The sequence below is a fragment of the Lethenteron reissneri genome, chromosome 59 (assembly GCF_015708825.2).
Source record: "Lethenteron reissneri isolate LAM-NWPU_2019-01 chromosome 59, ASM1570882v1, whole genome shotgun sequence".
Taxonomy (NCBI): Eukaryota; Metazoa; Chordata; class Hyperoartia; order Petromyzontiformes; family Petromyzontidae; genus Lethenteron; species Lethenteron reissneri.
Window position 1 is genome coordinate 6,504,750 of NC_083837.1, and position 144,179 is coordinate 6,648,928.

At 51.9% G+C, this 144,179-nt stretch overlaps 1 protein-coding gene and 1 long non-coding RNA gene across 2 annotated transcripts; both read right to left on the reverse strand.

Annotated features, from left to right (window-relative positions):
* Window positions 1–3,906: 3,906 nt before the first annotated feature.
* On the reverse strand, window positions 3,907–94,819 carry LOC133357787 (protein Jade-1-like; the record flags this gene model as incomplete). Its single annotated transcript, XM_061575906.1, has 13 exons — window positions 3,907–6,494; window positions 7,338–7,494; window positions 9,305–9,584; window positions 11,083–11,717; window positions 19,572–19,688; window positions 21,908–22,078; window positions 22,766–22,977; window positions 26,785–26,993; window positions 28,304–28,461; window positions 43,262–43,347; window positions 45,838–45,895; window positions 90,295–90,425; window positions 94,699–94,819. Coding segments are annotated over 13 exons (3,096 nt in total), but the record flags the coding sequence as incomplete, so codon positions are not given.
* Window positions 94,820–105,656: 10,837 nt separating this feature from the next.
* On the reverse strand, window positions 105,657–106,049 carry LOC133357666 (uncharacterized). The gene is made up of 2 exons (XR_009756989.1): window positions 105,913–106,049; window positions 105,657–105,785 (listed from the first exon to the last, which is right to left on the reverse strand). It is a non-coding gene; the product is annotated as an uncharacterized LOC133357666 (long non-coding RNA).
* Between the last annotated feature and the right edge of the window lie 38,130 nt (window positions 106,050–144,179).

The window sequence follows — 144,179 nt, forward strand, 5'->3', positions numbered from 1 at the left end:
AGATCAGCATCTGAGCGAGATGCGGAATAGAAACACAAATCGGAAGCATTGGTTTAGCGTATTTCTCCTGATTCAAACGTGCTCCGTTCACGCCCCCTCTACATCTTTAGAAGGCCACGGTGTGGGGGTGCGTCTTATACTCCGGTAGCTGTGTCCACGCACGCGGCCTGGTTCGCACAACTTTTACACGAGTTTGAGGCGCGTCTTTACCCGCTTCGGGGCGTCTTTCACTCTCTAATTAATAACCCTAACATTAATATTGACTCAATATTGTGCACGTGTATTTAACTCAATTGACATTAATTAATAATTTCAGTAATGTTGCTATACTCTTTGGTTCTTTCGGGTAAAGTCACGTGGGTAGAAAAATGTAACATAAAATAATATATCACGACGTTCGATCGCAACACAAGCGGTCGTCCTGCGGAACCAGCGAGAGAGCTGTTCCAACAAGAGGTGTTTGACGCGGCGAAGGGCAAGCAGGCGGGGTCTGAGCTGGAAAGGAATTCCATCCCTGCACGCAAGCACGTCAGTTGTGTTAATGGGGGAGGTTAGGGAGAGGGAGATTAGCATAGAATCAGAGCACCTGTCCCCGCATGTGCACAACAGCAGTGTTAATGGGAGATTAGCACTATGTTGATAGGAGAGATTAGGGGGATTAGCAAGCTAATGTCATGTCTATGTGTCAGAGGTCACAAACGGGGTTTGATTCCTTACCCGTACCCATACCCGGCTGCACCAGGGTCGCAAACAGGTACCCGTACCCGGCCGTACCCGTACCCTACCCGTACCCGGCCGGGTATCGGGTAGGGTACGGGTACCCGATTGCGACTTCTGGGATGAAGCCATGTTGCAGGCGCGGGTGGGTTGATTCTAGGAACTTGAATTGTGAGAAGAGACAAGACGTTGGGAAATGAGTGACAAACGGTTACTCACCAGTGACTCACGGCCTACCCGTACTCGTACCCGGCTGCACCAGGGTCGCAAACGGGTACCCAGCCGGGTACGGGTAGCCGGGTATCGGGTAGGGTACGGGTATCGGGTACCCGATTGCGACCTCTGCTATGTGTAGCACACCGGGAGAATGGCGGTCGGGCGGCCCACACGGGACAACGGCGCTCGCTGCTCGTTGCAGAGGCTTTGGGCTTTGAGGTTCGAACTCCCCGGCGGCCGCCCCGGTTAAGTAGCGCGATGCCGCATCGACCATCGTCGCGATGCGACCGCTAGGCCGCCGTCGGCTTCACTCAAGGTCGGACATTAAAGACCTCCCCACCACCCACCACCGCCCCCAGGGTAATTCGCAACGAGTGGGCTGTTGCGTCCCTGCGTCAGATTAAAAAAAAAAAACCTCATCTCTTGAGAACTGCTTGTTGTTGTTGTTTAGTTCGTTGTTGCCCCCCCCCCCCCCCCCATGTACACACCTCCGATTAGCGCGGTTGGCTACGTACGGTGCGAAGGAAGTTCAACACAGACACGTACACATACGTACATACGTGCAGTAGATGCGGTGGCAAACACGGCACGTGCCGAAACGCTGGCGCGTGCGACGACGACTCATCGATAGAAATCGATTCCTACGCCCCGTTTGCACCATGATACCTTCGCGGATCTCGTCAAAGACCAAAAACCACCATCACGCGAACTCCGGTCATCCTCGCTGCAGCAGCGGCTTGCGGCTGGCCGTCAAACAAAGACGGCGGTCACCGCATCGCACCCCTTTCGCATGCGCTTCTGCGGCCGTCTGGAATGTTCTTCCTTCCGAGCTGTGCACTTTTAAATCATCTAGATTGACAAACGTATTTATTTCGAACTGCTTTGTGCGTTTAGTTTGTTCTTTCCCCCACACCTCCAATAAGCGCGGTTGTCTACGTACAGTACAAAAGAAGCTCAACAAAGACAATAATCCCCCAAATCGCCTGAACAGACTGCCGGGGCAAGTGCTGCTAGCGAGTAGCAGCACCTGTGAAGGCCGGAGCTGTGGCACACGAGGGGGTGGGTGGCCAGCAACCACGCCCGGCCGCGTTTGCCTCCCCCAGCGATGATGCTTACGACACACCGCACCGGGTACTCATTTGAGGCTGAGTCGACCTAAGGGAGGCCCAGGACCAGTTCAGATAATCGTCACCGGGTGTTCGCCGCGAGAGTGAATCGAACCCGGGCCGCCAAGTTCATAGCGCAGCATAGCTGCGCTATGAAACACAATCAGGGTCCAAATTCAAAAATCACATCGCAAACTCCTCAGTTGGGATTGCACACGCTGCATATGCAATCGTCGCCCGCTACTGCCAGAGCGACTCCATGGGCCAAGGTCGCTCTCACGAAGGCGACCCCCTTCCTGGTCTCTTGCGCTCTCACCGGGGAATTCGACTCGGAACTCGGAGGGGCTCTGAGAAATGGAACGACGGGCCGGTTATTTTGTTCAGGGGCCCGAACCCCCCCCCCCCCCCCCCAAAATAAACAATGAAAGTTCTCATTCCTGTTCAGCAGCTCGGAAACCGTCGTTCGTTAACGGAGCCACCGATCCCTTAGGCTCACGACGGAACCCGTTGGGTTTGAGCGCGAGCGTCGGTCACTTGCGATCCGCGCAAATGATGCGCGGACGCGAAATCCGGGTGAGGAATGGCGAAAACTGTGCAAGAAAACAGGAAACGGTACAAACGAGACGGTGAAAATGAGACCGAGTATCTGAACGTAAGAATGGAATAGTATTACAGGTAGGAACAACAGTTCCACACTGCCCACCAGGGATTATTTGTCTGTCTGTCGTGTATAGCCACGCCCTCGATTTGTATTTCATAGAGCGCTTTGGGCGGGGTCAGCACCACGTGACGCACTGACCCACGCAGCTTGCGCCACGTGACACGTATCGCACGAATGCGGCCGTCCAACCAAGTTCCTACCTTAATTCTAGATTTGAAGCTTTCGTGACTGCAAGGATTCATACTCTTAGGTTTTTTCGGTAAAGTCACTTAGGTAAACAAATAATAATAATAAAATGAAAGTAAATGAAAATAACTAAATTTAATAATTAATTTAATTTAGCTATTTTCATTTATTATTATTTTATTATTATTATTTTACCTACGTGACTCTACCGAAAAAAACCTAAGAGTAAGTTCCTACCTGCCCACTCCGAAGGAACGTGTTTTCAGCGGTTGCACTCGATCCCTCCACCCAATGGCGATTCAGTGTAACTGCACAGCACCCAGTTACTACCTGAATAGTATTGTAGACAGTTCGTACCGTGCGTCTCATGGATGATCTCATATGTACTATTTAAAATATTTTTTATTTTACCAGATAAGGCCCACCGAGCGAGATGAGAGCTCTTTTTCAGAAGCGACCTGGCCACCACAAGCGGTAGCACAACGCAGTGGGCTCAACGTCGTGTGGACATTCATGGCAGCCAAACAACTCGAAACGCGCGACGTCCATTCTCAATGTGGAGGGAATAACCGGACGGGACCGAGGAAAATCCACGCGACGACGGGGAGAGAAACACGCAGACTCCAAATATACAGCAGGTCAAGGCCGTAATTATAATATGGGGGGGGGGGGACACATCCCCCCCCCCCCCCCCAATATTCAAACATGCTCAAAATGTCCCCCCCAATATATTGCTATAAAATAGATTTCTGTTTATATGATTGTGGTTATGGTTGTACTTTATTAATCCCTAATCTCTGCCATTACATACAATGAAACAAGAAAAGGTAAAAAAGGTAAAAACAGAGCAATGTAATACAATACACTATTAGACATTATTGTAAGAAATAAATAAAAAGTCCATCCCATGTGTTAGTGAATTTTTTTATATTTTAGGCAGGAAATTCGTTTTCAAATTTAGATTTTTTTTTCTGGGGGGGGGGGAGGGCCCAGACCCCTGGAAGATTTGGTCCCCCCCAATGTTGACTCCATGGCTACGGCCTTGCAGCAGGCGACAGGTCCTGTGTGGACTGGCCGGTCTCACTGGCATGCCGTTTCGTATTGTGCATTCATTTGTGCCGCCACGCTTGTTTGTTCCATCTCATTCTGTCGTGTGTGCTGTCTCGTGCGTGCTTATCCAGTGTGGTACCATCTCATCTGTACCGTCATGTTTTCCCAAGGGCCTGCATGGGCACCACGGTGGTTAGGAGATGTTAACTACCTCGCCTGGTATACAGGAGGTCGTGGGTTCCATGCTGACCCTGACGCCTGCTGCTGTATATTTGTAGTTTCCGTGTCTCTCTTTCTTTCCCCGTGGTCGCGTGGATTTTTCTCCGGGTCCTCCGGGTTTTCTCCCTCCACGTTTAGAATTAGCGTCACGCGTTGAGAGTATTCGTTATTTATGAATGCAAATTAATTCGGTTCAAGTTTGAAAAAATAAGAATAGGTTTCACCCTCTCTGGAAACAGGTGTTAAGATGTTCAAACACCAAGTAGAAACCTTGTGTAAGGAATCAAGTTCGCATTAAAAACACACGGTACTTGCGGTGAACATTCAAACAAACATGCTCTGATAATTAAATATGCATTGTCTTTGAAACTGATTGGCCTACACCAGAGAGACAGCCTTCTTCATGGCCTCGTCTCACCACCAGTGTCAGACCAGAGAACGCCACAAGGCGAACAGGACAAAGACCATGCACGTAGCAGAGCACTCATTGCTCGGAGGGCAGAGGCAGAGCGGGCGGGAAGAGTGGCGGTGCTACCGACACGCGGGAACGACGCTGGCGCCTCCCGCTCCCACGTCTGTGCCGCCTTTGTCGATGTCCGTGTGCGTCTTTATAGCCGTCGCTCACTTGCGCCGGAAGCCCAAACGATTCTGGCGCCTCTCGCTCTCGTACCGCTCTTGTTTGGGACTTGCGCTTTACGCTCACGACCATTGGATACCCCTCAACTGTGAGTAGCGCAACATTTAGCGGGGAGAGCCTCTGCAACTCCTCCTCCACGACGCCTGTTGCCGCTCTGCCTCTCTGCCGCTCTGCCGCGTCCGCGGGGGCGAATCGTCGTCCGCCCCTGCACGCCACGAAGCGCGAACTGGAAAAAGCAGAAATGGTGGCGGCACTCGAAAGGGGCCCCCGGGAAGCGGCTCTGCGGTATCCGCTTCCGCGGGGACGGCACAAAAGGGTCGCGGGGTTACGGGGTGAGGGGTCGTGAGGTCACGGGGTCGCACCGCCTCCCACCCCCGCCCCCAGCTGAATCCTTCGTCCCGTGCCCCGGCACCATCAGGGATTTTAAAATTGGGGGAGGAAAGACAAAAAGCATCACATCCAGAAGACGGGAGGCGTTCGTTTTTGGAGTGGAATCTCTCTTTAATAGATGTTCGCTAACAACAGCACTTGCCTCAACAGTTTATTTATAAGGCAAAATGGGGGGGAGGCATGTGTGTGTTAGTGTGTGCATGTGTGCACATGTAGTGGGGTGGGGGAGCAGTCGTGCAGCGAGCGGTCAGCACGCCGCGTAACGAACCCGGCGACCCGAGTTCGATTCCCGCTCATGGCCGGCGACGATTATTTGAACCGGTCCTGGGCCTCCCCTAGGTCGATTCGACCTGGTGCGGTGTGCGGTAAACATCGGCCCGAGGGAGACAAAGGCGGTCGGGCGTGGTGCTGGCCACTCACCCCCTCGTGTGCCGTGCCGGCCGTCATAGGTGCTACTCGCTAAAAGCACTTGTCCCAACAGTCTGTTACAGGCTATAGGGGGGACCTTTGTCTCTTGCGTGTCAGTAGTGTCACGGTGCGCAGAAGCATTCTCAGCATATAATAGAGACGCCGGCTTTAACCGGGTCGCCGCTGTCTGCCCGGAACCGGCCAAACGGCCACATCTCGCGTCCCGGCGCCGCGCTCGCAAGGCTCCACAGCGAGCCCCGGGCAAGGGGCCCTCCTCCTGCTTCTACCCCGGCGGCATCGCCGGCGGCTTCGTCGGCGGCTTCCAAATCGCAGTCCCGCCCGGCGACGTCCTCCTCCAAGTCCGGGAACGCGACCTCCCCGGCGCTCGTCCCCGCGCCGACGCCGCCGCCGCCGCCGGCCCCTCCCGGCTTCTTGGGAATGCGGAATCCGCCCCAGTTTGTGGAGGGCCCCGCCGGCGCGGACCGCGCCACGCGGATCTTCGTCGCCCCCACCGCTTGCGCTCCGCTCCTCTTCGACGCCGCCGCGGCCACGGCCGCCGGTGCCGCGGTCGCGGCGGCTGCGGCCGTCGAAGCCCCCGCGGTGGCGCCGGCCGCCGATTTGCTGCGTCGGCCCCTCCGCCGGGGGCCCGCGCTCGCCGTGTCCGTCGCGCCGGTTCCGGGGCCCCGTCGCCGGCCGACCGAGGCGGAGGAGCGAGCGTGCTGGCGGCGGCGCCGCCGCTTGCGCCGGCGCGGGGCCCCCGGGCGCCCGTCGGCGCTGCTGCCGCTGCTGCTGCCGCCGTCGCCGGCGCCGCTGCTGCCGCCGTCGCTGCTGCTGCTGCTGTCGCGGGACTTGCGATGGCGCGGAGCGCCCCGGGGTTTCCTTGCCGTGCCCGCGAGGGAAGGCCCTGCAGGAGGAGAGAGAAGTGGGGGGTGGGGGGAGCTATTAAATCTATGATTCTGATGACAGCATCTTTACACGCGAGCGGCGCTCTAATTGCGTCGCGGCTGTTCACCCACCAAATGTCAACGGTTCAGCGCCCACGTGAACGCAAACACGTCGGCAAATAAACCGACTGCCGTGAGAAGCTATCATAAAAGAAGATGACGCCCGCTAGGCGTTCACCCCCATCCTGCGACACATCGAGCCCCATTTACACGTGTTGGGCATAGACTGTGTTTCAGTTTCATCCGGGCCGCCCCTCCTCCCCGAAGTTGACTGCATATAGGGGGGCACCAACGTGGCTAGGAGATGTTAACTGCCTCGCCTGGTATATAGGAGGTCGTGGGTTCGATCCCAACCCTGACGATGCCTGCTGCTGTATATTTGGAGTCTGCGTGCCTCTCTCTCTCATCATCATCACGGTGGCTAGGAGATGTCAACTACGACTACAATTCCGACCCTGATGCCTGTTGTATATTTGGAGTCTGCGTCTCTCTCCCAGTGGTCGCGTGGATTTTTCTCCGGGCTCTCCGGTTTTTCCCTCCACAGTTAGAATCAACGTCACTCGTTCAACGTATTTGGCTCAGAAAATGTCCACACGACGATAAGCCCCTTCGCCGAGCTACCATTTGCGGCCAGGTCGCTTCGGAAAAAGGGCTACATAGCTCAGCGGGCTTTACCTGGTCAAATAAAAACAGTAACAGTCTTAGTACAGCGATGAACTTTCAAAATTTAATACAAATAAACCCGGCGCCTCGCGGCGTTTTTCGCGACACGCGGCGTTTAACGACGGCGGAGGGATACGCACGTGCGCAGAGGCCGCCGCTGTCGTCGGCGGCGGCGTCGGCGGCAGGAGGAGACGCCAAGGCGAGCTGCACCCGCCTCCAGAAGAGCTGCTCGTGGAGACGCGCCAGGGCGCTCTTGAGCTTCTCCCGGCGCGACACCATGTAGCACAGGTTCCTCGCCTGCTCCCACGGGTACCACGCCATCATCGTTAGCGATGGGGGGGGGGGGGGGGGGCACAGACTACACCATGTAGCAGAGGTACTGCGCCTGTTCCCGCCGGCATCACGGGTCACCTCTGAAAACGAGCTACATTGCTCAGTGAGTCTCCCCCTGGTAAAATAAAAATAGCTTAATAGTTTCGTTTCAAAGAATAGTTTTTGAAATATATTTTTTAAACATCTCGGAGCAACAAACCAACCACAGCAGGGACGTGTTTTCGATTTTCGAATTGAAGGGAAAATACCGAAAACTCCGCCTCGTTATGGAACGCTGGGAGGGTCTGAATTATTTTTTAATCTTGTAGACAAATCCGAAAATGCGACGTCATGGGAAATGGCGTCGCCTGCGTGGCATCACGTCCACGCTCTTCCCGCCAACGCCAAAAGCAGGCGTCACGGGGCGCCGGGGGACGTCACTTCTGTCAGCACGGAAATTGACGTAGCGACATTCCGACCGAATTGCAAACGCACGCCGTGTCAACCCATACTTCTTTAGCTGCTGCAGCTACATACTATTAACATTCCTTCCCTTTATTAATGCTAACCCTACTCCCTCCCTTTGATGCTGCTAATCCTGCATAATGCACGGGCATAAATATGCTAAATTCCTCTTGATATGGAAATTCCTTTGTCAAGGCGCTCTTCCCCCTCCAACCCAGCTTAAATATACGCTGCCAAGCTTGGTGGTGTTCAGTCAGACGCTGTCTTTCCGACAGACCTGTTCTTCACCTGAGGACGGCTGCTTGCGTTGTGGCCGAAACGTCGTGAGAATTATTTTATTATGTTTTATTTTTATTATTTTATTATTTCCCTTCTACGTGACTTTACCGAAAGAACCAAGAAGATCAACCTATACTATTTACCCCGTATTCTTGTGCAGGGAAATTGAATTTTCAGGTAAACACGGCGTACAGCCGTTTCAACACGGGCTTTGTAGGATGAACGTTGATATTTATAATGGGCTCGGGGTGACCAATGAGGTCTGAATTGGTCTGTAATAAGGTAACCACTGATAAGGGGTTGACTGGTATGCCAATGACCCAGATTTTCCGTAAATAATCCGAATAAAATTTCCTCTTTTACCCAAAACTCATCCCCCTAAACCACGGCGTGCGTGCAAAAAAGTAAGAATTCCTCAATCAACAGTAGTAATGTGATGATGAAAATCAACACAATACTTTCTCAATGAATCAACGGGAGTACGATTGCGCCCATTCTTTGGCGACGCTGCCGATGGAAGTGGGCTAAGAGGACGACGAAGAAGAAGGTGGCGCATCGCCTGACACGTCACCGATAATTCGTATCAAAATAATAAAAACCTTCGAAGTATCTTCTTCACTGGTAACTCTCAAATACCAATTCTCTGGGTCTCAAGCGGAGGGAGAAATTTCCTCCATCACCGCCCCCCCAACTAAACTGGGGGAAGAAATGCACAGATCCCCCGTATAGCCTTAACAGACTGTAGGGGCAAGTGCTGTTAGCGAGCACGAGGGGGTGGGTGGCCAGCACAACGCCCGACCGCCTTTGTCTCCCCAGTGGCGATGTTTACACACCACGTCGGGTAATCATTTGAGACCGAGTCGACCTAGGGGAGGCCCAGGACCGGTTCAGATAATCGTCACCGGCGTTGGCCGTGAGCGGGAATCGAACCCGGGTCGCCGCGTTCGTAGCGCAGCGTAGCGCTAACCACTACACTACCAAGACACACACACGCACACACACACGCATGCACACGCACACACACGCACACACACGCACACACGCACCGTACCCGCTCGAGATTCTGCCGCAGGTGCGTGAGGGAGTTCATGTCCCGCTGGGCAGCGCTCTCCTCCTCCTCTCCCGTCGTCGCCGTCGTCACCACCGCCACCTCCGCGTGGCGCTCCTCCTCCTCCGCCTCCTCCTCGTCATCCTCATCGTCCTCGTCCTCCCCGTCCTCCTCGCTGTGCCCCTCCACCTCGTCGGCGTCGTCGTCCGCGTGAGCCGGGGACGACGACGATGACGACGATGACGGCGACGGCGGCGGCGACTTGGCCGAGAGGGTCGGAGGCCTGGCAGTGAGGACGCCGCACCAACGATTAAGGCTCCATTCTTACAGCCTGGCGGGGGCAGCACCACGCGTGCGGACGCGTCGTGCGTCTGCGGGTGGACGCGGCTCAGCACCGTGTACAGGAGGTCGTGGGTTCCTGTAAACTACGACCTCCTGTATACCAGGCGAGGTAGGTAACATCTCCTAGCCACCGTGGTGATGATGAGAGAGAGACACGCAGACTCAAAATATACAGCAGGCGTCAGGGTCGGGATCGAACCCACGACCTCCTGCATAATGTCAGACGTGCGGATTTAGCAGAGAGAGAGAGACTGGGGGTGGTCAGTCGTAGGCAGGGGAAACAACGGAGCCCTTAAACTTGAGCCAGGACTTGACCAGGGGCCAAGGAGTCAACAACACTAATGCCAGCTGGAGTCCAGACTGTGGGCAGCAGCAGTAGCAGCAACAGCAGTAGCAGCAGCAGTAGTAGTAGCAGCAACAGCAGCAGTAGTAGCAGCAGCAGTAGCAGCAGTAGTAGTAGCAGCAGCAGATGTAGTAGCAGCAGCAGTAGTAGTAGCAGTAGTAGTAGCAGCAGCAGTTGTAGTAGCAGCAGCAGTAGCAGTAGTAGCAGCAGGAACAGCAGCAGTAGTAGTACCAGTAACAGCAGCAGTAGTAGCAGCAGTAGCAGCAGTAGTAGCAGCAGCAGTTATAGTAGCAGCAGTAGCAGCAGCAGGAGTAGCAGCAGCAGTAGCAGCAAGAGCAGCAGTAGCAGCAGCAGTAGCAGCAGTAGTAGTAGCAGGAGTAGTAGCAGCAGTTGTAACAGCAGCAGTAGCAGCAATAGCAGCAGCAGCAGTAGTAGCAGCAGTAGCAGCAGTAGCAGCAGCAGTAGCAGCAGTAGCAGCAGTAGTAGCAGAGGAGAGTTAGTTAGGTTTTTGTTTGGGTTCGATCGCGTGAATATGAACGCGTCGTGAAACCCGCCATCCACCCGACACGGCCAACTGGTAAGGTTTGTAACGTAAACAAAACCTGCCGTCACCCGTTCGGCGCTAACCGGTTGATGTGTTGGAGAGTAAAGCCACGACATTTCGCTGGTGATTACAACCGGCATCATCAGGCGAGAATTAGTGACCTTCCACTAAGCGAAGATTTTGCGGAGGCTTTCACAATGCATTAAATTGCTCGTCTTACGATTTGTGAACATCACAAGCAAAATGTACACTCGCACAAACAATAACTACCCTTTGGTTTTTTCGGTAAAGTCACGTAGGTAAAAAATTTAATGAAAAAACAACTAAATTAAATCACGACGTTTCGGAGGCAACACAAGCTTCCATCTTCAGGTGGAAGCCTCACAGCAAAATTACTGTATCAAGTGAAGAGAGCTCTAAGAGACACGAGACTATATACAGGTTAAGGGGCGAAAACAATACGAACGAGACGAGAGATAGGAACCGATCCTCGACGCGTCTTGTGGACGAGCCGTCGGACCGCGACGACGTTCAGCCTCAACGCGCGCCGACCTGTGAGGCTCCGGCACGGCCGCCGGCTTCGGCACGGACGGAGTCGTCAGCAGGGGCCGGTCGAAGCCGCTCTTCCTGCGCAGCTTCCAGAACTGGTAGACGAGGTCTGCGGCGGCGGCGCTGGCGGAGCCGGCGCGTCCCAGGGCCGGCGCCGCGTCTGCCGCGCCGGCGAGCGTGTAGAACTCCTCCTCCAGGCGCCGCAAGCGCTCCCTGCGCATCTCCGCGACCGCGTCCGCGATGCCGCCGTCGCCGCCGTCGTCGTCGTCGCCGCCGCCGGCGCGTCGCGCCGCTGCCACGCCGGTGGCGGCCGCCCGTCGCCCGCCAGGGAGCTCCTCCCAATCCCAGTCCGTGCTGCCGGTCGGCGTGGTGGCGACGCCGGCGCCGTCCGGGGGGAATTCGGGAGACGGCGGAAGGGAGCAGCCTCGGTTGCCGATGTGGGAGGCTTGCGAGGGCGAGCGCGACGGAGGCTGCGGGTGCTGCTGTTGCTGAAGGCGCTGCTGGCGCTGCGTGTGCTCGGGGCAGTAGGAGCGGAAGCGGACGCGGTCCGTGCGCTCGTCCAGGAAGGTGGCCATGTCGAGGCCGCCATGGAAGCCGCAGGTCACGTGGAAGGCGCGCACGCACGTGTGCTCCGAGCACTGTGGGCGCGCGCAGAGTCAAGTGCATACACACACATACACATAGGGTCAAAGAAACAGGGACGCACACAGATATGTGCACGCACGCAGACATGTGCACACAGACACACAAATACACACACACGTACAGGCATGCGAACACACGCACGGAGACGCACACAGACACGCAGAAACACACGCACACCCACACCTGCACAGACACGTGCACGCACGCAGACAAGCACACACAGACATGCACACACCACAGACACGCACACACCACAGACACACACACACACCACAGACACACACACACCACAGACACGCACACACCACAGACACGCACCAGGGTTGCGATTTCCGCATGGAAAATGCGGAAGGAGGGTTCAAATTTTCCCGCATTTTTGCTAAAGTCAACCGCAAACGGTGGAAAGACTACTCCTATGACCGCGCGCTTTTAACAACACGTTAATGCGTTCTATTGGAAAGGATACATGCAAGGCCCAGCATCACGTAGGGCTTTGAGTTACTGATTGGAATGAATATATGATTTCCGCATTTCCGCACAAGAACCACATACTTTATTCAAATGCGGAGCCGTGATTACGAGCACATGTACTTTCACTTCTTCGCATTCTTCCAGCGCTTCATGTCGTCTTCAGCGTGAAAGATGCTGAGTTTTAGCTTGTCGCGGGCGCAAACTATAAGCGCGTTCAACTGCTTGCACGAGAGGAGCAACCACTCCTCGGGCTTGATGTTGTTTTGCAGAGAGAAAGCCCTCTCACAGCCGACCGACCTGTGCGCCAAAGTTTTAATCGTTAGCAGTAAAGTGTATATATTCGCAGGAGGTATAAAGTAGCTACGACAGAGGCAAATGAGCGTACGCTGGACGAGGATATTACCTGAGCGGAAACGCGTGTGTATCTGAGCGTATCGAAAACAGCGTGGGTATCTGAGCGCTTGACCAAAATTGCCAGTGGATTTCCCAACGCGCTGCAATCTGAGCGACGATGAATAGTTTTGCATATCGACAGAATATGAATAAAGAAAAAGCTACAGTTTTTTGTTTTTCCTTTGTCGCTACGAGTACTGCGAGGGCTCCGAATGGCAGACGCTAGGAGACATCATGGGGCTGGGCAAAAGGGCCTGAGCACAGCGCCGGGGGTTGCGTCGATCCGGAAAGATGCAACCGTAGGGATTCCTATCGGCGACAAACATGTCAACGGTGGCGTCAGGTACTTGTGGCAAGTGTGCTTCATCGACGGGATCGACAAGTACTTCGACGCACAAGAGCTCGCGGCTCTCATTGATTTTTTCACAGTTCGTGCGCACCAACAACGCTGTCTGAATGCAGGAATCCATAGTTCATATATACATATCGTTTTTTCCAGAAGTCAGCAGAGCCAAATGGGCATACGCAAGATATGTGCGCCAACCGCGCGAGTACGGCACCGAGAAAGGCGGGAATCGAAGTCACGATTTGCGGAAGTCTTCACAGGAATCACCGCAAATTGCGGAAATTTGTGCGGAAGAGGGTCACAGAAACTACCGCAAAATGCGGTCGAAAACAGCATGTTTGCGGAAATTGGTGCGGAAATCGCAACCCTGACACGCACACACCACAGACACACACACACCACAGACACGCACACGCGCAGCCACTGTTTTTAAGCCAGGTTCACACAGCCAGGTGTGTATGTGCATGTGCTAGGGTGTTGATTCGGTGCTCAAAATTAGTAATTTGGCCCCCCCCCTTCTGGTCCGTTAAACCGTAGGTTCACAGTATGCGTGATGTTGAACTTCTTTCGCATCGTACGCAGCCAACCGTGCCAATCGGAGGTACAGTGTTGAGTCTATGGGCAGTGTTGAGTCTATGGGCAGTGTTGAGTCTATGGGCAGTGTTGAATCTATGGGCAGTGTTGAGTCTATGGGCAGTGTTGAGTCTATGGGCAGTGTTGAGTATATGGGCAGTGTTGAGTCTATGGGCAGTGTTGAGTCTATGGTGCAGTGTTGAGTATATGGGCAGTGTTGAGTCTATGGGCAGTGTTGAGTGTATGGGCAGTGTTGAGTCTATGGGCAGTGTTGAGTCTACGGGCAGTGTTGAGTCTACGGGCAGTGTTGAGTCTATGGGCAGTGTTGAGTCTATGGGCAGTGTTGAGTCTATGGGCAGTGTTGAGTCTATGGGCAGTGTTGAGTCTATGGGCAGTGTTGAGTCTATGGGCAGTGTTGAGTCTATGGGCAGTGTTGAGTCTATGGGCAGTGTTGAGTCTATGGTGCAGTGTTGAGTCTATGGGCAGTGCTGAGTCTATGGGCAGTGTTGAGTCTATGGGCAGTGTTGAGTCTATGGGCAGTGTTGAGTCTATGGGCAGTGTTGAGTCTATGGGCAGTGTTGAGTCTATGGGCAGTGTTGAGTCTATGGGCAGTGTTGAGTCTATGGGCAGTGTTGAGTCTATGGGCAGTGTTGAGTCTATGGGCAGTGTTGAGTCTATGGGTAGTGTTGAGTCTATGGTGCAGTGTTGAGTCTATGGTGCAGTGTTGAGTCTATGCGCAGTGTTAGTCTATGGGCAGTGTTGAGTCTATGGGCAGTGTTAGTCTATGGGCAGTGTTGAGTCTATGGGCAGTGTTGAGTCTATGGGCAGTGTTGAGTCTATGGGCAGTGTTGAGTCTATGGTGCAGTGTTGAGTCTATGGGCAGTGTTGAGTCTATGGGCAGTGTTGAGTCTATGGGCAGTGTTGAGTCTATGGGCAGTGTTGAGTCTATGGGTAGTGTTGAGTCTATGGGCAGTGTTGAGTCTATGGGTAGTGTTGAGTCTATGGTGCAGTGTTGAGTCTATGGTGCAGTGTTGAGTCTATGCGCAGTGTTAGTCTATGGGCAGTGTTGAGTCTATGGTCCAGTGTTGAGTCTATGGGCAGTGTTGAGTCTATGGGCAGTGTTGAGTCTATGGTGCAGTGTTGAGTCTATGGGCAGTGTTGAGTCTATGGGCAGTGTTAGTCTATGGGCAGTGTTGAGTCTATGGGCAGTGTTGAATCTATTGGCAGTGTTGAGTCTGTGGTGCAGTGTTGAGTCTATGGGTAGTGTTGAGTCTATGGGCAGTGTTGAATCTATTGGCAGTGTTGAGTCTATGGTGCAGTGTTGAGTCTATGGGCAGTGTTGAGTCTATGGGCAGTGTTGAGTCTATGGGCAGTGTTGAGTCTATGGTGCAGTGTTGAATCTATTGGCAGTGTTGAGTCTATGGTGCAGTGTTGAGTCTATGGGCAGTGTTGAGTCTATGGGCAGTGTTGAATCTATTGGCAGTGTTGAGTCTATGGGTAGTGTTGAGTCTATGGGCAGTGTTGAGTCTATGGGCAGTGTTGAGTCTATGGGCAGTGTTGAGTCTATGGTGCAGTGTTGAGTCTATGGGCAGTGTTGAGTCTATGGGCAGTGTTAGTCTATGGGAAGTGTTGAGTCTATGGGCAGTGTTGAGTCTATGGGCAGTGTTAGTCTATGGGCAGTGTTGAGTCTATGGGCAGTGTTGAGCCTATGGGCAGTGTTGAGTCTATGGGCAGTGTAAGTCTATGGGCAGTGTTGAGTCTATGGGCAGTGTTGAGTCTATGGGTAGTGTTAGTCTATGGGTAGTGTTAGTCTATGGGCAGTGTTGAGTCTATGGGCAGTGTTAGTCTATGGTGCAGTGTTGAGTCTATGGGCAGTGTTGAGTCTATGGGTAGTGTTAGTCTATGGGCAGTGTTGAGTCTATGGGCAGTGTTGAGTCTATGGGTAGTGTTAGTCTATGGTGCAGTGTTGAGTCTATGGGCAGTGTTGAGTCTATGGGTAGTGTTAGTCTAGGGGCAGTGTTGAGTCTATGGGCAGTGTTGAGTCTATGGGTGGTTGTTAGTCTTATGGTGCAGTGTTGAGTCTATGGGCAGTGTGAGTCTATGGGCAGTGTTTAGTCTATGGTGGCAGTGTGAGTCTTGGGCAATGTGGTCTATGGGCAGTGTTGAGTCTATGGGCAGTGTTGAGTCTATGGGCAGTGTTTGAGTCTATGGGCAGTGTTGAGTCTATGGGCAGTGGTTAGTCTATGGGCAGTGTAGTCTATGGGCATTGTTGAGTCTATGGGCAGTGTTGAGTCTATGGGCAGTGTTGAGTCTATGGCAGTGTTGAGTCTATGGCAGTGTTGAGTCTATGGTGCAGTGTTGAGTCTATGGGCAGTGTTGAGTCTATGGGCAGTGTTGAGTCTATGGGCAGTGTTGAGTCTATGGGCAGTGTTGAGTCTATGGCAGTGTGAGTCTATGGGCAGTGTTGAGTCTATGGGTAGTGTTGAGTCTATGGGCAGTGTTGAAGTCTATGGCAGTGTTGAGTCTATGGTGCAGTGTTGAGTCTATGGGCAGCGTTGAGTCTATGGGCAGTGTTGAGTCTATGGGCAGTGTTGAGTCTATGGTGCAGTGTTGAATCTATTGGCAGTGTTGAGTCTATGGTGCAGTGTTGAGTCTATGGGCAGTGTTGAGGTCTATGGGCAGTGTTGAATCTATTGGCCAGTGTTGAGTCTATGGGTAGTGTTGAGTCTATGGGCAGTGTTGAGTCTATGGGCAGTGTGAGTCTATGGGCAGGTTGAGTCTATGGTGCAGTGTTGAGTCTATGGGCAGTGTTGAGTCTATGGGCAGTGTTGAGTCTATGGGCAGTGTTGAGTCTATGGGCAGTGTTGAGTCTATGGGCAGTGTTGAGTCTATGGGCAGTGTTGAGTCTATGGGCAGTGTTGAGTCTATGGGCAGTGTTGAGTCTATGGGCAGTGTAGTCTATGGGCAGTGTTGAGTCTATGGGCAGTGTTGAGTCTATGGGCAGTGTTAGTCTATGGTAGGTTAGTCTATGGTTGTTGAGTCTATGGGCAGTGTTGAGTCTATGGTGCAGTGTTGAGTCTATGCATGTTGAGTCTATGGTGCAGTGTTGAGTCTATGGGCAGTGTTGAGTCTATGGGCAGTGTTGAGTCTATGGGCAGTGTTGAGTCTATGGTGCAGTGTTGAGTCTATGGGCAGTGTTGAGTCTATGGGTAGTGTTAGTCTATGGGCAGTGTTGAGTCTATGGGCAGTGTTGAGTCTATGGGTGGTGTTAGTCTATGGTGCAGTGTTGAGTCTATGGGCAGTGTTGAGTCTAATGGCAGTGTTAGTCTATGGTGCAGTGTTGAGTCTATGGGCAGTGTTGAGTCTATGGGCAGTGTTGAGTCTATGGGCAGTGTTGAGTCTATGGGCAGTGTTGAGTCTATGGGCAGTGTTAGTCTATGGGCAGTGTTAGTCTATGGGCAGTGTTAGTCTATGGGCAGTGTTGAGTCTATGGGCAGTGTTGAGTCTATGGGCAGTGTTAGTCTATGGGCAGTGTTAGTCTATGGGCAGTGTTAGTCTATGGGCAGTGTTGAGTCTATGGGCAGTGTTGAGTCTATGGGCAGTGTTAGTCTATGGGCAGTACGTATGTTGGTTGGACTTCTTTCGCACCCTACGTAGCCAACTGCCCCAACCGGAGGCAGTGGGTGCACGCGGCCCCAATCTCACTCTCGCGACGGCGTGATCCAATCTAATCGCCCGCGGCCGATTTGCCCACATATCCGTGCGGGCAATCGCGCCGCGCCTCCAGGATCGTGTCGACCGACGGCGGTTCGCAGGCGTCCACGCGACGAGCCAGCGTCGCTGCAACTGGTCCCCTATCCCACTCCGCAACCCGTTGCAACCCGTTGCAACCCGTTGCAGAGATGCCCCAGAGTGATGCGATTCGTTTTACGCGTTAAGCGACCGTTTAGGCGTGGACTTGGCTTTCGGCCGAGTCCACCTAGGGAAGGCCCCGATGGCACGCGCGTGAGTGAGCCGTCACGGCTGCGATGCACTGCATCGCCCACCGTGGCTGGGAGTGGAACTGGGGCTGGGCAGGATCGCGGTGCGGGACGCCACGTCACTCCCCACACAAACGGCACGCACGCGCTCACACGGCACGCACATGGACACCGTGGGCGTTGAGCTATCGCCAGACGGTCCTCCAGATGGGATGAGTTGAGTCACGAGTAACGGAAAGCACGTGTGTGTGTGTGCGTGTCTGTGTGTGCGTGGATGTGTGCATGCATAGGGTGTGTGCGTGTGTGTGTGTGTGCATGGGGTGTGTGCATGGGGTGTGTGCGTGTGTGTATGTATGTGTGTGCTGGCGGTGGTGTAGTGGTTAGCGCATGTGCCGTGCTGGCCTTCATAGGTGCTCGCTAACAGCACTTGTCCCAACAGTCTGTCAAGGTTACACGGGGGATCTTTGTCTTTGTATGGGTAGCGGTAGTGGAGTAGCGTTTAGCACGCTGCCCTATGAACCCGGCATCCCGAGTTTGATTCCCACTCACAGCCAATACCGGTGACGATTATCTGAACCGGTGCTGGGCCTCCCCTAGGTAGACTCAGCCTCAAATGAGTACCTGGTGCGGTGCGTAGTAAACATCGCCATGCGGGGAGACAAAGGCGGCCGGGTGTGGTGCTGGCCACCCACCCCCTCGTGTGCCGTGCCGGCCTTTCATAGGTGCTCTCTAACAGCACTTGCCCCAACAGTCTGTCAAGGCTACACGGGGGATCTTTGTCTTTTACTTTGGCTGAGTGAGTGGGTGGGGCGCTTGCGTGGTTGAGTGTGGGCGAGTGAGTGGGTGGGAGTCGTTGTCGTTGTTGACGAGACGAAGCCGTCAGGTAGCCCCGAGCCCCCAACGTGAATGGAGGAATCAGGGAGTGAAGTCCACGGGAAGGGTGGCCAATTGATGAGAGGCGCTGCACACGCTGCAGTAGCCACCACTCATGGTCCAGCGATGCCTACATCTCACTTCCTGTGCATGATCTCATTCTCTGCATATGTATGTATGTTGAACTTCTTTCGCACCGTACGTAGCCAACCGTGCTAATCGGAGGTGCGGGGTGAGTGTGTGGGTAAGTGGTTGGGTGAGTGTGTGGGTGAGTGTGTGGGTGAGTGTGTGGATGAGTGTGTGGGGTGAGTGGTTGGGTGAGTGTGTGGGTTGAGTGTGTGGGTGAGTGTGTGGGTGAATGTGTAGGTGAGTGTGTGGCTGAGTGTGTGGGTGAGTGTGTGGGTGAGTGGTTGGGTGAGTGTGTGGGTGAGTGAGTGTGTGGGTGAGTGTGTGGGTGAGTGGTTGGGTAAGTGGTTGGGTGAGTGTGTGGGTGAGTGTGTGGGTGAGTGTGTGGGTGAGTGTGTGGGTTAGTGTGTGGGTGAGTGGTTGGGTGAGAGGTCGGGTGAGTGTGTGGGTGAGTGTGTGGGTGAGTGTGTGGGTGAGTATGTGGATGAGTGTGTGGGTGAGTGTGTGGGTGAGTGTGTGGCTGAGTGTGTGGGTTAGTGTGTGGGTGAGTGGTTGGGTGAGTGGTTGGGTGAGTGTGTGGGTGAGTGTGTGGGTTGAGTGTGTGGGTGAGTGTGTGGGTGAGAGTGTGGGTGAGTGTGTGGGTGAGTGTGTGGGTGAGTGTGTGGGTGAGTGTGTGGGTGAGTGGTTGGGTGAGTGTGTGGGTGAGTGTGTGGGTGAGTGGTTGGGTGAGTGTGTGTGTGGGTGAGTGTGGGTGAGTGTGTGGGTGAGTGTGTGGGTGAGTGTGTGGGTGAGTGTGTGTGGGTGAGTGTGTGTGGGTGAGTGTGTGTGTGGGTGAGTGTGTGTGTGGGTGAGTGTGTTGGTGAGTGTGTGGGTGAGTGTGTGGGTGACTGTGTGGGTGAGTGTGTGGGTGAGTGTGTGGGTACGCAGAAGCACACAGAAGTAACATGGAGGAGCACACGGCACAGGCGGCAATATGCAGAAGCGCAGACGGAAGCGGACGGACAAAAAAACAAGCGGTCGGGAGCAGAAGCGCGGAGAGGCAGCGTGCGGGGAGGCAGCGTGCGGGGAGGCAGTGGGAGCGCTACCTGGATGCAGGCGCCCGTGCGCTCGTGACAGAGGCAGCAGAGGAGGGCCCAGCGCGTGGGGGGGATGAGCGAGAGGCGCGTGATCGGCTCCATCTTCTCAGGGCACCCGATGCTCACCTGCACCATCGCGCACACACAAAGACAAAGGTGCCCCCCGTGTAGCCTTAGCAGACTGTCGGGGCAAGTGCTGTTGGAGAGCACCTACACCTATGAAGGCCGGAACGGCACACGAGGGGGGTGGGTGGCCAGCGCCACGCCCGGCCGCCTTTGTCTCCGCACCAGGTCCTGATTTGAGGCTGAGTCGACCTAGGGGAGGCCCAGGACCGGTTCAGATAATCGCTATCACTGGTGTTTGTTGGAACGGGAATTAAACTCGGGCCGCCGGATTCGTAGCGCAGCGCGCTAACCGCTACTACACTACCGCTCCCCACCACACACACGCACAGACACACACGCGTGTAGACACACACACACACGCACACGCACACACACGCACACACATGCACACACACGTGGAGACGCTGGCACATCCAGGCCGAGCCAGCCCAGCGCGGCTTCGGAGGCAACAGGCGGCAGCGTTTCCACCGTAGATGCCGAGCTGTGCCGCTAATGGCGGAGGACCCGGAGAAAAATCCACGCTACCACGGGGAGAGAAACACGCAAACTCCAAATATACAGCAGCAGGCGTTAGGGTGGGGATCGAAATCACGACCTCCTGCATATCAGGCGAGGCAGTTAAGATCTCACCACCGTGCCTGGTCTACAGGAGATCGTGGGTTCCATCCCGACCCTGACGCCTGCTGTGTATTTGGAGTTGGCGTATTTCTTTTACTGTGTTGGCGTAGATTTTATTACGAGTCCTCAGTTTTTTTCCCTCCAGATTTAGAATCAACGTCACACGTTCAGAGAATCTGGCTGCTGCTGTACATTTGCACATGAAGATAAGCCACTTCGTTGAGCTATCATCATTTATATACACTACACTACTATACACTATACTACTATACACTACACTACTATACACTACACTACTATACACTACACTATACGCTACACTACTATACACTATACTACTATACATTACACTACTATACACTACACTATACACTACACTATACACTACACTACTATACACTACACTACTATACACTACACTACTATACACTACACTACTATACACTACAATACTATACACGACACTACTATACACTACACTATACGCTACACTACTATACACTACACTACACACTACACTACTATACACTACACTATACACTACTATAAACTACACTATACACTACACATTTGGCTCTATGGAGGCCTGCCGTTAGCGGATTAGTTGTGAACATGCGTGCTCGCTAAGAGGAGTTCTACAGCACATCTCAGTGGGCCTCCTCACCCGGTAGAATAAAAACTGTTTCGTCGTTAAAGGGGTCGCGCGTTTGACGGGCGTCAATCACCGATTCGCTCCAATCGCCGGACTGACAGTCACTCGCCTCCTGACCGCTGCGGTTGCTGTTCCCGTCAACTTCACTTCTTGATTCCCCCCCCCCGCCCCCCCGGGGTCGTTCAGAGGTGGGGGGAGGGGAAACGAGCGGCCTGGGCCTCTCACAAAACAGGGCCCCACGATGCGAGCGACATTTTCCCGTCGCCAAGAATGTCCTCTCGAGTCTGGCTCGGAGCTCGGCAGGGGTGGGGGGGTTAACGGCGCCGCGTTCACCACGCCACGGCAGTCGGCACGACGCGGTGAGACCGTGGCGTCGCTGCGTCACCGACGCGCTCCTCCCATCGTCCGCGCGTTCGGGTTTCCGCTCCGCAACGAGAATCGGCGTCACGCGTTTTACAGGAAATTGGCTGCTGCTATTAATGCAGTCAACCCCTTGTCAGCAGTGTCCCCAACACCTTACGACAGACCCTTGTCAGCAGTGCCCCCTACACCTTACTACAGACCCTTATCAGACCTTATTGGTCACCCCGTGCCCATTATAAATCTCAACGTTCATCCTACAAAGGCCCATCACAAGGGAGAAACACAAATAGACAAATTATGTTATCGTTGTTGAAACGGCTGTACGCGGTATGGACCAGAAAACTCAAGTTCCCCGTACGAGAATACGGGGTAAACCGTGTGGGTGGACAGCCGTGTGATTGTCCACGTGATGATGATGATTGAGCTGTCGTTTGCGACGGCCAGGTCGCTTCTGCAAAAGAGCGCCACGGCGCTTAGCGGGGCCTCGTCAAATAAAACCCAAAAAAATCGGTTTACACCTCGTCGCCAAGCGCCACGGAGCTCGTCAGCGCAAACTCTCCCCCGCCGCCGCGTCGTCGCCCCTGACCTCGGGGATCCAGAGGGCGCAGCTGACGTGCGCCCACTTCCCTCCGCTGCGCGTCGGCTTCATGGCTCCGTCTCGCCGGGGGCACAGCTGGCAGCGGGGGGCGGCCACCCCGCGGTCGCACACGCGGCACAGCCAGCTCCCCGCAGGTACGCACGCGATGCCGTAGCAAGCCTGGGTACACACGCGCACACACGCACGCAACAGCGCGGTCAGCGGGCAAGTATTTGCACAGACGAGCGCGCAAGCATAGGTGAGTACACACACGCGCATCCATAGGTACATGTGCGCACCCACATACGCGCCCACACACGCGCATAGGTACGTACGCACACGTGCACGTGCACAAACACAGGTACATACGCACACACACTCATAGGCGCACATGCACACACATAGTTACATAGCACTAAGATGCCCCGTATAGCCTTCACAGACTGTAGGGGCAAGTGCCGGCTCGGCACACGAGGGGATGGGTGGCCAGCACTACGCCCGGCCGCCTTTGTCTCCCCAGTGGCGATATTTACACACCGCACCAGGTACTCATTTGAGGCTGAGTCGACCTAGGGGAGGCCCATGACCTGTTCATATATTCGTCACCGGTGTTGGCCGTGAGCGTGAATCGAATTCGAGCCGCGGGGATCTTAGCGCAGCGCGGACCACCGCTCCCCCCACCACGTGGACACACTCGCTCACACTCACCCACGTGGACACGCTCGCACGCAGACTTCACAGGACAACCAGAGCAAAGATTTAGGATTCATATTCAACTCCAGCACCATTGGTCCTCAACGGCCACCAACACCCAGGGCCATTGCACCGATGCCCCCCCAAGCCGAAGCCAGCCCGGCGGCCGCGCACCTGGTGGACGCACACGTCGCACTTGTCGCAGAACACCATCTCGTTGCCGTCCTCGGCGTGCGGGGAGCGGCACACGTCGCACACCACGTCCGCGTCGAACTCGATGCCCAGCGCCGCCTCGGTGCTGAGCGCCCGCAGAGCCGAGTCGGCGCAGCGCCGCTCCAGCCGCGACAGCGCCGCCTCCAGGGAGCGCTCGCGCACCGGCGGCAGCCCTAGCGCCATCGTCGTCATCCAACTGATTACTAATCTACAACTCGCATCGTAACAACTGCCTGATTACTAATCTAGTATATAATTACAATAACCCCCCCCCCCTCAAATCGTTGCACCTGATTAGTTAATGATGACGTCACCCTGCTGCTGCTCTATATAAGAACGGGAGACACAGCAGAGCCTCACCATTCTGGCAAATTGCCCGATGATGCTGGATGCAATTACCAGCGAAACGTCGTGCTACTCAAATTGTAAATGTTGTGGTTTCACGCTTCAACACACCGGTGGGCTAAAGCAGTGAACTATTTGTCTTTTGTCAACGTGACACTTTTTTACTGATTGGCCGTGTCGGGTGGTGGAGGGTTACGACACATTTATAAATAACGCGATCTAAACCCAAAAACGTTGATTATGAGCACACGGACTTTATCATCGCCACCGTGGCGCCCCTACGTGGATTGTGTTTGAGACTGACTGGCCTACACCAGAGACAGCCTTCTCTACCGCCTAGTCTCAGCCAGAGAACGCCGAAAGGCGAACAGTTAAAGTTGTGACACCGGCAAAAGGTCCCGTAGACACAGTCTGGTGCCTGGGTCTGAGCCTGCCACGTCGGCGGTGCCGGCTCCACGCTCCGATCGAGCCAAGGCACCTGGTCACTTCGAGTTGTTAAACTAAACTATCAAATGTTTTTTTTTTTATTTTACCAGGTAAGGCCCACTGAGCTATATTGCTCTTTTGTTGTCAGCGACCTGGCGATCACAAATGAGAGCTCAACAATGTGGCTCATCATCATCGTGTGCAGATTTATAGCAGCCAAATACTCGAAACGCATGTTGATTTTAAATGTGGAGGGGGAAAAAACGGTGGACCCGGAGAAAAATCCACGCGGCTACGGGATGGCGAAAGCCTGGAAGTGTTAAACTGGGGAGAGAGAGACACCGCAAACTATAAATATAGAGGGCTTAGGGTCGGGATCGAACCCACGACCTTCTGTATACCAGGCGAGGTAGTTAACATCTCCTAGCCACCTTGATGATGATGAGAGAGACACGCAGACTCTAAATATACAGCAGGCATCATCAGGGTCAGGATCAAACCCACACCCTCCTGTATACCAGGCGAGGTAGTTAACATCTCCTAGCCACCGTGGCATTTCAGCCGAGTCTTGAGCCTTCTTGTTGACCAGAAAAATAGAGAGAGAAAACAAACCCCACTGATTTTAAGTTAAAAGAAATAACGCAGAACAATCGCACCAAAAGAACTCCACCGCATACAGTCCCCTCCCCAACACCCCCCTTCCTGTCTTTGCCACTTCAAAAAAAAATGGTTGCCAGGCCATGTGTCTCACATTGGAAACAAGATGTCAGAGGTCTCTGGGTTGAAACTGTAAATGGCACGTGAAAACAATTCCGCTGGTTCACAAAGCGTGCCATTAAAGAGTTGCACTGCCGGGAACCTTGTGTGTGTGTGTGTGTGCGTGTGTGGGGAGCGGTAGTGTAGCGGTTCGCGCGCTGCACTGCGAACCTGGCGACCCGGGTTCGATTCCCGCTCACGGAAAGCACCAGTGACGATTATCTCAACCGGTCCTGGGCCTCCCCTAGGTCGACTCAGCCTCAAATGAGTACCTAGTGCGATGTGTAAACATCGCCGCTAGGGAAACAAAGGCGGTCGGGCGTGGTGCTGGCCACCCACCCCCTCGTGTACCGTTCCGGCCTTCATAGGTGCTCGCTAACAGCACTTGCCCCTACAGTCTGTTAAGGCTATATGGGGGATCTTTGTTGTGTGCGTGCATGTACGTGGAACTTCTTTCGCACTGCACGTAGCCAACCGTGGAGAAAACTACAGCCGGGGACTGGAATGATTAAGATAAAATTGGGACGTAAGGCGCTTTCAAACGCTGGGTTATTTAATCTACGACCTCGCCTGGTATGCAGGAGGGTCGTAGGTTCGATCCCAACCCTGACGCCTGCTGCTGTATATTTGGAGTTTGCGTGTCTCTCTTTCTCTCCCCGTGGTCGCGTGGAATTTTCTCCGGGTCCTCCGGTTTTTCCCTCCACGCGTTTAGAGTATTAAGCTGCTTTAACTTTCCACGTGATGATACGTAAATTTCGTTGGGCAATATCATTTGTGATGGCCAGGTCGATCCTGAAAAGGGCTCAGTGGGGCCTTACCTGGTAAAATAAAAGATGGTAAAAAAAGTGTTAAAATAGTTGCCATTATGTGCAAATGCTTAAATCCTTCATAGTGCCCGAATGGTACATTTATAATACAAAACAGTTGCAATGCTTAAGGTTCAAAGATAAAAGAGTCAGCCAATCGATACAACAATAACAACAAAACCAGCGAGAGAATCATCAAAAAGAAAACGCGGCGTGCGCAGATTCTTTGCTTTTCAATAATTAACCCCCCGTCGGACGGACCTGTTTTTTGTGTTTTTTTCTCGTGCACATTAAACAGCCGAGAGGAGGCCGGCCAGCACGTCAGAGGTCAGGGCGCAGAGCCGGCACCTCTGAGGACCTGGGTTCGAACCCAGGTCTCAGCCGCCGCCCATGATTAACAGCGAGTTCCCAAGCGTAGTGGAGTTGATGGTCTCTCTCAGCCTGGTCGGAATCAGAATCTTTTATTTGTGCTGGAGGAGACATCCGGTGAGCTATGAAGCCATTTTTATTATTACACGCTTTTTATTTAACTCACTCTGTCTGTTGTTGCTGTTGTTGTCGTATCGTCAAATCTTGTAACTCAATTTTAACCCACTTCCTAATGTGATATAGACTGCAAACTTGGTATACTTATGTCATACTGATGACAATACCATATTCTATTATTTAAAAAAAAATTATATTTAAAAACATTATTTTGTATATGTTATGTTTTGGCTTGGCTCTAATTGTCCACGGTCAACTGACGTTGGCTGTAATTGGCCACGGTCCCTGACGTTATGGCAAGCTTCGGGGCCACTTCCTGGAGTCGTGGAGTTCTTCCATTGCTAGCACGGTACATTTCATGAAAGCGTGTTTTGAATAGTTTTTTAATCTTACTTTTTCACACATATCCAGTTAGGGGCACCGTGTCAGAAAGTTACAGCAACAAACAAAAAAGACAAAAATCCCCCGTATAACCTTAACAGACTGTTGGGGCAAGTGCTGCTAGCGAGCACCTATGAAGACCGGCACGCAGTTCAGAGGATTACAGAAATGTCGGTATGACTGCCTTACAATGAACACTTCTCTGTAAGGGGCATGCGGGAAAGTGTGCATCTTTAGTGGATGGACAGGAACATGCGTTTAGATTATTTTGCTGCTATACCTTCACAAGTGATAAGCAACTTCGTTGAACTATCATTTGTGGCCAGGTCGCTTCTGAAAAAGAAGCCAATGGCTCAGTGGGGCTGTACCTGGTAAGAAAAAACTATTTAGCTTTATTTATATATTTTATTAAGCGATGTGCTCACCTTTCCTATACTTTGCACTCCTATCGTGTGTCTATCTTGTTTGTTGTTGTTCACGTTCTGACCCCGTGCCCCAACTGGACATCTGATTCCACGCAGTACAAATAAATTCAGTCTGACTCTGTTGACTCTTGACTTGAAGGGATCTCAAAACGTAGTTCCGCAAAATATGCTTCTGCAGTTCAACAAGTACGCGACCAATGTAATCCATAACAGAGGTTTTGGGATAGATTGCGTGGATATAAATGTGTCGCCACCACCCAACACAGCCAATTGGTAAGGTTGTGTTACTAGTTCAGCACACCGGTGTGTGTGTGTGCTGGAGAGTAAACCACTGCCCGGGCGGCGAGCCACTCACCCATTTTTGTCATCTCGCCGTTGGCGGCTCGGAGCCAGCTGACGTCCACGTCGTCGAGGTCGTACTGAGTGGCCTCTTCCCCGCGGTCGTGATCTCTGGTGGCCGGGGGGGTCCTGAGCACGTCGTCGGGGTCAGGGTCGGGGTCGGGGAGAAGGCGGTGGGGCGGAGGCTCCTCCCAGCGGTCGCTGCACCAACCCTGGTTCAGGATCCTGGACGGAGAAAAGAAAGAAAACAATCATTTTGATAAATTACAAACATTACTAAAACATAACAGTAAAATACATATTTTCTACCTGCGTGACTTTGACGAAAGAACCAAAGGGTATGGATCCGTGCAGTCACAAAAACTTCTAATCGAGATGCAAGACAAACATTAAACCGCGAGTCACATTCGGCGCCTGTGTCAGTCTTACGGCGACTTTGTCGAGCCATTACTTGCGTTGGCTTGGTTGCTTCTGAAGAATGAGTTGCTTCCTCAAGGGGGGGGGGCTTTGCCTGGTAGGATGGGGATGGTTTAGTTTGAATTTGCATCTTTTTGGGGCGATTTGTGTTGCCTGTCCTGTACCTTGCACTCCTGTCAGGCGGACAGCCTGATGGTGGCTGCGTTGTAATTGCTGGCGAAACGTCGCACTCGAGTTGTAAATGTCGTGGGTTTACTCCCCAACACACAGCCGGTGTGCCGTACTCGTGTCGAGGAGTCGTGGGAGGAAGTGAGGGCATCGGCAGGAGAGAACGGGCTTACGTCATAGGGTGACGTCACGTTACCCAGAGGAGATGGGTACTTAAAGGGGACCCCGGGACGAGGGGCGGGGTCCTTGTGGGGAGCCGAAGGAACGGAGGTCTCGAGGGGACAGAAGACGCGCCGAACGGAAGACGCGCCGCTCGGCACCGGGACCCTCGGCCGAGGAAAGAGTGGGATTAGTGGGGAGCTTAGTGAGGGTAGGCCGAGGAGTTAGGCGGCTACCGGGACGGTCCACGGGAAGGACCAAGTGGAGAAGCGTCTACCTCGGGTGTGATCCGGTGATACTGTACGTAAGTGTATTAGTTGATATAGTAAATAAACTGGCTAATTAATAAACTGCTCCTCTCTCACATTAACATAGCCACTTCCGTGCCCAGTTACATGCTAATTTCTCACATTAACATCGCTAGACCCGGCCACTTCTTTATGACCCTTGGGCTACACCCATTTCAAACCTTTTAAAACAGTCTGCCTCAGCAGCAGATCATGATTTCCCACCTGATGACGGAAGCTTGTGTTGCGCCCGAAACGTCGTGATTTATTTAATTTTCTACCCACCTGACTTTACCGAAAGAACCAAAGAGTATGGATTCCTGCAGTCACGAAAACTTCAAATCAAGATTGGCAAGAGCCCTTACAGAGAATGTCGTCTCCGTGTGGGTTTACACCACAACAGTAGTAACGAATTGGCACGTGTTGTTTACGTGGCAAAGCTGACTAATGAATTGGCTGTTGTCGAGCGATGAAAACATGAGCTGCGTTATGCGCAGTCCTCACCTGAAGCTGGGCACCGGGATGGATTCTGGACAAACCGGCACCTGGACTCCACGCTCCCACTCTGGTCTCCAGGGGTCGGCGAGCAGATAAAACTGACCCGGCACCAAGGATCCGGAGTCTGGCAGCTTCATGGCGCTGATGAGGTCAGTGCGGAAAATCTGGAGCACATCGAGAACAAGGGGCCGGGGTCAGTGGAAGTGACGATACGGCCGACCAGAATCTCCACCACCATCATCATCACCACCGTCACCACCACCGTCAGCCATGTATGGATGTATGCAAAACTTTCTTCACACCCTACGTAGCCAACCGCGCTAGTCGGAGGTGTGTATGTTGAACTTCTTTCGCACCGTCTCGTGGCACGACCCCGAATGCACGAGTCGAATATCACTGGGGATTGGGGGGACTAAAAAAATAAAATTCTAACCAAAATAAATCTACCCACACACACATACACGGGTAGGCGGGAGGGGGCGGGCTACATTCCACGAGAGCGACTCAGCTCCCGCGCAACTGTTCAAGGCATGAATTCAGAACAAATATACTCAAACTGACGAGTTCAGTGCATCGTAGAACCACGGGCACGCTGCCCGTATTCTAGCGCCGAACGTCATTGTACAGATCTGGTCTCGCGCAGACAACAACAATAACCGCCATTCGCCATGAAATTGCGGTGACGTCACCACGGCGCTTGTGCCAGGCTAAGTGCAATTTAAGGCCACGAGAAGTGTCGAACGCCCTCTGGCAGGAGGTCACGGGACAGACCCAGGTGCCATGGGTTAACTGATTCACACAGACACGCACCCACAACAACGCAACACGCTCGCAAGCAACGCTGTGTGGCCTTAAGAAGAAGAAACCAACAATATATAACGGCAAACTTTTCGGGCAAAGGGCCCCTCCATCGCAGCACAGAAAAACTCAAGAGTTTGTGCACTGCTGCTGCCAACGCACCACCACCACCACCACGTGTTCAGCGACGCCGTCACGATATTCGCTCTCACGTTTTCGTCGTTGTTGTTGTATTAAAACAGAGGTGGCAGAAGAGCACACCGCCTCAAACCCAGCGCAGTAGGACGACCGCCGTGGCTCGCATGTCCACGGCACTTCGCTTGGGAGAGCGAGAGGCGTGATTGGAGAGCCCGAACCACCGCCACCCGTCTTGCCGCCGAGACCGCCCCCCCCCCCACCGCCACTGAGGTTGCGTCTGCCACGTGAATGCGAACGCATGATGTTGTAACAGTTCAACGCGTTAGTAGGAGTAGGAGAACGGCTTTCGCGACCAATAATATCCACTGGAGGTTTTTTCAATCTTGATTTGAAGCTTTCGTGACTGCAAGAATCCATACAATCTAAGACAGTCTGCCTCAGCAGCAGGCCACGCTTTCACACCTGATGAAGGATGCTTGTGTTGTTCCCGAAACGTCGTGATTTGTTTTATTCTATACCCACGTGACTTTGTTGTTTGTTGGGGTGAGATCGCGTAAATATAAATTCCAGCCAATTAGCAAGAATGCGTCAAGTAAACAAAACGTGGCATTTCGTTACGAGTCCAGCCACACGCACACCGCTTGTGTGTTGAAGGGTAAACCCACCACATTTTACCGATGAAGCGAATTATAATGACAGGTGAAACGTCACGGTAGTCGAACTGTAAGCGTTGTGAGTTTACTCTCCAAAACACAGGCGTGCTCAACTCGTAACCAATCAGGCACATTTTCTTTACGTGACAAAAAAGAAAAACCTCACTAACTGGCTGCGTCAGGGGATTGCGGGTTTAACGACACATTTATATGCACGCAATCCAACCCAAACAAGTATAACCCGTAAAAACAAAGTTTTTCACTCTAAATCCTTTTTATGCGTGGCGGCTAGAGTCCTCTCGTCCTCTGGCCTGAGATGGCTGCCACCTATGGGTCAGATGATTGTCTGCCAGTATTAAGCAATTGGTAATTAAATATTTAATTTGTTTTCCCTAAACAGTGTAAAATTTTGGAAAAATTTTTTGTCTCGCACAACGAGTCTGTGTGCAAAATGTCAGCTCGATTGGATTACGGTAAGTGGGTTAAAAAACGACCGAAAGATTTGCACGGTCGTAAGCAAGCACGCAAGCAAGCAAGCGAACTTAATATAAAGGATTTAAAAAAGCCTCTCACGGATCATTTTAGCCGCGAAAGAGCCAACGTGTTAAACCCACGGCAAGTTGACCCATCGCCATCTGTTCCCATCTGTACGTGGCCCCCTAGCACGTATGCGAGGGTTTTCTCCGGGCGCTCCGGTTTTTTCTCCCACACGTATAATAATAATGATAAACAAAACCCTCCACTGTGGATGTTGTAATGCTCAACGGAGAGAGGATGCGCGCTTCCCTCCCTACCGCGTCTCTTTGTGCGAAGAGACAGCAGCGGTGTCGTGGCGATTGTAGAGGACGAGCTTCACTAGCCGGCTTCGCCCGGGACGTGGATTCTTGTCTTGGATTAATACGCGAAGGGTGGGGGGGCGGGATGCGTGACGTCATCAGGCGCACTGCGTGATGTCATCAGGCGCACTGCGTGACGTCAGCAGGCGCACTGCGTGACGTCATCAGGCGCACTGCGTGACGTCAGCAGGCGCACTGCGTGACGTCATCAGGCGCACTGCGTGACGTCATCAGGCGCACTGCGTGACGTCATCAGGCGCACTGCGTGACGTCATCAGGCGCACTGCGTGACGTCATCAGGCGCACTGCGTGACGTCATCAGGCGCACTGCGTGACGTCAGCAGGCACACTGCGTGACGTCATCAGGCGCACTGCGTGACGTCAGCAGGCGCACTGCGTGACGTCATCAGGCGCGCTGCGTGACGTCATCAGGCGCGCTACGTGACGTCAGCAGGCGCGCTGCGTGACGTCATCAGGCGCGCTGCGTGACGTCATCAGGCGCGCTGCGTGACGTCAGCAGGCGCACTGCGTGACGTCAGCAGGCGCACTGCGTGACGTCAGCAGGCGCACTGCGTGACGTCATCAGGCGCACTGCGTGACGTCATCAGGCGCACTGCGTGACGTCAGCAGGCGCACTGCGTGACGTCATCAGGCGCACTGCGTGACGTCATCAGGCGCACTGCGTGACGTCATCAGGCGCACTGCGTGACGTCAGCAGGCGCACTGCTTGACGTCAGCAGGCGCACTGCGTGACGTCAGCAGGCGCACTGCGTGACGTCAGCAGGCGCACTGTGTGACGTCATCAGGCGCACTGTGTGACGTCAGCAGGCATCACAGATGTGACGTCACCGCTCACTTGCCGTGCAAAATATATCTATTATTGCGCCCCCCTCCCTCCCCAAAATACAAAAGCCTATGTTTATACTTTTTCCATTGTGTACAGTCTGGAAAGTACCCACACGCCAAATTTCAAGTTTGTAGCTAAACATTTCCAACAGACACACACATTCACACATTTCCCTTTTATATATATATAGATGTACGCGACGCGGTGGGTTGGTGGTTGCAGCGGCGGCGGTTACTGCGGTTAGCGCGCCGGGCTGCAGAACTTGGCACAATCAGAGTTTTCATTTCCTGGCCGTGGCTATTGGCAGTGGCAGGTGATAGACCCGAATCAGTCCGGAGTAAGCTCAGCAGCAGGTTCAAGCTTGGATAACGCTCGGATGGGTGGACACCGTGCATGCCAGGTTGTCATCAGCTGCTGTGCTACAGCGTGGTCAGCGGAGCTAAAGCCATTGTTGCACGACACTTCGACGCTCCCTCGCCGATGCTCCCACGCCTTTGCCAAGCCGGCACTAGCCAGCGCGGTGAAGTACGGTCAGAGGACTCCCCCCCCGTGATCCACACAGCGTCGCTATCCACACAGTGTGGGGGAGGCCTTAATCCAGCAGTAGATTGACAAAAGCGCCGGACGTGTACACGCTCAGTGTATTTGGAATGCACGATCTGTTAATGGTCGTGATGATGATATGAACGATGCTGCTGATGATGATAGACGAGATATAAGTAAAGAGACCAGTATCATGAGAGCCGTGATAGTGATCGCGGCAGTAGTGATGATCATCATGTTGGGGGTGCCACAGTGCCGAGATGTTAACTACCTCGCCTGGCATATAGGTCGCGGGGTCGATCCTGCGCGTCTCTCTCCCTGTGGCCGCGTGGATTTTTCTCCGTTTTTTTCCCTCCAAGTTTAGGATCAACGTCACGCGAACCACTGCTCAGCGGTTGACAGGTTTGGTATGTTATGCCATCTAACCCAACAACAACAAAAAAGAGAAACCTCGGTTGCGAGTGCTGCTGCGTCTCGGGCGCTTTTCTTGCGAGCGGCGGATTTTTTTGCCGCACCGCTGGCGGCTCCTTGCTGGAATGCCGGCCCCGGTTCCACGCCGGCACGGGGCGCGTGCGCCCAGAGTACCGAAGTCGCCAACCGTTGCCGAAGAGAGCAGAAGCAGCCAAATGTTCGCGACGTTCCCGCGAAGAAACGTCACGAACATTCGGTGCGTCGGTCCGATGGCGATAACAAAAAGGTAACAACGGAGTCGTTAGGAAAGGGGCCCCAGAAGGCCGCTGACATTTGGCGCGTGAGCGGGGAGGAGCGGCGGGCTCCGTGGTTAGTGCACCGCCCGCGACGGACGTGGCCCCCTCCCACGACCGACGCGTCGGCGGCAAGCCACGTCTGCAAGCGTTCCCGAGGCCTCACCGGGCACGCACCGATCGGCGTGGTGAAGTATGGTCACACAGACCCCCTCCCCCGCCCGCCCGCCCCCCGCCCCCCCTCCCCACGTGCCGAAACGGGGTACAGGGACGCCTTCATCCACCAGTGGCTTCAAGAACGAGGGCCCAAAAACGTCGCCAAGTGTGTCGTTTTTTTCCTTCTTTTAAGGCCACACGGTATTGCTTGCGAGCGTGTTGAGTTGTTGTAGGTGTGTCTGTGTGTGTCGTGGGGAGCGGTAGTGTAGCCGTTAGCGCGCTGCGCTACGAACCCGGCGATCCGAATTCGATTCCTGCTCAAGGCCAACACCAGTGACGATTTCTGAACCTATTCCGGGCCTCCCCTAGGTCGACTCAGCCTCAAATGAGTACCTGGTGCGGTGTGTAAACATCACTACCGGGGAGACAAAGGCGGCCGGGCGTGGCGCTGGCCACTCACCCCCTCGTGCGCCGTGCCAACCTTCAGAGGTGCAGCTCGCCTAACAGGCACTTGCCCCAACAGTCTGTTCAGGTTATACGTGGGGGACCTTTGCCTTGTGTGTCAGTCAACCCATGGCACCTGCTGGGTCCGTCCCGTGACCTCGCGCCAGCGGGTGCCTTGACACTCCACGTGGCCCTAAAGTGCGCACAGCCTAGCGCAGGCGTCGTGGTGGCGTCGCCGGCGCTTCGTGGCGAATGGCTGCTGCTGCTGCTGCTGCGGTCGCTGTTGTTGCTGTTGTTGCTGTTGTCGCTGTTGTTGCTGTTGTTGCTGCGGTCGCTGTTGTTGCGTGCGCGAGACCACGTGTGTGTGCGACGACGCCAGGGCGCCGGCTTTTTGGGCTGCGTTTGGTTGTCGTTGCTCTCCCTCCCGGAGCGTCTCGCGACCAGGAGACTGCGGGTGGCGTGCCCGCGGCTCCACGGCGCACCCAACCTAGCTGGCCCCACATTGGGAGAGCTCCACTCTGTCACGTCGGAGGGCCCCCCCCCCTCCCCCCGTTAACCTTCGAGAGGTTCACGCGGGACTTCATAAACCGTGGGAGCCACCGGAACGGCACAGCGGGGCCAGTGTGTAGAGCCGGCGGCGGCCGCTTGCGGGCCTCCAGACCGCACCAACCCCCCCCCCCACCCGCTGAACCTCGCACGTCGAGTAAATTCACGACGGGGACTCCATGAATCGAGGCACTATTTTACAGGCGGGGGGTGGGGGGGAGGCGGGGGGTGGGGGGCAGGCGGGGGGTGGGGGGGAGGCGGGGGGTGGGGGGGGAGGCGGGGGTGGGGGGGGAGGTGGGGGGTGGGTGGGGGGGGGTTGCGCCCCAGGAATTTCGCACCTCGGCCTCACAACCCTCGGGCCGCCCCCTCTCGGGGCCGCGACCGAACGGACGCGGAAGGGAGCCGCCCTCTGCGCCGGGACGCTAAGACATCGAGTTAGTTCGTCTCGTTACAGGGTGTCGGCGATGATTGCACGCCCCGATTGCGCGTTGATTGCACCTGGATTGCGCCTCGATTGCACCACGATTGCATCACAATTGCGCCTCGATTGCACCATGATCATGCCCCGATTGCACCACGATTGCACCATGATTGCGCCCCGATTGCATCACAATTGCGCCTCAATTGCACCACGATCATGCTCCGATTGCACCTCGATTGCATCACAATTGCGCCCTGATTGTACCACGATTGCACAACGACCGTGCTCCGATTGCACCCAAATTGCGCCCAGATTGCGCCGTTGTTCCACTCATTACGGAGACGCTGTTATTCCCCCAGGCTTCGCGTCGCTATTTCAGGAAATGTGCCCACTCAAGGTGAAATCGCAATAACGTCTCTCACCCACCTCCAGACTGCGGCCCCCTTCTCACTCGGGAAGTCACACAGGTCCGCCGCCGTCGGTCAATCGTCCGGCCAGGGATTAAACATCACGGCCAACGGAGGCGGTTGCTCAAGTCGCAGGCGAATGGCTAAAGCCCGGCAAATTTGTGGGGCACGTCAAATCACCGCGTAGTCGTAAATAATGAACTTACGACGACGGACAAAGATCCCCCCCCCCCCCCCCGTGTAGCGTGTTCCAGACTGTGGGGGCAAGTGCTGTTAGCGAGTAGCAGCAACTACACACAGACAAAGGTCCCCCAGGTAGCCTCTAACAGGACTGTAGGGGCAAGTGCTGTTAGCGAGTAGCAGCACCCATGAAGGTGCGGCACTGTGGCGCACGAGGGGGTGGGTGGCCAGCACCACGCCCGGCCGCCTTTGTCTCCTCCAGTGGAGATGTTTACCGCACGCCGCACCAGGTACTCGTTTGAGGCTGAGTCGACCTCAGAGAGGCCCACGACCGGTTCACAGTCGTCACTTGGTGTTGGCCGTGAGCGGGAATCGAACTCGGGTCGCCGGGTTCGTAGCGCAGGGCAGCGCTAACCGCTACTACACCGCCGCTCGCCGTGAATATAAGACAATCGCACATTCCGCATGCAGTAAAAATGAGACAGAATCATGAACGGAATTTCGTAGCGCATATCGCAAGCCTGAAATCGCGACAAGCTGTGACCAAGTGGTTCGCGTTGGGTGCTAGTGGCAAAGCCTCACGACTTGGTGACCTCAAGTCCTCCCGGTCACCGAAAAAAGAGATTCCATTTTGCGTACGCGACACAAACGGAGAGATGCAAGCGTGGAACGAAGTTGAGTGATGGGGAGAGGAGCGCGCAGATTCGAGGATGTACACAAAATCAGAGGCATACGGACTCCACAGGATGGTAAGTGGCATCCGGGCAGCACACGAAAACTAAACTAAAAACTAAACCATTGTTTAACACGTAAGGCTTTCGCGACCAATATTATTCATAATAAAGTGTTTTTGGGGTCACTCTTCAACACACCGGTGGGCTAATGTAGTGAACTATTTTGTCTTTTGCCAACGTGACACTTTTTTTTACTGATTGGCCGTGTCGGGTGGTGGAGGGTTACAACACATTTATAAATAACGTGATCTAACCCAAAAACTTTATTATGAACCATGGTTATATTTCACCAGGTAAGGAGGCTGAGCTGCGATGTAGCTGTTTGTCAGAAACGACCTGGCTACCACAAATATGGCTCAACAAAGTGGGCTAATCATCATCACGTGGAAATTCATGTCAGCCAAATGCTCTGAATGTCGATTCTAAATGTGGAGGGAAAATCCGAAAACGCGGAGAAAAATCCACGCGACCGCAAGGGCAAGAGAGAGACACACAAACTACAAAAAATACAGCAGCAGGCATCGTCAGGGTCGGGATCAAACCCCTTGACCTACTCTATACCAGGCGAAGTAGTTACCATCTCCTAGCCACCGTGATGATGACCATGAGAGAGAGAGACACGCAGACTCGAAATATACAGCAGGCAGGCGTCAGGGTCAGGATCAGGATTGAACCCACGACCTCCTGTATACCAGGCGAGGTAATTAACATCACCCCACCGCTGGAAGGAGTTCCACAGAGCGAGGAGAACAGCCAGGGTGGCAGACAGAAGAGGGACCGGGCCGTCTCGTTGGGCGACGGTTCCAGGCGGTTCGTTGCGCCGCTGAGCGCGGCAGAGAGACAGAGACACGGCGACAACGCGGAGCGGTCTTCATGCAGCGGTGCGTCGATACGTGGCCGGCGATGCGTCCATATGTGGCCAGCGGTGACGATATCGACTGATGAAAAAAGGCCAAGGGAGCCCCCCCCACGCCCGCCCACCCTCCCGCCGGCCGGCGCTCTTCAGAAACGGCGGCGTGGATCGCTTAAACAAAATAAACAAACCCAGAACCCCTCCCTGCGTCGTCGCGAATGCCGGTTTTCAACAAATTTTTGGCCGAATTTTATGAATTTCGTTCTCTCGCTGCTTTTCAAAGGCTACCAGACGGCTCCCAGAAAACGCATCAGTCATCCGCGCGCTCGAGGCGTTCGGAATTTGGCACGGGAACGTCAAAGGTCCCCGTTCGCGCATACCCACCAAATATTTTATTTTATTTTTTTCCCGAGAGGCAGCCTGGCGCGCGCTCACCAGCGCACCTGGCTGGGCCACGTGGGGCGGGCGGCGGGAATCAACGACGCCACGGGGGTCTCGACGAGCAGCATCCTCCTGCCGGGAGCGGCCGCTTGCGCAGAAGCTCGGCGGGGCGGACGACCGAATCGCTCGCAGTGCGCGTCGGACGGCTCCGCAAAAACCCATCGCAGCGAGCGCTTTGCGGTCACCGCGGGGGGGGGGGGGGGTGATGGGGGTGAGGACGCACTCGGCCGTGACGCGTCCCCACCCAGGGATCTTTGCGGCGACGGATTTCCCACCGCGTGCACGCGGTTGGTCGTTACCCGTCCCTCAACGACGCCGATCAGCTTGCTCGGTGAGCAACCGCTCGCTCAGATGCGGACGAAAGTCGAACAAAACTATCTTTTATATTTCACCAGGTAAGGCCCACCGATCTGTGCATCTTTTCTTCAGAAGGGCCATGGCCACAAAATGATAGTGCGACGTGTTAAACTCAACAGCAGCGGCGTATCGTCGCCACGTGGAAATTGATGACGGACAAATATTCGACACGTTGGTAAATGTGGAGGGAAAAAACTGGAGGACCCGGGGAAAAATCCACGCAACTACGGGGAGAGAGAGACACGCAAACTCCAAATATACAGCAGCAGCAGGCATCGTCAGGGTTGGGATCGAACCCACGACCTCCTGCATACCAGGCGAGGTAGTTAACATCTCCTAGCCACTGTGATGATGATGGGAGAGAGGGAGACACGCAAACTCCACATATACAGCAGCAGGCATGGTCAGGGTTGGGATCGAACCCACGACCTCCTGCATACCAGGCGAGGAAATTTCTACTTAAAACTTTTGTGACTGCAGGAATTCATATTCTATGGTTCTTTTGGTAATATCAAATAGATAGAAATATAATAACAATAAAATAATACAAATAAAGTGAATAAAAATAATACAAATATCACGACGTTTCCATCGCAACACAAGCGGTCGTCATCAGGAACTGGGAGGTTAGCCTCTGAGGGCAAGCTGCTTATAAAGGTCTAGAGGTGGGCGGGGCAGCTAATGTTAATGTAGGAGAGGTCTCTGTAACCGGCAGTAGGTCTACCCCAATCAGAGAGCTGTTTATAAAGGTTTAGAGATGGGCGGGGCAGCTAATGTTAATGAGGGAGAGGGCTCCAACACCGGCAGTAGGTCGACACCAATCAAAGCATTGCACCTCGCTCCACACACCCACACTGCTGATGGTGGAGGCGGACAAGAAAACACAAATCAAGTCATGACCCAGAGTGGTTGATGACATCTTTACAATGATTGCTGAGTTTAAAACCGTCGTCTCGGTTCAAATTGTGTCTGTGTCTGTATATATGAATGGCTTCGTGAACGAATCTTTGTCTGTATATATGGATGGCTTCGTGAACGAATCTGTGTCTGTATATACGAATGGCTTCGTGAACGAATCTTTGTATATACGGATGGCTTGGTGAACGAATCTGTGTTGATAGCTAGACGGCTTGCAAAGCACCATCGTCTTAGAGAAATCAATTTCACGTGAGCCAGCCGCATTAAAGTAATGATCAGCCACGGCCGAAGTACTGGTCCTGCCGTGTTTCAGATCTGCCATTCAAATGCGTTGAGATGCAAGGTAAAGGCCTCTGAAACCCCCAGGCGTATAGGCAGGCGCTATATCAGGAACATACGTGTGTGTTGAACTTCTTTCGCGCCGTACGGAGCCAACCGCGCTAATCAGAGGTATGGGGGGGAAGGGCAACAGACTAAACTAAACAACAACAACTTTCAGTTCTGAATAAATTAGTGTTCCCATCGAGATGATGTCAAGTGCGTAGCTCCCAGTTGATTCCGAATATTGGAAGGCAAGGAAGAGGCGTTCCAGACGGCCGCAGCAGCGCGTCTGGAAGCGCCGCGCGACGATGCGGTGACCGCCGTCTGTGTCCCACGGACAAAAAGAGTCGGCGGCGGATTGGGGAGGGGGCCTTCCTTCGACCTTCATCTCCCGAGGGCGCATCCTGGCTCCTCCCCCCCCCCCCCCCTTCTATATATAATCTCGTGTCTCTTAGGGCTCTCTTCACTTGATACAGTAATTTTGCTGTGACGGTTCCACCTGAAGACGGAAGCTTGTGTTGCCTCCGAAACGTCGAGATTGAATTTATTTTAATTTTTATCACCTACGTGACTTTACCGAAAAAAACAAAGAGTACGAATCCTTGCAGTCACGAAAATTTTAAATCTAGAATTAGTGTACCGGGACACCAATTTAACGCTGGCGGAGATCCAGAACCGGTTCGGAGAATCGCCACCGATGTCGGCCTGGGCGTGGAATCGAACCCCGGGGCGGCGAGATCCGCGTGGCAGCAGCGCTGTGACACGGCCGCTCCCCAACACGCGACGCGCTCCACTCTCGATGACTCGCTCCAGAATTTGCTTGATTAATAAATGGCTGCTCAATAATGTCAGTCTGGAAAGCATAGCGCTGTAAACCCATCACGGTTTACCCCGTGTTCTTGTACGGGGAAATTGAGTTTTCAGGTCCATACGGCGTACGGCTGTTTCAATGCGGGATTTGTAGGATGAACGTTGAGATTTAGAAGAGGCACGGGGTGAGCAACGAGGTCTGAATTGGTCTGTGATAACGTAGGGGCACTGATAAGGGGTTGACAGGTATGCTATACACTACACTATACACTACACTATACACTACTATACACTACACTACATTACTATACACTACACTATACACTACTATACACTACTATACACTACATTACTATACACTACACTATACACTACTATACACTATACTACATTACTAAACACTACACACTACACTATACCATACCTGGCAACCCATCACGGTTTACCCCGTATTCTTGTACGGGGAAGTTTAGTTTTCAGGTCATAAGGGGCACGGGGTGACCAATAAGGTCTAAATTGGTCTGTAGTAATGTAGGGGCACTGATAAGGGGTTGACAGCTATGGGAACGCCGCTGGGGTGATGGACTCAAACCTGATTTTAATTGACACGCGGGGCGACAATGATCGGAGGTCTCCAAAGACAAAGATCCCCCGTATAGCCTACAGCAGGCTGTTGGGGCAAGTGCTGTTAGTGAGCACCTATTAAGGACAGCGCGGCGCACGAGGGGGTGGGTGGCCAGCACCACGCCCGACCGCCTTTGTCTCCCCAATGCTGCAGTTTACGGATGAGTCGACCTAGGAGAGGCCCGGGACAAGCTCAAATATTCGCTGGCACTGTTATTGGTCGTGAGCGGGAATCGAACGCTACGAACCTCTACACTACTGCGCCCCATACAACAAACACAAAGATCCTCCGTGTAGCCTTAACAGACTGTAGGGGCAAGTGCTGTTAGCGAGCACCTATGAAGGCCGGCATGGCCCACGAGGGGGTGGGTGGCCAGCACCACGCCCGACCGCCTTTGTCTCCCCGGTGGCGATGTTTACACACCGCACCAGGTACTCATTTGAGGCTGAGTCGACCTAGGGGAGACCCAGGATCAGTTCAGGATAATCGTCGCTGGTGTTGGCCGCAAGCGGGAATCAAATTATCGTCACCGAGTTCGTAGCGCAGCATGCTGACCACTACACCCACCGCTCCCCACAAAGACAAAAGAACCCCCGTATAGCCTTAACAGACTCTAGGAGCAAGTGTCGTTAGCGAGCACACACACACACACGCACACACGCACAGCGACGCACACTCTCACACTCATTCGCTCACCACCCCCCACCCCAACCATCACCCGCCCACCCGCCATCACGCCCAGCGAGCGATTCGCGTCAACCCCCGACGGAGCCGGCCCCATCGGGCTGAGCCACGGCCGAGGAGCTGGGGGGGGGGGGGGCGGCCGCTTACGCACGACCAGTGACGCGCGCTGCGCCACACGCCACTCGCGGGAGCCGCGCGTGACGCGGGGGGGCCCTCTCCACGTCCCCCGCGACGTGGCCCAGACGCCGCCTGTTCCCGCCGCCTCCGGCTAAGGTTGCAACGCGCGCCCCAATTATAGCCGCGACCTCCGCCTGACTCCCACTCACCTCAGAGAGCGGCGGGCTGCTGGGGCGGCGGTGGTGGGCCGACCTCACGCGCCCCCCCCGGCGTGCGCGTGTGTGCGGCTGTGAGTCGTGTGTTATGGGGAGCGGTGGTGTAGCGGTCAGCGCTACGCCGCGCTATGAACCCGGCGACCCGGGTTGGATTCCCGCTCACGGCCAACATCGGTGACGATTGTCTGAACCGGTCCTGGGACTCCCCTAGGTCGACTCAGCCTCAAATGAGTACCTGGTGCAGTGTGTAAACATCGTCACCGGGGAGACAAAGTCGGCCGGGCGTGGTGTTGGCCACCCACCCCCTCGTGTGCCGTGCAAGTGAAGAGTCAACAGAGTCAGGCTGTATTGATTTGTACTGCGTGGAATCCGATGAGCTTCAAAACTCGTTTTCACAGATGTCCAGTTGCGGCCTGGGGTTTGTATTTTCGCGATGTAACCCGCAAAAAAACTCTTCATTCTGGATAATGAGGGATTTCTTTTTTTGCGCGTGCGTGTGCTTTAGCTGGAAAGCATCTGACGCACGTATTTGGGCATTCGACGTCTCCGCCAGCGGCCACGGCGCTTCTCTCCGCTGCTGGATGGCGGCCTCCCCCGAGCCGCCACGCGGATTCAACGGCTCCCGTCTCCCTCCGCGTGGAGGCCACCATTCGCTCTCGCCACGCGGCGCAGTTCCCGCTTATCCCGAGCGCCGTTGTTGTTGTTGCTGCTGGTGTCGTGGTCATCGCCGCGTCGCACGTTAACACGCGGTGAGGAAAGGCGGCGACTCCGTCGCGAGCGCTGGAGTCGCCCGGTCACCGGCCGGGCGGTGACGCACGCTTGGCCCGGTTGCAGGTGCGGTGTTTTTTTCCCGTTTCACAACAACAGCGCCGATGCCGACGCCACCGCCGCCAGTGTCAGGACTCGGAGAAAATACAACAACCTCCCCCCCCACGCCGCCCCCCCACGCCGCCCCCCCCCAAATGCCCCCCCCCCACGCATGGCAACAGCAACTCCCTCGCTGCGGTCACCAAGGGGGAATTAACATCGCGGCAAATATGACGCACATTCATCAAGTGGCTGGAAAAATAAATAAACGACATTTGATCTCCGCGCAGGTTTTCGGGTCGCATTGCCGCCGCCGCCGCGTCGTTCGACAACGGTGCCTCCGACGTTTCGCTCCACGCGCCGCGACCTTATGCGGGAACTCGACTTGAATGTTGCGTTCCGTCAGACCGCGGGGCTTTCCCCAACGAATGCCATCACGGAATATTACGCGGCGGCAGCAGCAGCAGTTAATTATTACAGAATAATAAATCTCCATAAAGACTCGGCACTCCTGCGCCGAGTTAGGAGGAGTGCTCCTGCCAATAACACCCAGAAAGCCAGTGAGAATTCTGCCGAATAAAAACATCACCGCGCCGCTACGTGCACGAAACTCTCCGGCACGTGCCGCGACAGGAACTGCTGCAAGATCCGACGCCGCATCCGTCTGGTGCCCGTCGAGCAGCATTGGCTTCCAAACGGACGCGTGAATAAGAAGGTCGCCCTCATTACGCACACAAAGCGCTCGCCGCAAATCAACCGCGGTAGTTCGCTGATCTCGTCAAGGAGCATAAACCACCATCACACGACAAAGATCCCCAATATAGCCTGAATAGACTGTAGGGGCAAGTGCTGTTAAGCGAGCACCTGTGAAGGCCGGAACGGCACGAGAGTGGGTGGGTGGCCAGCACCACGCCCGACCGCCTTTGTCTCCCTAGTGGCGAGCACAAACCACCATCACGCGAACTCCCCCCAGACCACAACGCAAGCAGGACGGCTGCTTGCGTTGTGGCCGAAACGTCGTGAGAATTTGTATTATGTTTTATATTTCCCTTCTATGTGACTTTACCGAACGAACAAAGAATATGAATCCCTGCAGTCACGAAAGATTTAAATCGAAAAATAAAATCCCCCCAGACCTCCGATTAGCACGGTTGGCTACGTACGGCGCAAAAGAAGTTGAACGTAGTACCGACGACTCCTTTTCAGGCAGCTCCTGCCAAGCTTTGTGCACTAGGGGCGTGGCGAGGCCAACACGCACACATTCCATAAGGCCGACCGCGGCTGATGAGATCCAGAGGGTCGCTGCCAGTCTGTTGAGCAGCAGAGGGCCTCAAGCGCCGGGTGGCAGACCGAGGCAGAGGAGGTAGCAAAAGGCTTCAGGGGCCGGGGGTTGAACCAGGTTCACTCACCTCATCTGGCTGGCCATGTGGCTTGGTCACGGTCGGCAGACTCGGACGTCCGGGTCTGCCGATCTTCCGCCACTGCCTCTTCCCTCCTGCCAAACGGGCAGCGGCGCACAAAGGGGGAAACGAATCAATGACGGATCGACGCTGTTGTGCATGCACGTGTGTGTGTGTGTGTCGGACGCCCTACTTCCACCGGACACGGGGAAAACAAATGAAATTGTCCGGTAAATGAACGCGCCGATGTATGTGTGGGCCCCGCGCACACCGCTGCATTGAAAGGACGATCCACACGCGCCGGACGTGCTGGTTGCATCATCAGGCAAATTCCCAATGATGATGATGATGCCGACGATTGTAACTTACCGGCGAAACGTCGGTACCTGGATCGTTGAGCGCATTTGGATCGCTCCTCCCGCACGGCGGTGGTGGTACTCAAGCAATCATAATAAATCGGCGCGCGTGTTCACGTCACAACTGTGTTCATGAGGCCGTCGGGCGGTGGATTGCGTACGACAAAACAACAAAGACAAAGATCCCCAATATAGCCTGAACAGACTGTAGGGGCAAGTGCTGTTAGCGAGCACCTATAAAGGCCGTAACGGCACGAGAGTGGATGGGTGGCCAGCACCACGCCCAACCATATTTGTCTCCCCAGTGGCGATGTTTACACACCACACCGGGTACTCATTTAAGGCTAAATCAACCTAAATGATGCCCAGGACCGGTTCAGATATTTGCCAACGGTGTCGGCCGTGAGCAGGAATCGAACTCGGGTCGCCGGGTTCGTAGCGTAACGTGCTAACCACTACACTATCGCTCCCCACGACACACACAGACACACACACAGACACACACACACACAACACACACACCACACACACAGTTACACAGACACACACACACAGACACACACACAGACACACACACAACACACGCACCACACACACACAATCACACAGACACACACAACACACGCACCACACACACACAATCACACAGACACACACACACACAAGCGCGCACGGCATTGCACTCACGCAGCAAACCGTGACCTCGAAATAATCGATACGTGAATCACGATAACATTGGCGGCCAGGGCCTCCGACGTGCTGCAATCAATGAAGGGTTTCCGCGTCCCCAGGGCGAACCTCGGCCTGAAGTGAGCAACGCCGGTGTGGTGAATCCGTGACTTTCATCGGCACTGGACAGCCACCCTTGCGACACGCGCGCGTGCGGCCTCACGTGCCGATTCACTCGCGGGGGAGAGGGCCTCCCCCCCCCCCCCCCCCCCCCCCCAGCGGCAAGCATGCGGGTCGGGGCAAGTTACATTTGAGCATCCTCCGCACGCGTTGGTCGGCGCGGGTTGGCGAAGGTGGGGAGCATGGACGTCGGAGCGCGGTGCAGTACAGCATCTCGCCACGGTGGGCGAGATGCTAACCACCTCGCGTGGTACACAGGAGGTCGTGGGTTCGATCCCGACCCTGACGCCTGCTGTATATTTGTAGTTTGCGTGTCTCTCTCTCTCCCCGTGGTCGCGTGGATTTTTCTCCGGACCCTCCGGTTTTTCCCTCCACGTTTAGAATCAACGTCGCCGCGCGTTCAGAGCATTCGGCTGCTAGAAATGTCCACGTGATGATGATGATCAGCCGCCACCCGTGGAGCTATCACTTGTGACCAGGTCCGCTTCTAAAATAAAGCTGCAAAGTTCGGTGGACCTTGCCTGGCAAAATAACAAAACAGTCTCGATTTGAAGCTTTCGTGACTGCAGGAATCCAGACTCTTTGGTTCTTTCGGTAAAGTCACGTGGGTAGAAATAAAATAAAATCAAACAAATCACGACGTTTCAAAGAGGCCTGATGAGGCCTGATGACGACCGCTTGTGTTGCGATCGAAACGCCGTGATTTGTTTTATTTGATTTCTAACCACGTGACTTTACCAAAGTAAAAAAAATAGTTTCGTTTTAGTTTCTATGCACTTCATCACGTGCCGGTCACTCGCCCGTTCAATCGCTACCCAGGGCCAAGGTTAAATGGGGGGCCTGCGTCTTGCATGGCTTGTTGTGTGTCTGCACATACATGTGTCTGCACATACACGTGTCTGCACATACACGTGTCTGCACATACACGTGTCTGCACATACATGTGTCTGCACATACACGTGTCTGCACATACGTGTGTCTGCACATACGTGTGTCTGCACATACGTGTGTCTGCACATACGTGTGTCTGCACATACATGTGCCGGGCATGACACTGGGGATGGGGTAGATGGGGGGGGGAGGGAAGCTGTTGCCGCACTGCGTCACGAACCCGGCGACCCGAGTTAGATTCCCAACATCGGTGACGAAAACTGAACCGGTCCCGGGCCTCTCCCGGTGTTCAACTCGGCCTCATGAACACCCCGGTGCGGTCTCATAAACATCGGTGCTAGGGAGACAAAGGTGGCCGAGCGTGGCGGTGGGCCGCCCCTCGTGTGCCACGTCGGCCTGGACAGGTGCTTGCTAACGGCACTTGTCCCGACAGTCGGTATGAGAAGGTCTATCAGGGGCATGTTGATCTTCGTGTGCGTTTCTTTTTACCGGGTTTGTAGTCGGAGTCTTCGCTACAGCTCGAGTAGCTGCCCCTCTTCATCCTGGTCTGCGCATCGCAGACAAACGCACGCACGCACGCACATACACGCACACACGCACACACACGCACACACACACAAGAGGTTGTTAGGCAAAACCAAAGTGCGCAGAAGTGTCCCACAAGTCGCCGCTCGGCGTCACCGGTGACATTGATCATCGCGACCGCGCCAGGGCCGGTGCACACAAGTACGCTGCGTGTGTGTGGACAGGGTTGAGTGGGGTGACGGTCGCGTAGCGGTTAACGCGCTGCGCTACGAACCCGGCGACCCCATTTTGACTCCCGCTCACGGCCGACACGGGTGGCGATTATCCGAACCGGTCCTGGGCCTCCGCTAGGTCGACTCAGCCTCAGATGAGTACCTGGTGCGGTGTGTAGTAAACATCGCCACTGGGGAGACAAAGGCGGCCGGGCGTGGTGCTGCTCACCCACCCCCTGGTGTGCCGTGCCGGCCTTCATAGGTGCTGCTCGCTAACAGCACTTGCCCCAGCAGTCTGTTAACACGTTAGAGGGGTTCTTTGCCTCTGTGTATACTGCTGGGCAAAAGCCTCTCCATGCCGTATCGGTAAAGGGGGTTGTGTGACCATACTTCACTAAGCTGGTCAGTCAGCGCACGCTGGTGTCTGTATGTTCAACTTCGCGGGGCCCCAGAACCGGCAGATATCACTCATCACTGGTCTGGTGTCCAGTGTGTTGTCCCATCAGCACGGTTGGCTAGAGACGGTGCGAAGGAAGTTGAACGTACATACTACACTATACTACTCTACACTACGCTATATACTACACTATACACTACTATATAAAAAAACTACACTATACACTACTATACACTACACTATACACTACTATACACTACACACTACACTACACACTACATTACTCTACACTACACACACTACGCTATATACGTCACCATACACTACTATCTATATATATAAAATCGTTCATGTCTGTGTGTCTGTGTGTGTGTGTGTGTATTTCGGCCCATACGCACTTTCATTGGACGGCGGTTGCCCCTGGCAACGAGTAGCAACTTTTCTCCGCGGGGTGGACGCCATTTTTAATAGCGCGGCGGGGGGGGGGGGGACCGGCACCCGTACCCAGCGTTCGCCGGGTGGGAAAATCAGGCAAGGCGGGAGGCTCTGCACGGTGCTAGGCCTCGACACCCAACACGCCACTCTGAGGTAAATTCATACAAATTTTACGTCCTCTACAGAGTGGCGAGGGAGGCAGAGTGGCGAGGGAGGGACTCAGCCTCAAAACGAGTAACTGGTGTGGCGTATTAACATCGCCACTGGGGAGACAAAGGCGGCCGGGCGTGGTGGATACAAGTCCCGGGCAAAGCCGGGTCATGACTATGTGTGTATGTGTTTATGTGTATGTCTGTGTGTCTGTATGTATGTGTGTATGTATGTGTCTGTATGTGTTTGTGTGTATGTATGTGTGTGTCTGTATGTATGTGTGTGTGTATTGTGTATGTGTCTATGTATGTATGTGTGTGTTTGTATGTATGTGTATGTCTGTGTGTATGCATGTGTGTGTATGTGTTTGTGTGTATGTGCGTGTATGTATGTGTGTGTATTCTGCAGCAAGCGCGTGTATGTGTACCTATGGACGCGCGCGCGTGTGTTGTGTAGGGGGAACGGTAGTGTAGTGCTTAGCGTGCTGCCTGTGTCTATGTGTGTCTGTGTGTGTGTCTGTGTGTGTGTGTCTGTGTGTGTGTCTGTGTGTGTGCGTGTGTGGTGTGTAGGAGGAACGGTAGTGTAGTGCTTAGCGTGCTGCCTGTGTGTGTCTGTGTGTGTGTGTCTGTGTTTGTGTGTCTGTGTGTGTGTGTCTGTGTGTGTGTGTGTCTGTGTGTGTGTCTGTGTGTGTGCGTGTGTGGTGTGTGGGGAGCGGTAGTGTAGTGGTTAGCGTGCTGTCTGTGTGTCTGTGTGTGTGTGTCTGTCTGTGTGTTCTGTGTGTGTGTCTGTGTGTGTGCGTGTGTGGTGTGTGGGGAGCGGTAGTGTAGTGGTTAGCGTGCTGTCTGTGTGTCTGTCTGTGTCTGTCTGTGTGTTTCTGCGTGTGTCTGTGTGTGTGTCTGTGCGTCTGTGTGTGTGAGGAGCGGTGGGTGTAGTGGTTAACGCTACGCTGCGCTACCAACCCGGCGAACCGAGTTAGATTCCCGCTCATGGCCACCACCGATCAAGATTATTTGAACCTCCCATAGGTCGACTCAGCCTCAAACGAGTAACTGGTATGGCGTATTAACATCGCCACTGGGGAGACAAAGGCGGCCGGCCGTGGTGGATACAAGTCCCGGGCGAAGCCGGGTAGTACAGCTAGTACTACTATACACTACACTATACACTACACTATACACTACCATACACGACACTACTATACGTTACACTACACACACTACGCTATAGACTACACTATACAATACTATACACTACTATACACACACTACACTACACATTACACTACTGTACACTACACATACTACGCTATATACTACACTATACACTACTATACACTACACACACTACATTATACACTACTATACCCTACACTACACACGCTATACAATACGCTATACAATACGCTGTACACTACACCATACTAAATTGAAAACCCATTTCTTTAGAACTGCTCTTTGTCGTTAGTTTGCTGTCCATCCCTGCCCACCCCACACCTCCGGTGAGCACGGCTGGTTCCGTACGGTGCGGAATCATTTCAACTTGCAAACATTCACGTCTCCTGCGACAGACACAGAGACACACACGCATGCACACGCACGCACGTAGGTGCGTGCGTGTGCGCGCGACCGGGGAATCGAATCTCAGTTCGTCAGATCCATCGCAGCTTCCCTCGCGTTGGCATCAATTGTCGTGAGCGGCGTCAGCACGATCGCGCGGGAGTCATGGAAATGTTCTCCGTGGGGATGATGCCCGTGTCTCACGAGAAGCCTTCGGCGTGGCAAGAAGACCGACGGTTGTGGATGTGCCGCAGGGTGGTGATGGGTGTAGAGTGGTGATGGGTGTAGCGTGGTTATGGGTGTAGGGTGGTTATGGGTGTAGAGTGGTGATGAGTGTAGAGTGGTTATGGGTGTAGCGTGGTGATGGGTGTAGAGTGATTATGGGTGTAGCGTGGTTATGGGTGTAGAGTGGTAATGGGTGTAGAGTGGTTATGGGTGAAGAGTGGTGATGGGTGTAGAGTTGTTATGGGTGTAGGGTGGTGATGGGTGAAGAGTGGTGATGGGTGTAGAGTGGTTATGGGTGTAGGGTGGTTATGGGTGTAGAGTGGTTATGGGTGTAGAGTGGTAATGGGTGTAGAGTGGTGATGGGTGTAGAGTGGTTATGGGTGTAGAGTGGTGATGGGTGTAGAGTGGTGATGGGTGTAGAGTGGTGATGGGTGTAGAGTGGTAATGGGTGTAGAGTGGTGATGGGTGTAGAGTGGTGATGGGTGTAGAGTGGTTATGGGTGTAGAGTGGTTATGGGTGTAGAGTGGTGATGGGTGTAGAGTGGTTATGGGTGTAGAGTGGTGATGGGTGTAGAGTGGTTATGGGTGTAGAGTGGTTATGGGTGTAGAGTGGTGATGGGTGTAGCGTGGTTATGGGTGTAGAGTGGTTATGGGTGTAGAATGGTGATGGGTGTAGCGTGGTTATGGGTGTAGCGTGGTGATGGGTGTAGAGTGGTTATGGGTGTAGGGTGGTTATGGGTGTAGAGTGGTTATGGGTGTAGAGTGGTAATGGGTGTAGAGTGGTGATGGGTGTAGAGTGGTTATGGGTGTAGGGTGGTGATGGGTGTAGAGTGGTTATGGGTGTAGCGTGGTGATGGGTGTAGAGTGGTGATGGGTGCAGCGTGGTGATGGGTGTAGAGTGGTTATGGGTGTAGCGTGGTGATGGGTGTAGAGTGGTGATGGGTGCAGCGTGGTGATGGGTGTAGAGTGGTTATGGGTGTAGAGTGGTTATGGGTGTAGGGTGGTGATGGGTGTAGAGTGGTGATGGGTGTAGAGTGGTTATGGGTGTAGGGTGGTGATGGGTGTAGAGTGGTTATGGGTGTAGCGTGGTGATGGGTGTAGAGTGGTGATGGGTGCAGCGTGGTGATGGGTGTAGAGTGGTTATGGGTGTAGCGTGGTGATGGGTGTAGAGTGGTAATGGGTGTAGAGTGGTTATGGGTGTAGAGTGGTAATGGGTGTAGAGTGGTAATGGGTGTAGAGTGGTTATGGGTGTAGAGTGGTTATGGGTGTAGCGTGGTGATGGGTGTAGAGTGGTAATGGGTGTAGAGTGGTTATGGGTGTAGAGTGGTTATGGGTGTAGAGTGGTTATGGGTGTAGCGTGGTGATGGGTGTAGAGTGGTAATGGGTGTAGAGTGGTTATGGGTGTAGAGTGGTTATGGGTGTAGAGTGGTTATGGGTGTAGAGTGGTTATGGATGTAGAGTGGTGATGGGTGTAGAGTGGTTATGGGTGTAGAGTGGTTATGGGTGTAGCGTGGTTATGGGTGTACGTTTCGCCTCCCAGAGAGCACCCCCACGGTTTCGAGTGACGTTGACGTTTCGATGTCACGGTCACGTTTTTACGTCACATGCGCACGTGGGGTGCACCGATTTTGGCCAATCCGAGCGCTCGTGAGTGGGGGGCTGCGCCGCGCCCCTCGGCCAATCGGTGACGAACATCGCCGAGCGGTTTAGACCTCAACTGGCTTTGTATAATATTCTATGTTTTCTGTCTTTGGGCAGTGGAGAAACAGCTCTCTTGCTGACCAGGTGACATTTGTTTTAACTTATTATTTACAACTTATAAGTGAATTCGATTGACGGTTATTTTATGGTAGTTGTCGGATTAAAAAAAAACCAAAACGTTAACCGGCGGACTTGCTGTCCCCAGGAAAGCTTCACGACCCAGTCTCTAAATCTCGAGTCAGGAGGATGCTGCCACAGTTTGGCAGTAAGTTGAGGGCACGTCTCAGCACCACAGGGGATCGTTTGGCCAACACCAAGGTCACACGGCTACGGCGGGAAGCGTGTGAACCCCCCCCCCCCCCCCACGTGCACAGAGAGAACTCCCGCACGCAGAGGGCGGCACCCAAGTCTCCACCAATTCCTGCGGAGGGAGCTGGTACGAACGTTGGGTTGCTCGGTCAATGGCCAGGGTCAACGGCGGCGTGGTGTATCCCGCAAATATGGGCGACTGTGAGGGCGGGCACAAGCCGGCGTGAGTAGGTTAAACGTTGAGTTTTATGGCACCAAGGGGTGACCAGCCCCTCCCCACCCTCCCCACCCAGCCCCACCCTCCCCACCCAGCCCCTCCCTCCCCACCCAGCCCCTCCCTGCACGACGGACACAATAATCCCCTGTGGGCTGGTGTAACCAGGAGGTCCCTACCAGTACTAGTGCACGTTCAGAAACACGCGCGGGGGTTAGATACGAAGTGATGAGATATGAAGGCCTCGTGTATGGTATGCTGACATGAATGGTTATCGCGGTCGGTAACGTTCGACGGTACGGCAAGGAGCGCACTAAACCCCCCGTCTCCCCCAATACCTTGCGCCAATAAATGTGCAAACAAAATAAAAACAACCTGTCAATCAATACTCAGTGGATCTCGTAAAACGGCGAGCATCCCATCACAAGCGGCTCAGAAGAAGAACGGGCAGCTTCACAACTCAAGGACGCAATATGCAACGCCATAACTGGAGGTGACCCAGCCGATCATCACCTCTCACCGAGGGGTTGATAAACGAATAACCACTTAGCGGAGAAGTCTACAGCGGTTGTTCCATGGGTGGACTCACCCCCACCACCACGCGGCGTCCACCACTCACATAGGGCTGTGAACGAGGAGTAAACAGCGGAGTCTGTGTGTCGCTCTCTCTCTCATCATCCTGACCCTGACACCTGCTGTGTATTTGGATTTTGCAGCATCTCTCATCATCATGACGGTGGCTAGGAGATGTTAACTACTTCGCCCGGTATACAGCAAGTCGATGGTTAGATCCCACCCCTGACGCCTGCTGTATATTTGGATTTTGCAGCATCTCTCATCATCATCACGGTGGCCAGCAGATGTTAACTACCTCCCCTCGTATACAGGAGGACGTGGGTTCAATCCCGACTCTTAAAGCCTGTCAGGATCTCTCTCCCCGTGGTCGTGGATTTTTCTCCGGGTCCTTCGGTTTTCCCCTCCACATTTACAAACGTGTGATTCGAATATTTGCCTTCTGTGTGTGTCCTCGTGATAAGCCACTTCGTTGAGCTGTCATTTTTGACAGCCAGGTCGCTTTAATTAAAAAAAGAACTACATCGCTCAGTGGGCCTTAACTGGTAGAATAAAAATAAAATACTGTTTGGTTGATAATTGTTTTTTTACCCTTTTATCTGGCAACAAAACTGACATCTTTTTTTACAAGGAGTCATGTTTGCATTGACCACAATACCTGCAGTCGGAATGCAAAAAAACACAACTCTGATAATGTATGCGCTGTCCTTGAAATTGATTGGTCCACACCCGAAACAGCTTACCTTAGAGCCTAGTCTCACATGGTGTTGGACCAGATGACGCCAAAAGGCGCACAACTCAAAGACAGGTTCTTTCGGTAAAGTCACGTAGAGTATAAAATAATAATAAATCACGACGTTTCGGGCGCAACACGAGCGTCCATCATCAGGTGGGAGAGCGTGGTGATGGACGCTTGTGTTGTGCCCGAAACGTCGTGACTTAACTCATTTCTCTACCCACGTGACTTTACTGAAAGAACCAAAGAGGATGGATCCCTGCAGTCACGAAAGCTTCAAATCGAGATTAGAAATAAAAAATAGTTTCAGTTCCATACGGTTTCAGCTGATCTCCGAGATACAAACGAGCTACCTAAACCCTTTCGAGGGGCCTTAAAGGCCAAGACAATCACTTTAAATTCGATCCTGTATTTTGCTGGAAGCTAATGCTGCCCATGCAGCCTGGAACTGCCTCCCTTTGCCTCTCTGCACTGCCGTTGTAATCCCCTCATTCAAGTCCACAGGCTCTTCACTTTCCAATCCTCCTCTGCCGATGACCGAATGTCAAGTCACCACCACCACCACCTTGCTGACGCTCCTCCCTCCATCAGCTCCGCCCACCAACCAGGTAGCCCCGCCCACTGACCAGGTAGCCCCGCCCACTGACCAGGTAGCCCCGCCCACTAACCAGGTAGCCCCGCCCACTGACCAGGTAGCCCCGCCCACAAACCAGGTAGCCCCTCCCACTGACCAGGTAGCCCCTCCCATTGACCAGGTAGCCCCTCCCATTGACCAGGTAACTCCGCCCACTGATCAGGTAGCCCCGCCCACTAACCAGGTAGCCCCGCCCACTAACCAGGTAGCCCCGCCCACTAAACAGGTAGCCCCGCCCACTAACCAGGTAGTCCCTCCCACTGACCAGGTAGCCCCTCCCACTGACCAGGTAGCCCCGCCCACTGACCAGGTAGCTCCGCCCACTGACCAGGTAGCCCCTCCCACCGACCAGGTAGCCCCTCCCACCGACCATGTAGCCCCGCCCACTACGCCGCATTGGCTGGACATCTGTGCTAAGAAGAGCTGCAGAGCTCATCGGATTCCTCCTCCTGCAGTCTAAATAAAGATTCTGATTGTGATGGGGCCCAAAAATTACGAAAAATAATTGGAATGTCCCAACCAAGTCGAGGCGTTTGGCATCCCCCCGGGATTCTTGCTCCCAGCGTTGAATCGCGATGGTTCTTTCTGGAAATACTTTGCTGTTTTTCCTGGATTTTTCTGTTGCGTGTAGTCACTTTGAGATGTTTCTTGTTCACGTTTTTGTTTGTTGCGGTTGCGCCCGCGTCAAGAGCCGCATGGCTCACAGGGTTATTACCTCACACATTAAACTGAAAAAAACTGAAAAGAACTGAAAGACGAGAGAGCAAACGGAGCGACTAATAAAATCCCTCCGACAAGTGCTGACGAAAGCGCCAGCCCCTGCGACTGGACGGCTACCCCCCCAGATGCCCCACAAACCAAAACTGCCGGCCACGGCGTCGTTGAATCTTGAGTGGCCACTTCTTACGCAACGCGAAACATCCACAACGCTCACGGCCGCTCCACGCAATGGCAGATCGAGTCTTCACGGAGCATGGTTTTTGTTTGGCTTTGCCGGTCACTGGAAGTGGCCCCCACCGCCGCCTGCGATCTCAGAATCTGACAAAGATCCCCCGTGTAGCCTCAACATACCGTTTGGGGCAAGTGCTGTTAGCGAGCACCTCTGAAGGACGGCATGGCACACAATGTGGACCAGCACCACGCCCGACCGCCTTTGTCTTCTAGTGGTGATGTTTACACGACACACCATGTACTACATTTGAGGCTCAGTGTACCTAGGGGAGGCCCAGAACCGGTTCGGATAACCGTCACTGGTGCTGGCCGTGAGCGGGAATTGAACTCGGATCGCCGGTTTCGTAGCGCGGCGCGCTGCACACACGCGCACAGATTGCCACAAGACTCGTGGGGGTGACATGGTGTGCAGCAGAGGGCTTGTACAGCACAAATCCATTGTGGTACGGTACTTCTATGCACCCGGGCCTACGCTACGTGCATTCGGCAAGCTGGCGCGGTGAGAGGGCTCTCATCCAGCAGTGGATTGAGCAAGCGCCGTACACGTGACAGTTTTTATTGTGACGACACTGCTTTGTATTAACTCACTCTGTCTGTTGTTGTCGTATCCTCAAATCTTGTAACTACTATTTTAACCCACTTCCCAATGTAGTATCGACTGCAGACTTGGTATACTTATGTCATACTGATGACAATACTATATTCTATCATTAAAAATAAAAATAAAATATTTATAAACATCATTTTGTATATGTTATGTTTCGGCTTGGGTCTAATTGTCCACGGTCAACTGACTGTTGGCTGTAATTGCCCACAGGTCCCTTACGTTGTGGCAAGCTTCGGGGCCACTTCATGGAGTCGTGGAGTTCTTCCATTACTAGTACATTTCATTAAAGCGTGTTTTTTTTAAAGTTGTTTTTAACTATTACTTATTGTCTTTGTGCTGACGGACACAGCGTGGGATGAAAAGGGCAGTGCCCCCCACCCACCCACGCTTCTAACATCTGATATTTGTTTAACAGGCGTGACCCCCTCCCTGCTGATGACACTCAGAGGGTCAAAATCCAGCGCAGGCTGTCGCTTGCTTGAGCCAAACGAACGCTGCGACGAAACATTCGTCCAGGAGGCCCCCATTTGGCCGGCGTACAAGAAGACCGCGTGCCTGTGCGGGGTGGAAGACACAGGACTTGCGTTTCCTCATCCGTTCCATCATTTCTGTCGCCGGCCACGGTGACTCCTCGAGCGAGCAGCTAACTCGGGTCGTGGTGACACGGCGGTGGTACGGTACGATACTGTACGGTACTGTATGTACTACGTCATGCGGTGTACTACGTCGTGCGATGCTACGTCATGCAGGTGTACTACGTCGTGCAATAATATACCGTACGGCAATCTATGTACTACGTCGCGCGTACTACATTGTACGGTAATACATCGTAGAGTACTAAGTCCTGGGGTACAGCGTACGGTACTACAGCGTACGATACTACGTCGTCGTGAAATACGACATCCACAATCACTGTGCCGCGCATCGTAAAAAATATTTGTAGCGCCGCGGTTGTCGTTGCTCATTTTTACTTTGACAGATTTACTTCATTGGCGAATTAAGTTGTCTGCGCAATAACATTATTTACTCGTTACACTCGTTACGCATTAAAGAAATGTCCTCAAGTCGAAATTTCCTGTGGAGCAAACGGCGGCGTTGGGACCTTTGTGACCTCTGCGTGAAAGGCGGAGTTCAACTTTAAAGGTCTTTTAGAAAGACAAAAAAGAACTGTAAATTATTGTTATTTTCATAGAGTTTGTCATTTGCCCGACTACATTTAGTAATGCCTGCAAATGGGCAGCATTGTCAGGGTTATAGACGCACGGCATTGTCATGATTAGAAGACTTATGGCACGTAAACTGCACTTAATGACCTTTGCATTCTTTTTTCATACCAGAAGTCCAGAATATCCCCCAAAAAACTAGACAAGAATGTGAAATGGCACCACAAATTTACGGGAAACTGATCATCACAATAAACGTCCGTCACGTGGTGACATTTGGTATCACATCGCATACAATTATATTTCGGCACCCTAAACTAAGAATAACTTTGACCATTCTTTCGTAAACAAATGCCCCAATTCTACCGCCGAATGTGATGCTGCATCGGCGCCGCGGCTTCAAACCGAGAGCAGCCCACTGAAGCGGACGTCACAGAACTACCTTCGAGATCCCCCACCACACCCACCCACACGACGTGGATCCGTACGACGTAGTACCGTACGATACCATGATATGCGGTACTATACCATACGGTACTACAGCCGAAGAGCAGCCCCCTCCACGATGGACGGTCTCTCACCCAAGCGGCCCGTCGTGATGAACACGTCCAAGACTCGCGCACTGCGGGGCACAGTGCGCTCTGGCCCCAGCGGACGGGGACTACTACGCAACGCAGCCTTCCTCAAAACCTCCTCCGCCGTTGGTTAATTGCACCCACGGGCGGCGGGGGATGGGGGCAACACGCACACGGGCAGGTAAAAAAACAGGTAAACATCGGCGGGATAAGATAATGGGGTAACGATCGCGAGATTCAATAACGCTTGGCTCGGGGAAAGGAAACAAAAAAGCACGGCGGCCTTGACACGAACACACGTGCCGGCTCTCTCACCAAACACCCCTCGGTTTGGACTTACAGACGGCCGGGAAAAGTAGCAGCAGCAGCAATAATAACAACAATGCGGTTCGGAAGGTGCGCGATATTTGACGAACATAAATGAAGGTGATCCTTGGTATCGTAGAGGGGTTTGGAGAACCAGGCAGAGGAGGAGGACCTTTTAGTGTCTCTTAAACAGGGAGGTGTGGAACTCCTGGGGTAAAACTAAACTTAGCAGGTAAGGGGCCGTCCATAAATGACGTCATGCGATTTTGAACGATTTTTGACCCCCCCCCCCCCCTTCGTCACACGGCATCACAAAAAGTCAGACCCCCCCCCTCAAATATGACGTCACAAAGCTCTGCCTCCCACCCCCCAAAAACATGCTTCAAATCGCTTTAAACTATTGTCATTGTAGTGCGTATTTAATGTGGCGCTGCACTCTGATGTTGTAGGAGAAAACATTTATAAAAAGTCGATTTCATTAAGTAGAACGTGTTGTCTATATTTATTTAAAGCTGCGCATTTTGATGTGATGTCACATTTCTCAAACCCCCCCCCCCTTGTCACACATCGTCACAAATGTCTGACCCCCCCCCCCCAGGTGCGTGACGTCATTTATGGACGGCCCCTAAGGCCCCACTGATCAGCTATTGTAGCTGTTCGTCAGAAGCGACGTTACCACAAACGACAGCTCAACGAAGTGGCCTCATCATCATCATCATCACCACGTGGATATTTATAGCACGCAGTGCGATAAGCACGACGCAGATTCAAACGCGATCCACTGCTGGAAGAAACGCTCCCCAAGCTTCGATTTAAAGCTTTCGTGACTGCAGGGATTCATATTCTTGGTTCTTTCGGTAAAGTCACGTAGAAGGGAAATTAAAAAAAAAACTTTCTTTAATATAAAATAATACAAATAAAACAAAAAATCATTTCTTTATTTTAATTATTTTATTATTTCCCAAGAATATGCTTCCAAAGCTGTCACCATCCATGACAGTTCTGCGACATAAAAAAATAAAATATTTTTGTTATTTTTACCTGGTAAATAAAGGCCCCACTGATCAGCTATTGTAGCTGTTCGTCAGAAGCGACGTGACCATCACAAACGACAGCTCAACTTAGTGGCTCATCATCATCATCACGTGGATATTTATAGCAGCAGCCAAATACTCGAAACACGTGACGCTGATTCTAAATGTCTAAACGCTGGCAAGTGCAACGCAGACTCATCGATATAAATCGATTCCCACGCTCGCGGGATGCGTTTCTCGATTCGCTGCCCCGCTTGAACCACAACACGTCAATGATCTCGTCCAGCAGCATAAACCACCACCTCCACGCAAACTCCGGTCGTTATCCTCGCAGCAGCAGCAGCAGCAGCAGCGTCGGCGGCGTTTGGTTAACCATCAGACAAAGACGGCGGTCACCGCATCGCGCGGCGCTTTCAGATGTGCTTTTGCGGCCGTCTGGAACGCTCTTCCTTCTGATATTAGGAAGCCGCTGGAGCCGTGCACTTTCAAATAATCATCGAGACTGAAAACACATTTCTTTAGAACTGCTTTTTGTGTTTAGTTTCCTTACCCCGCCACCTGCGATAAGCACGGTTGGTTACGTACGGTGCGAAAAAAGTTCAACACGTACTTTTGTACACTGTTGTACAACATTATAAATCCGCTGCTGGATAAAAGCCTCCGCAAGCCGTAGCCATTGCTCTCGTGGTCTAGCAACGAAACATTCCACCCAGCACCTGGCACACACACAAGCCGATTTCATCGCTCCATCTCTGCAGCGGACGTGTTGCCTCCTGGGCCACGCGCTCCCGAGGCTGGCACCGTGGTAAAGTCTCGACAGGAGAGGCGCCTCCTAGCAACGTGTTCCTGCACGAGCCCACCGGGCGCCACGGTGACTAGGAGGTGTCAACTACCTCGCCTGGTGTACAGGAGGTCGTGGGTTCGACCCTGACGCCTGCTGTATATTTAGATCTAGATTGGAAGCTTTGTATGTATATTTGGAGTTTGTGTGTCTCTCTCTCTCATCATGATCACAGTGGCCAGGAGATGTCAACTACCTCGCCTGGTATGCAGGAGGTCGTGGGTCCGATCCCCAACCCGACGATGCCTGCTGCTGTATATTTGGAGTTTGCGTGTCTCTCTCTCTCCCTGTGGTCGCGTGGATTTTTCTCCAGGTCCTCCGGTCTTTCCCTCCTCATTTAGAATCAACGTCACACGTTCAGAGTATGCGGCTGCTATGAATCTCCACACGACGATAAGCCACTTCGTTGCGCTATCATTTGTGGCAGCCTGAAAAAGAGCTACAAAGCTAAGTGGGCCTTCCCTGCGAAATTAAAAACAGTTCTAGTTCAGTTAGTAATGTCCTCCGGTGTCAATCTTTTGGCGTGCCTCATTTGCGCTTGTTATCAAATGCAAAGTGTTGCTCCTCTGCCTGCATCCGATTGCGATTATAATCACGGCGATGGATTGCATCTTCTCTCGACACAAAGCCCTATATGCCGGGGGGGGGGGGGGGGTGAGGGCCTCTCTCGCATCCCCCCCCCCCCCCCCCCCGTGGCAGCTGTCCCTGTGTGGCTACAAGGTGACACGGGGCGCCTTGGCCCGCGAGACGGGCATCAGTCCGCCAGCAGGAGGCCCGCCCGATGGTGCGTCTAGTCCCCCGCTTCTCCTTCGCGCACTTTTGTCGATTCTCGTTAGGCGCACCCTGCTGCGTTTCTTTTTGATACCGATCATCCGCGCGTCACAGCCAAACGTGCGCGTTTACTCAGAACGGAGCGAATCTCCCGCCCCCCCCCCCCCCGCAGCACGATGGATTGCGACGCATCACGAGGGACAACGTTTACCAGCCCGCCGTCCATTGCTGTCGCTTTTGTATATTTTAGATTTTATTTTATTCAATTTTTACATACTTTAGCTCCTTAGTATTAGTTAGACTTAGTACCTTTAGTACAGTTAGACTTGTACACCACTTATTTAAGATTAAGATTCCTATATGTTGAATGTATGCACCTTCCTGCCAAAGTAAATTCCTTGTCTGTGCGAACTTTCATGGCGAATAAAACCCTTTCTGATTCTGATTGTGGTAGAAACGCCGCAACGTCCTGGCGTTCGGAAAACGAGACGTGGGCACGCCGTGGCAACGTCGATGAGCAACAACGCCGCGCCCGTGACCCTGGAGGGTTGAGTTTGCTTCCCGGCCACTGCCAACGGCCATTCATGAGCGAGGTCTGAATCATCAGCCATGGGCAACCCCCTTCTTCGCCAAAACCGTCCTGACGGGCGCGGAGAGGTACGGTCAAGCGACCCCCACGTCGTGCGACATGGCGCGGGGAAGGCGTTTAACCAGCAGTGGATTGGCGAAGGGGCTCTAAATAAGAGTAATTGCAGCAGTTACTTCTTGCGAATTACAATTCGCCGCAAATGGGGCACTCGTTGTGGCGAAGGCCGGTGCGGTGATCTCGAGACAAAAAAAAACGAACCAAGTGGGGAAAAATCTCCGTTCTGTTTTCACGCTGCCTTAACAGACTGCAGGGGCAAGTGCTAATAGCGAGCACCTATGAAGGCTGGCATGGCACACAAGGGGGTGGGTGACCAACACCACGCCCGGCCGCCTTTGTCTCCCCAGTGGCGATGTTTACACACTGCACCAGGTCCTCATTTGAGGCTGAGTCGACCTAGGGGAAGCCCAGGACCGGTTTAGACATTCGTCGCCGGTGCTGGCCGTGAGCGGGAATCGAACCCGGGTTGCCGTGTTCGTAGCGCAGCGTAGCGCTAACCACTACACCACCGCTCCCCGTAACACACACACACACAGTCACGCACAAACACAGTCACACACACACACAGTCACACACAAAGTCACACACACACACAGTCACGCACACACACAGTTACGCACACACACAGTCACGCACACAGCGGTGGCTAAACCACCCCGGAATGCGCCCTGGTCGCGTCGGACCTCAGAAGCCAAGCAGGGTTTGAGCCTGGACGAGAGTGCTCTCGATGGACAAGCGCCATGCATAACAGGTGCTACAGACTCCCGCGTCTCGGCTCCCGGCTTTCGCCAACGCGCACTGACCAGCGCGGCGAAGTATGGTCAGGCAACCCGCAAGACCTGCGCGGTGTGGGGGTGGCCCTCATCCAGCAGCGGATTGACCAAGGGCTGTACACGTCACAGTGCGTTGAAGTTACGTGAATGTCAGTGCAGTGCTATCGAAGTCAAGGTCACCCAACCTCCAAGAACCACACTCTTACAGTCTCGTCGTCACCACCATCTGGCATTAGGTCTGCCCTTTTGTCGCGGAGCTCTGTGCGAGCCTATGGGTGTCTGTGCGAGTCTATGGGTTTCTGTGCGTGTCTATGGGTCTCTGTGCGTGTCTATGGGTCTCTGTGCGAGTCTATGGGTCTCTGTGCGTGTCTATGGGTCTCTGTGCGAATCTATGGGTCTCTGTGCGAGTCTATGGGTCTCTGTGCGAGTCTATGGGTCTCTGTGCGAGTCTATGGGTCTCTGTGCGAGTCTATGGGTCTCTGTGCGAGTCTATGGGTCTCTGCGCGAATCTATGGGTCTCTGCGTAAGTCTATGGGTTTCTGTGCGAGTCTATGGGTCTCTGTGTGAGTCCATGGGTCTCTGTATGAGTCTATTGGTCTCTGTACGTGTCTATGGGTCTCTGTGTGAGTCTATAGGTCTCTGTGTGAGTCTACGGGTGTCTGAGTGAGTCTATAGGTCTCTGTGTGAGTCTATGGGTCTCTGTGTGAGTCTATGGGTCTCTGTGAGTCTATGGTCTCTGTGCGAGCCTATGGGTCTCTGCACGAGTCTATATGTCTCTGTGTGAGTCTATGGTCTCTGTGCGAGTCGATGAGTCTCTGCACGAGTCTATATGTCTCTGTGTGAGTCTATGCATCTCTGTGCATGTCTGTGTGTCTCTGTGCGAGTCTGTGTGTCTCTGTGCGAGCCTATGGGCCTCTGTGTAAACTCACGTCCACTGTGAGCGGTCCCCGACGGCTCGCCGTGCTTCGAAACCCAGGGGCCGGAATTCCGAACTCGGGACGGCGATTTGCCGTTGACACTCACTTCACGTAATCCGTACGGGTGGGTGGGGGGGTGAGAACAATCCTCGAGTTGAAGGGCTAATGACTCCATCCTTCATGGCGTGACATTGCCGTGCAAGTCCTGGATCAGCCTCCGCCGACGGGAGGTCACACGAAGCGTGAAGCAACAAGAGGCGGCGGGCGGCGTTGGGGCGTGCCAAGGACAGCCCAAGATTCCTCCGCCGCTGCCGCCACTGCCGCTCCCGTCATCGTGAACGTGGCCTCATTACGGGGACGCAAACAGTGGGATCGGGTTGCGTGAGGGCTTGGGTCCACTTCCTTGGGAAACACACGGGGGTTTATATATACATGCTTCATCATAGGATCCGTCAGCGGAAGGCTTACACGTGTGGAAGCGCAGCAAATTTGGTCTCGCCGTTCTACGCTCCCCGTAGACCGAGTGGCCTTCACCAACCGCTTCATAGAAATACCCATTTCAAGTGGGCCGACAGTTGATGGGCTACAACGCCCCTACACCTTACGGGTATCAGCGGTGGGTGGGTGGGTGGGGTTGGGCACTATTAGGGGATCCTGTGATCCGTCGATTTTTCACTTGCCCTCCTCTTATCCGCTGCGGAGGAGCGCGGATTAGTTCGGCCGCAACGGCTTCCGAGCCGCTTTGCTCGCCGATGGAAGAAGCAAAATTTGAAAATCGGAAGAGTCGTTTGGCCCAAAAAACAAAGACTTTTTTTTTTACTGCTCTCCGCAACTCAAGGGGGGGGGGGGGGAATGGCGAGCTGATGGAGAACCAAAGGATGCCCTCGGATTTTTAACGTTTACACAGAAACACAGGAGGCTGTGTGGGCCAAAACTGTCGCGTGCGCGGCAAATTGAAAAATATAAGCATACATAAACACGATTGGGATTCAACTTTAAAGTTCGTTTTAGGAAAAAAAAAATAACCGCCCCTTCCCCCCCCCCCCCCGCCCCCCCCCAGATAAAATCACATCGGCTCCCCGACCCCATCGATGGAAAGAAGCGATAAATCGATAGAAATCTGCGATAGATCGATAGAAAGCAGCGATAGATCGATAGATGTTACCGCACCCCACTCCTACACCCGCGGTTAAATTCCCTCGTCGAGGTCTGAGGGCACCACCCGCCCCCCACCCCCGAATTTGTCCCCATCCGGTTTTACCATCACCTAAAAACTAAAAATAATTTGAAAAAACACCAAGCGGCAAGAAAGTCACCCCTCGCGAGCGGAGCCAAGAGCCCTGGGAGGTAGATGCCACGATCCCACGGGAACGCCTTCAACACGAATTGTCTTAACTTCTCAAACCGGGCGGTGATTTCACGGAAGGTGGGGGGGGGGGGAATACGCAAGAGGTGCAGTGAAATAAAAAAATGTTACTAAACTTTTGGGTTCTTTCGGTAAAGTCACGTAGGTATAAAATAAAATAAATCACGACGTTTCGATCGCAACACAAGCGGTCATCCTCAGGCGGATAAAATATAATCCAGCAGTGGATCTGCCGTATGGATTCCTGCAGTCACGAAAGCTTTAAATCAAAATTTTAACGGTTATCGTTTTAGCGGCTAAAGCCGCACTGAGCCGCTATATTGCAGCTCTTTATCAGAAGCGGCCCAGTTATCACAAATGATAGCTCGACCAAGTTGGCTGATCATGCGGGAATTTCTAGCAGCAGCCAAATACTCCAAATGCAACGTTTCTAAATGTGGAGAGAGAAAAAAAACACAGAGGACCCTGGAGAAAAATCCACACGACCACGGGGAGAGAGACACGCAGACTCCAAATATACAGCAGGTGTCAGGGTCGGGATCGAACCCACGACCTCCTGTACACCAGGCGAGGTAGTTAACATCTCCTAGCCACAGTGATGATGATGAGAGAGACACGTAGTCTCCAAATATACAGCAGGTGTCAGGGTCGGGATCGAACCCACGACCTCCTGTACACCAGGCGAGGTAGTTAACATCTCCTAGCCACCGTGATGATGATGAGACACGTAGTCTCGAAATATACAGCAGGTGTCAGGGTCGGGATCGAACCCACGACCTCCTGTAGACCAGGCGAGGTAGTTACCATCTCCTAGCCACCGTGATGATGATGAGAGAGACACGTAGTCTCCAAATATACAGCAGGTGTCAGGGTCGGGATCAAACCCACGACCTCCTGTAGACCAGGCGAGGTAGTTAACATCTCCTAGCCACCGTGATGAGGATGAGAGATAGACACACAGACTCTAAATATACAGCATCAGCAGGCATCGTCAGGGTCAGAAACGAACCCACAACCTCCTGTATACCAGGCGAGGTAGTTAACATCTCCTAGCAACCGTGATGATGATGAGAGAGAGAGAGACACGTAGACTCCAAATATACAGCAGGTGTCAGGGTCGGGATCGAACCCACGACCTGCTGTAGACAAGGCGAGGTAGTTAACATCTCATCAGGGTCAGGATCGAACCCACAACCTCCTGCGTACCAGGCGAGGTTGTTAACATCTCCTAGCCACCTTGGCACACCACCGTGACCGGCAGTGAGCGACGCGGAATATTCAAACAGAGCAGCACTGTACTTCACTCACCTCTTTAAATATAGACGGGGGGGGGAAGGGGGGGGGGGCACACACAACCGTGTCAGATCACCGTGCTCACTGTGCGTCGCTCCTAAGATTACACCGAGATTTATTTTAAAAAGACCAAACGTACACACGCCCGCACCACACATGCACCACACACCACACACACACACGCTTCACACACGCACCATACACACACGCACACACACACACTCCACACACACACATACCACACACACACCAAACACGAACGCACACCACATACGCACGCACACCACACACGCACCACACACACACGCACGCACCACACACACACACGACACACACACTACACACACCACACACACCACACATGCACGCACACCACACACGCACCACACACACACATGCACGCACACCACACACACCACACACACACACCACACACACGCACACCACACACACACACCACACACACACACACCACACACACCACACACACACACCACACACACCACACACACACCACCCCACACACACACCACACGCACCACACCGCCGGGTCCGGTTCGCAAACGACGTTCGGATCCCATTGCAGGCGGCCCGGGTCATTTGCGCAAACTTGCGATGTTTTTTGCTCAAGCAAAGTGGACGTTAAAGAGCGGAGAGGATGCAAGTTTCTCGGTGCACAGTAACGGACGCATCAATTCGCTCATCCCATGGTTAGATGACCCCCCCCCACGACTTTCAGGCATGGCTAAGCACTCATCCAGCAGTGGGTTGACATACAGGAGGTCGTGGGTTCGATCCCGACTCTTGACGCCTGCTGCTGCTGCTCTATATTTGGAGTTTGCGTGTCCTCCCCGTGATCGTGTGGATTTTACCCCGGGTCCTTCTAATTTTCCCCCTCCACATTCATAACACTGGTCAACACACTTTTTCTGGCATAAGGTATTCCAACGGTCTATCACATCAGGTTTTTGAGATATCAAATATTGCATTTTCAATAAAAACTGCAGAAGAAAAGTATTAAATAAATGTGGAAATCTACATAAAATTATATTATAAACACACTATCCTAAAAATACAGCACCATATTTTAACACGAAAGCAGTCACTGACTCGAAACAACTTGCAATCATAAGTGACAGAGTTACTTTCGGGTAAAATCAATGAAAATGGGGTATGCCGATAGCAAAAAAATTAGATGTGATAGAGCAAATCTGAGATCAGATTTGGAATCAGCACCCTGAAATTAGTCTAAAGTCCAGGCCAAAATTTTTTTTTTGTTGACCAGTGTAATCAGCATCACGCGTTTAGAGTATTTGGCTGCTATAGATCTCCACGTGATGATAAGCCACTTCGTTGAGATATAATTTGCAGTGGTGAGGTCGCTTCTTATATAGATATAATAGATGCGTGGATTTTTCTCCGGGTCCTCCGGTTTTTCCCGACACAATCAGAGACACGCATTTGGAGCACTTGGCTGCTATAAACGTCCACGTGATGGGCCACTCCGTCTAATTCGCGATGGCAAAGAGCTACGTAACAGCTGAGTGGGGGCCTTACCTGGTCAAATAAAAACATTACACAATTAAGCACTACGCATTCAAATCAATCTTCATCGCCATCTTCAACGGACTGTAATTGTATTATTTATACTTTGAGACAATGACCCCGTGGAGAACGAGACCCCAAATGGCATCGTGGACCAGCACAAGTGATGGGGTGAAGTGATTTACATGAAATGGTGTTAAAGTTCAATCCGAACCAATTCCCATTAAGAAAACGGTTTGGGCTGTGAGATTGAACTGTTGGCAAACATGGATATCCGTCAACCCGCACGGTTTACCCCGTATTCTTGTACAGGGAAATTGAGTTGTCAGGCCCATTCGGCGTACAGCCGTTTCAATGTGTCTATTTGTTTGTGTTTCTCCCTTGTGATGGGACTTTGTAGGATGAACGTTGAGATTTATCAGGGCACGGGGTGACCAATGAGGTCTGAATTGTCTGTGATAAGGTAAGGGCACTGACAAGGGGTTGACAGCTATGAATATGTCCCCGATAATATTAATACGTAAAATAAACATTCAACCAAAAATCTTGAGTCATCTTCAACAGTGAAGAATGGAAGCATTTGAAACGATCGCAGCCGAGATGTTGGAGAGATCGCAGCCGAGATCTCACTTCAGGCGCATCCTCCTCTTCTTTCGTGAGGCTGCTGATGTCGTTGCAAAGACGACGACAACGACAATTTCACACGCAGGTGGTCAAGCCAGCAGATATCCGCGTCAGGACCAAGCCGAGTGGAGCAGCCACGATGCCTCCTCCTCCGTATTTGTTGATCGGGGCGTTCCGTCATTAGGTCTGTTCTGGATGACCACAGTCACACCACTACTAATGGAGAGTTTTACATTTTTCTTTTGTGCATCAGGCATCAGGCACCCGCATCGACTGCCATGCTCTTTGGTTGTTTCGGTAAAGTCACGTAGAGTATAAAATATAAAATAAATTCAATCACGAGCGTCCGTCATCAGGTGGGACAACCACAGCAAGAAACAATTGCTGAAGTGGGCAAAAGAGCTGCTTGTGTCACGGGGTTATACAGATGAGGGAGGGGCCAGGAGCCAGGGATAGAGATGGTGGTGGAAGAGAGGGGAGTGGAAAGCTGCAAGCTCGACATGCACAATCTCCAAGTGATGGGAGTACGGAGGAGGAGGGGGGCTGGGCGTAAGAAACTTTACCCAAAGAACCAAAGGGCATGGATCCTTGCAGTCACGAAAACTTCAAATCTAGAATCGACTGCCGTGGTTCGTGCAGTGGATGCGGTTTAGGGGTGGGGACCACGAGCAGCCTCGTGGTCAATCAAGCCCCCAGGGACCTCCTGCGTTGGGCCTTAGAGTTATTTTGAACTGCATTCATCTTCACTCAGGGGGCTTAGTGGGGGATGAGACTCTCACGATAACATTTGCTGCCACCCATAGTGCGTGCGAGCGAGCATTTGCAGCTTAATTGTCTTCGCTCAAACCGGGAATTACAAATCTTGAACAAGGCACCGAAACATTTACCGACACCCCCATTCACAAACAAACGTGTGGCATTTCGATTTAAAGCTTTCGTGACTGCAGGGATTCATCTTCTTGGTTCTTTCGGTAAAGTCACGTAGAAGGGAAATAATAAAATAATAAACATTCAACAATAATAAAATACAATTCTCACGACGTTTCGGCCACAATGCAAGCAGCCGTCCTCAGGTGAAGAACAGGGCTGTCGGAAAGACAGACGCTGACCTGTTCTTCACCTGAGGACGGCTGCTTGCGTTGTGGCCGAAACGTCGTGAGAATTGTATTTTATTATGTTTTATTTGTATTATTTTATTATTTCCCTTCTACGTGACTTTACCGAAAGAACCAAGAAGAACAAACGTCCGGCAGTCCCCTGTTTTGCCAAACCACTGCTGGTTGAGGGCCTCCTCACCTCGTGTGGGTCGTGGGGGTTATGTGACCACACTCCACCACGCCGGTAGAAGTGCGGGTTGCTGAAGGCGGTGAGCAAAGACGCGGGAGCATAAAAGTACAGCTTCACAATGGATCTTGCTGCACTGGCCTCTAGCGGTAACCGTGTAGCCACCGCAGGCCCCCGTGAGCACTATCCAGGCTCAATTCTGCTTAGCTTCCAAGATGTATGTACGTGCACGTTGAACTTATTGTGCACCACACGTAGCCACTAAAAAAATGAAATGTTTAGCTCCGGATGACCGCTGCAAAGTATGATCTGCGTTTTGATTTAGTGTGCTGATCTTAAAGGTGCATTGAAAAATGTTGATACTCCGACTGATGCTCCTGCTGTTGTGGAGTGACTCATGCAGCCAGCTATGGCTGCAGGGTTTGGTGGTACATGTTGCTTACGTCGTTTATTGTGAAAATTCTGTCATAGTTCCTATGATCACTGTTACATTGCTTTTATGGCTTTATTTTGGTGATTTCGAAAATTTTTTTGGTTTGGCCATGTTTGTTTGTTGTAGTACGGAGTAAGACTGATGGCCTTAATCTAAGTTGTCTTGTGGTTGTTGTTGTTGTTTGACTTGCATCCCACTGGGATTTTTGCACACAGCGTTGGTGTACGGTGCTTTTTCTGCAACATTTTGCTGTCTTTACTTGGATTTTCTGTTTACACATAGTCACATAGTCACTCTCAGATGTTTTCTTGTTCATGTTTTTGTTTGTTGCGGTTGCACCCGATTCAAGAGCCGAATGGCTCACAGGGCGACACCAAATCAATGAACTTGAACTTGAACCTGTGCCGACCGATGAGATCGGGCACATTCAGGGCGATTTGGTCACACACAACCATAAGGTCAACACACTTTTATAGATGGGCACTTTCAAGAACATGGCCATCCGAAATGGCGTTAAGTCGACTGAATCTCGGTGCATATGAAAACTAAACACGTACAGCGATTAGCCTTGAACTGGCAGGCATGAGAAGAGTCAATGCGATGCTTAGTGGTAGCCTAATCCAGAGCTTAGGCGCAGCGAACAATACGGCAGGGCACCGCAATTGATTCTAAGTGACGACGTAACTTCAGAGTTCGTCTGCAAATGAGAAAAAGATTATCACGGCCAAATGCTGCCGATGTCACCACACCTGGGTACCTCTCGCTTCCTTTTGCCAGACCCCCGCAGGTTTTGGACGTCCGACTTAACTGCGAGGTCTGCTCTGTCACCGTCTCATCGTGTGGCTTCAGCTCCTCCGCTTGTTGCAGGCAACATTCCCTTCCAGGCTCACTGTTGCAGCCTCATCACCACCACCACCATCTGGCTTCAGCTCCTCGGCTTGTTGCAGGCAACATGCCCTTCCAGGCTCACTGTTGCAGCCTCATCACCACCACCGCCATCTGGCTTCAGCTCGTCCGCTTGTTGCAGGCAACATGCCCTTTCTGGACAACTGTTCCGGCCTCATCACTGCCACTCTACACACGTGCCCCACCCATCGCTACCACCTCCTCCTCCTGCTACTGATCACATTTTACAAGTCCCGTCCCACCGATTGGCACGGTTTGCTACGTGCGGTGCCGAAGATGTTCACCACACACGTGGTCTCTTCCTCGCACGCCCCAATGGAGGTTCCAAAGCATCCACTTTAACATTCTATTCTTGGTTCTTTCGGTAAAGTCACGTAGAAGGGAAATAATAAAATAATAAACATATAAAACAATTAAATGCTCACGACGTTTCGACTGCAACACAAGCAATCGTCATCATGTGTGATGATTGCTTGTGTTGCAGTCGAAATGTCGTGAGTGTATAGTGTAGTGTATACTGTAGTGTATACTGTAGTATGTAGTGTAATGTGTAGTGTAGTGTATAGTGTAGTGTATAGTGTAGTGTGTGCTGTAGTGTGTAGTGTAGTGTATAGTGTAGTGTATAGTGTAGAGTATAGTGTAGTGTGTGGTGTAGTGTATAGTGTAGTGTGGTGTATAGTGTAGTGTATAATGTAGTGTGGTGTATAGTAGTGTGTAGTGTATAGTGTAGTGTATAGTGTAGTGTATAGTGTGGTGTATAGTGTAGTGTATAGTATAGTGTATAGTGTAGTGTATATAGTAGTGTATAGTGTAGTGTATAGTGTAGTGTATGGTAGTAATTACATAAACCAGCATCATCGGGTGATTTGCCAGGATAGCGAAGCAATCCACCTGCTGCTTCGGGTCTTAAATAGAGCAAGATGACGTCATCGCTGAACCCATCAGGTGCAGAGATCAGAGGCGGGGGAGGGAGGGTTTATTGTAATTTTATAATAGATTAGAAATCATGTAAGTAGTTTGTGTTTCCTCGATTATTATGACCACTGGTGCTTGTTACACCGTTGGCAATGCAGCAGTGATCACCTCGTAACTGACAAGCATACAACGTCTCCTTCATAAATCTGTCTCTCGACATAGAATAAACTATATTCTTGGTTCTTTCGGTAAAGTCACGTAGAAGGGAAATAATAAAATAATAAAAATAAAACCATTTTATTATTTCCCTTCTACGTGACTTTACCGAAAGAACCAAGAATATAAATCCATGCAGTCACGAAAGCTGTAAATCGAAATAAAATAAACTGTTACAAAAAACTTTTTTTTTTCATGGAACCCATTGGCCCCACGGCCTTCTGGGAGTGCATAGTTAACGAGCAGCGTCGATTCAGTCCAAGCAAATACTCTGGGCAGGTTTTGACGCACAGTATCTCATCAGCATCGATCGCCAGGCTCGCCTGAATATGCTGGTGAACTGCCAGGCAAGGACCCCTCTCTTTAAGGAATGTGTCCCAGATAAAAAAAATAGAAGACACCACAGTGGCGAGATGTTAACTACCTCGCCTGGTATACAGGAGGTCGTGGGTTCGATCCCGACCCTGACGACGCCTGCTGTATATTTGGAGTTTGCGTGTCTCTCTCCCTGTGGTCGCGTGGATTTTTCTCCGGGTCCTCCGGTGTTCCCCTCCACATTTAGAATCAACATCACGCGTTTAGAATGTTTAGCTGCAATACATTTCCACGTGATAATGATGAGCCACTTCGTTGAGAAATCATTTGTGGCCAGGTCGCTTCTGATAAAGCCATGCAAAGCAACTCAGCGGGCATTACCTGGTAAAAATAAAAAAAATGGTTTAGTTTTTTTGTTTAAAAGATGGTCACATAAATTGCCCAACGTGTTGAGTTTCTTGCTACTTGCTATTCAGTCACCTACTGGTCACCTTGCAGCCTTGCATGGTGGGATACTCAAGTACTGTTAATGAATACATTCCTGCGGAGGGAGCTGGTAGGAACGTTGGGTTGCTCGGTCAATGGCCAGGGTCAACGGCGGCGTGGTGTATTCCGCAAATATGCCCGACTGTGAGGGCAGGTACAAGCCGGCGTGAGTAGGTTAAACGTTGAGTTTTATAAGGGCACCCACGGGGTGACCAGCCCCTCCCCACCCAGACCCTCCCCATCCTCCCCTCTCCACCCAGCCCCACCCCTCCCATTTTTTGATGCACGACGGACGGACACAATAATCATCTGTGGGCTGGTGTAACCAGGAGGTTCCTACCAGTATAACATCTGCGTGATACTACCAACTCTGCCTCCAAAGTGCTGAATTACAAATGTGCATCATCACCACCGGGATAGGTGGATAAGTGCACATTATAAAACGCGTTGTTCGTCTGCGAGTCCACAATACCGACCTGAGTCTTTGTCATCACACGAAGTGCTCGTTCTGAGCGGTTGTAACATCATGCTACTGACGATGCTACAACCCATGACCTTTGACCTAAGGTATTAAAAACTGCACGCTGTTGCCCGGCTAACAATATGACCCGCACCCTTGTCTGTTCAAATGTGGCCCTGTCCACATTGGTCGCGTGAAAAATTAAAGGTACGGGCAGTGAATGGAAACTTACGAGTGCTCTAATGTATTGAATTCAATTTAACCCAAGCAAAATGTTAGCAACGAATGTATTTTTAAACGCATTGTTTACTTACGGTTGATTCGCCCCACCCATAGGATGGGCTGCTACTGGCTGACCACGAATAAGAATGTAAAAAAAATGCCTGGCCAAAGTTTCCCTGGGTTAATAATACATTGTCGGTGACAATCATCATCATGGTGTGCCATTCGGCTTGTTCCAACAAGCGAAAAGTGAGATTAGCCCATTCTTTGCATTTATTTTGAATACGTCTTGAATAATTAATCAGTCATTCCGGCGCATAATTTAGAGCGCGAATGAAACAATAACGACTGCATTTTAACCGATAAATCAATGGGTCAGTGTGTGACCTGCCCACGTGTGTGTACATGTGGGGGAGCGGTAGTGTAGTAGCGGTTCGCGCGCTGCGCTACGAACCCGGTGACCCGGGTTCGATTCCCGCTCACGGCCAACACCGGTGACGATTATCTGAACCGGTCCTGGGCCTCCCCTAGGTGGACTCAGCCGCAAATGAGACAAAGGCAGCCGGGCGTGGTGCCGACCACCCAGCCCCCGTGTGCCGTTCCGGCCTTCATAGGCGCTACTCGCGAACAACGCTTGCCCCAACAGTCTCTTACAGGCGATACGGGGGATCTTAGTCCGTGTACGGTTGCGTGGTCGGGGTGTAAAGAGAAGGGGGCGTAGTGGTTGCGTATTGGCCATCAACGCTGCGCTACGAGCATGGGGGAAAAAAACCCGACTGCAATCTCCGGGCACAGCTAACATCTGTGGCGAGCGATATCTGGATTTGTCGTACCTACCCATCTGTGGCGAGCGATATCTGGATTTGTCGTACCTACCCATCTGTGGCGAGCAAAATCTGGATTTGTCGTACCTACCCACCTCTTCACCAACTCGTGCTGACCATGGTGGCGGTGAAGTGTGGCCAAACAACGGCACTCCTGTGCTACGAGCTACGGAAATCCGAGGTTTAAATTTCAAGCTGCGGCTCACGTCCGTGGCGAGTGACATCCGATGTTTTTCCTGCGCATCCCTTTCCCTCCACCCATCCACACCGACCAGGGTGGCAGCGGTGCGATCAAACCAACCCCCGTGACTCGACGCAGCACACGGGCGGCCTCCATCCAGCAGCGGATCAATAAACAAGGGGCTTCATCTTCTTGCTTCTTTCGGTGAAGTCACGTAGAAGGTAAATAATATAAATAAAACATAATAAAATACAATTCTAACGACGTTTCGGCCACAACGCAAGCAGCCGTCCTCAGGTGAAGAACAGGTCTGTCGGAAAGACAGCGTCTGAATGAACACCACCAAGCCCTTCCTCCTCTAACCCAGCTTAAATATACGCTGCCAAGCTTGGTGGTGTTCATTCAGATGCTGTCTTTCCGACAGACCTGTTCTTCACCTGAGGACGGCTGCTTGCGTTGTGGCCGAAACGTCGTGAGAATTGTATCTTATTATGTTTTATTATTTTATTATTTCCCTTCCACGTGACCTTACCGAAAGAACCAAGAAGATGAAGCCCTGCAGTCACGAAAGCTTTAAATCGAAATTAAAAACAAGGGGCTGCCAAGCGTTTCTTTGCAATAAATACACAACGACGAACGAAGGTCGCGAGCCCTGGGCCCCAAACCTCTGCAGGGGCTGTGTTGACGCAAACACACACGCCGAGAGCCGCGCACACGTAGCCAGGAATTCCCGACAGCGTTCGCGAATGCCTTCGCGCTGACGCCAATGCACAACACACGGCACGCCAGCGCCCTGGCCTCGAAGCCGTTCCCAGAAAGGGGCCTGGCGTCACGGCGTTCCGATCGTTGCCGACTCCGCCGGTCACGCCAGCGGTGTTTTTGTCGCGCGCCCTTCGGTGGCGTCGCCGTCAGTTGGCGCACGTACGGAGTGAGACTGATGGCCTTAATCTAAGTTGTCTTGTGGTTGTTGTTGTTGTTGTTGTTTGACTTGCATCCCACTGGGATTTTTGCACACAGCGTGGGTGTACGGTGCTTTTTCTGCAATCTTTTGCTGTCTTTTCCTGGATTTTCAGTTTGCACAGTCACATAGTCATTTGAAGATGTTTTCTTGTTCATGTTTTTGTCTTTTGTTTGATGCGATTGCACCCGATTCAAGAGCCAAATGGCTCTACCAGATAAATGAAACTGAAAAAACTGAAACTGAGAACGTCCCCTCCACCCCCCAACCGCGTCAAATCCACCGCTGGATTGCGAGAGGGACGTTTTGCGTGGGGGGGTGTTATTTGGGGCCGCGCTTCGGCACGCCGGGCCGCACGGGCTGGGGGCGAGGGGGCCGAGCAGAGGCGCAGACCCACAGCCTGTAGCGCCTGTTAGGCACACAGCCTGTACCGCCTGTTAGGCACAGCAGCCGCCCATTGGGAATACTGTCCGGGCTCGAGGCTGCAGAGGCGGGACGCGATGGGGTTGCGTTGCTCAATGTCACTTTCCTGAAGTCAATAACGATGTGGATGTTCTCTCAGTGATCTCGTCCAGGGGCAAACTGGACTTCCACGGGAAACTGGACTGTAAATCATTAATCGCAATACTGGAACATACAGTCCTGCGCATGTACAATGCCTTTTGGCAATTCACTACTGGATGAAGGCATCCACATGCTCTGCGGGTTGTTTGGTGGTATCCGACGTACTTCACCGAACTGATCAGCGCGGGTTCCTGAAGGTGCAGTCGCAATAGCCATGGGCGCATAGCAGCACAGTACAACAATTGATTTTGCTGCGCTGCTCCCTGCTGCCCTCCACGTAATCCCGCAAGCCGACAGCAACCAGTCACGCATGTTGGTCTCCCATCCAAGCACCGTTCAGGCCCTAACCAGCTCAGCTTGCCAGACCTAACGAGAGTGGCTGCATTCCGCGTTATTTGGCAATAATAATAATAATACTGGAGTGCTAATTATTTACCCAGGAAATTATTTACCCATACCTGCAGCAATAAGCCCACGTGTCACTGATCTCCTGGCCACCTCACAACGGCGCTTGTGCCAGGCTAAGTGCACTTTAAGGTCACGTGAAGTTTCGAACGCCCACTGGCAAGTGGTCACGGGACAGACCCAGGTGCCATGGGCTGACTGAGATGAGTGGCCGATGCACCACCTGTATGTGCCCCCTACTGTGCCAACCTGCTGTGTTTTAGCCGCCCGGTGCTCCGCTCGTTGTTGTGAGAGTCGCTCCTCCGCCCTCCGTTGTTGTTTCTGGAGGGCGACTGCCTCCAACTGCCCAGTAGCAGCGTCCTTCACGAGCCTCCTCCACAGAGCCCGATCTTGACATCGCTGGTACCAGTCATTGGCAAGTCCACTCAGCTCCAAAGACAAAGATCCCCTGTATAGCCTTAAAAGACTGTAGGGGCAAGTGCTGTTAGCGAGCACCTATGAAAGCTGGCATGGCACATGCGGGGGCGGGTAGCCAGCAGCACGCCCGACCGCCTTTGTCTCCCCAGTGCCGATATTAACACACTGCACCAGGTTCTCATTTTGAGGCTGAGTCGACCTAGGGGAGGCCCAGGACCGGTTCAGATAATTGTCACTGGTGTCAGTCGTGAGCGGAAATCAAACTCGGGTCGCTAGGTTCGTAGGGCAGCGCGCTACCCGCTACACTACCACTCCCCACTCCGCTCCAAGACCAAGACAAAGATCCCCCCTATAGCCTTAACAGACTGCAATAATAACAATGCAATTCATAACGCGTGCAAATTTGCGAACGTACTGGCCGCAACTCAGAGGCACGGAGCCAAGCTCAGAGTCACTCGAAAGCGTGGCTGTAGAGGTGAGTTTTTAAGTGTCTCTTGAAGGAGGCGATTGAGGTGATGCTGCGAAAGTGCAGAGGGGGTGGCCCTCCAGACTGTTGGGGCAGCCACCGAGAAGCGGTGCATAGACATGACCATCCTGGATCTTGGTATCAAGAGGAGGTCGTGAGTCGCGCTGCGCAGGCATCTGTCGTGTGCTGTGCTGCAAGTCGTCAATGATGTAGAGAGGTAGGCGGTGGCCGGCCTTAAGTGAAGGCGCGGTGGCAGAGGCAGGCGGTGTTGTATGTGGCCCTGCTGGCAATGAGTAGCCAGTGGAGGGCACGGAGAGAGAGGCGAGCGAGTCGAGACGGGGATGAGTGCGGCCAATGGCGACGCGCGCCAGGTCGTTTTGTCGTCTTTAAAGTTTTTATGAGGTTGCCAGTGGAGGTCCGGACTAGGACGCAGTCGCGGTAGTCGAGGCGAGACCCAACTATGCAACACGCCGACGTGTTGGCAGTACTCTTAGGTTTTTTCGGTAAAGTCACGTAGGTAAAAAAAATATATAATAATAAAATAATAATACATTTAAATAACTAAATTAAATCACGACGTTTCGGAGGCAACACAAGTCTCCGTCTTCAAGTGGGACCGTCACAGCCAAATTTACTGTATCAAGTGAAGGGAAATCCAAGAGACAAGATCTTATATACTGTCTTCTTGGTTCTTTTGGTAAAGTCATGTAGAATGGAAATAATAAAATTATAAAAAATTAACCCGTAAAAACAAAGTTTTTCACTATAAATCCTTTATATGCGTGGCGGCTAGAGTCCTCTCGTCCTCTGGCTTGAGATGGCTGCCACCTATGGGTCAGATGATTGCCTGCCACTATTAAGCAATTGGTAATTAAATAAATAAATTCCTAAAAAGTGTAACATTTTGGGAAAAAATGTTCACGAAAATAAATTGTCACGCACAACGAGTCTGTGTGCAAAATGTCAGCTCGATTGGATCACGGGAAGTGGGTTAAAAAACGACCGAAAGATTTGCACGGTCGTAAGCGCGCAAGCAAGCAAGTGAACTTAATATAAAGGATTTAAAAATAAAACATAATAAAATAATTCTCACGACGTTTTATTTATATTTTTATTATTTTATTATTTCCATTTTACGTGACTTTACCGAAAGAACCAAGAATATAAATCCCTGCAGTCACGAAAGCTTTAAATCGAAATCTTATATCCTGGTGATGGGGAGGGGGGAGGAGCTTATCTAAATGTGTCAGTCAGGGACTGGGAGAGGGGGGGGCTAGAAGGGGAAGGTGGGCGGGGCTAGAAGAGAAGGTACAGCTGGAGATGAGAGGACGTAGGTGTCGCAGAGCCTTCAGGTGAAAGTTACGTGAACTGATGATATGATTGGTTTGACGGTCGAAGGATAAAGTTGAATCGAGGTTGACACCGAGGTAGTTGAAGTGATCGGTGAACCTGATGCTGTGACCAAAGATGTATAATGTGTGTTGGGAGCGCGGATGATTTGAGACGTTGCCTGGTACCTAAGATGATGGCCACTGACATTGACGGATGAAGGGCAAGATTGTGTGCGGAGAACCACTGTTGCAGGCCAGTGGTGCATTCCGAGAGCCTCTCAAATCCAGACGCATTGGGAGAATTGATGGCGGTGAACAGAATAGTGTCGGCCTTATATGAGTGGTGCTTGACACTGAAGCGTGCGATGAGGCGGCCGATAGGGGAAGTGTCGGCTGTGAACAGCAGGGGACCGAGGATGGAGCCCTGGGGGATGCCACATGACGCTTTTGTTTCAGGAGATGTGGACGAGCCCACCCTGACTGAGGATTGCAAGTGCTGTTAGCGAGCACCTATGAAGGCCGAAACGGCACGCGAAAGGAGGTGGGTGGGCCAGCACCACGCCCGGCTGCCTTTGTCTCCTCGGTGGAAATATTTTTAACACATCGCACGAGGTACCGCTCCCCACTCAGCTCCACGTAAGCGCACACACACACTTGAGTTACCCAAAGAAATCCCAAGAAAGCCCAAAGACTTAACCTGTGGACTTCAATCGTTGTGATTTTACAGCGGCACCTTTGTAAATCCACTGCCAAACGTGGAAGGCCGCCGCACAGCAGCAAGCTGCTCAGCACTCGGCTGAAAAGAGGGCCCCAGCACCAATACTCTGTGTGTGCGCGAGTCTGTGGGTCGCTATGCGAGTATATGAATATGTTGGTCTCTGTGTGAGGAGTATGGGGTCTCTGTGTAAGTCTCTATGAGTCTCTCTATGAGTCTCTGTGTGAGTCTCTGTGTGACTCTCTGTGTGAGTCTCTGTGTGAGTCTCTGTGTGAGTCTCTATGAGTCTCTCTATGAGTCTCTGTGTGAGTCTCTGTGTAAGTCTCTATGAGTCTCTCTATGAGTCTCTGTGTGAGTCTCTGTGAGTCTATGTGAGTCTCTCTGTGAGTCTCTCTCTGTGAGTCTCTCTCTGTGAGTCTCTCTCTGTGTGACTCTATGGGTCCATGGGTAAGTGTATGGGGGTTCTGCCCCCTGACGATGCCACCAAGGCTCGCCTCTGTGAGGCTGTGCGTCCCTGAGTCTCCAGTGAAGTGTGTGGAAGTCTCCTCCTCCATGAATGGGGAATTAAAGACCGAACCTCATCGTGGCTGCGGTGAAGGAAAGCTACCCAAACCACTCACATTGCCGATCACGATCACGCACCGTTTGCAGGGAGGCACAAGTGGGAATCCATATGGTGACTCTCATCGACTCACCCCCCCCCCCCCCCCCATACAATTGCTGCTCTAAACACTAAGACGAAACAAAGATCCCCGTATAGCCTGAACAGACTGCCGGGTGCAAGTGCTGTTAGCGAGCAGCATCTCTGAAGGCCGGCACTGTGGCACACGAGGGGGTGGACAAACCCACGCCTGGCCACCTTTGTCTCTCCAGGACCGGTTCGGATGACCGTCGCTGGCGTCGGTGGCGGCCGTGAGCGGAGAATCGAACTCGGGTGGCCAGAGTTCGCAGCGCAGCGCTGACCGCCACCGCCACTCACGTTGCCAACCGCACGTGGGAAACCCACACGGTGACTTCGCAGCGACTCCCATCGAACTCCTTCTGTGAAAAACTCAAGACGGACGCGCGCACGGCCAACGAACCTCGGGCACGTTGCTTCTCGGACGTCTCGACGGAGGAGGCCGCGGCGAGGGGTTTGCAGGCAGCCAGGGTCCTGGCAGCCTGCTACCGACCCCACCCCCCCCCCCGACAATTCAGAGCCAAGAGCATTTGACTGTACCACGAGGCATTAATGCGTTTAGAGAGCATTAGCAGGGATCAAGGATGATACAAGACTGGGGCCGGGACACGACGCTGAGCATCTACAACGGGACAGGATGGGCACAGCCAGTAACACGTGCCCTTTATGTATATAGATGTGCACGTACCAATCACACATTCTGTAGATGAACCTCATGGCGGGACCCCGGGGTGCCGAATAAACGAAAGTTAAAATTGTAATTCATTTGTTTTTGGCGACTCCGTCCCACCGCGCACATCAACGCCGCGACCCGCCTGATGCGGATCGTCCTGTTGTCACGTCGTGTCCAAGCACAGCGGCGGTGAGGACGAATGGGCAGAAGAGCCGAACAAGCGAATGCTGCACTCCATGCTCGGGTACGGGCAGGATCATAACAAGTCTTATCTCAAAGCTGCTCAAACTGCCGACACGACTTTATTTGTCATCACGGTATGCGTAATACAGTGAAACTGCTCTCTTATCTTCTTGGTTCCTTCGGTAAAGTCACGTAGAAGGGAAATAATAAAATAATAAAAATTCAACATTATAAAATACAATTCTCACGACGTTTCGGCCACAACGCAAGCAGCCGTCCTCAGGTGAAGAACAGGTCTGTCGGAAAGACAGCGTCTGAATGAACACCACCAGGCTTGGCAGCGTATATTTAAGCTGGGTTGGAGGGGGAAGGGCGCCTTGACGGGGCGTCTCTCTTATCTTCGTTATTATTTGTGAGCTACCAATGTCTGCCGCCAGGATCAATCGAAGACAATTCTATTACCTGCAGGTATTTAACAGATGAGATGCTTTGCACCGTTAATTCCTCCTGTTTGATTATAATACTTCTCTTGTCCGTATGCATCTGTGCAGGTAGGTTATACAGGTAGGAACAACAGGTTCCACACTGCCCACCAGGGAGTATTTGTCTGTCTGTCGTGCACGAATGCGCTGTCCAACCAAGTTCCTACCTGCCCACTCCGAAGGAACGTGTTTTTTTGCGGTTAAGCCACAGACCCCACACACCGCTCATATCAATGCGGGTAAGAGGAGCGGCCACCCACTACTCTGCAGAGTCACATTGGTATAAACGCTTGTTACAATATGAACAGCGCATTGACAACGCGTACTATTTTATGTCCTGTTTACAAAGTGTGTTCACAAGTCCACACTGAGAAACACGATGATTGACAGAGGGGTGTACATTCTTTTGTTCGACTGTGTATTTAAATAGAGGTACTGCAGGTAAGTAGTTTTCAGTTTTAAAGGCAAAGTTTAACAAGACAACACTTGCCACCATCCTTCAAACCCATTGGTGAATAAGTAATATTTTAAAATACTTTTTTTAAAACACGCTTCAATGAAATGTACTGTACTCGTAATGGCAAAACGCCACGACTCCAGGAAGTGGCCCCGAAGTTTGCCACAGCGTAAGGCGCCCTGGTGATTTAGAGCCAACGTGAGTTGAGCGTGGACAATTAGACCCAAGCCGAAACAAAACATATAAAAAATATGGTTTACAAATATATTATTTTTTATTTTTAATGATAGAATATAGTATTGTCATCAGTATGGCATAAGTATACCAAGTTTGCAGTCGATACCACATTGGGAAGTGGGTTAATGTTGAGTTACAAGATTTGAGGATACAACAACAACAGACAGAGTGAGTTAAATAAAAGTGTGTAAAAAGAGCTAAGTTTCAGTTTACACCATAATATAATGTTTATGCGAGAGCCGAGGGCTTATGAGACCCCGGGGTCCCGCTATAAGGTTCAGATGTGCACTGTGGTCAACATGAATTCCACGTTATTACATACAAAAACATACCAACATGTGCACATGTACCACACATGCGCACACGTAACACATGTGCACACATTACACAAGTACACACATTACACAAGTACACACATACACAAGAACACATTACACAAACACATGAACAGATGTCGCATGCACGCAATAAACAGTGCCTACATGCGAACACAATCATAACACATAAAATGCACGCAGCACATGCTACGAACGGGACACATACGGCGCACAACGCATGCTACACCCGCATATACCCACTCTGCAACACGGACACAACACCCGTGGTACATATTATGAACACACAGATCCAATTCTGCACGTGTACCACTGCACGTATTGCTGCCAGACCGACCAACGGAGGCACTCCTCCACCCCGCATCCTGTGTGGCAGCAACCTGCTGTGCATGCTGATGAACCAATCCCAACCAAAACTATCCAAGTAACAACTCATTAACAAACAACAACAACAGCACAAAAGATTTCCAAAATTCTAAACAAACACAAGATCCAGGTTTGGTTCAATACAGTACACAAAATCCGTGATCTGATGCCATCCGTAAAGTACCCCGGTGTTTACAAATTGAGTTGTACTTGCGGTGACTGCTATATCGGGGAGACGAATCGACATATTTCTGACCGAATTCGCGAGCACAAGTCAGAATTGAAACACGGCAGAACGAATTCTTCGGCCGTAGCTGATCACTGTTTCAACACAGCGGGTTCTCAAGATATTGTTTTCTCCGATACCAAAGTATTCTGCAAACCTCCCGGATACTACCAAAGATTTGTCCATGAAGCCATCCAGATATACAAACATAGACACAACTTCAACCGAGAGGATGGTTTTAAATTAAGCAATCATTGGAAAAATGTCATCAACCAAGTCAAACTTTAGCTGCCTTATAATTGTACAGCCATATCCATTTCTTCCAGTTGTTTTCTATTTTCAGCTTGATTAGCCCCTTTTTTGACCCATGAGGTCTGAACTGGTCTGTAACAAGGTCGGGGGGCGCTGACAGGGGGCTGACAGGTTTGTAGTGGTGAGTGTAGTGGTGAGTGTAGTAGTGGTGAGTGTAGTGGTGAGTGTACTAGTGGTGAGTGTACTAGTGGTGAGTGTAGTGGTCAGTGTAGTAGTGGTGAGTGTAGTGGTGAGTGTAGTGGTGAGTGTACTAGTGGTGAGTGTAGTGGTGAGTGTACTGGTGGTGAGTGTACTAGTGGTGAGTGTAGTAGTGGTGAGTGTAGTGGTGGTGAATGTGGTGGTGGGTGTAGTGGTGGTGGGTGTAGTGGTGGTGAGTGTAGTGGTGGTGAGTGTACTAGTGGTGAGTGTAGTGGTGAGTGTACTAGTGGTGAGTGTACTAGTGGTGAGTGTAGTGGTGAGTGTACTAGTGGTGAGTGTACTGGTGGTGAGTGGAGTGGTGGTGAGTGTACTAGTGGTGAGTGTAGTGGTGAGTGTAGTGGTGAGTGTACTAGTGGTGAGTGTAGTAGTGGTGAGTGTAGTGGTGGTGAGTGTAGTGGTGGTGAGTGTAGTGGTGGTGAGTGTACTAGTGGTGAGTGTAGTGGTGAGTGTACTAGTGGTGAGTGTAGTGGTGAGTGTAGTGGTGGTGAGTGTACTAGTTGTGAGTGTAGTAGTGGTGAGTGTAGTGGTGAGTGTAGTAGTGGTGAGTGTAGTGGTGAGTGTACTAGTGGTGAGTGTAGTGGTGAGTGTAGTGGTGGTGAGTGTACTAGTTGTGAGTGTAGTAGTGGTGAGTGTAGTGGTGAGTGTAGTGGTGAGTGTAGTAGTGGTGAGTGTAGTGGTGAGTGTACTAGTGGTGAGTGTAGTGGTGAGTGTACTAGTGGTGAGTGTACTAGTGGTGAGTGTAGTGGTGAGTGTACTAGTGGTGAGTGTACTGGTGGTGAGTGTAGTGGTGGTGAGTGTACTAGTGGTGAGTGTAGTAGTGGTGAGTGTAGTGGTGAGTGTAGTGGTGAGTGTACTAGTGGTGAGTGTAGTAGTGGTGAGTGTAGTGGTGGTGAGTGTAGTGGTGGTGAGTGTACTAGTGGTGAGTGTAGTGGTGAGTGTACTAGTGGTGAGTGTAGTGGTGAGTGTAGTGGTGGTGAATGTACTATTTGTGAGTGTAGTAGTGGTGAGTGTAGTGGTGAGTGTAGTAGTGGTGAGTGTAGTGGTGAGTGTAGTAGTGGTGAGTGTAGTGGTGAGTGTACTAGTGGTGAGTGTAGTGGTGAGTGTAGTAGTGAATGTACTAGTGGTGAGTGTACTAGTGGTGAGTGTGGTGGTGAGTATACTAGTGGTGAGTGTACTAGTGGTGAGTGTAGTGGTGAGCGTAGTGGTGAGTGTAGTGGTGAGTGTACTAGTGGTGAGTGTAGTGGTGAGTGTAGTAGTGGTGAGTGTAGTGGCGAGTGTAGTGGTGAGTGTACTAGTGGTGAGTGTACTAGTGGTGAGTGTGGTGGTGAGTGTACTAGTGGTGAGTGTACTAGTGGTGAGTGTAGTGGTGAGTGTACTAGTGGTGAGTGTACTAGTGGTGAGTTTAGTGGTGAGTGTACTAGTGGTGAGTGTACTAGTGGTGAGTGTAGTGGTGAGTGTACTAGTGGTGAGTGTAGTGGTGAGTGTACTAGTGGTGAGTGTAGTGGTGAGTGTACTAGTGGTGAGTGTAGTGGTGAGTGTAGTAGTGGTGAGTGTAGTGGTGAGTGTAGTGGTGAGTGTACTAGTGGTGAGTGTACTAGTGGTGAGTGTGGTGGTGAGTGTACTAGTGGTGAGTGTAGTGGTGAGTGTACTAGTGGTGAGTGTACTAGTGGTGAGTGTACTAGTGGTGAGTTTAGTGGTGAGTGTACTAGTGGTGAGTGTACTAGTGGTGAGTGTAGTGGTGAGTGTACTAGTGGTGAGTGTAGTGGTGAGTGTACTAGTGGTGAGTTTAGTGGTGAGTGTACTAGTGGTGAGTGTACTAGTGGTAAGTGTACTAGTGGTGAGTGTAGTGGTGGTGAGTGTAGTGGTGGTGAGTGTAGTGGTGGTGAGTGTACTAGTGGTTAGTGTAGTGGTGAGTGTACTAGTGGTGAGTGTAGTGGTGAGTGTAGTGGTGGTGAGTGTAGTAGTGGTGAGTGTAGTGGTGAGTGTAGTGGTGAGTGTACTAGTGGTGAGTGTACTAGTGGTGAGTGTAGTGGTGGTGAGTGTACTAGTTGTGAGTGTAGTAGTGGTGAGTGTAGTGGTGAGTGTAGTAGTGGTGAGTGTAGTGGTGAGTGTACTAGTGGTGAGTGTAGTGGTGAGTGTAGTGGTGGTGAGTATACTAGTTGTGAGTGTAGTAGTGGTGAGTGTAGTGGTGAGTGTAGTAGTGGTGAGTGTAGTGGTGAGTGTACTAGTGGTGAGTGTACTAGTGGTGAGTGTACTAGTGGTGAGTGTAGTAGTGGTGAGTGTACTAGTGGTGAGTGTACTAGTGGTGAGTGTAGTGATGAGTGTAGTAGTGGTGAGTGTACTAGTGGTGAGTGTAGTAGTGGTGAGTGTACTGGTGGTGAGTGTAGTGGTGGTGAGTGTAGTGGTGGGGAGTGTACTGGTGAGTGTACTAGTGGTGAGTGTACTGGTGGTGAGTGTAGTGGTGGTGAGTGTAGTGGTGGTGAGTGTACTGGTGAGTGTACTAGTGGTGAGTGTAGTGGTGAGTGTACTGGTGAGTGTACTAGTGGTGAGTGTACTGGTAGTGAGTGTAGTGGTGGTGAGTGTACTGGTGAGTGTACTGGTGAGTGTAGTAGTGGTGAGTGTACTAGTGGTGAGTGTAGTAGTGGTAAGTGTACTAGTGGTGAGTGTAGTGGTGAGTGTACTAGTGGTGAGTGTAGTGGTGAGCGTACTAGTGGTGAGTGTACTAGTGGTGAGTGTAGTGATGAGTGTAGTAGTGGTGAGTGTACTAGTGGTGAGTGTAGTGGTGAGTGTACTAGTGGTGAGTGTACTAGTGGTGAGTGTAGTGGTGAGTGTACTAGTGGTGAGTGTACTAGTGGTGAGTGTACTAGTGGTGAGTGTAGTGGTGAGTGTACTAGTGGTGAGTGTAGTGGTGAGTGTACTAGTGGTGAGTGTACTAGTGGTGAGTGTAGTGGTGAGTGTAGTAGTGGTGAGTGTAGTGGTGAGTGTACTAGTGGTGAGTGTACTAGTGGTGAGTGTAGTGGTGAGTGTACTAGTGGTGAGTGTACTAGTGGTGAGTGAAGTGGTGAGTGTACTAGTGGTGAGTGTAGTGGTGAGTGTACTAGTGGTGAGTGTACTAGTGGTGAGTGTAGTGATGAGTGTAGTAGTGGTGAGTGTACTAGTGGTGAGTGTAGTGGTGAGTGTAGTGGTGAGTGTACTAGTGGTGAGTGTAGTGGTGAGTGTACTAGTGGTGAGTGTAGTGGTGAGTGTAGTGGTGAGTGTACTAGTGGTGAGTGTACTAGTGGTGAGTGTAGTGATGAGTGTACTAGTGGTGAGTGTAGTGGTGAGTGTACTAGTGGTGAGTGTACTAGTGGTGAGTGAAGTGGTGAGTGTACTAGTGGTGAGTGTACTAGTGGTGAGTGTAGTGGTGAGTGTACTAGTGGTGAGTGTACTAGTGGTGAGTGAAGTGGTGAGTGTACTAGTGGTGAGTGTAGTGGTGAGTGTACTAGTGGTGAGTGTACTAGTGGTGAGTGTAGTGGTGAGTGTACTAGTGGTGAGTGTACTAGTGGTGAGTGAAGTGGTGAGTGTACTAGTGGTGAGTGTAGTGGTGAGTGTACTAGTGGTGAGTGTACTAGTGGTGAGTGTAGTGGTGAGTGTAGTAGTGGTGAGTGTAGTGGTGAGTGTACTAGTGGTGAGTGTACTAGTGGTGAGTGTAGTGATGAGTGTAGTAGTGGTGAGTGTACTAGTGGTGAGTGTAGTGGTGAGTGTAGTGGTGAGTGTACTAGTGGTGAGTGTAGTGGTGAGTATACTAGTGGTGAGTGTAGTGGTGAGTGTAGTGGTGAGTGTACTAGTGGTGAGTGTACTAGTGGTGAGTGTACTAGTGGTGAGTGTAGTGATGAGTGTACTAGTGGTGAGTGTAGTGGTGAGTGTACTAGTGGTGAGTGTACTAGTGGTGAGTGAAGTGGTGAGTGTACTAGTGGTGAGTGTAGTGGTGAGTGTACTAGTGGTGAGTGTACTAGTGGTGAGTGTAGTGGTGAGTGTACTAGTGGTGAGTGTACTAGTGGTGAGTGAAGTGGTGAGTGTACTAGTGGTGAGTGTAGTGGTGAGTGTACTAGTGGTGAGTGTACTAGTGGTGAGTGTAGTGGTGAGTGTACTAGTGGTGAGTAGTGGCGAGTAGTGGTGAGTAGTGGTGAGTGTACTAGTGGTGAGTGTACTAGTGGTGAGTAGTGGCGAGTAGTGGTGAGTAGTGGCGAGTAGTGGTGAGTGGTGGTGATTGTACTAGTGGTGAGTGTACTGGTTAGTGTACTAGTGGTGAGTAGTGGTGAGTGTAGTGGTGAGTAGTGGTGAGTGTACTAGTGGTGAGTGTAGTGGTGAGTGTACTAGTGGTGAGTAGTGGTGAGTGTAGTAGTGGTGAGTAGTGGTGAGTGTAGTGGTGAGTGTACTAGTGGTGAGTGTACTAGTGGTGAGTGTACTGGTGGTGAGTAGTGGTGAGTAGTGGTGAGTGTAGTGGTGAGTGTACTAGTGGTGAGTGTACTAGTGGTGAGTAGTGGTGAGTGTAGTAGTGGTGAGTGTACTAGTGGTGAGTAGTGGTGAGTGTAGTAGTGGTGAGTAGTGGTGAGTGTAGTGGTGAGTGTAGTGGTGAGTGTACTAGTGGTGAGTGTACTAGTGGTGAGTGTACTAGTGGTGAGTGTAGTGGTGAGTGTACTAGTGGTGAGTGTACTAGTGGTGAGTGTAGTGGTGAGTGTACTAGTGGTGAGTGTACTAGTGGTGAGTAGTGGTGAGTGTAATGGTGAGTGTACTAGTGGTGAGTGTAGTGGTGAGTGTACTAGTGGTGAGTGTACTGGTGGTGAGTGTAGTAGTGGTGAGTGTAGTGGTGAGTGTAGTGGTGAGGGTAGTAGTGAGTGTACTAGTGGTGAGTGTAGTAGTGGTGAGTGTAGTAGTGGTGAGTGTACTCGTGGTGAGTGTAGTGGTGAGTGTACTAGTGGTGAGTAGTGGTGAGTAGTGGTGAGTGTAGTGGTGAGTGTAGTGGTGAGTGTAGTGGTGAGTGTAGTGGTGAGTGTACTCGTGGTGAGTGTACTAGTGGTGAGTAGTGGTGAGTGTAGTGGTGAGTAGTGGTGAGTGGTGGTGAGTGTACTAGTGGTGAGTAGTGGTGAGTGTAGTGGTGAGTAGTGGTGAGTGGTGGTGAGTGTACTAGTGGTGAGTAGTGGTGAGTGTAGTGGTGAGTAGTGGTGAGTGTACTAGTGGTGAGTAGTGGTGAGTGTAGTGGTGAGTAGTGGTGAGTGGTGGTGAGTGTACTAGTGGTGAGTAGTGGTGAGTGTAGTGGTGAGTAGTGGTGAGTAGTGGTGAGTGTACTAGTGGTGAGTAGTGGTGAGTGTTGTGAGTTTACGGTTTGCGGCTTAACGATGAACAGAAAAGTCTGAGAACGCAAACCCCCAATGGGCACAGTGCCGCCATGTGCACGTCAGTACAGTGCTGATACAGAGTGGTGTGTGTCAGTGTGTGTGTCAGTGTGTCAGTGTGTGTGTGTCAGTGTGTGTCAGTGTGTGTCAGTATGTGTGTGTGTCAGTGTGCGTGTGTCAGTGTGCGTGTGTCAGTGTGTGTGTGTCAGTATGTGTGTGTCAGTGTGTGTGTGTCAGTGTGTCAGTGTGTGTGTGTGTGTCAGTGTGTGTGTGTCAGTGTGTGTCAGTGTGTGTGTCAGTGTGTGTGTGTCAGTGTGTGTGTGTCAGTGTGTGTGTGTGTCAGTGTGTGTGTGTGTCAGTGTGTGTGTGTGTCAGTGTGTGTGTGTCAGTGTGTGTGTGTCAGTGTGTGTGTCAGTATGTGTGTGTCAGTGTGTGTGTGTGTGTCAGTGTGTGTGTGTGTGTCAGTGTGTGTGTGTGTGTCAGTGTGCGTGTGTCAGTGTGTGTGTGTCAGTGTGTGTGTGTCAGTATGTGTGTCAGTGTGTGTGTGTCAGTGTGTGTGTGTCAGTGTGTTAGTGTGTGTGTGTCAGTGTGTGTGTGTGTCAGTGTGTGTGTGTGTCAGTGTGTGTGTCAGTGTGTGTGTGTCAGTGTGTGTGTGTCAGTGTGTGTGTGTGTCAGTGTGTGTGTGTCAGTGTGTGTGTCAGTGTGTGTGTCAGTGTGTGTGTGTCAGTGTGTGTGTGTGTCAGTGTGTGTGTGTGTCAGTGTGTGTGTAGTGGTGTGGTGTAGTGGGTGTGTGGTGGTGTGTGTGTTGTGGTGTGTGTGTAGTGGTGTGTGTGTAATGGTGTGTGTGGTGTGGTGTGTGTGTAGTGGTGTGTGTGTAGTGGTGTGTGTGTAGCGTGGTGTGTGGTGTGTGTGATGGTGTGTGTGTGTAGCGTGGTGTGTGTAGCGTGGTGTGTGTGTGTAGCGTGGGGATGTACCTTGTACACCAATGTTAGTATTACAGTGTTTGTGTACTGCATGTGTCGACTGCATAATGTGTAGATAGAGCACCAATGTTATGAGTGTGTACTGGATGTTTCATAATCGTGAGTTTACACCAAGTACAGGATGTGTGTACACAGGACCGCAGTTGTTTTTGTACGGCGCACTATATACGTGTACTGTAGTACAGGATGTGTGTGTACTGTGTGTACTGTGTGTGTCTGTGTGTAATGTGTACTGTGTGTGTGTAATGTGTCTGTGTGTGTAATGTGTGTACTGTGTGTGTCTGTGTGTGTGTCTGTGTGTGTGTACTGTGTGTGTGTAATGTGTGTACTGTGTGTGTGTACTGTGTGTGTGTAATGTGTGTACTGTGTGTGTGTCTGTGTGTGTGTAATGTGTATGTAATGTGTCTGTGTGTGTAATGTGTGTACTGTGTGTGTCTGTGTGTGTGTACTGTGTGTGTGTAATGTGTGTCTGTGTGTGTGTAATGTGTGTACTGTGTGTCATGTGTGTGTAATGTGTCTGTGTGTGTGTGTAATGTGTGTACTATGTGAAAGTTGTGGATAATGTTTACTACCTATGTAAGTAAGTTACACATATTTTAACAAAGTGTGAATATGTGGCTAGCTGTATATACATATACAACATATAACGATACACAAAGTACGAGTTCTATGTTCACTTGCTACGTGTAAGAGACACACACACAAGACGTGTACGTGTGCACTGGCCACATATGAACACTGTACACGGGACATACAGTGCCTGTGACCTGCCTGTGTGTAAACAAATAAGAATTTAAAACACGGAGAAATCTACTATCATTGCACTACTACGTGTGTAGATCATACAACATGCATGTTGTGTACAACATGCATGTTGTGTGTGGGCGAGACAGTACAGAGTGCGTATAGTTTACTAGCCGTGTGTACACTACACATTGAACACACGGTGCTGTGTGTACTGTGTGTGTGTGCTGTCAGTGTGTGTGTTCTGTGTGTGTAGCGTGTCTGTGTGTACTGTGTGTGTGTATGTGTACTGTGTGTGTGTGCTGTCAGTGTGTGTGTTCTGTGTGTGTAGTGTGTCTGTGTGTACTGTGTGTGTGTGTGTCTGTGTATGTGTACTGTGTGTGTGTGCTGTGTGTGTGCTGTGTGTGTAGTGTGTCTGTGTGTACTGTGTGTGTGTGTCTGTGTATGTGTACTGTGTGTGTGTGCTGTCAGTGTGTGTGTTCTGTGTGTGTAGCGTGTCTGTGTGTACTGTGTGTGTGTGTCTGTGTATGTGTACTGTGTGTGTGTGCTGTCAGTGTGTGTGTTCTGTGTGTGTAGTGTGTCTGTGTGTACTGTGTGTGTGTGTGTCTGTGTATGTGTACTGTGTGTGTGTGCTGTGTGTGTGCTGTGTGTGTAGTGTGTATGTGTGTACTGTGTGTGTGTGTGTCTGTGTATGTGTACTGTGTGTGTGTGCTGTGTGTGTGTGTGTGCTGTCAGTGTGTGTGTTCTGTGTGTGTAGCGTGTCTGTGTGTACTGTGTGTGTGTCTGGGTGTGTGTGTACTGTGTGTGTAGTGTGTACTGTGTGTGTACTGTGTGTGTCTGTGTGTACTGTGTGTACTGTGTGTGTGTACTATGTGTACTGTGTGTGTGTGTGTACTGTGTGTGTGTTGTCAGTGTGTGTGTTCTGTGTGTGTAGTGTGTCTGTGTGTACTGTGTGTGTGTCTGGGTGTGTGTGTACTGTGTGTGTAGTGTGTACTGTGTGTGTACTGTGTGTGTCTGTGTGTACTGTGTGTACTGTGTGTGTGTACTATGTGTACTGTGTGTGTGTGTGTACTGTGTGTGTGCTGTCAGTGTGTGTGTTCTGTGTGTGTAGTGTGTCTGTGTGTACTGTGTGTGTGTCTGGGTGTGTGTGTACTGTGTGTGTAGTGTGTACTGTGTGTGTCTGTGTGTACTGTGTGTGTGTACTATGTGTACTGTGTGTGTGTGTGTACTGTGTGTGTGCTGTCAGTGTGTGTGTTCTGTGTGTGTAGTGTGTCTGTGTGTACTGTGTGTGTGTCTGGGTGTGTGTGTACTGTGTGTGTAGTGTGTACTGTGTGTGTGTACTGTGTGTGTCTGTGTGTACTGTGTGTGTGTACTATGTGTACTGTGTGTGTGTGTCAGTGGTGCTGGCCACCCACCCCCTTGTGTACCGTTCTGGCCTTCATAGGTGCTCGCTAACAGCACTTGCCCCTACAGTCTGTTCAGGCTATACGGGGGATCTTTGTCTTTGTGTGTGTACGTACCCAAAGCCGAGCAACTTGTTGTTGTAGACGTTGTTGATGTTGTCGATGTTGTTGTTGTTGTCGATGTTGATGTTGTTGCTGATGTTGTCGATGTTGTTGTTGTTGTTGTCGTGACTGCGCCACCCCGCCGACTGCGAGAGTCAGAGGAGAGGCGCGAGTGGTGAAGCCAGACGCGGCCAATGCCGCGCCATGGCACACACACACACACAGACGGGGGGTGGGGGCCTCAACACCCGCAACAACCACCACCACCACAACCACCAGCAGCAGCACCACTACTACCACAACCACCTCCACCACCACGTCCACTACCTCCACTACTACCAGCACCACCAACTCCACTACCACCACCTCCACCACCACCACGACTCCCCCCTGTGGCTGCCGCGATGTCAGCGGCCGCTGTCGATGTGCAACTCCCACCCAGCCTGTTGATGGTGATGGGGGTGGTGGTGGTGATGGTGATGGTGGTGGTGATGATGGTGGTGGTGATGGTGATGGGGGTGGTGGTGATGGTGATGGTGGTGGTGATGGGGGTGGTGGTGGTGGTGGTGATGGGGGTGGTGGTGATGGTGATGGTGGTGGTGATGGAGTTGGTGGTGGTGGTGATGGGGGTGGTGGTGATGGTGATGATGGTGGTGGTGATGGAGTTGGTGGTGGTGGTGATGGGGGTGGTGGTGGTGATGGGGGTGGTGGTGATGGTGATGGGGGTGGTGGTGATGGTGATGGGGGTGGTGGTGGTGATGGGGGTGGTGGTGATGGTGATGATGGTGGTGGTGATGGGGTTGGTGGTGGTGGTGGTGATGGTGATGATGGTAGTGGTGATGGTGATGGGGGTGGTGGTGGTGATGGGGTTGGTGGTGGTGGTGGTGGTGATGGTAATGATGGTGGTGGTGGTGATGGGGGTGGTGGTGATGGTGATGGGGGTGGTGATGGGGGTGGTGGTGATGGGTGTGGTGGTGATGGGTGTGGTGGTGATGGTGGTGGTGGTGATGGTGATGATGGTGGTGGTGGTGATGGGTGTGGTGGTGGTTGTGATGGTGATGGGTGTGGTGGTGGTGGTGATGGGGATGGTGGTGGTGATGGGGGTGGTGGTGATGGGGGTGGTGGTGGTGATGGGGGTGGTGGTGGTGGTGGGGGTGATGGGGGTGGTGGTGATGGTGGTGATGGTGATGATGGTGGTGGTGGTGGTGATGGGGGTGGTGGTGATGGTGATGGGGGTGGTAGTGGTGGTGATGGTGATGATGGTGGTGGTGGTGATGGGGGTGGTGGTGATGGTAATGGGGGTGGTGGTGATGGTGATGGGGGTGGTGGTGGTGATGGGGGAGGTGGTGGTGGTGATGGGGGTGGTGGTGATGGTGGTGGTGATGGGGTTGGTGGTGGTGGTGGTGATGGTGATGATGGCGGTGATGGGGATGGTGGTGATGGTGATGGGGGTGGTGGTGGTGGTGGTGGTGGTGATGGTGATGGGGGTGGTGGTGATGGTGGTGGTGGTGATGGTGGTGGTGATGGGGGTGGTGGTGATGGTGATGGGGTGGTGGTGGTGGTGGTGATGGTGATGGGGGTGGTGGTGATGGTGATGATGGTGGTGGTGGTGATGGGGGTGGTGGTGGTGGTGATGGTGATGGGGGTGGTGGTGGTGGTGATGGGGGTGGTGGTGGTGGTGATGGTGATGGTGGTGGTGATGGGGGTGGTGGTGATGGTGATGGGGGTGGTGGTGGTGATGGGGGTGGTGGTGATGGTGGTGATGGTGATGATGGTGGTGGTGGTGATGGGGGTGGTGGTGATGGTGGTGGTGGTGATGGTGATGATGGTGGTGGTAATGGGGATGGTGGTAATGGGGGTGGTGGTGATGGTGATGGGGGTGGTGGTGATGGTGATGATGGTGGTGGTGATGGGGGTGGTGGTGGTGGGGGTGATGGGGGTGGTGGTGATGGTGGTGATGGGGGTGGTGGTGATGGTGGTGATGGGGGTGGTGGTGATGGTGATGGGGGTGGTGGTGAGTGGTGGTGGTGATGGGGGTGCTGGTGATGGTGGTGATGGGGGTGGTGATGATAGTGATGGTGATGATAGTGATGGTAGGAATGGTGGTGGTGATGATAGTGATGGTTGATAGTGGTGATAGTTTTGATGATAGTGGTGATGATGATAGTGATGGTGGTGGTGATGATATTGATGGTAGTGGTGATGATGGTGGTGGTGATGAAAGTGATAGTGGTGATGATAGTGATGGTGGTGATGGTAGTGATGATGGTGGTGGTGGTGATGATAGTGATGGTAGTGATCATAGTGATGGTGATGATAGTGGTGGTGATAGTGATGGTTGATAGTGTTGATGGTGGTGATGATGGATGATAGTGGTGAAAGTGACAGTAGTTTATGTTGGTGTCCCTGGTGCTGTTTGAACATTATCAGTGTTGTATAATAACGATGCATGGCCCGCATTTTTACGAAGGTGCTTTGGCTTATGATGTCGATTATGAACGAACTTTAATTATGATAACGGTGATGTCGGTGATGGTGTTTGCACAATAACTTTATGCTGGCTGTGTGATGATGACGATGATGATGATGGTGTATGAGGGATGGTGATGGTGTGATGGTGTGTGATGGTGATGGTGTGTGTGTGATGGTGTGTTTGTGATGGTGATGGTGTGTGTGTGATGGTGATGGTGTGTGATGGTGTGTGGGTGATGGTGTGTGATGGTATGCGTGTGATGGTGATGGTGTGTGTGTGATGGTGATGGTGTGTGATGGTGTGTGATGGTATGCGTGTGATGGTGATGGTGTGTGTGTGTGGGTGATGGTGTGTGATGGTGATGGTGTGTGGTGGTGATGGTGTGTGTGATGGTGTGTGATTGTGTGATGGTGTGTGATGGTGTGTGTGTGATGGTGTGTGATGGTGATGGTGTGTGATGGTGTGTGGGTGATGGTGATGGTGTGTGGGTGATGGTGATGGTGTGTATGTGATGATGATGATGTTACTGCTGCTGTGATGATGATGATGATGATGTTACTGCTGCTGTGATGATGATGATGTTACTGCTGCTGTGATGATGATGTTACTGCTGCTGTGATGATGATGATGTCACTGCTGCTGTGATGATGATGTTACTGCTGCTGTGATGATGAAGATGTTACTGCTGCTATGATGATGATGATGTTACTGCTGCTGTGATGATGATGTTACTGCTGCTGTGATGATGATGTTACTGCTGCTATGATGATGATGATGTTACTGCTGCTGTGATGATGATGATGTCACTGCTGCTGTGATGATGATGATGTTACTGCTGCTGTGATGATGATGATGTTACTGCTGCTGTGATGATGATGATGTGACTGCTGCTGTGATGATGATGTTACTGCTGCTGTGATGATGATGTCACTGCTGTTGTGATGATGATGTGACTGCTGCTGTGATGATGATGATGTTACTGCTGCTGTGATGATGATGATGTTACTGCTGCTGTGATGATGATGTTACTGCTGCTGTGATGATGATGTTACTGCTGCTGTGATGATGATGTTACTGCTGCTGTGATGATGATGTCACTGCTGCTGTGATGATGATGATGATGTTACTGCTGCTATGATGATGATGTCACTGCTGCTGTGATGATGATGATGTTACTGCTGCTGTGATGATGATGATGTTACTGCTGCTGTGATGATGATGTCACTGCTGCTGTGATGATGATGATGTTACTGCTGCTGTGATGATGATGTTACTGCTGCTGTGATGATGATGATGATGTTACTGCTGCTGTGATGATGATGATGTTACTGCTGCTGTGATGATGATGATGATGTTACTGCTGCTGTGATGATGATGTCACTGCTGCTGTGATGATGATGTTACTGCTGCTGTGATGATGATGTTACTGCTGCTGTGATGATGATGTTACTGCTGCTGTGATGATGATGTTACTGCTGCTGTGATGATGTTACTGCTGCTGTGATGATGATGTTACTGCTGCTGTGATGATGATGATGTTACTGCTGCTGTGATGATGATGTTGTTACTGCTGCTGTGATGATGATGTTACTGCTGCTGTGATGATGATGATGTTACTGCTGCTGTGATGATGATGATGTTACTGCTGCTGTGATGATGATGATGTTACTGCTGCTGTGATGATGATGATGTTACTGCTGCTGTGATGATGATGATGTTACTGCTGCTGTGATGATGATGCTACTGCTGCTGTGATGATGATGATGTTACTGCTTCTGCTGCTACTCCCGAATTCCTGTTATGTCACTGCTTGCCACCCTTTTCACAGCCTACGACGACAACCGCGGCGTTTATTATCTTCATCATTACATTATTATATGTTATTATATTGTTATTATATTGTTATACATTAACGCCTTGCTAAGCGCTGCTTAAACTGCACCCACCTCGCTGCCTTTCACTATAAGAAGCGCGTCGGACACACACACGACACACACACGGGCACACACACACAGACACACACTCAGACACACGGACACACACACACGAACACACACACGGGCACACACACACGGGCACACACAGACACACACTCAGACACACGGACACACACACACGAACACACACACGGGCACACACACACGGGCACACACAGACACACACTCAGACACACGGACACACACACACGAACACACACACGGGCACACACACACGGGCACACACAGACACACACTCAGACACACGGACACACACACACGAACACACACACGGGCACACACACACGGGCACACACAGACACACACTCAGACACACGGACACACACACACGAACACACACACGGGCGCACATGGGCACACACAGACACACACACACGTACACAGGCTTCCTTCTACGCCTGCTGATTGTGTGCTAGAGAGTACAGTAATCTAAAAAAGAGGGACGCATTACGCAACGCTGAATAAATAGGAGAGAGAGATGAGAGATAGCGAGTCCCCGTGCCTCCACTGCGTGCCCGTGTGTGTGTCTGTGTGTGTGTGTCTGTGTGTCTGTGTGTGTGTGTGTCTGTGTGTGTGTGTCTGTGTGTCTGTCTGTGTGTGTCTGTGTGTCTGTCTGTGTGTGTGTGTCTGTCTGTGTCTGTGTGTGTGCCCGTGTGTGTGTCTGTGTGTGTCTGTGTGTGTGTGTCTGTGTGTGTCTGTGTGTGTGAGTCTGTGTGTGTCTGTCTGTGTGTGACTGTCTGTGTGACTGTGTGTGTGTGTGTCTGTGTGTGTGTGTGTCTGTCTGTGTCTGTCTGTGTGTGTGTCTGTGTGTGTCTGTGTGTGACTGTCTGTGTGTGACTCTCTGCGTGTGTGTGTGTCTGTGTGTGTGTCTGTGTGTGTGTGTCTGTGTGTGACTGTCTGTGTGTGTGTGTCTGTGTATGTGTGTGTGTCTGTGTGTGTGTGTCTGTGTGTGACTGTCTGTGTGTGTGTCTGTCTGTGTGTGTGTCTGTGTGTGACTGTCTGTGTGTGTGTGTGACTGTGTGTGACTCTCTGCGTGTGTGTGTGTCTGTCTGTGTCTGTCTGTGTGTGTGACTGTCTGTGTGTGTCTCTGTGTGTGTGTCTGTGTGTCTGTCTTGTGTGTGACTGTGTGTGTGTCTATGTGTGTGTCTGTCTGTGTCTGTCTGTGTCTGTCTGTGTATGTGTCTGTCTGTGTGTGTGTCTGTATGTGTCTGTGTGAGTGTCTGTCTGTAACCCTGCTGAAGCTGCGGTGCCTCAAATATTGGAAGAGGTCACCCCCTGTGAGTGGCTGGCTGAGGTGCCATCTGTTGAGGAAGTACTGAAGGCGATCCGGAGTCTGAGACTAGAAAAGGCACCGGGCAGAGATGATCTCCCAAGAGAAATGCTGAGGGAGGGTGGCGTTTGTGCACAGACTGCCCTATATGACATAACAACAGTCTGGACCACTGGACGGGTTCCGCAGGATTGGAAGGATGCCCTAGTGGTCCCCCTCTTTAAGAAGGGGGACCGCACAGACTGTAACAACTACAGGGGCATCTCACTCCTCAGTATGCCGGGAAAGGTCCTGGCAAGGATTATTCAACATCGCCTTGCTAGGCACGCTGAGGAGAGGCTTGCGGAGCCCCAATGCGGTTTCAGGAAAGGGCGGTCCTGCACAGATGCCATATTTTTTGTCCGTCTGCTACAGCAGAGGTGTATGGAATTCCAACAAGACCTACATCTCTGATTTATTGACCTGGTCAAGGCCTATGATACCATCAGTAGGCCTGGGCTCTGGGCTGTTCTTCGTGCTTTAGGAGTCCCTGACCCTCTGCTCACGATCATTAAGGACCTTCATGATGGTGAGCGGGCCCGGGTAAAACTACGTGGCCGGGAGTCGGAGCCATTCGCTCTACACCTTGGGGTGTGACAGGGATGTCCTCTGGCTCCCACATTATTTAACATCTATTTTGACCACGTAGTTCATGAAGCCTTCAATAGCTGTACCGGGGGAATTTCCATTTGGTACAGATATAATAGGAGGCTGATCGACGCCCCGGTGAGATCAAGGGATGGCTCCCTATTGGTCAACCACGTTATGTATGCCGATGATTTGGTAATAGCTGCTCATTCAGAAGAGGAGTTGGAGACACTGCTGCTGAGCGTGCCACTAAGAGGTGGGGCCTTACCATCAGCCCCACCAAAACTAAGCACCTGCCTGGGTATTTTGTACCATCGGATACTCACCCCCACAACTCCCAATCGGTGATGGGGCAGTAGTGGAGAGAGTGGAGAGTTTCCCATACCTGGGCAGTGTGCTTAAGACCGGCTCCAGTTTAACAGCAGAGGTCTCACTACGAATCAGTCGAGCGGCAATATCTTTTCATCGGTTGCGTAACGCTGTGTGGAAGCTACCTGGTCTGTCGCTCCGCACGAAGCTTTAGGTCTTCTCAGCCACAGTCATTCCCTCCCTTCTCTACGCTTGCGAAACGTGGACCCCCCTGGTGGAGCATTTTCGCCGGTTGGAAACATTTAGGCTGGCCTGCCTACGATCCATCCTGGGTTTAACCAGGCTGGATTGTGTGAGGAGCTTACAAATCCTTGAAAGATCTGGTCAAAGTCCCATCGGTGAGCTCCTCCGGCAGGCAAGGCTGCGTTGGCTGGGTCATGTAGCCCGCATGCCCAGCCACCGTATGCCTAAACAGCTTTTGTTCGGCCGGATCGAGGGGGCTAAACGGGCGCGGCACGGGCTAGAGAAGAGATGGAGTGATGTGGTACAGGAGGACGTGGAGCTGAGTGGACTTGCCGATGACTGGTACCAGCGGTGTCAAGATCGGCTTCAGTGGAGGAGGCTCGTGAAGGACGCTACTGGGCAGTTGGAGGCAGTCGCCCTCCAACAACAACGGAGGGCGGAGGAGCGACGCTCACAACAACGAGCGGAGCGCCAGGTGGCTAAAGCACAGCAAGTTGGTACAGTAGGGGGCACAGGTGGTGCATCAGCCAGTCATCTCGGTCATCTCGATCAGTCGACCCGTGGCACCTGCTGGGTCTGCCCCGTGACCTCCTGCCAGCGGGCGTTCGACACTTCACGTGGCCTCAAGGTGCACTTGGCCTGGCACAAGCGTCGTGGTGACGTCACCGCCACTTAGTGGCGAATGGCGGTTGTTGTTGTCTGTGTCTGTCTGTCTGTGTGGCTGTCTGTGTGAGTGTGTGTGCTGCTCCAGCAGAGGCGGGTTGTGGGAGGGGAGGGGGGTTGTGACTCCAGGGTGTGTGTGTCTGTGTGTGTGTGCGTGTGTCTGGAAGAAGTAGTCACCCCCTGTGAGTGGCTGAGAGGGTGAGAGGGAGGGGGGTTGTGCCAACAGGGAGTGTGTCTGTGTGTGTCTGTGTGTGTGTCCGTGTGTGTCTGTCTGTGTGTCTGGCTGGATTGTGTGAGGAGCTCACAAATCCTTGAAAGATCTGAGCAAAGTCCCATCAGTGAGCTCCTCCGGCAGGCAAGGCTGCGTCGGCTGGGTCATGTAGCCCGCATGCCCAGCCACCACATGCCTAAACAGCTTTTGGTCGGCCGGATCGAGGGGACTAAACGGGCGCGGCACGGGCTAGAGAAGAGATGGAGTGATGTGGTGCAGGAGGACGTGGAGCTGAGTGGACTTGCCGATGACTGGTACCAGCAGTGTCAAGATCAGCCTATGTGGAGGAGGCTCGTAAAAGACGGCAGTTGTCTGTAAAAAAAGGCAGTTGTCTGTATGTGTCTGTGTGTCTGGTTAGACTATATACACTACTAGTGGGAAGGACCTGGCATTGCACCGGGCGAAAAAGATACACACATATCGACTTACACACAGACATCGACCCACACACACAAACACATCGACCTACACGCACACACATATGGACTTACAACAACATCAACAACAACCGCCATTCGCCACTAAGTGGCAGTGACGTCACCGCGACGTTTTTGCCAGGCCATGTGCACCTCTAGGCCACGTGAAGTGTCGAACGCTCACTGGCAGGTGGTCACAGGGCAGACCCAGGTGCCACGGGTCGACTGACTGAGATGACCGAGATGACTGGCTGATGCACCACCTGTGCCCCCTACTGTGCCAACTTGCTGTGCTTTAGCCACGTGGCGCTCCGCTCGTTGTTGTGAGCATCGCTCGTCCGCCCTCCATTGTTGCTGGAGGGCGACTGCCTCCAACTGCCCAGTAGCAGCGTCCTTCACGAGCCTCCTCCACAGAGGCAAGTCCACTCAGCTCCACGTCCTCCTGTACCACATCACTCCATCTCTTTTCTAGCCCGTGCTGCGCCCGTTTAGCCCCCTCGATCCAGCTGAACAAAAGCTGTTTAGGTATGCGGTGGCTGGGCATGCGGGCTACATAACCCAGCCAACGCAGCCTTGCCTGCCGGTGGAGCTCACCGATGGGACTTTGCCCAGATCTTTCAAGGATTTGTGAGCTACTCACACAATCCAGCCTGGTTAAACCCAGGATGGATCGTAGGCAGGCCAGTCTAAATGTTTCTAACCAGTGAAGATGGTCCATTAGGGGGGTCCACGTTTCGCAAGCATAGAGAAGGGAGGGAATCACTGTGGCCGAGAAGACCTGAAGCTTCGTGCGGAGCGACAGATCAGGTAGCTTCCACACCGCGTTATGCCACCGATGAAAAGATATTGCCGCTCTTCTGATTCGGAGTGAGACCTCTGCTGTTAAATTGGAGCCGGTCATAAGCACACTGCCCAGGTATGGGAAACTCTCCACTCTCTCCACAACTGCCCCATCACCGATTGGGAGTTGTGGCGGTGGAGTGTCCGATGGTACAAAATACCCAGGCAGGTGCTTAGTTTTGGTGGGGCTTATGGTAAGGCCCCACCTCTTAGTGGCACGCTCAGCAGCAGTGTCTCCAACTCCTCCTCTGAATGAGCAGCTATTACCAAATCATCGTCATACATAAAGTGGTTGACCAATAGGGAGCCATCCCTTGATCGCACCAGGCATCGATCAGCCTCCCATTATATCTGTACCAAATGGAAATTCCCCCAGTACAGCTATTGAAGACTTCACGAACTACATGGTCAAAATAGATGTTAAATAATGTGGGAGCCAGAGGACATCCCTGTCACACCCCAAGGTGTACAGGGAATGGCTCTGACTCCCGGCCACGTAGTTTTACCCGGGCCCGCTCACCATCATGAAGGTCCTTAATGATCGTGAGCAGAGGGTCAGGGACTCCGAAAGCACGAAGAACAACCCAAAGCCCAGGCCTACTGATGGTATCATAGGCCTTGACCAGGTCAATAAAGCAGAGATGTAGGTCTCATCGACTTACACGCACACACCAACCCACATCCACACAAACATCGACTTACACGCACACACAATTTTTTTTTAAATTTCACTTACACACACACATCGACTCACACACACACATGGACTTACACACACACGAGGAAATAGACTTACGTATTCACATGGACCCACGCACACACACACATCGACTCACACACACATATCGACTCACGCACACACACATCGACTTACGCACACACACATCGACTTACACACACACACACACATCGACTTATACACACACATGGACTTACACACACACATCGACTTACACAGACACATCGACTCACACACACATCGACTCACACATACACATCGACTCACACACACATCGACCCACATACACACACATCGACTTACACGCACACATATTTTTATTTTATTTTCACTTACACACACACATCGACTCACACACACACACATCGACTTACACAGAAAGAAATGGACTTACACACTGACATGGACCCACGCACACACATCGACTTACACACACCCACATCGACTCGAACAAACACATATCGACTCGCGCACATACACATCGACTCACACACACACACATTGACTTACACAACAACAACCGCCATTCACCACTAAGTGGCGGTGACGTCACCACGACGCTTGTGCCAGGCCATGTGCACCTTGAGGCCACGTGAAGTGTCGAACACCCGCTGGCAGGAGGTCACGGGGCAGACCCAGATGCCACGGGTCGACTGACTGAGATGACCGAGATGACTGGCTGATGCACCACCTGTGCCCCCTACTGTGCCAACTTGCTGTGCTTTAGCCACCCGGCGCTCCGCTCGTTGTTGTAAGCATCGCTCCTCCGCCCTTCGTTGTTGTTGGAGGGCGACTGCCTCCAACTGCCCAGTAGCGTCTTTTATGAGCCTCCTCCACAGAGGCCGATCTTGACACCGCTGGTACCAGTCATCGGCAAGTCCACTCAGCTCCACGTCCTCCTGTACCACATCACTCCATATCTTCTCTAGCCCATGCTGCGCCCGTTTAGCCCCCTCGATCCGGCCGAACAAAAGCTATTTAGGCATGCGGTGGCTGGGCATGCGGGTTACATGACCCAGCCAACGCAGCCTTGCCTGCCGGAGGAGCTCATACACATTGACTCACATGCACACATGGACTTACACACACGTTATTATTATGTTTACTACCTTCATTTTTTTATAATAGTTTTTTACATACACACATTATGATTTTAATATTTACTATTTAAATTTTGTAATATTAGTTTTCTATGTACGTTGCCTTAGCTAAAGAAGCAAGAATATAGTACTTACTTAACAGTGCCATGGAGAGGCCTAGTCCCATGCAGAGTCCCCGGCCTCGCCTGAATTGCCCAAACTGAGGTGGCACCTTGGCAGGCTGGGGCTGGCCTGCTATACCCCCCCACCCATCGCCCGCTCTACAGTAGCAGTAGCTACAAACTGTACAGTATTATCTACCTACTCTACAGTAGTATCTACTCACTCTATAGTCGTGTATACCGACTCTATGAAAGGGTATTGGGTTAAATTCAAGCGCACACTGGACTTTGGAGGCAACACTATTTATTAGCTGACGCAACAGGTAACACTTAACATAACGACTTAAGGTGGCAGCCACTGTTCCGAACTTAGCTAACCCACGGGGCTACTATATCACTGGACCAGGACAGCCCAGCACGCTGCCTGGTCCACTAGCGGAGACCGGAGAGCTTCATCCCAGAGATGACCCAGCAGATCAGCACAGAACAGCCTAGCTTTCCATCCACGCCCCGCTTATAACCACTCCGGCGTGGCCGGCTCTGTTCGAGGCCATGCCCCCCTTCCCGATCCTTCGGGAAGGCCCGAAACCAAACCACCTAACCCCCCTGGGGCCTCTGGCCCCCCTTTATCCGGTCACGTGTCCTGTTAAGTTCACGCAGAGTGTCAGGGACCGATACGACCCCCGTGACATCTGCCTAGAGCCCCCATTCCGAGCCAATACATTAGTGCCGTTCTACTACACTACAATTATATATATCGACTCTGTAATAGTTCTCATTTCACAGAGTGCAGTGGTGAGGCCTAGTCCCGTGCAGAGCCCCCTGCCTCGCCTAGATTGCCCAGCCGACCGAGGTGGTACCTTGGCAGGCTGGGGCTGGGCCGCTACACCCCCCTCCCCGCCATCCCCCCCGCCCGCTCTACAGTAATAGTATGTAAGCTCTATAATATTAGTATCTACCGACCCTATAGTAGTAATTGCACACATTGGGGTGGGGGGGGGGTGAAAAGGACATCACACTTTGAAGAATGTACATCAGTTTTGTATGTTTTTTGGCTGCATTTTTAATGCAAATGAATTCTCCCCCCCCCCCCACCGAACGTGTGCGCGTCGCTAGGAGGCGCGCATGCGCAGATGCCTGCATTGGCGCGCTGGGAGACTAAAATAATAAAGAAATGACAAAAAACTGCACTAATTCACTAATTAAACTACTTTAAAGGCGATGGACGCGAAATCGGAATAGCGCTGGCTCACCATGAGGCTTACGCCGTTCTACCTGGGTACTTTATTTAAGCGTAAACTCTACGGTTCGCGAGCCAAATCCCTCGCAAGTGTCGGCCACATGCAGACAGACAAAAAATGAATTATATAGGTTAGATACTTGTGTCTGTAAAGTATTGTCTCTGTGTGTGTCTGCGTGTGTGACTGTGTGTGTAGATGCACGGGCTAGAAAAGAGATAGAGTGATGTGGTACAAGAGGATGTAGAGCTGAGTGGACTTGCCAATGACTGGTACCAGCGGTGTCAAGATCGGCCTCTGTGGAGGAGGCTCGTGAAGGACGCTACTGAGCAGTTGGAGGCAGTCGTCCTCCAACAACAATAGAGGGCGGAGGAGCGACGCTCACAACAACGAGCGGAGCGCCGGGTGCCTAAAGCACAGTCAGTTGGCACAGTAGGAGTCACAGGTGGTGCATCAGCCAGTCATCTCAGTCATCAGTCAGTCGACCCGTGGCACCTGGGTCTGCCCCGTGACCTCCTGCCAGCGGGTGTTCGACACTTCACGTGGCCTCAACGTGCACCTAGCCTGGCACAAGGGCCGTGGTGACGTCACCACCACTTAGTGGCGAATGGCGGTTGTTGTTTGTGTGTCTGTGTTAGTCTGTATGTGACTGTGTGTGTCGGTGTATGTGCGTGTTTTCTTAGACTGTATGTATACTTGTGTGTGTAAAGTATTTTGCTTGTATGTGTATGTCACGTGTGTCTCCATGTATCGTATGTATCTTTGAATATCTGAATGTATACAAAGTATACTATTATGCCACGATGTCTAAGTACAGGACTCTGTGCTTCAGACATTGTCTGTATTTAGTGTAGCAGGTAGCGCGCTGCGCTATGAACCTGGCGATCCAAGTTCGACTCCCGCTCATGGCCACTAACACTGGTGACGATTGTCTGAACCGGTCTTGGGCCTCCCCTAGGTCGACTCAACCTCAAATGAGTATCTGGTTCCGGTGTGGTGTACGCATCGCTACTGGGGGAGACAACGGCGCCGGGCGTGGTGCTGGCCACCCACCCCCTCGTGTGTCACAGTGCCGGCCTTCATAGGTGCTGCTACTCGCTAACAGCACATGTATCACTCGGCCTTAAGATTTGCATTGAACTGCCCATATAGGACTCACCACTGTGATCTCTACATTGGGTCAAACTTAACATCTCTCAATGTTCGACGACTTGTGCATCAGATCTTATTTATTCATTATGTACTTACAAAAAAATCCGCAGATTACCTGCTGCATCTCCTCTCTGTTTCAAAGAACAAATTTGACCTAAGGTCTTCGCTCATTTACCAGCTTCACATTCCCTATTGCCGTACAAATATGGGAGGAAGGGCCGTTGCTATTGAGGCCCCCAGGGTCTAGAATGCTATTGCCAATAAACTGCAACTTGAATCACTACCTATGAGATCTTCACTCAAAACTGCTCTAGAGGAGTTGTACACCCCTAGCTGCCACTGCAATTTAGTGGCCTAAAATACAATGTTTTGCTCCGGATGATCGCTGCAAAGTATGATCTGTGTTTTTAGTGTGCTGATCTTAAAGGTGCATTGAAAAATGTTGATACTCCGACTGATGCTCTCCTACTGTTGTGGAGTGACTCATGCAGCCAGCTATGGCTGCAAAGTTTGGTAGTACATGTTGTTTACATCGTTATTGTGAAAATTCGGTCACAGTTCCTATGACTACTGTTTAATTGCTTTTATGGCTTTATTTTGGTGATTTTCTAAAAGTTTTTTGGTTTGGATATGTTTGTTTGTTGTAGTACAAAGTTAGACTGATGGCCTTAATCTAAGTTTTTTTGTGGTTGCTGTTGTTTGACTTGCATCCCACTGGGAATTTTGCACACAGCGTTGGTGTACGGTGCTTTTTCTGCAATATTTTGCTGCCTTTTCTTGGATTTTCTATTTGCACTCAGTCACATATTCACTTTAAGATGTTTTTTGTTCATGTTTTTGTTTGTTGTGGTTGCACCCGATTCAAGAGCCGAATGGCTCACAGGGCTATACCTAATAAATGAAACTTGAAACTTGCCCCGGACAGCCTGTTACAGGCTACACAAGGGATCTTTATCTTTGTGATGCCAAGTAGTACTGTGTGTGTGAAATGGAGTGAGCAGCTACAAAATGGGACCTTTTTGGACAGCATTAAAGTATGTTTGAACATTTTAACACCTGTTTTATTGCCAGAAAGGGTAAAAAAAACCAATTTCTTATTCTTTTTTACACGCTTTTATTTAACTCACTCTGTTGTCGTATCCTCAAATCTTGTAACTCAACTTTAACCCACTTCCCAATGCTGTATCGACTGCAAACTTGGTATACTTATGTCACACTGATGACAATACTATATTCTATCATTAAAAATAAAAAATATATATTTTTAAGCAATATTTTTTTATATGTTATGTTTCGGCTTGGGTCTAATTGTCCACGCTCAAATGACGTTGGCTGTAATTGGCCACGGTCCCATAAGTTATGGCAAGCTTCGGGGCCATTTCCTGGAGTCGTGGAGTTCTGCCATTACTCGACGGTACATTTCATTAAAGCGTGTTAAAAATATATATTTTAATGCTGCACATGTCCCGCCTGTTTAAAAACTGCGGTAGACACGGGCCGCTGCCACCACCGTCGTAAAATCGCCTGCCTCCCCATCATATAATATTGTGCACCGCGTAATGCCCGCACTGTAGGGGTGTAATCTCCATGTAAGTCTGATGTTTGTTTGAATACAATTCAAACCCGTGAAAATCCCAGATTAGCCATCGGCAGGAGAGAATGTAACAGAGGGTTGGGTGGGTACCAGATGTTTTGTAACCTCCCCCAATTAATTGACCTTTTTCTTGTTTGTTGTCCTGTCATAACATTTTTGTTCCCGTTTTATAAAAAAAAGTTTTAAGAGATTTAAATGGGAGGTGGGAGGGGAACAGTCACAAGACATCTGGACCATCATGCAGACTACCCCCTGCGCTGTTGTGCCATGACTCATAGACACCACATGGTTTTACAATTCTACATATTGCCCTTACTAGCTAGTGGGTTTTTGTTATTCCACCCCCCCCCCCCCCCCCCAGTTGTGCCCTACGGCTATCCGATGTGTTTGTTGTTGTCAGTTCGTATCCCTCGCTGGTTCGGCACGACTTTGTCCGACGTTTCCCTCTCCACGGTGCAGCCTCTTCAAAGTGCCTGCACGTACGCACACACACACGCGCACGAGGGTCGTGGGCTTGGAGCGAAACGTCGGACGTCACACAACCACACCATGTGACCGATGGATGGGAGGCATAGTCTGGAATTCGTGCACCCTATGTACCAGACGTTCTTGGCTCGAACCAGGACACTTCAGTAGAACAATGGATTCAATCCATCCGTGTGGAACCCCTTTAAGTGTTGTTGTCTCGCGTGTGCCCAGAATTTCTCTCCTCTCTGTCTTCTGCACCGCTTTTTTCGGGTTTTCCAGTTTCCTGCCACAGGCTAGAGGAGACACATGTTAAATGGAATTGGCCCAACATCCAACAAACATCCCCCAAAAAACGGGACCGTTTTGGAAAATGAGTCATAAGACACTTTCTTTTTCTTTGGAATAAAGTGTGCCTTTTCGACATTGGCCATAGCTTACTCGTCAGTTTAACACGTAGGAGGCTTTTGCGACCAATATCCATAATATAGGGTTTATTGGGGTTAGATCGCATACAAATATAAATGTCTTGGCCTCACTGTGCGCTGCGTTGCACCACTATCCGAGTAGTTAACCTCGCATTTAATAAACCCTCAGAGCCAGGGTGAACATCCGACTCCAACGTATTTAATGAATAAAACGAGGTAAAATTGATGGGAAAACCCAGCATAAAATACAGCATGTTAATACTTGCAATATCAGTGCAATGCACACTACAGCTACATAACATTGTCTTAGATGACATGAATCTCTACAATAGGTACTGGATGGACCAGGCACCTACATTTATACTGAATAGCTATACAACAGGAGAATAACCTACTGTGTTAAATAAGGTAACTTTGTGTAATCACCATACTGCAGCCTAAATGTACAGTGCTGCATATAACACTAAACTGTGGATGAGATACTTCTTCATCCTTGCTCTCAAGATCGCATTTAAGTTATATTTGCAAAAGTCTGGCTCGACTTATCCAACTACAAAGACATTTCACAATAATGCAAGTGGCAGGCTTCGTTGTTAACTAAGCCCTATATTCATCATAACAATTTAACAGCATTATAAAGGCATTTATAGCATAACGGCAAATCCCAACATTATAGCAGCATTCCCAGTAATATGAGAAGATAAACGAACTTACAATGGTTCTTAAAACAATGCTTCTTAAAGTGCTGCAATGCACAGATGCACCTGTCTTCACTGAGACGCCAATTGTGCCTCCATTTTGTACTCTGTGTAATGGCTGACACCCCCTCGTGGCCTCGTGACTTAGAGACCCTTAACTCGGAAGTTCTTGGTCACGTGACCAAACTCAGCACCATCATATCAGCAAGTGTATGTGTAAACACACCCCCATATCTGCCATGGGGCAGAACAATGAATGTGTCGTTAAACTCGCCACCACCCAAATCTGGCTGTTGCCTGATGAAGCTAGGTGTAATTACTGGCTAAACATCGTATTCAGATTGTAAATGTTGTGGATTTGTTCTCCAACACACAGGTGTGCTGTACTAGTGACGAATTGGCACGTTCTGTTTACGTGACAAACCTTACTAATTGGCTGTGTCAGGTTTAACGACACATTTATATTTACGTGATTTAACCCAAAAAAACCCTTTGTTATCGAAGCTTACTAGTGTTACCAGCTACATATTCATACGATCACAACAACAACCACCACCACGACAACTAACAATAAAATGCAGCAGAATGTTTACCCGTGGACAGTTAAATCAGAGAACAACGGCAGGCTGGAGTGTCTTTGGAAATATTTGAACGAAGAGAGTATACACATAATCCGCGGTGCGTAACTCCGTACAGTCGGCCATGACCACATGGGCCGTGAATGTGTGGGCCAAAGCGACGAAAGAAAAAAATGTTGAACCAAGAACTAAAAAGTGCGAGGCATGGTGCTCGGAATCACACGGACAGACGGCACAAGGGGGAAGCACGTTTGTGGAAACGTCGATCGCACGCGGAATGGATTCCTTGCTGTTCGTTTTTTTTCTTCCGAATGATCCCCCACAGTCAATCAACAACAACAGCAACATGATGATGATAATAACATCAACAACGTGAACGAATATAATCACCAACGACGACTTGAAATATTAACAATGTCACGAGCAATAATGACATCAACAAACAATAAGATTGCAATAACAGCAACAATAATAAGATAATGACATCAACAACTTAAGACATATATATAACACCAACGACAATTTGAAGTATCATCAACAATGTCATCAAGCAATGCGATTGTACTAACAATAATATGTGAAGATACCCGCAGGGCCCGTATGGAGGACAAAAGGAGAAGGAGGAAGAACCGTGATCCCTCAGCACCCATCCCAGATGAGACCTATACTTGCAGCTGTTGTGGCAGGACCTGCTTGTCCCGCATAGGCCTCTTCAGCCACCAGCGTGCCTGCAGAAGACGTGGATGTCCTTCCTAGATCTTCGTTCGCGAAGCCAAGCCATGATGATGAATATGTGAACAACAACAATATTGCACAACAAGAACAAACAACAAATAGTTTTTTTGTTCATATCATCTCGACAGTTGAGAAAAGCAAATGGACTTGGAGTGGATGCACGTGGCGGTGAACAGGCCTGGCGATGGAACTTCACTGGCTAGGCAGGAACTCGACCACCGTGGTGATGGATCATCAAGGAGCGTTTAAAACCACCATCATCGTCGTCGTCGTCCGCACGGCGCTTTTCGGATGCGCTGTTTCCGCGGCCATCTGGAACGCTCCTTTGCCGATGTTAGTTTAGGAAGCCTACCGGGAGCCGTGCACTTTGAAGTCGTCTTCATTGAACACTCATTTATTTAGAATTTATTTAGAAATGAGTGTTGTGTGTTTTATAATACGTGTTGTTGACCCCCCCCCCCCCCGCACATCACCGTTTAGCACGGTTGGCTTCGTAGGGCGCGAAAGAAGTTCAACATACATACGCTACTAATCAGTACACTACACTATACACTACACTATACACTACACCACTACTGTTTACTAAATTAAAAGCTAATTTCTTTACAACTGCTTGTTGTTGTGTTTAGTTTTGTGTTATTCCCCTGCACCTCCGATTAGCGTGGCTGGCTACGTACGGTGCCAAAGAAGTTCAACATATACTACACTATACACTACACCACTATACGGAATTGAAAACTCATCCCTTGAGAACTGCTTGTTGTTGTGTTTAGCTTATTGTCCTTCGCACCTCCGATCAAAACGGTTGGCTACGTACGGTGCGAAAGAAGTTCAACATACACAGAGAATGAGATCCTGCTCAGGGAGTGAAATAGAGGCATCGCTGGACCATGAGTGGTGGCTACTGCAGCGTGTGCAGCCCCTCCCATTAATTGGCCACCCTTCCCGTCGACTTCACTCCCTGATTCCTCCATTCACGTTGGGGACTCGGAGCTACCTGACGGCTTCGTCTCATCAACAACAACCCTCACCCATTCACTCGCCCACACCAAGCGCCCCATCCACTCACTCACGCAGCCAAAATAAAAGACAAAGATCCCCCTTGTAGCCTTCACAGACTGTTGGGGCAAGTGCTGTTAGCGAGCAGCACCTATGAAGGCCGACACGGCACGCGAGGCGGTGGGTGGCCAGGACCACGCCCGGTCGCCTTTGTCTTCCTAGCGGCGATTATTTTTTTACACACCGCACCAGGTACTAATTTGAGGCTAAATAAATCTAGGGGATGCCCAGGACCGGTTCAGAACTCGGGTCGCCAAAGCGTGCTAACCACTGAACTACTGCTCCCTACTCAGCCACTCACTCGCTCGCCCACTTACCAACTCACTCAGTCACACGCTCACACGCTCACCCACTCAGCCACTCACTCAGCCACACACTCATTCAGCCACTCACTCGCTCGCTCGACCACTCACCCACTCACTCGGCCACTCACTCACTAGCTCACCCAATCGCTCACCCACTCGCTCACCCACTCAACCACTCACTCAGCCACTCACTCGGCCACACACTCACTTGCTCGCCCACTTACCCACTGACTCAGCCACACGCTCACATGCTTACCCACTCACTCAGCCACACACTCACTCGCTCGCCCACTCACTTACCCACTCAGCCACACACTCACTCAGTGTTCTGTCTCACGGCAGAAGTTTTGCCGCACGGCAGATGGGGGGGGGGGGGGGTATGTACACAGGAATTTCCTGTTTTTGATGCTAATTTTGGTCACGTGACCAGGAAGTTACGATTTTAGATTTCCACTGAACCACGCGGGCGTCGGCCATTACACAGATAAGTCAAGATGGCGGCACACATCGCGTCTCAGTGAAGCCAGACGCAGTTGTCCATCGTGGGACTTTGAGAAGCATTGTCTGTAAGTTTGTTTATATTCTTATAATATTGGCAATGCTGTTGTAATGTTGGAATGACCGTTATAGTTATGTAAATGCCTTTATGGTGCCGTTAAGTTGTTGTAGTAAATACGAGGCCTAGTTAGCAACGAAGCCTGCAACTTTCCTTATTGTGGATGTTACTTATGATTTAGTAGGTCGAGCCAGACTTGTGCCCAGGTGGCTATGTTGCGATCCTGAGAGTAAAGATGACGAAGTATCTCATCCACAGTTTAGTGTTATGTGTAATGCTGTACATTTGGGGTGCAGTGGGATGAATACACAATGTGCCTTTATGCAACGCACCGGCTTGTGCTCTTGTGTAGTTGTTCAGTGGTAATGTAGGGGCCTGGTCCGTCCAGGATCTATTGTTATCTAAGACAATGTTCTGATGCTGTGGTGTTCATTGTGTTGGTGTTTCCGGGTTATAACAGATGCTGTATCTTTGTTTTATCACCAGTTTTACCTTGTTAAAATCAATAAATGACGATTGGAGTCGGATGTTCATCCTGGCTCCGAGGGTTTATTGAACGCAAGGTTATCTACTCGACTAGCGGTGCAACGCAGCGCACAGCGAGGCCAAGATACTCAGCCACACACTCACTCGCTCGCCCACTCACCCACCACGCTCCAGATCACAAAGGCGACCACCTCTGCGTCTTTGTGGTACCACGGCTGCGAAGCAACTCGGCAGCGCCGCGACTCCTCCCTGGCCCCCACGCTGAGCACACACCCTGAGCACCCACATGCAGCGCACACACGTAGTGTCCTAGTGGGGATTTTAATCCAAAGGGCCCCTAGGAGGAAAGTCCCACGGTTTCCCGATGCCAGGAAATTGGCCGACCCTCGCAGGACAGATCACATTACGGTGCCCCTGAGTTGGCTTAAAATTGTATGGGCGTAAAAAGGTTCACTGGGCCAGCCGCAATGAGTCATTCACGACATTGGGAGAGGCTGAGGGTGGAATATTAGGCAAGAAGGGCAGACCAGGAGGTCAGAATTAACGAGCATAGGAGAACAATGGGTGGGCGGAGCAGCAGCACTCCCCGTGGCACAAGGTCCAAGTGAGTGGTGATCAGAGGTAGGCGCCCGATTGGCCACGCGGTACGACGTCACCCCGGGCCTTTGAAGTTAGGGGCATAAAAAGGGGATTCCGGAACGACTCTCACTCTCTTGTCTTCAACCTCTGGGCCGCCAAGGTCTACTCCCTGCCTTCTTGAGCCGCTCGCAGCATCCGTGTGATGCCAGCGAGTGCAGCTTCGAGGTATGTGGTAGAACGTTTGAGTGACTGGGCACTTAGGCAGCGTTAGGCCCTTCTCGTGAAATATTCCCTCCAGATAGTGTGTATTTGCGCCGCGAATAAAATCTAGCACAGAACATCGGTGTGGTGTCTGCGATTTACGTGTGGAGCGACTGCGTGGGGAAACGCGTTGCGAGAAGAGGGAACGCAGAGCCGCAGCGTGTGCGCGCGTGCTAGGAGATAATCGCCCGCATGTGCGAGCGTGGTCGCGGCCCTGCGTTAGCGTTGGCTGTGGTGTACACGGACGAGTGTGGGTTAACTCCGTGCGAGCCAGCAGTTTAGCTGTGTCCCTCACAGAGGGCACTACCGCGGGGAGGGGCAATCACCTGGTCAGCCCGGCGGGAACCGATCGATGCGGTAAAAGAAGGAGCGGAAAGGGCGGACGTCGTGCCCCACCTGCCCAGCGAGGGCGGTGGGGTGGACGTCGGCCCCCACATCTTCCCTCGCACTGCTCCATGTTGGAATTCCCTGCCCTTGTCACCTTCCCCCCCCCCTCAAATTGGTACAACCTTGCTCAATTCCAGACGCGGATGATTTACTCTCATCTGTTATGCCTTTGCACGCGACGTTTGTTACTGGCCGCTTGGCGTTATTGGGCCTGTGCTCAGAAACCATAATTTATTGAAATAAAACAACTCTTCTTGTGCCATTCCAGCTTCAACAGATACTTGTTAACAGCATTTGGCCCGATAGGTATTCAATCTCCAAAGTTGATTCCAAATTTTGTTGTAAAACAATCTTTGCATGGCAATGTATATGTATAAAATAAGTATTTGTGAGTGATAACGTACGTGTGTGACTGTGTGCGTGTTACTGTGTGTGGGAGACTCGTGGCGGTGAGGTCTGGGAAGCTGCAAACTCCAGGCTACTTTGGGCTCACCTTCCCATCAACCAGAGGTGAGGAGTGGTGGTCGTGGCTACTTATGCCCCCACTGAAGACGACCATCCGTGGAGAGATGCAGGCAAGGTCAATGAGTCAGATGCCTTCTCTGGACTCCTGTCACAGGTGCTAGCTAAAGTGGCCCCTCGGAAGAGAGTCATCTTGTTGGGTGACTTCAATGCCCGAGTTGGTCATGATGCTGGCACCTGTTCTGGAGTAATTGGAAGACATGGGCCAGATCAGCTCAATAACATACGGCAGGAGGCTGCTCGATTTTTGTGCAGCCCATGGCCTTGTAATTACCAACACGCTCTTCCGGCATCGGCGCATCTTCTTCCACTCCGGTGGTGGGTGTACACCCAGGACCCCATTTAAACCCTTAGTGGCATGGTCTAAGCTAGCTGATGAAAGTTGCAAGTGAGAATTTCAACATCGTGTGCGGCTGGGGTTGGCATCGTCCCCCACTACTCCTGATGTCAAGGGGAAATGGGCAAGGTTTAGGACTGTGGCTCATGCAGCAGCAATGGCTGCTTTGGATACACGGTCCAGACCTCCCCAGAGACCCTGGCTGACAGAGGAGGTGTTCAAGCTGGCTGAGAAAAAGCCACCAGGCCCACTCTCATCGGCTACAGCATCCCACGGCAGAAAATGAGGAGGTTTACCGCAGCTTTCGCTCGGAGGTTTGGAGAGCCGCGACGCGCTGCAAGGATGGGTGGTGGTCGCGGGTTGCTGAGAAGATGGAGTCTGCCTCAGTGGCCCGGGATCACAAATCGCTCTTTAACTCCATCGAAAAAGTAACCTGCAGCGCCACACATTACCATCATTAGGGGAAAGAACGGTGATCCAATCTCTGACCACCAGGAACAGGTTTGCAGATTTGCTGAGCATTTCTGTGAGGTCCTAGGGGAGGGAAAATCCCTCACCCAGGAAAACAACGTGGGACAAAGTGGAGATGACCCTGCCGAGGCTGTGGTGCCTCACATATTGGAAGAAGAAGTCACTCCCTGTGAGTAGCTGGCTGAGGTGCCATCTGTGGAGGAAGTACTGAGGGTGATCCAGAGTCTGAGACCAGAAAAGGCACCGAGCAGAGATGTTTTCCCAAGCGTATTGCTGAGGGAGAGTGGCGTTTGTGCACAGACTGCCCTACATGACTTCATAACAACAGTGTGGACCACTGGACGGGTTCCGAAAGATCGGAAGGATGCCCTGGTGGTCCCCCTCTTTAAGAAGGAGGACCGCACAGACTGTAACAACTACAGGGGCATCTCACTCCTCAGTGTGCTGGGAAAGGATTTTTCAACATCGCCTTGCTAGGCACGCTGAGGAGAGGCTTGCGGAGCCCCAATGCGGTTTCAGGAAAGGGCGGTCCTGCACAGATGCCATATTTTCTGTCCCTCTGCTACAGCAGAGGTGTAGGGAATTCCAACAAGACCTACATCTCTGCTTTATTGACCTGGTCAAGGCCTATGATACCATCAGTAGGCCTGGGCTCTGGGTTGTTCTTCGTGCTTTCGGAGTCCCTGACCCTCTGCTCACGATCATTAAGGACCTTCATGATGGTGAGCGGGCCCGGGTAAAACTACGTGGCCGGGAGTCGGAGCCATTCGCTCTACACCTTGGGGTGCGACAGGGATGTCCTCTGGCTCCCACATTATTTAACATCTATTTTGACCACGTAGTTCGTGAGGCCTTCAATAGCTGTAACGGAGGAATTTCCATCTGGTACAGATATAATGGGAGGCTGATTGATGCCCGGGTAAGGTCAAGGGATGGCTCCCTATTGCTCAACCATGTTATGAATGCTGATGATCTGTTAATCGCCGCTGCTAAACCTGGAGGTGGGGTCTTACCATCAGCCCCACCAAAACTGAGTACTTGCCAGGGTATTTTGTACCATCAGACACTCCACCCCTACAACTCCCAATTGGTGATGGGGCAGTTGTGGAGAGAGTGGAGAGTTTCATATCTGGGCAGTGTGTTTATGACCGGCTCAGGTTTAACAGCAGAGGTCTCACTCCGAATCAGTTGAGCGGCATTATCTTTTCATCGGTTGCGTAACGCTGTGTGGAAGCTACCTGGTCTGTCGCTCCGCACGAAGCTTCAGGTCTTCTCGGCCACAGTCATTCCCTCCCTTCTCCACGCTTGCGAAACGTGGACACCCTTAATGGAGCATCTTCGCCGGTTAGAAACATTTAGGCTGGCCTGCCTACGATCCATCCTGGGGTTAACCAAGCTGGATTCTGTGAGGAACTCACAAATCCTTGAAAGATCTGGACAAAGTCCCATCGGTGAGCTCCTCCAAGGCTGCGTTGGCTGGGCCATGTAGCCCGCATGCCAAGTCACCGCATGCCTAAACAGCTTTTGTTCGGCCGGATCGAGGGGGCTAAACAGACGCGGCACGGGCTAGAGAAGAGATGTAGTGATGTGGTACAGGAGGATGTGGAGCTGAGTGGACTTGCTGATGACTGGTACCAGCGGTGTCAAGATCGGCCTCTGTGGAGGAGGCTCGTGAAGGACGCTATTGGGCAGTTGGAGGCAGTCGCCCTCCAACAACAACGGAGGGCGGAGGAGCGACGCTCACAACAACGAGCGGAGCGCCGGGTGGCTAAAGCACAGCAAGTTGGCACAGTAGGGGGCACAGGTGGTGCATCAGCCAGTCATCTCGGTCATCTCAGTCGACCCGTGGCACCTGGGTCTGCCCCGTTCGACACTTCACGTGGCCTCAAGGTGCAAATGGCCTGGCACAAGCGTCGTGGTGACGTCACTGCCACTTAGTGGCGAATGGCGGTTGTTGTTGTCGTGGAGTGGGGAGCGGTAGTGTAGTGGTTCGCGCGCTCCGCTACGAACCCGGCGACCCGAGTTCGATTCCCGCTCACGGCCATCACCAGTCACGATTATCTGAGCCGGTCCTGGACCTCCCCTAGGTCGACTCAGCCTCAAATGAGTACCCGGTGTGGTGTGTAAACATCGCCTCTGGGGAGACAAAGGCGGTCGGGTGTGGTGCTGGTCACCCACTCCCTCGTGTGCCGTCCCGGTCTTTATAGGTGCTATTCGCTAACAGCACTTGCCCCAATAGTCTTTTACAGGCTATAGGGGGGATCTTTGTCTTTTTTTCCGTGTGAAGTGCAAGTGTGCGTATGAAAGCGATGTCGTGTGTGTATGTGAGATTGTGAGCGAACCATCACTTTTGACGCGTGGTATTTTTTTGGTATAATTCCCACACTCCCACTACACACAATACTCACTCGCAGTACTCACAGTAAACTACTCACAGTACCCACACACAAATTGACGTGTGCATCGACACAGTGTGGCCTTAGAGTGGGTAGGTGGCCAGCACCACGCCCGGCCGCCTTTGTTTCCCCAGTGGCAATGTTTACACACCGAACCGGGTACTCATTTGAGGCTGAGTCGACCTAGGGGAGGCCCATGCCCGGTTCAGATAATCGTCACCGGTGTTGGCCGTGAGCGGGAATCGAACTGGGGTCGCTACAATACCGATTCCCATAAAGAATAGAAAATTTGGCCTTGAAAACACACGCCCCGTTCAGCCCCCTCCCCCCCGCATCACACACACGCACAGTAACAAACACACACAGTAACATACACACACAGTAACATACACACACAGAAACACACAGTAACATACACACACACATAGACACACACAGTAACATGCACACACACAGACACACACAGTAACAAACACACACAGACATAGACGCACACAGTAACATACACACACACAAACAGACACACACAGACACACACAGTAACAAACACACACACACATAGACACACACAGTAACAACCACACACACAAACAGACACACACAGACACACACAGTAACAAACACACAACAACAACAACAACAACCGCCATTCGCCACTAAGTGGCGGTGACGTCACCACGATGCTTGTGCCAGGCCAAGTGCACCTTGAGGCCACGTGAAGTGTCGAAAGCCCGCTGGCAGGAGGTCACGGGGCAGACCCAGGTGCCACTGGTCGACTGACCGAGATGACCGAGATGACTGGCTGATGCACCACCTGTGCCCCCTACTGTGCCAACTTGCTGTGCTTTAGCCACCCGGCGCTCCGCTCGTTGTTGTGAGCGTCGCTCCTCCGCCCTCCGTTGTTGTTGGAGGGCGACAGCCTCCAACTGCCCAGTAGCGTCCTTCACGAGCCTCCTCCACTGAGGCCGATCTTGACACCGCTGGTACCAGTCATCGGCAAGTCCACTCAGCTCCACGTCCTCCTGTACCACATCACTCCATCTCTTCTCCAGCCCGTGCCGCGCCCGTCTAGCCCCCTCGATCCGGCCGAACAAAAGCTGTTTAGGCATGCGGTGGCTGGGCATGCGGGCTACATGACCCAGCCAACGCAGCCTTGCCTGCCGGAGGAGCTCACTGATGGGACTTTGCCCAGATCTTTCAAGGATTTGTGAGCTCCTCACACAATCCAGCCTGGTTAAACCCAGGATGGATCGTAGGCAGGCCAGCCTAAATGTTTCCAACCGGCGAAGATGCTCCACCAGGGGGGGTCTGTGACCACCACAGTGGCTAAACGGGGGCTCTGGACGGGTGTGAGGGGCTGGTAACCCCTCCACCTTCAATTCATTACCACTAAACCACGAATTAAACATAAACCTGTAACAAATAAGCTTGTGCCGGAGGCCCCGGGGGGTCAGGCTTTTATGACGTCTCCTGGCCAAACCCCATTTGGCGGAGCCAGGAGATTGAATTTTCACCCTCGGGGCTCCTCCAGAAACAACAAAAAACCATTGCGGATGGCCACGTGGAATGTTCGAACGCTCACTGCGGAGGAGAGGCTGCCACTCCTCTGTCGGGAGCTGGACCGGTACCGCCTGGATCTCTGTGGCATTCAGGAGGTCCGGTGGACCGGTTCTGGCTCCTGCCACCATGAGGGGTGGACAGTCCTCTACTCGGGGCAGGAGACTGCCAAACAACAGGGTGTGGCTCTTCTTCTGAACAAAAGAATGAAGGGGGCGTGGGAGCGTGGCGGTGAGGTGTGGGAAGCTGTAAGCCCCAGGATACTTTGGGCTCGCCTTCCCATCAACCAGAGGCGAGGAGTGGTGGTCGTGGTTACTTATGCCCCCACCGAAGACGAACATCCGTGGAGGGATGCAAGCAAAGCCGATGAGTCAGACGCTTTCTATGACCTCCTGTCACAGGTGCTGGCTAAAGTGGCCACTCGGGACAGAGTCATCTTGTTGGGTGACTTCAATGCCCGAGTTGGTCATGATGCTGACACCTGGTCTGGAGTGATTGGAAGGCATGGGCCAGATCAGCTCAATAATAACGGTAGGAGGCTGCTAGATTTTTGTGCAGCCCATGGGCTTGTAATTACCAACACGCTCTTCCGGCATCGGCGCATCCACACAACATCATGGATACATGCCGGGTCCAAGCAAGAACATCTGCTGGACTACATAGTGACGGACCAGCGGATGCGAACCCATGTCCTTGACACCAGGACCTACCGTGGAGCTGATCTGTCCTCTGACCATCAACTAGTCATCTGTAAGATGCGCCTGCCTTTCTTCCACTCCGGTGGTGGGTGTACACCCAGGATCCCATTCCAACCAAAAGTGGCCTGGTCTCAGTTAGCTGATGAAAGTTGCAAGCGAGAATTTCATCATCGCTTGCAGCTGGGGTTGGCATCGTCCCCCACTCCACCTGATGTCGAGGGTAAATGGGCGAGGTTTAGGACTGTGACTCATGCAGCTGCAATGGCTGCTTTGGGTACGCGGTCCAGACCTCCCCAGAAACCCTGGCTGACAGAGGAGGTGTTCAGGTTAATTGAGAAAAAGCGACAGGCCCACTCTCATCGCCTACAGCATCCCACGTCAGAGAATGAGGAGGTTTACCGCAGCCTTCGCTCGGAAGTTCGGAGAGCCGTAAGGCGTTGTAAGGATGGGTGGTGGTCGCGGGTTGCTGAGGAGATGGAGTCTGCCTCAGTGGCCCGTGATCACAAATCACTATTTAACTCCATCAAAAAAGTAACCTGCAGCGCCACACCTATTACCATCATTAGAGGAAAAAACGGTGATCCAATCTCCGACCCCCAGGAACAGGTTTGCAGATTTGCTGAGCATTTCTGTGAGGTCCTGGGGGAGGGAAATTCTCTCAGCCAGGAAAACATCATGGCACAAAGTGGGGATAACCCTGCTGAGGCTGCGGTGCCTCAAATATTGGAAGAGGTCACCCCCTGTGAGTGGCTGGCTGAGGTTCCAGCTGTTGAGGAAGTACTGAGGGCGATCCGGAGTCTGAGACCAGGGAAGGCACCGGGCAGAGATGATCTCCCAAGCGAAATGCTGAGGGAGGGTGGCGTTTGTGCACAGACTGCCCTATATGACATCATAACAACAGTCTGGACCACTGGACGGGTTCCGCAGGACTGGAAGGATGCCCTGGTGGTCCCCCTCTTTAAGAAGGGGGACCGCACAGACTGTAACAACTACAGGGGCATCTCACTCCTCAGTGTGCCGGGTAAGGTCCTGGCAAGGATTATTCAACATCGCCTTGCTAGGCACGCTGAGGAGGGGCTTGCGGAGCCCCAATGCGGTTTCAGGAAAGGGCGGTCCTGCACAGATGCCATATTTTCTGTCCGTCTGCTACAGCAGAGGTGTAGGGAATTCCAAAAAGACCTACATCTCTGCTTTATTGACCTGGTCAAGGCCTATGATACCATCAGTAGGACTGGACTCTGGGTTGTTCTTCGTGCTTTCGGAGTCCCTGACCCTCTGCTCACGATCATTAAAGACCTTCATGATGGTGAGCGGGCCCGGGTAAAACTACGTGGCCGGGAGTCGGAGCCTTTCCCTGTACACCTTGGGGTGCGACAGGGATGTCCTCTGGCTCCCACATTATTTAACATCTATTTTGACCGCGTAGTTCGTGAAGCCTTCAATAGCTGTACCGGGGGAATTTCCGTTTGGTACAGATATAATGGGAGGCTGATCGACGCCCGGGTGCGATCAAGGGATGGCTCCCTATTGGTCAACCACGTTATGTATGCCGATGATTTGGTAATAGCTGCTCATTCAGAAGAGGAGTTGGAGGCGCTGCTGCTGAGACTGGAGCGTGCCACTAAAAGGTGGGGCCTTACCATCAGCCCCACCAAAACCAAGCACCTGCCTGGGTATTTTGTACCATCGGACACTCCACCCCCACAACTCCCAATTGGTGATGGGGCAGTTGTGGAGAGAGTGGAGAGTTTCCCATACCTGGGCAGTGTGCTTATGACCGGCTCCAGTCTATCAGCAGAGGTCTCACTCCGAATCAGTCGAGCGGCAATATCTTTTCATCGGTTGCGTAACGCTGTGTGGAAGCTACCTGGTCTGTCGCTCCGCACGAAGCTTCAGGTCTTCTCGGCCACGGTCATTCCCTCCCTTCTCTACGCTTGCGAGACGTGGACCCCCCTGGTAACAGAAACACACACACACAGACACACACATATAGTAACAAATACACACACATAGTAACAAACACACACACAGACACACACACAGTAACAGAAACACACACACACATATAGTAACAAATACACACACAGACACACACATAGTAACAAACACACACACACGGTTCAGCCGCCCACCCCCTGCCCGCATCATACCCCCCCGCTGTCCTGCTCCTCTATTTCATAATCTCTTCCATTTGAGTGCCACACAAATAAGCCGCCATTGTGCATCAACCCTGCCGGCAGGAGCAGGCGTCACAGAGCGTGAGGTCACGTGTGATTAAGTGTCACGTGTGTGTGTCTGTGTGTCTGTGTGTGTGTGGAGGCAAGTCGCCCTCCAACAACAACTGAGGGCGGTGGAGCGACGCTCACAACAACGGGCGGAGCGCCGGGTGGCTAAAACACAGCAAGTTGGCACAGTAGGGGGGCACAGGTGGAGCATCAACCAGTCGTCTCGGTCATCTCAGTCAGTCGACTCGTGGCACCTGCTGGGTCTGCCCCGTGACCTCCTGCCAGCGGGCGTTCGACACTTCACGTGGCCTCAAGGTGCACATGGCCTGGCACAAGCGTCGTGGTGTAGTCACCGCAACTTAGTGGCGAATGGCGGTTGTTGTTGTCTGTGTGTCTGTGTGTCTACAGCCTGTTGCCAGATTATCACCCGCAGTGCGACTGAGCTAGCTATGAGTTGAGCCTAGATCGTGACTTTTTGCACGGATGGTCACCGTCCACAGCCAGTTTGTTATAGGCTCCTACGAGGCTTATAAACACACAAGCGAAAAAAAACATGGGTTGTACAGTATTTCTATGCCTCCCCACGCTGATGCTCTCCACCCTCCCACCAACACGCACTGACCAGGATGGTGAAGTATGGTCAATTAATCCCCATGACCTGCACGGTATGGGGGAGCCCTCAACCAGCAGTGGATTGACAAAGGGCTGTGTCTATGCATGTGCAGTGACACAGCTCCGACTGCGGTGGACAGTTGGCGCCCATGCCATCGAGCAGATACACGGCTGTGTGTGCCGGCAGGGCGGAGGAACTGGGGCAAGGGTCGCAGAAGACCTCATCGGGAAAGCCCCTTGGAACCCGCTGGTGGGTTCGAGAAGGGAGGTGTGGCCAGGGCGGAGCCAAGCCGCGCCGAGTAGAATAAAAGCAGCGGAGAGCGAGTGCTCCGGGCTGCCGGTTCTGGGGTGTGGACTCGTCTCGTCGTCGCTGCCGCCCTTCGCCCGATCATTGCGCGGCCGGACAGTTGTTGGCTGATCTCGGTCGACGCGGTCGGTGCAACGCGGTGAGGGTTGTGTCTAGGCTGGGCTGTACGACATCGAGAAGGAAAGAGGCGAGCCTGTTGAACCTATGGAGTGTCAATAAAGAAGGTGCCTCCTGCAACTACCTCGTCTCCGACTTGTGCCACACTACATATACATGCGTGTACATACATGGGGAGCGGCAGTGTAGTAGCGGTTAGCGCTACGCTGTGCTACGAACCCGGCAACCCGAGTTCGATACCCGCTCACGGCCAACAGCGGCGACGATTATCTCCGAACCGGTTTTGAGCCTGCCCCTAGGTATACTTAGCCGCAAATGAGTACTCGGTGCGGTGTTGTAAACATCGCCACTGGGGAGACAAAGGCGGCCGGGCGTGGTGTTGGCCACCCAAACTCTCGTTGTACCATGCCGGCCTTCATAGGTGCTCTCTCACAGCACTTGCCCCAACAGTCTGTTACAGGCTATACGGGAGATCCTTTGTCTTCGTACATACGTGTACATACGTGTGTTCATATAAAGCAATATACACTGTTAAGTGATAGGCCGAGTGATAGGCGAAATTGAGAACATCCACAAAAACTCCGCCGAGTATGAAGTTTATTATGATGGGCCACTGTGATAAAAAAAACAAGCCGCCAAGCCAATACATTAAGGGAGCTTTAACACGTAAGGCTTTCGCGACCAATGTTATTCATAATGGTTTTTAGGTTAGATCGCGTAAGTATAAATGTGTCGAAACCCTCCACCACCCAACACGGCCAATCAGTAAGGGATTTGTCACGTAAACAAAACGCCAAATAGTTACTTCAGCCCACCAGTGTGTTGGAGAGTGAATCCACAACTTTTACAATCTGAGTACGACGTTTCGCTGGAGGGTTTAGACGCATTTATACTTACGCGATCTAACCCAAAAACCTTTATTATGAACATTGAGAGAGCCTCCGTATTCTACTTATGGAATCAACTGTTTCAAGAAATGTGCACGATATAGCAGGCAAACTCGCTCTCACTGATGAGCACACATGTAAAAATGTTAGTCTTTTCAAAAATATACACCAAGGCCGTAATTATGCTATGAAATAGATTTTTGTTTATATGATTGTGGTTTTGGTTGTACTTTATTGATCCCTAATCTCTGCCATTACATACAATGAAACAAGAAAAGGTAAAAAAAAAGAGCAATGTAATACAGTGACCAGCCCCTCCCCACCCAGCCCCACCCCTCCCATCCCCCACCCAGCCCCACCCTCCCTCCCCACCCAGCCCCTCCCCACCCTCCCCTCCCCTCCCCACCCAGCTCCTCCCTCCCCACCCAGCCCCTCCCTGCACGACGGACGGACACAATAATCCCCTGTGGGCTGGTGTAACCAGGAGGTTCCTACCAGTATAAAAGTACAGACTCGGGTGGCCGAGCGGACAGAGCGACTTTTGACTGAGCCAAAGATTTCGCCTCTTGGCTCTCCAAAAAGCCTCAAGAATTGCCGCGGAGGTTTTTTTTCAGTACAATTCAATAGGAACGTAAACAAGCGGCGAACAATTCCATCCATCCTTATTCCATCGGAAGGTAACAGGCCCCGCGCATGACGACGTGCCAGTTCCATGCTGCTTTCTCTGGCCCATACTTCACCGCGCCGGTCGGTGCGGCTGAGTGAGGTGTGGGGAGAGGCAGGACAACCAGGGTTCTGATATTGCTCGCCACTGATGCTGGCCAATCATCGCTAGTTTCAGTTTCATTTATTAGGATTTACCCTGTGAGCCGTTTGGGTTTTGATTTGGGTTCAACCGCAACAAACGATAAAATTACAAGATACACCTAAAATTAATTGTACACAAATCTAAACATCACATTACGTAAACAATACAATCCTACAGAAAAAGCACAACCTGTCCATGTTTTGTACAAAAAGTGCAAAAAATTCCATTTCGATGTTTGATCCCAATAACAATCACATTTTTTACAGATTATTTTTTTAAGCATGAATCTATACTTAATAAAAAAATCGAGCCAAACCAAGCCCCTCTAAAACTTACTAAAACAATGCTATATATACAACGTAACAGATTTCCCAACCCTCCACGCCTACGTTCAGAGCGTCACGGGACTTTGTTTAACCATCCGAGAGCCCATTAGAAGTCAAGCAACGCGTAATTGCAGGTGCAATGTTTGAACGTTCTTAATTCGGCTAAGATAATGATACAATAGCATGGGACCTCCATTGCCAGTATCATTATATAAGAATTGTTTCGATTTAAAGCTTTCGTGACTCCAGGGATTCATCTTCTTGGTTCTTTCGGTAAAGTCGCGTAGAAGGGAAATAATAAAATAAGAAGAAAAAAACTGTTGTGTTAAGATGTTAAAACACGAAACTGAAACCTTTTGAAAGGAATCCTGTACTGTATTCAGAACATATACACTAAGCATGTTTCGGTTCCTCCCTTAAGATTAATCTTTTTTTCAAAAGCGTATCCCTCTACTACCTCCTGTTCTCGTCCTTAAACCCTTAAACATCCCTCCCCCTTCCCTTCCTAACCTCACCACCCTCATCTCCCTACCATCACCCTCCCTCACCATCCTCACCCTTCCCTTCCTAACCTCACCTCTTCCTCTCCCTACCATCACCCTCCCTCACCATCCTCACCCTTCCACTCCCCTAACCTCACCCCTCCCTCTCACTACCATCACCCTCCCTTGCCATCCCTTCCCCTCCCCCAACACTCACATCCCGCCCCCCCCATCAGCCAAGAACTGCTGTACCCTTTATAATCCGTGTAAAGCCCTTTCACAAAAGCGCTTCATAAAATCGTGGACGAGGAGAGGCGAGGAGAGGGAGGAGGCTGTCACGCCGCTGGCGCACGGAGTCTGTTTTCACAGGGGGCGGGCGGAGGGGGGAGGGACCCCGAGTGTGGACGCCACGTGGTTGACTGGAGGCTCGTGCTGACCGAGACACACAGTCACAACATCTGATGTGGCCAGTACACCAAGCCCTGCGATCCCAAGAAAAGCCGCGACCAAGAACAATTACCCGGGTAATTTTTTAGATTTTTTTTTTTTTAGCCCTGCGATGTCTACGCTTTAGCCGGTGTGCTGGCGTCATCTAGCGGTGGTGGTTGTTATTCTGTAAAGTCACGTAGAAGGGAAATAGTAAAATAATACAAATAAAACATAATTAAATTCTCACGACTTTCGGCCACAACACGACCGCTTGTGTTGTGACCGAAACGTCGTGAGAATTTTATGATGTTTTATTTTCATTACTTTATTATTTCCCTTCTACGTGACTTTACCGAAAGATCCAAGAATGTGAATCCCTGCAGTAACGCAAAGCTTTCAATCGAAATTTAGTTGTTATTCTGTGAGTGGGTGACAGTCGGGCGATTTATTGGGTTTGCTTTGCCATCAGCCGTGGACGAGAATTGTGTTGCCGCTTGCTGATGGTCAAGTGCTTGACTCCGATTTGCGGAAAGCATCACGCGAGATTTATTTTTTAACAGAAAAAATATTCCAAAAATGAAACCACTGCATGGCAACGAGAAACGAAACACAACATTGTTAGGAATGAAAAGATTACGCTTCCGAAAAAATACACGCTGGTGTTTGTGACTGTCCCCAAGTGGCCTGCTTTGCTAATTGACATGCGCATGTTACCTTCAAGTCTTGTTTATCACGATTATTATTAACACTGCCACCGTGAGAGCTGTCTTCCGCTAAGACCCAATACGCGGTGCAACTAAAATAATATAGAGTTATATAGCCTAACATCTACGCCTCTATATAAGGAACTAAACACGTGGACTTCTCAGCAAATCTGGTTGTCGCCTGATGAAGCTGGTTGTAATTACTGGCGAAACGTCGTATTCAGTTTGTAAATGTCGTGGCTTGGCTCTCCAACACACACCGGTGTTGCTGTACTAGTATACTACACTATACACTACACTATACACTACACTATACATTACACTACTATACACTACACTATACACTACACTATACACCACTATACGCTACTACACTATACACTACTATACACTACACTATACACTACTACACTATACACTACTACACTATACACTACACTATACACTACTACACTATACACTACTACACTATACACTACTACACTATATACTACTACACTATACACTACACTATACACTAGCGCTGTATTAGTGACAAATTAGCCACGTTCTGTTTACGTGACAACCCTTACGAGTTGGCTGTGTCGGGTGGTGACGGGTTTTAACGACACATTTATTTATTTACGCGATCCAACTAAAAAAAACTCTATTATGGATAACATATCATTGTTATACGGGGTTAAACAAACTATCCGGTGTAGTCGGGAGAAAGGCGGTGGGTGGGGGGCTAAGTCGGATCTTGCATAGAGCCCCCCCCCCGCCACGTTGTAGTAGGGGAGCTGATCTCCCTCCCGACAATCCCCCGGGCTCATATCGTGTCAACCCACGCGGTCTACTCCGTGTTCTTGTTCGGGAAAATTGAGTTCTCAGGTCCATACGGCGTACAGCCCTTTCAATACGGGCACAAACAGGTTGTGTCTAATTTTTTGTGTTTCTCCCTGGGACTTTGTAGGATAAACGTCGAGATGTATAAGGGGTACGGGGTGACCAATAAAGTCTGAACTGGTCTGTAATAATGTAGGGGCACTGATAAGGGGTTGACAGCAAGGCCGTAGCCATGGAGTCAACATTGGGGGGGACCAAATTGTTCCAGGGGGTCCCCCCCCCCCCCAGAAAAATATCTAAATTTGAAAACGAATTTCCTGCCTGAAATATAAAAAAAATCACTAACACATGGGATGGACTTTTTATTTATTTTTTACAATAATGTCTAATGGTGTATTGTATTACATTGCTCTGTTTTATATTGTTACCTTTTCTTGCAGATAGCCCCGTAGGTGTCCACTGCTCATTTCGTTATTTGTAGTTTCCACTTTTCTCTCTGTCTCTGTCTTGTGCCGATATGGGTCAAGTAGTGGGCCACATCATTCTGGCACCGATATCTTCATGATGTCGTCCACAAGCCATTCTCTGCAAGGTCTTCCTCTCTGCGTGAATAATCAAAGTTAAGTAGCACCATAATAGAGGGTTTTTATGGGATAGACCGCATAAATATTAAATATGTCGTGAAACCCGCCACCACCCGACACGGCCAATTAGTGACGTGTTGTCGCGTTAACGGAACGTGCCAATTCGTTACTCTACATCACACACCGGTTGTGATGGAGAGCACATCCACAACATTTACAATCTGAGTACGACGAAATTACTGGCGAAACGTCGTGCTCAGATTGTAAATGTTGTGGCTTGGCTCTCCAACACTCCGGTGTTGCTGTACTAGTGACGAATTGGCCACGTTCTGTTTACGCGACAAACCCCTTACGAATTGGCTGTGTCGGGTGGTGTCGGGTTTAACGACACAACATTGATATTGACGCGATCTAACGCCGTAAAAAACCACAACCCCTTACTACGCGTTCAACATAAATGATTCTAAAACTTGACTTGAAGCTTTCGTGACTGCAGGAACGACTTTTTGGTTCTTTCGGTAAAGTCACGTAGAAATAAAATAAATTAAATAATAGAATAAGACGTTTCGATTGCAACAGAAACAATCGTCATCAGGTGCACACAGACAGACACACAAGCAGACAGAGAGACAACACAGAGACACACAGAGAGAGAGACACAGACAGACACACAGAGAGAGACCACACAGACACACAAAGAGAGACACAAAGAGAGACACACACAGAGAGACACACAAACAGACACACAAGCAGAGGGAGACAACACAGAGACACAGACAGACACACAGAGAGACAACACAGAGACAGACAACACAGAGACACACAGAGAGATACACAGACAGAGACAGACACACAGAGAGACACAAGCAGAGAGAGACCACAGAGACACACAGAGAGATACACAGACAGAGACAGACACACAGAGAGACATACAAGCAGAGAGAGACAACACAGAAACACACAGAGAGAGACACACAACATGTCTATGTTGTCTCTGTGTTGTCTGGCTGTGTGTACCTGATGACGATTGCTTATTTTGCAATCGAAACGTCGTATTCTATTATTTAATGTATTTGCTTTCTACGTGACTTTACCAAAAGAACCAGTGAAATGATGCTGCTATTTAAATTGATAACCACAGGAGGGCGCCAACGCCTTGCAGAGCACAAAAGAGTGAGGACTCGAGCGTGCCTCCTGGCACCAGGTGACAAGAGGCCGTGGTGGAGAGAGAGTTCTCATTCGTAGGAGGGAGCGAGTGGGTGAGTGGAATGGTGAGTGAGCGAGTGGGTGAAGGAGCGAGTGAGTGAGTGGTGTAACGCCCTGACCCCGTGCCCCTACTGATGAGCTATGAAGAGCTTTACAGCTCATTAGATTCCACCTGCTCTATGAATACAGTATTCTGATTCTGAGTAATTGGGTGAGTGACGTGGTGGGTGAATGAACGAGTGGGTGAGTGAAATGGTGAGTGGGTGAGCGAAAGAGTGGGTGCATGAGACGGTGAGTGAATGGGGTCACGTCGTGACCCCGTGGCCCGACTGGACATCTGTGAAAAAGAGCTTTACAGCTCATCAGATTCCACCTGCTGTGTACATACAACATTCTGGTTCTGAGTAATTGGGTGAGTGATATGGTGGGTGAATGATGTGGTGGGTGAATGAGTGGGTGAATGAGTAGGTGGGTGAGTGAAATGGTGAGTGAGTGAAATGGTGAATGAGTAGGTGGGTGAGTGGAATGGTGAGTGAGTGGGTGAATGAGTAGGTAGGTGAGTATGGACCTCAGAAGTACACAACTCTTATCCGGGCGTGGTGTCTGTCGGATGTACCAGAAGGCCCACATCCACACTCTGCATGCTGCCATCCCTTGTGCACTGGCTGAGCGTTGCATTGTGGGCGCTGAAACGCCACTGCTCCCTTTTCTCGACGGGCACGGGTAGCTACGTACGGTGTGAAAGAAGTTCAGCATGCATACGTATGTACGGTGCTAAAAAGTTCAATATACGAACGTACGGTGCGAAAGAAGTTCAACACACACGCGTACATACACTTACATACGTTCGACTCTTTTTCAGGCAGCTCCTGCCAGGCTGTGTGCGGTAGGAGGGGGTGGAGGTGAACACGGCACGTGTCGAAACGCTGGCGCGTGGAACGACAGCAGCAGCAGGAGCAGCAGCAGTAGCAGCAGTAGCAGCAGCAGTAGTAGCAGCAGTAGCAGCAGCAGCAGGAGCAGCAGCAGTAGCAGCAGTAGCAGCAGTAGTAGTAGCAGCAGTAGCAGCAGCAGTAGCAACAGCAGTAGCAGCAGTAGCAGCAGCAGTAGTAGTAGCAGCAGAAGTAGTAGCAGTAGCAGCAGCAGTAGTAGCAGTAGTAGTAGCAGCAGTAGCAGCAGTAATAGCAGCAGCAGTAGCAGCAGTAGCAGCAGCAGCAGTAGCAGCAGCAGTCGCAGCAGCAGTAGCAGCAGCAGTAGTAGTAGCAGCAGCAGCAGCAGGAGCAGCAGCAACAGGAGCAACAGCAGCAGGAGCAGCAGTAGCAGCAGCAGCAGCAGCAGGAGCAAGAGCAACAGCAGCAGTAGCAGCAGCAGTAGCAGCAGCAACAGCAGGCTAACCCTAACCTTACACTCGGAAGGCGTCGGACGAAAAACACAAACACACGAAAGAAGCTCTTTTTATTTCATCCCGTCACAGTTTTTGCTGCGGTTGTTCTGGGCGTCAACAACTCTATTGGGTCAGCGAACCGCAGCGGCCGAACAGCGAGGCCCGAACCACAGCATAGAACACAATCACAGCAGCGTGGCCACCACCCTCCTGGAGATCTGTGACCCCTGCACGAAATCTGTGACGCCTGCTGCACATCTGTGACCTCTGCTGGACATATGTGACCTCTGCTGGTCATCTGTGACCTCTGCTGGAGATCTGTGACCCCTGCTGAACATCTCTGACCTCTGCTGGACATATGTGACCCCTGCTGAAAATCTCTGACCTCTGCTGCACATCTGTGACCTCTGCTGGAGATCTGTGACCCCTGTTGGACATCTCTGACCTCTGCTGAACAGATGTTACCCTTAGATTTGAAGCTTTCGTGATTGCAAGGAATCATACTCTTAGGTTTTTTAGGTAAAATCACGTAGGTAAAAAATAAAAATAAAATTAAAATTAATAAAAGTAATAATAGAAATAAAATAATAAATCACGACGTTTCGGAGGCAACACAAGTCTCCGTCATCAGGTGGGACCGTCACAGCCAAATTTACTGTCTCAAGCGAGGCAGTAAATCTGGTTGTGACGGTCCCACCCGATGACGGAGACTTGTGTTGCCTCCGAAACGTCGTGATTTATTATTTTATTTTTTTCTATTATTACTTTTATTAATTTTAACTTTATTTTTTACCTACGTGACTTTACCGAAAAAAACTTAAGAGTAGATGTTACCCTAACTGGAAATATATGACCATTACAGGACATCCGTGACCCGCTCACCGGACATCCGCGATCCCCCCCCCCCCACCGCTGCTGGACGTCCGTGAGCTCACCGGATTCCTCCTGCAGTGTCTGAGTAAAGATCTCGAGTCGGAGTAAAGACGAACACGAAGAGAAGGAAGTCACCCGCCACGCGAGAGAGACGCCCAGAGTTGTCAGCGCGCCTCTCGTCTTCGCAACCTCAAAGCCGACGGGCGGCTGGAGCGAGAATTGCACCGGAGTGGGGGGGGGGGGGGGGGGGGGGGGAGGGGGGGGGGTCTGGGCGAAGGTTTGGGCGGGCTCCAGAGATGCGCGGAGTCACCTTCGGCGTGGGGTCCGACGTTTCGAGCCACACCGCTGCCGCGGCAATGCCAGCGGGCTCCTCGAAATCACGCGCGAAAAGGATCGACGGGCGCGCGCGCACGCAACGTGATTTTCACATCTGATGATGATTGCTTGTGTTGCGATCGAAACCTCGTGAGAATTTTATTATGTTTTATTTTTATTATTTTATTATTTCCCTTCTACGTGACTTTACCGAAAGAACCAAGAATATGAATCTCCCTGCAGTCACGAAAGCTTTAAATCGAAATTTCACGTTGAACTTGTTTCGCAAGCGCACGAAGCGAAGCGTGCCTGTACACTGCACCGTGTCCCATGTTTAACGGGAGCTCCTTTGGGGGGGAGGGTGGCGAGGTTGGTGGTGGTGGTGGTGACCCCTAAAAATGTCAAAAACTCCGAGTCGAACATCTAAATGGAACATCGTGCGGGGCAGTGCCGCCCTGCGGTTATGCGACTGCTGCTCCTCCTCCTGCTGCTCTTTCTCCTGCTGCTTCTCCTGCTCTTGCTGTTCTTCCTGCTGCTCCTGTTGCTGCCCCTGCTGCTCCTGCTTCTCTTGCTCCTGCTGCCTCTGCTGCTGCTGCTGCTGTTCAACCGTGACACCGCTGTGACAGCTACCCCCCCCCACACATTTCCTAGATGGTGACAAAATAATTCTCCCAACCTCCCCTCCGCGTAATCTCACGCCAAGGCTTTGGGTTGAGAGGCGGGGGGAGGGGGTGTGAACGCGTTCTCGTGAGCGGCACCAGTGAATATTTCATGGGGAAGAGATGAGATTTTTATTTATTCAGGAGCTCCGCGTGCTCGGCTCGAGTCGCCGGGGCGGCCCCGGCTGATGCCTCGCGCGTGCAAAGTTCAAGCGAGGCAAATATCCCCCGTGCAGCCTTCGTGTGCTGTTGTTACATTTGAATCACAGTTCCTATGGTCACTGTTACATTGTTTTTATCCCTTTATTTTGGTGAATTTGGAAAGTTTTTGGTTTAGCCATGTTTGTTTGTTGTAGTACAGAGTTAGCCTGATAACTTTACTCTACATTGTCTTTATGGTTGTTAGTGTTTGACTTGCATCCCACTGGGATTTTTTTGCACACAGCGTGGAAATGCGGTGTTTTTTTCTGGAAGGCTTTTGCTGTTTTTTTCCTGGATTTTTCTGTTGCGTGTAGTCACTTTAAGATGTTTCTTGTTCATGTTTTTGTTTGTTGCGGTTACACCTGAGTCAAGAGCCCCATGGCTCGCAGGGTTATATACCAAATACATGAAATGAAACTGAAAGGGCCGTGAGCGAACGGCCACCACCTGCGGAGTGCCGCCACTGCGCGCCAGGGAAATGGGTGGGTGGCTGGTGGGCTGGGTGGGTGGGTGGCTGGTGGGCTGGTGGTGGGTGGCTGGTGGGCTGAGTGGGTGGGTGGCTGGTGGGCTGGGTGGGTGAGTGGCTGGTGGGCTGGGTGGGTGGGTGGTGGGTTGGGTGGGTGGCAGGTGGGCTGGGTGGGCTGGGTGGGTGACTGGTGGGCTGGGTGGGTAGGGTGGCTGGTGGGCTAGGTGGGTGGGTGGCTGGTGGGCTGGGTGGGTGGGTGGCTGGTGGGCTGGGTGGGTGGGTGGCTGGTGGGCTGGGTGGGTGAGTGGCTGGTGGGCTGGGTGGGTGGGTGGTGGGTTGGGTGGGTGGCAGGTGGGCTGGGTGGGCTGGGTGGGTGGCTGGTGGGCTGGGTGGGTGGCTGGTGGGCTGGGTGGGTGGCTGGTGGGCTGGGTGGGTGGCAGGTGGGCTGGGTGGGTGGGTGGCAGGTGGGCTGGGTGGGTGGGTGGTGGGCTGGGTGGGTGGCAGGTGGGCTGGGTGGGTGGGTGGCAGGTGGGCTGGGTGGGTGGGTGGTGGGCTGGGTGAGTGGCTAGTGGGCTGGGTGGGTGGGTGGTGGGCTGGGTGGGTGGCTGGTGAGCTGGATGGATGGGTGGCCAGCAGCACCACGCCCGGCCGCCTTTGTCTCCCCAGTTTGCGATGCAGTGATTACAAATCCGGCTGTCGCCTGATGAAGCTGATTTGTAATTACTGGCGACACGTCGTGCTCCGATTGTAAATGTTGTGGATTTTCTCTCCAACACATCGGTTAGTGCTGTACTGGTGACGAATTGGCACGTTCTGTTTACGTGACGAACCTTACTAATTGGCTGTGTCGGGTGGTGGCGGGTTTAACGACATATTTATACATTGACGCGATCTAACCCAAAAAAAGCTGTATTATGAATCATAAAAAAATATCTGCGGGTCTTCCAACCACGGTGCCAAGCCCGACGATGAAGGCATCTGGTGCTGTCGCCATCAATCGAGCAGCAGCAGCATCATCATCAAGTAGCACGATCCACCACCACCCCCCCACTTTCACGCAATTCTAGACCCATGAAGGCAAGAGGCACGGTAACTGTTGAGTATTGGTACCCAGTGCCGGATTATCCTCGTAGCAAAAGTAGCTACACGTGTAGTAGCTACACGTGTAGTAGCTACACACATGTAGTAGCTACAGGCCCCGCACTTTCAAGGGCCCCGCGCTAAATGCTTTCAAGCTATCAATTGCCGGTTCAGTGATTCTGCACTTGCTCTATTACTATAGGACTATATCGCCTTCAACTTTTACGAGCGACTGGGTGTTGAAGGTTAGCAATCTGTCGTATTATCTCGCTGTATAGCAAATGAAAAAAATGCAATTACTTTCCTGTGCAAGTACCATTTTTTTGTTTTTGATATTTATTTAGGGCCCCTTTATAACATATGCTACAGGCCCCGCACTAACTTAATCCGGCACTGTTGGTATCTCTACATCGTTTTATATTTATCAATAACTGTCACCGTGAGGCTTGTCTTCCTCTGAACCCCCAATGCGCAGTGCAACTAAAATAATATAAATATAAAGTTGTACAGCCTCAAATATCAGTGTTATCTACGGGGTAAAAAAAACAACCTCATCCGTGGTAGCCATAATCAGTGAACGTGAGTCGGGAGAAAGGAGGGGGGGGCACAGAGCCCCCCTCCCCCACCTCGTTGAAATAGGTAATTGCGGCCCTGCCGCTCCCACACAAAATACATACAACATACGTACACCATACAACATACATACAACATACACACAACATACACACAACATACAACCTACATAAACACGTGCAGCAATACATTTAACAATCGCGGGTGAATTCGCCCACGTGAGCACCGGCGAATCCGAACCCCAATTTGGTGGGGCACAGTCCCCCCCCTCGCCCTCCCCCCTCGCCCTCCCCCCTCGCCCCCCCCCCTCGCCCTCCCCCCCTCGCCCTCCCCCCTCGCCCTCCCCCCCTCGCCCTCCCCTCACCCTCCCCCCTCGCCCTCCCCCCCTCGCCCTCCCCCCCCTCGCCCTCCCCCCTCGCCCTCCCCCCTCGCCCTCCCCCCTCGCCCTCCCCCCCTCGCCCTCCCCCCCTCGCCCTCCCCCCCTCGCCCTCCCCCCTCGCCCTCCTCCCCTCGCCCTCCCCCCTCGCCCTCCCCCCTCGCCCTCCCCCCTCGCCCTCCCCCCTCGCCCTCCCCCTCGCCCTCTCCCCCTCGCCCTCCCCCCTCGCCCTCCCCCCTCGCCCTCCCCCTCGCCTCCCCCCTCGCCCTCCCCCTCGCCCTCCCCCCTCGCCCTCCCCCCTCGCCCTCCCCCCTCGCCCTCCCCCTCGCCCTCCCCCCTCGCCCTCCCCCCTCGCCCTCCCCCCTCGCCCCCCTCGCCCGCCCCCCCCCTCGCCCTCGCCCTTCCCCCTCGCCCTCGCCCTCCCCCCCTCGCCCTCCCCCCTCGCCCCCCCCCCTCGCCCTCCCCCCCTCGCCCTCCCCCCCTCGCCCTCGCCCCTCGCCCTCCCCCCTCGCCCTCCCCCCTCGCCCTCCCCCCTCGCCCTCCCCCCTCGCCCTCCCCCTCGCCCTCCCCCCTCGCCCTCCCCCTCGCCCCTCCCCCCTCGCCCCTCCCCTCGCCCTCGCCCTCCCCCCCTCGCCCTCCCCCCTCGCCCTCCCCCCCCTCGCCCTCCCCCCTCGCCCTCCCCCCTCGCCCTCCCCCCCTCGCCCTCCCCCCCTCGCCCTCCCCCCCTCGCCCTCCCCCCTCGCCCTCCCCCCTCGCCCTCCCCCCCTCGCCCTCCCCCCTCGCCCTCCCCCCTCGCCCTCCCCCCCTCCCCCCCCTCGCCCTCCCCCCCTCGCCCTCCCCCCCTCGCCCTCCCCCCCTCGCCCTCCCCCCCTCGCCCTCCCCCCTCGCCCTCCCCCCCTCGCCCTCCCCCCCTCGCCCTCCCCCCTCGCCCTCCCCCCCTCGCCCTCCCCCCCTCGCCCTCCCCCCTCGCCCTCCCCCCTCGCCCTCCCCCCTCGCCCTCCCCCCTCGCCCTCCCCCCTCGCCCTCCCCCCTCGCCCCTCGCCCTCGCCCTCCCCCCCTCGCCCTCCCCCCCTCGCCCTCCCCCCTCGCCCTCGCCCTCCCCCCTCGCCCTCCCCCCCTCGCCCTCCCCCCCTCGCCCTCCCCCCTCGCCCCTCCCCCTCGCCCTCCCCCCTCGCCCTCCCCCCTCGCCCTCCCCCCTCGCCCTCGCCCTCCCCCCTCGCCCTCCCCCCCTCGCCCTCCCCCCCTCGCCCTCCCCCCTCGCCCTCCCCCCCTCGCCCTCCCCCCTCGCCCTCGCCCCCCTCGCCCTCCCCCCCTCGCCTCCCCCCTCGCCCTCCCCCCTCGCCCTCCCCACTCGCCCTCGCCTCCCCCTCGCCCTCCCCCCCTCGCCCTCCCCCCTCCCCCTCGCCCTCCCCCCCTCGCCCTCCCCCCTCGCCCTCCCCCCTCGCCCTCGCCCTCCCCTCGCCCTCCCTTCACGCGCTCGAGGCCAGTGCATTAAGCATCTCTCAGTCTCTCAGCCCATCATCCACCTGTCGGGTCAACCTCTGGGGCCCGTGAGCCGAGGGCGGATGGGGTAGCCGCTGGGTCCCGCTGGGTCCCGCTGGGGGCCTCGAGGCGTCAGCGCTGTCTTGTCTCCTTTTTTTTTCAGAGGAAACAAGAAGATGCTCGGTGTAGTCGGCACTTTGCTTCGTTCATCATTTCGTTTTTTTGTCTTTTTTTTCAGTGCTTTGCTTTATGTGCCCCCCCCCCCTTTGTCTCCTGGGCGCACTCCCTATTCATTGCCATGCTTTAAACCAACATTTATTAAATTCTTGGTTATTTCGGTAAAGTCACGTAGAAGGGAATAACACAATAATAAAAATTAAATATAATAAAATAAAACATGTTATATTTATTTTATTTTATTATTTCCCTTCTACGTGACTTTACTGAAAGAACCAAGAAGATGAATCCCTGCAGTCACGAAAGCTTTAAATCGAAATAATTGTTTTCATCATTTTTCTTTTTACCAGGTAAGGCCCCACTCAGCCGCGATGTCATGCTGTTTCAGAAGTGACCCGGCTGTCGCAAATGATAACTCGACGAAGAAGTGGCGGCTTATCATCATCACCACGTGGACATTTATCGCAGCAGCCAAAAACTCTGAACGCGTGACGTTGATTCTAAACGTTAAGGTAAACAAACCGGAGAAAAAACCCACGCGACCACGGGGAGAGAGCGAGAGACACGCAGACTCCGAATATACAGCAGGCGTCGTCAGGGTCGGGGTCGAACCCACAACATCCTGTATACCTGGCGAGGTAGTTAACATCTACAAGCCACCGTGGTGATGATGAGAGAGAGAGACACGCAAACTCCAAATATACAGCAGCAGGCGTCATCAGGGTCGGGATCGAACCCACGACATCCTGTATAACTGGCGAGGTAGTTAACATCTACAAGCCACCGTGGTGATGATGAGAGAGAAAGCGAGACGCAAACTCCAAATATACAGCAGCAGGCGTCATCAGGGTTGGGATCGAACCCACGACCTCCGGTATACCAGGCGAGGTCGTTAACATCTCGCCAACGCCACGTCATCCTCATCATCCTCATCATCATCATCTGCAGCACCGCCATCCCGGCTGCCCTCCGGGGTAAGGGAGTCTCCAGGCGGCGGGGAGTCTTCCCGTTGCGTTTTGTTGTTGAGAATTCACGAGGTGCTTCCACCTCCCTCCCATCGTCGCTTTGCTCAGGCAGCGCACGTCCGCGCTCGCCCGCCTAGCGCAGCCGAGCGCGCACGGGGGGAGGGGGGAGACGTGGGAGCCGCAACGCACGGATCGTCGAGTAGCTGCCGACGGCTCCGCGGGCGCAGGGGGTAGGAGCGGTGGTTCTGCGGGCCCCCTGGGAACCACCGCAGATGCTACGATTTCACCCATAAACTCACACAGAGATACAGAGACTCACACAGAGACTCATAGACTCCCACAGATACATAGACTCACACAGAGACTCATAGACTCACACAGATACATAGACTCACACGGATAATCATAGACTCACACAGAGACACATAGACTCACACAGAGACACAGAGACTCACACGGAGAACCATAGACTCACACAGAGACACATAGACTCACACAGATACATAGACACACACAGAGACACATAAACTCACACAGATACATAGACTCACACAGAGACACAGAGACACACAGAGACACAGAGACTCACACAGAGACACAGAGACTCACACAGAGACCCATACAGTGGCGGCTCCGGCAAAATCTCTCAGGGGGAGCAAATGTCTGGATGATTGATAAGGATAAGGTCCACCCATGCAATGGATAAATTAACAGCTTAAGCATGTAAAGGAAACTTCACTTCTTTAATATTAATGAAAAATAAAGTGACTCTTACAATACATCTTGTTTGTTTTTATACTCACTATTAAAACAAACCACTCAAGTTTATTTTATTAAAGATTCCAGTAGATTTTGATTTAAAACTTTCGTGACTGCAGGGATTCATCTTCTTGGTTCTTTCGGTAAAGTCACGTAGAAGGGAAGTAATAAAATAATAAAAATAAAACATAATAAAATTATTCTCACGACGTTTCGGCCACAACGCAAGCAGCCGTCCTCAGGTGAAAACCAGGTCCGTCGAGGCGACAGAGTCTGAATGAAACAGCACACGAGCTTGGAGCATATATATAAGCTGGGCGCCTTGACAAATGAATTTGCATATCAAGAGGAATTTAGCATATTTATGGGAAATGCAGGAATGTGATTAGTACTGCATATGCATGTGCATTATGCAGGATTAACAGCATCAAAGGGAGCTGCAGTTGCTGCTGCTGCTGCAGTTGCTGCTGCTGCTGCAGTTGCTGCTGCTGCAGCAGTTGCTGCTGCTGCTGCAGTTGCTGCTGCTGCTGCAGTTGCTGCTGCTGCAGTTGCTGCCTTATCCATTTAAATATAACACTATGTATTATTCTACCCACCCTAATGTGTATCACACTGCTATATATTAACTATACAATTACGACACCATACATTACTCTGCACACTGCACCATGCCAGTGAGTGGAACGTTGTGGCCGAAACGTCGTGAGAATAACTTGCGTTGTGGCCGAAACGTCGTGAGAATAATTTTATTATGTTTTATTTTTATTATTTTATTACTTCCCTTCTACGTGACTTTACCGAAAGAACCAAGAAGAAGATTCCACTAGGTGGCGATAAATTATATTGTTGGATGAAACGTGCTTACGTATGATGACGTTAGCACGTATGATGACGTAAGCACGTTAGGGCTTGCCCTCCCGGAAGCCATAGAGAATGCATTGGAGCGCCCCCGTTCGAAAAAAAACATCTTTGAATGTAAGTCTATGGGGCCACTCGGGGCGATTCTCAGCCGGAGTGAAATCGCCCAAAAAGAGGCGGTACTCCACAGAACGTGACATGACGCTGATTGGACTATATCCAGAGGCTGACAGTGACGGCTAGCGTGACTCTGTGGTTCAATGACATTGGTGGTGCGTCGCCCAATCGCCCTAATGAAGAAACCGCCCCTGGACCCATATAATCACAAAGAGACACAAACTTACACAGAGACCCATATACTCACACAGAGAGCCATAGACTCACACAGAGACACATCGACTCACACATAGAATCATAGACTCACACAGAGACACAGACTAACACAGAGACCCATAGACTCACACAGAGACACAGACTCACACAGAGACACATAGACTAACACAGATACATAGATTCACACGGAGATACATAGACTCACATGGAGACACATAAACTCACACAGAGACACATAGACTTACACAGAGACCCATAGACTCACACAGAGACCCATAGACTCACACAGAGACACAGAGACTCTCACAGAGACCCATATACTCACACAGAGACCTATAGACTCACACAGATACCCATAGACTCACACAGAAACCCATAGACTCACGCAGAAACACATAAACTCACATAGAGAACCATAGACTCACACAGAGACACATAGACTCACACAGAGACCTATAGACTCACACAGAGACTCACACAGAGACACAGAGACTCACACATAGACCCATAGAATCACAAAGAGACACATATACTTACACAGAGACCCATATACTCACACAGAGAGTCATAGACTCACACAGAAACACATCGACTCACACAGAGAATCATAGACACAGATTCACACAGTGAATTATAGACTCACACAGAGACCCATAGACTCACGCGGAGACCCCTTTAACCTTTCCCTGAAACCCATCGTTGAACACAGACCTATGACTGCCTCTATCCCTGTCAAATAAATTCAATGTGCCCACGTTTGTTGTGCACAGCATCTCCGCATTGTCTCGTGTTGTCTGGTCAATAGCAATCCGATTGCTTGTGCAGCATACTCGGTACCTCATCTAATAATGCATCGCTGTAATTGTACGGTAATTTACAAATTGCACGTCCAGTAAGCTAATGTTGCATATTAATGCGAAGTTCCGCTGAGATGTTGAAGGCATTTCTACCTCAGCAAGATGTTTGTATGACCTTGGTTTGGGTTTTTTTTCTTTCTCTCGTAGCGTTGCGTATTGTGCCGTGAGGTTATCACTATTAATGATCATCATCAGCCTTTTATATATTTTATTATTGCTAGTAGTGTATCATTATGCCTGTTTACCCAGCAAAAGCCTCAGTGACTTCGCGAGTCTCAAGACCTCCTCGTTTCAGGAAGGGGAGGGGGGGTTACCTTCCGAGGTCTTTCGCACGAGGGCTGACGTGATGATGACGCGATGATGACGCGATGATGACGCGATGATGACGTCACAGCTGTTCCACCATCCCCAGGGGAGTCGTCACGGGGTCGCTTCTCGAACTCGGGAAGAGATTTTCGGACCGACATTCACACTCGTTGCTTTAGGGGCGCTGCCTGTGTGTGTGTTTCGTGTTGTTGTTGTTGTCCTTCATGTGTCCCCCCCACCCCGCACCTCTGATTAGCTTGTTTGGCGACGCATGGTACGAAAGAAGATCAACGTACGTACGGTGTGAAAGAAGTTCAACATACGTACGGTGTGAAAGAGGTTCAACATACGTACGTGCGGTTTGAAATAAATTCAACATACATACGTACGGTGTGAAAGAAGTTCAGCACACATACGTGTGTATGGCGTGAAAGAAGTTCAACATACACACGTAGGTGCGGCACACTGTGGCCTTCTCTTGCAGACAACGTCACGGGGTCTTCCAACGGCTCCTGCGCCCGAGGGCCGCGATGCAATCCGGAGATTCCCCATAGCCCTCGTGCCGTCTTCACCGCCCCCTATGCGCTGACTCGCCTCTCTCCCTCTCCCCCTTCGCCCTCTGCCTCAGGCCGGGGGTTCTCCGCCTGAGCCGGTGGGTGAGGGTGGTCAGGGTCTGGTGGACGTCACCACCAGGGTCACGAGCTTCAGGTTCGTGGCCGTGAGGCGGCTGCTGCTGTACAAACGGCGCTCAGCCTGCTGAGAGACGCAGGGGGAGGCGCCTGGGGTCACGGGAAGGAGCTGTTCCTGTTGGACATGAGCCTGGTCGACTATACGAGGCTGCCAGGTTATTACAGGAGCCTTTTGGATGCGTGGCGGAACTCCGATTGGAGCAGAGCGCGCGCGCACCACGACCTCAAACATTTCCTGAACCAACCTCTTGTCGGCAACGGCCTCTTCCAGGGGATCAGAGGAGAGAGGACTCTAGCTCTACGCTTCACCTCGGAAGGGCTGCGGACAGTCTTCAACCTCGTGCAGGCCCACCAGCGGAAGTGGACGACCACTGCTGAGATCGCCAGCACCGCGGAACTCCGTTCCACACTCCAGGGAGGAGAAGCTGCTGCAGGACGTCGCTCTGCGCCATGCAGGAGCTGCGCCTGAAGCTGGAGGCGCCGGAGGACGGTGGTGAGCCCCTCCTCCTCCTCCTTCGCGGAGTGGCGCTTCTCCTGCGCTCAGCCTCCCGGCCACAGCGACTCTGGGACACTACTGAAGCTCCGGGGCTGCAGGGACGTGCCCCTGAAGAGCGCCCCAAGGGAAGCGCTCTGCACGTGCTGCGTCAAGGCGCTGCATTCTCGGGACCTGGCCCGACCTACCGGACACACAATGGAGAGACAATTTCTCTCCCCTCACTGTGGCCGCCCCTCAGTGGAAACAGATGTACAAGTCTCTCCCGTGGCCAAATGCCGCGGTGACCTCCAGTGGAGGTTGGCACACTGCACGTTGCCATGGGCCGTGCGGCTCGGCACGAATCTCCCCGGGGGTACCAGTCCTGTGCGCCTTCTCTGGTGCGAGGCAGGATCTGCCCCACCAGTAGTTGCGTTGCCAGCAGCTCAACCCCAATGTTCTGGCTCTTGGAGGCCATTTTCAGGAGACTGGAGATGCCCTTCTACAAGAGCAGTTTCATGAATGGGGGTGCCTTACCAGGCTAACAAGTGCCACGATCTCGCCAACGTCGTCTGTGCCCAAGCGAAGATGGCGGTGTACAAGATCGGGGGAAAAAGATGCCGCGAGGCGACACTGACGGCTGCTCTGCGGTGCAGTGATCAGCGGCCTGCTCAAGGACGCGGCTCCGGCTGGAGCACGACGCTTAACCACTCAAATGCTGGTGACGCGCATGTACTCTTCGAACGCCGGGAGGGGGGGGGGCTGCCAAGCCCTCTGCACCAGCGTGAACGGCATCCTGCATTTCACCTTCTAACGAGATTATTCGTCGAGCGTGGCGTGTGGGGCGCATGGGCACGTGCCGCGTCACGTGCCCGCGAGTCGTAGTTTTGTTTGTGACGTGCACACCTGACGCTGTATTTTTTCCACGTGGTTTGTATCGAAATCGGCTGCAGTGCTGTTGCTGCTGGTAGCAATAAAAGGGATTTAAAAGTCCAAAGTCTCCTTCTCTCTCTCCCTCTCTCGCTCATTCTATCTCTCACCTTATCTCCCTCTATCTTGTTTTTTTATGGCTGTATAATATTTGTATTATTATTCCAGTACACTGAGATCTATAAATACCGCATGGCAGGCGTATTTATAATATACACACAGTTTGTAGTCGCTCTTCCAAAGACATGTGATCCACTCCCCCCCCCCACCCACCCAGTTCGTCAGTCAGTCTGTCTGCCTGTCCGTCTGTGAGTCCATCTGCAAGTCCGTCCGTGTGTGAGTCTGTGAGTCCGTGTGTGAGTCTGTCTGTCAGTGCGTCAATCAGTCCGCCGACCCGTCCGTCACTCGCTGCGTTCCACGCAGTCCCTCTATCTCTGCTTCTCTCCCTTCCTCTCAGCTTTTTTATTTTTTACGATCAGAGGATGCAAGAAGATGCTCGGTGTAGTCGGCACTTTCTCCTCTCCCTCCTTCTCTCCTTCTCTACCTCTACCTCACTCTATCTCGCGAAACACCGTTCGCTAACCCTCCATTAGGGTGCGTGTCGACATTCGCCCCTCATTCGCCGATGAACGGCGCCATTTTTTATTATTGTTAGACTTTAATTGAAGTTGCCTTATTCTTTTGAATCTTTGACACACTTTCTTCGTATCTACGAAGCCTAACGAGCTGAAATTTTCTACACGGAAATTGAAGATTTCATTTAAAAAACAAACGGTCCAGGTCCCGCAATAGCACAAAATAAATTATTTTGACCCCAGAATTAATCACATTTGATGTGCTGAATAAAAGTGGGTGGTTTGCATAAATACACTTAAAACATACAGAAAGGACGCTACCCGCTTTTATCCAGCACATCAAATGTGATTCATTGTGGTTGGTCAAAATAATGTATTCTGTGCTTTAGAGTGCAAATAAAAGTGTGTGCATTGAAAATATTTGTTTTAATTTTGACCTGGCTTATTTCTTTTGTTTGCGTTTGAACGTCGATCGCACGGCACGTGCCGTGCGATCGGCCGCGGTGCGTAAGGGTCCCCCCCCCCCCCTGAGGAATGGGACGGTGTTGAATCGACGCATCGTCACAGCGCTGAGGACTTAAACATTTTAGACTATACCTACCATGTGAAAGAAGTTCATCCTATACTATACGTACTACTAAACACTATACATACGGTGCAAAAAAAGTTCAACATACACTACACTATATACTATACGTACTATACTCTTATATAAGCGCACAACTTTATCTATCTGTGATGAATGCTGCACTTTCCGTCGTTTTCATGCAGGGGGCGCTGCAAACTTACGCGCCCCCTGCATGAACGACGGAGGCGCAGGGACAGACGATCGATCACGTTGGAATCGATCTGCAGACGGGGGTCTTCTCGCACGGCCAGCAGCTCCGTGTCGCCTTACCTCGATCCCGCAATCCCAAACAGGTGAAAGTCCGCATCGAACCGAACCCCCAGCAAGGCCATCTACTTAACGACGAGAGAAAATTCACACGAAATGTCCTTTTCAATTAAGTGTTCCAGATGGCAAATGATATAAGCTTTTAATGAAGAAATAAAGTTATCTAATTCAAAACATAATACAATTCAAAGATGTTTCATTCTAAAACTTCAAAACGGAGCATTGGGTGCTTGCGTGAATGCGTCGTTCGTGTGCAACTTTCTCGTGACTGTCCTGGCCGAAGGCCGTAAATGGTTGTGAGAGGCACCACAGGCGCCCACGAACAACCCCTAGTACATTAAACTATGGTGCGAAAGCAGTTCAACATACACTACACGATACACACACACACACACAAAGACACACACACAGACACACACACAGACAAACACACGCAGACACACACACAGACACACACACAGACACACCGACAAACACACAAACACACACAGACAAACACACGCAGACACACACACAGACACACACACAAAGACACACACACAGACACACACAGACACACACGCTTTATATTTGGAGTCTGCGTGTCTCTCTGTCATCATCACGGTGGCTAGGAGATGTTAACTACCTCGCCTGGTATACTGGAAGTCGTGGGTTCGATCCCGGGTTTTAATGTTTCGCCAATAATTACTCGCGAAACGTCGTACTCATATTGTAAATGTTGTGGCTTGGCTCTCCAACACACCGGCGTGCTGTACTAGTGACGAAGTGGCACGTTCTGTTTACGTGACAACCCTTACTAGTTGGCTGTGTCGGGTGGTGGCGGGTTTTAACGACACATTTACATATTTACACGATCTAACCCAAATAACCTCGATCATGGATGATATCGGTCGTGAAAGCCTCCTTCCTACGTGTTAAACGGAGGAGAAATATTGAGAAGGGTGCAAAAATGTGTTCACATCCAACGTTGTCCTACGTGTCAGCTGCAGATTTACATCCAGCGTCGTCAGGCATCCGCAGCGGCAGCAGCAAGTGGCACCCTTCGAGCGTCACATCACGCACCTGTACTCCTGTCCCTTCACCGGGCTCCCTTGTCCGTATGGACAAGGGCATTGCTCTCCCCCCCCTTACATTCATGACCTCCTTCCACCGCGTGCTATGTTACATCGAGATCCTCAGATTGTGCATTTGCTCGCTGTCACCCACGGTCTCCAGGCGTCACACGTGGGCGGTGGCAGGGGGGGTGATGGTGCCTTGGCAATTGCGGGCACCTAACATTCTGGAACTGCTTCGAGATCGGGGGGGGGGGGGGGGTTACAACGTCGTGTAAACTCGACGAAGAGCGTCTCTGTTTGAAAACGCCTTTCACTGCTCCCTTTACTCGTTTACCAAAACCGTCTCTCTCGCTCCTTCTGTGTATGGGTTTGTCGCGCAACTATGTTGTGCCTTTCCACACGCGCAGGCGGGCGGGCAGGCGCGCACCCTGAGAACGATCGCTTTCGCGAGCGCTTCCGTTAATTGAAATCCCTCTGGATGGCTTCTGTTGGCGACTGGTGGTGGAGGGGAGCCGAGGTTGAAATTGGACGCAACTGAAAAACGACTAAAACGGAGAGGT